Here is a 144,179-nt window from a genome sequence, read left to right as displayed (position 1 = left end):
ACATCATGTCATCTTTGCCGTAGAGCGAGAATTAATAGAACAGGCTTGTAAGCTCCAACCCTGGCAATGTGTAATGAATGGAGACGCCCTTTCTATGCATTCTATTTCTACGATTACTACTTCCTCTTTTGATGTGGGGCTTGTTCTTTTGATGACAGACGATATGGAGGATAGTTTCTCTTTCGTAAGGAAATACCTCTGTATTGATGACCTAGCTGTCACTGTCCTCAGGATGTCTGTGGTTCCACTGGTTTATTTAGAATGTCAGTATAACTCAGTCCCCAGAAATACTCACCCTTTAAGAAGTTTAGCTGCTTGACTGTGAAATGTGCGCGTGAACTCCGAAGACGGATAGTGATTATCATGACAGCAATGAATATCAATTCTTTCTGCAAAACCATTTGCTACTACACTATTACAAATCATGTCATTTACTATGCATAGCTTAAAATGGACACCGTTTATTTGCTGGCTTTCCATGTAATGTTTTCACCATCCTACTAACTAACGCCGGCTTTTTGCTTTCTTTCATTTTGTAATACGCTTCTTAAGTTCATGTTTCTTTGTTTTTCTTTGGTTTCTCCGTCCGTCCCTTCATCAGTTACTAAGAGACGCAAGGCTCATCTGAAGAGACTGGACCGCAGATGGACCTTGGGGGGCATAGTGAACCGCCAGCAGAGTCGAGGTGAACACACAGTCAACACACAGTCAACACACACACGCACGCACGCACGCACACACACACACACACAAACAAACAAATAAACAGGTACTCTCAAGTGGCCTCTCTCAGAACCACACACACACACACTCCTTCCTTCATCGTAAGAAAACTCATTTACATCCATGACAGTCAGCCAAAAACAACTCCAGCTTAACGCCAACATCACAAACAGCACATTGGGTGGTCGTGTAGATTTCAGCTCCCCGAGTTACATTTACCACACTTTTCTCTACTTTTAGAAAGATCATTATTTCTTCATTATGCTCTGCGTAACAGAATAATATACTAACATTAAACAGATTAGATAATGAGGGGTATTTAATTCAGACAGCACAACAGTAACAACCTTGTTGGCTAATAACTGCTCGCAACATTACTGTGTGCAGTGCTACTTCATGTACTTATACAACTCCCTCCAGGTTCAGAACCATTCGATTTTAATGACTGAGCATTTATTGGTAAAGATATGTTCTCACACTCTTGAATGTATCACGTTGCCAAGCTCCCCTGGACACTGCAATACTGGAATACGTCTCAATGGAGAGTTGCTGTTGAGTCATAATGAATTCTCTTTGATGGACCCAGACAGACATGAGCCTATGTCTCATATTGTCTAGTATTTCATCAAACTGGTCCAAGGTCAGCTTTGCATTTATCCTCTAATGGTTATGGTTAGAATCCGGCTAAGGTAAGCTGATCCTAGATCTGTGGCTATTAAAAGGCTACTTCTACCCATATTTGATCAAAAAAGTAGTCACTATATTGAAGGATGAAGTTGTTATATACGCTGATTGAAGGTCTGTTAGATGTTCTCTGTCATTGATATAGATAGGATTTGGGGAGGCTGATCCTAGATCTGTGTCTGTGGCCTACTCCTACTCCTAGAGCCAGAGCAATTTCTCATCCCTCTAATAAGACCAGGAGAGATCAGCTATCTGGTTTTAGGATTAGTTTTAACCCACTCACTCCACCCGGCTCTGTCTTTTGTCTGTTTGTTTACTGAAACTGACCTGGGACTCATATAACTTCCCAGGCTACCAATAACATACATGGGGCGTGACTCACCTGGTATAGCTTAACTCTGATCCCAGACCAGTCAAAGAGACAATAAACATAAGTGACTCAGCAGAGCTCATCCAACACAGGGGGAACTTGTGTCAGATGGTATGAGTTAGTGCCTGTGTTGATGAACTTTATACAGGCCTACGATGACCTATATACTTCATGGCCAGGCGTTTTTCCTAACCACATGACCTGACCAGGAAAAACTCCACTTCCTATTTGTAGTCTTACTAATTTATAACTTTGGACATCGTTTTTCCTTTTTAGATCCTCAGGAAAAAACCCAGGTCCTATTCATACTGCACAGGAGAAAAAATACTAGTTCAATACCCAGCCAACGATTTCCATGTGATGACTACATCCAGCTCTTTTGGACACTTTTGGTGAATGTACTAATATGGGATGCCAGAGCCTCGCCATAGTCTCCAGCCAGAGCTGAGCGAAGCATTTACAGTTAGGTAGCTAGCTCTCTCAGAGGAGTAACAGCAGGATGAATGGGCTGGCTGGAATAGGCTGGTGGAAAGTGTGAATGTGGGGCAGTAGCCCGTACTGAAGCCTGGCTTTAATCACAGACACGAGCCTATAACAGTGGATGGAGCCACTTTTGTGTGTGTCAGCCACTGATGTAACTGTTGCCATGAAGGACTCAGGACAATCATTGCGTGAGGCATAATTAGTAGGCATTGTCATGTATTTGTTTGTAGTACTACTGATATTGATTACTGCATTGTCGGAGAAAGAGCAAACAAGAAAGGCATTTCACTGTACCAAAACCTTGATATCAATATTCTATACGAATATCATATCCAACCTCCCAGATGACTTCACTTGAGACTCTGGGTCAACATACTGTACATGCCTGTGTAAGGATGTTGTACTAGAGACATCAACCAGCAAAAACAGATAGTAGTGATATATTGTCCCCTGTTGCGGCTGACACGTTTTAACAGCCAGGGTTTCAGGTCATTTGGCAGTCCAACGTTGCTTTCAGCTGGCACCATCAGACGCACTGCTGCATGCTAACTAATTTATGACTTCTGGATTAGAGGCCTTGTTTCCACCCTACAAAATTATCCCACCATGAAAATACTGCTGACTGTGGTCGGAAACTTGGTTTTTGAATTTGTTCCTTTTTCCACATCTCTAATTCTCTAATTATCTCTCTCTCCCCCCATCTTTGCCTGGCCTTCCTTTTTACTCATTCCTTTTGTCGCTGTTCTGAGGTGGTAATGAGAGTTATGAATGCCAGGCGAGGCATGTTTGTATCAGGCAGTGCCTTGAGGCAGCATGCACAGACCATTTCAAGCAGTGCTGAGGGATTAGTGCTTTTTGGGGTCGATTCGGTTTCGGTTCGAATATAAAAAACAAAAATTATTTTTCGATAATTTCGATAATTAAAAAAAAACATTCAATTCATTGTGAAATAATGGCATTAAAATTATTTTAATGGGAATTCCAAAGCCAAAAATAGTGAACATTCAATTGCCCAAACATTGAAAATATTCCATTGTCTCTGTCAGGTCCACATTGGGTAGACATCAATAGAAAGAGAAAAAAAATCGGCGTGAAATAATATTTCACTTGTGTATATTACTTTGTTTTTATTTGATGACTTTATTATCTTGAATTCCTTAAAGTCATCATCTCATCTCTGCTCAGGCCGTAAAAGCCAAACAACATTATCTCTGTTCTCCCCACGTTGTACTGTCTTTAGTCACCCTATTTAGCTAAGCCAGCTTGCCTTAGTATGCTGCAGAGCTGTCTTCTGACAAAATCATTTTACTAGTCCTTCAAAGTAGATAAGGCACACTTTGACAAACTGTCTCTATCCCTCTCTCTCAACATTGAGTACATTCCTCTCTCATGCAGTCTATGCAGTCTGTGTATAGTAAAAGTCTATCCATCTCTGTCTGCACCAAAAAGAACAGGTGCAATGGATTTTGGTCATTGTAGTTAATTACCTAATTTCTGCACTGAACTAGATTGGATATTTGCCTAATGAAAACTACAACTCCCTTCAGCCAGGTGTCCCACATAGTTCTTGACTTGATTTATTATTATTTGATTTCTCACTGGAGAAATGGAGTGTTGGGCTCACAAAAAAACTAAACTAAATGGAATTCAAAAATTTAACCAACGTCGGATAATCGCTCAGCACTAGTTTCTAGGAAGCTAAAAGTAGAGTTAAGTGTATCAGGGACATGATCATTGACCATAAAGAATACTTAGAATTACTCTGCCCTGAGTGTTTTCTCCATAGACATACATAATGGATAAATACTGTATCTCATGGTTCACTCTTTGAAGATGCACTCTTGTCATTAGACATGGACTCTTTCTTAATTTATCTTTCCACGAGTACATAAATACTCTACCAACCTCCTGCTCAACCTTATTGCAAGAGTTTTGAGAAAGTGGAGAGGATGGGAGGAATTAAGGAAAGATCCATTGAGAAAGAAGCATGCATGAGTTAGAGAGGAAAGTAGGGAGTCTAACCTTACAATATGAATGAATTGTCTTCTTAACAACTTATCCGAAACTACCCCGAAACACTCTTTACTAATGGAATACTTGACCCATTTGCTAAGAAATATAATATTTGTCCCAGTAGTCAAGGTTTTAGTTACCGTGGAAACGAGATAGTAAACATTGTAAGGAGGGAAGATAAGTGCCAGGTGCTAAATCTTATGGATTAACACCACAGAGGAGGAAGCAAAATTGATTACTTTGTTGTTGTTCCTTCCCTACATCAGGTCAATCGGTCTAAAGTTGTTAACTTTATCGCCAAAATACTCCCAAAGAAGACAAAGGAGGAAGCTAAATGGATCGCTTTGTTATTGTTTTATAGTCCACTTACTCTGACCCTACCTCAGGTCAATGGGCCTGCCTTTGGTAACTTTATCGCCAAAAATACTCCCAAGAAAAACAAATGGATCCCTTGTTATTGCAATGTTCGGTCAAACCCACAAATTCTTCTGACCCAATGTTAGGTCAGTACAGTCTGATTGACTGGTCCGATGAAATCCATAGGTGTTGATTGGCTAGTGACAGCAGGATGACCTCACCTCATCGATTACCTCATGTGTTGTTGACAGGGCGAGTCGTTAGGTCAAACACTCTATCCAGTCTCCTCCACCCTGTTCCTCTGTCTGTATGTCTAGAGAACGGGATCAGTTACAGCAGAGTCTAATGTGATTTATGGCAGTGTGCTGATAACCTCCTTCTGAACTCACTGTTTGGGGCTTTGGGCCCAGCTGACTGGTCAAACATTCACTAAGACGGTGTGAGACACATACAGATACACAGATACACATACAGTACATGTCCAGAAAGCATGCTCACACACGTGATACGTATGTTTGAATACACACACACACACACACTCACACCGTATTCCCTCTCCACCTGCAAGTACTCAGACATCCTCAACCACACCCACACACACACACCCACCCTACACACACTCCCTGTGCTACCCAGTCCCAAAGCCCCTAGACATTCCTTACAGCTCTCTATAATTGACCCAAGCCCCTCAGCTCCCTCTGGAATGACAGGCAGCAGTAGAATGTGTTCCCACTAAAAACTCACCTCACCCCACCCATTGTAAACAGACTGACACACACACACATTCACACCTCTGAAATTCCTGTTTCTCCTGTTTCACTTCCCCATCCCACCCAGGGACACATTGGCTGTGTCCCAAATTACACTATAGTCATCCTATAGTGCACTATTTATTGCATAGTGCACTGCTATTGACATAGTCACAAGCCATTCTCACTGGACCAACTCCGATTCTCTCCCTGTCTTTATCCCCATTCCCTCCGATGCCCCTGTATATCCAACCCATTGAAGCAACAGCTGCTTAAAGTGGCCCTATCTATCTACCCCCCACTACTACCCCTCATACTTACACTTGGCTTTTCCCACAGTAGTTGAATCCCCCTACGGATCATCCCACTCTAGAGTGACCGCAGGGATTTCCCTTGTCTCCAAGTGGAGCCAGATAAAGATCTGAGAGCTTCCACAGGTTCCTTCTCTCCAACAGGGAGGCTCTGGCTCCACACTGCAGCTCTGGAGCTCTGCAGCCATTTCAAAGGGATCCAGTCTGCAGTGTTGTTCACTCAACAGTGTTTACAGTGGCTTGTGAAAGTACTCACCCCCCTTGGTATTTTTCCTATTTTTTCGCCTTACAACCTGGAATTAAAATAGATTTTTGGGGGGTTTGTATAATTTGATTTACACAACATGCCTACCACTTTGAGATGCAAAAACAGACAAGAAATAAGAAAAAAAATTAAGAAAACTTGAACGTGCATAACTATTCACCCTCCCAAAGTCAATACTTTCTAGAGCCACCTTTTTCAGCAATTACAGCTGCAAGTCTCCTGGGGTATGTCTCTATAAGCTTGGCACATCTAGCCACTGGGATTTTTGCCCATTCTTCAAGGCAAAACTGCTCCAGCTCCTTCAAGTTAGATGGGTTCCGCTGGTGTTCAGCAATCTTTAAGTCATACCACAGATTCTCAATTGGATTAAGGTCTGGGCTTTGACTAGGCCATTCCAAGACATTTAAATGTTTCCCTTTAAACCACTTGATTGTTGCTTTAGCAGTATGCTTAGGGTCATTGTCCTGCTGGAAGGTGAACCTCCGTCCCAGTCTCAAATCTCTTGAAGACTGAAACAGGTTTCCCTCAAGAATTTCCCTGTATTTAGTGCCATCCATCATTCCTTCAATTCTGACCAGTTTCCCAGTCCCTGCCGATGAAAAACATCCCCACAGCATGATGCTGCCACCACCATGCTTCACTGTGGGGATGGTGTTCTCGGGGTGATGAGAGGTGTTGGTTTTGCGCCAGACATAGCGTTTTCCTTGATGGCCAAAAAGCTACATTTTTGTCTCATCTGACCAGAGGACCTTCTTCTATGTGTTTTGAGAGTCTCCCACATGCCTTTTCGCGAACACCAAATGTTTTTGCTTATTTTTTCTTTAAGCAATGACTTTTTTTCTGGCCACTCTTCCGTAAAGCCCAGCTCTGTGTAGTGTACGGCTTAAAGTGGTCCTATGGACAGATACTCCAATCTCCGCTGTGGAGCTTTGCAGCTCCTTCAGGTTTATCTTTGGTCTCTTTGTTGCCTCTCTGATTAATGCCCTCCTTGCCTGGTCCATGAGTTTTGGTGGGTGGCCCTCTCTTGGCAGGTTTGTTGTGGTGCCATATTCTTTCCATTTTTAAATAATGGATTTAATGGTGCTTCGTGGGATGTTCAAAATTTGGGATATTTTTTTATAACTCAACCCTCGATCTGTACTTCTCCACAACTTTGTCCCTGACCTGTTTGGAGAGCTCCTTGGTCTTCATGGTGCCACTTGCTTGGTGGTGCCCCTTGCTTAGTGGTGTTGCAGAATCTGGCACCTTTCAGAACAGCTGTATATATACTGAGATCATTTGACAGATCATGTGACACTTAGATTGCACGCAGGTGGACTGTATTTAAATAATTATGTGACTTCTGAAGGTAATTGGTTGCACCAGATCCTATTTAGGGGCTTCATAGCATACATATACACGCACCACTTTTCTTTTTTTTAATTTGGACCAATTTGGACTATTTTGTGTATGTCCATTACATGAAATCCAAATAAAATCCATTTAAATTACAGGTTGTAATGCAACAAAATAGGAAAAACGCCAAGGTGGATGAATACTTTTGCAAGGCACTGTATTATGGGTCCACAGTGGGTCCTGGCTCGGTTGCCTCTGTCGCATTCTAGCTGTGATAAGGAAGGGGTTGAGAGTGTTGTGGATGTGATGAGAGGTTCGGCCAGTAGAGGGTGCTGTTTTGTGTTTGTATTGGAGGATACGTTTGGAATGGATACAAATAAAACAGATAAAATGGATAACTGGGTGGTTCCTGATACTTTTACCTCTGTGTTGCTTTCTAAGAGAACATTAATCGATTGAAATACTTTGGTTGTTGCAGTAGATATCTCTTGACTGGGAAATTCAACGGGAGTTCTCCAAGGGGTTCATTACTGGGATTTACTGAACAGAAATGTTGATTCTCTCCATTTTTTCTGTCCTTCCTTCCATCGACCCGTGTAGAAGAGAAGTACATGACGGTGCAGCCGTACGCCAGCCAGGGGAAGGACGAGATCGGCTTTGAGAAAGGGGTCACCGTGGAGGTCATCCAAAAGAACCTGGAGGGCTGGTGGTACATCAGGTGAGCATCACCTCCTCCCCTTTGTCCTTATGGTGGAGGGCTTCCTATGATTGGTCCTCACCATGGAGTGACAGGCACCTTAGCCAAAGGAAAACATTGCTCCGGTGAAGAATTCACACCTATTAGTGATTTTATGTTGGATTGGCCCAGTTCCAATTACAATTAAATCCTACACTCCCTTCAACAAGACCTATAGGCTAGGGAAGTGAGTGAACGATCATATTGGAATCGGACCAAAAGTGAATGTACATTTTCTCACACTCTAATGAAACGAGTCCCCAGAGAGAGCGTTTATATCATTATTTTCGGAGATGTGATCAAGGCAGAGGTACTTGTAAACCATTAACATGTGGCTCGTTGGAGATCCGGTGAATGTGTTGTGTGTGATCTGTTCGGTGGAAGAGCGACAGAGTGTGTTGCATGCTCAGTAAATGTGCATTTCCTGGCCTGTTGTTTGTAGCTTCCTCATGGCCCCGAAGGCCTTGTGAGCTCCACTCTCCACTCCCCAGCGGATGATTACCTCATGCTACTCTGGCCTCTGCTCTGGCTTAAAGAACAGGCCAGAGGCACCTTGATAGGGGAGGACGGGCTCATAGTAATGGCTGGAACGGAATCAATGGAATGGTATCGCACACATCAAACACATGGTTACCTTGTGTTTGATAACATTCCACTTAATATGAGCCCCCCCCCCCCCCCCAGCAGCCTACTGGCTCACACACCCCACAGTGTTCTACTGCTCTGCTCAGAATCAGGCTATGTTCTTCTATGTGTATGAGGACATCTAGTGGTCGTAGACAGTCAGTGGGAGAATAAACAAAAATAAAGACTCCCTTTGACATCGTAAATAATTCTTGCATACTTGTCAACCTTGGCTGATGATGTAGTAAGATGTTTTACTGTTGATGTACCAGTAGTATTACTGACGGACATAACGTGGAAGTAATTACAGTGTATTGCTTGTAATGACTTTGTAGTTAACACAAGATGCACTTTTTGACCGGTAAGGGTTACTGTTTGACCGGTAAGGGTTACTATTTGACCGGTAAGGGTTACTATTTGACCGGTAAGGGTTACTATTTGACCGGTAAGGGTTACTATTTGACCGGTAAGGGTTACTATTTGACCGGTAAGGGTTACTATTTGACCGGTAAGGGTTACTGTTTGACCGGTAAGGGTTACTATTTGACCGGTAAGGGTTACTATTTGACCGGTAAGGGTTACTGTTTGACCGGTAAGGGTTACTATTTGACTGGTAAGGGTTACTATTTGACCGGTAAGGGTTACTATTTGACCGGTAAGGGTTACTATTTGACCGGTAAGGGTTACTATTTGACTGGTAAGGGTTACTATTTGACCGGTAAGGGTTACTATTTGACCGGTAAGGGTTACTATTTGACCGGTAAGGGTTACTATTTGACCGGTAAGGGTTACTGTTTGACCGGTAAGGGTTACTGTTTGACCGGTAAGGGTTACTATTTGACCGGTAAGGGTTACTATTTGACCGGTAAGGGTTACTATTTGACCGGTAAGGGTTACTATTTGGCCGGTAAGGGTTACTATTTGGCCGGTAAGGGTTACTATTTGACCGGTAAGGGTTACTATTTGACCGGTAAGGGTTACTATTTGGCCGGTAAGGGTTACTATTTGACCGGTAAGGGATACTATTTGACTGGTAAGGTTTACTATTTGACCGGTAAGGGTTACTATTTGACCGGTAAGGGTTACTATTTGACCGGTAAGGGTTACTATTTGACCGGTAAGGGTTACTATTTGGCTGGTAAGGGTTACTATTTCACCGGTAAGGGTTACTATTTGACCGGGAAGGGTTACTGTTTGACCGGTAAGTGTTACTATTTGACCGGTAAGGGTTACTATTTGACCGGTGAGTTAACTTCCATTCTGCTGCTAGGTACCTGGGGAAGGAGGGCTGGGCCCCGGCTTCATACCTGAAGAAGATGAAGGAGGACTTCTCATCCCCGGGCAGGAAGAAGACCCTGACAGGCCCTGTGGAGATCATCGGCAACATCATGGAGATCAGCAACCTGCTCCAGAAGAAGTCCAGCAGTGAGAAGGTAAGGTTTTAAGATTTCACTTTTAACTTAAGATTTCATTTGATTGAACTTTTTAGTTTTTAAGCACTTTTTTCTATTTTATTAGCTTTTGTTTGATTTATGTCTTGTATTGTATAGTGTTTATTTTACTATAAAGCGTGTTGCCATTTTAAATGCATTTTAAATAAAGTTTGATTTGATTCAAAGGATGTCCAAACGGATGGAGATTCCACCAGTTCTGAGCGCCACATCTCCAAGAGTGAGATCAGCCTGCCCATGCCCTATGCCCCAGGTTACAACCCCAGCCCCGACCACGGCCCAGGTCCGAGTCCCAGTCCTGGGCTGAGTTCTGGATCTGGGATGGGTACCTCCAGTCCTAGCCTGGGCCCTGGTGCTAGTGGTCCTCTACAGGACAGTAAGGGGAAGACGGAACCTGGGTCCCCTGCTGTAGCACGTGTCGCTCCACACAGAGTGTCGATAGGTGAGTGTCATCGATTATGGAGTTGTATGGTGATTCAAATTAGACGATTTACTCGACTGAAGTAAAATATTGTTTTCTTCTTGCATAGGCTTTGAGGCTATAGGTAAGACATGGAAAGACGAAGGTGTATAGTGTGAATCTAATATTAGACTAATGTTTGGGTGCTAATATATATCTATTAGACTAATATTTGGGTGCTAATATATATCTATTAGACTAATATTTGGGTGCTGGGATATATTTGTGTAACTAATATTTGGGTGCTGGGATATATTTGTGTAACTAATATTTGGGTGTAATAAAATGCAATAAAAACATATATAGTGCTGAGTGATATAACATTTTGATTGGGGTTTTACGGATATACTAAGGTTTGTACTCGTCTGGTATGTGTTTTTGCAGTGTGTACAGTAGACTACTAATTGCACTTCTATCATTTCTACATTTGACAGTAAATGAGGCTAATCTATGATTCCATTCATTAGGCTCTCCCAACCTCCGACAAAAACCCCCTCCTAGAAGAGAAACAAATCTGGTAAGTCACTCTCAAATACAGTATGTATCAGAAAACGTTTTTTTTTTACACATAAACATAGCACATTGAACTCAAGATTGCTTCTTTTTCTATTCCTCTTGTTTGTGCAGGGCTTCCAGTTACCCAAGCCACCAGAGCCCCCTACTGTGGAAGCGGAGTACTACACCATCGCAGAGTTCCAGTCCTGCATCTCTGATGGCATCAGTTTCCGTGGAGGACAAAAAGCTGACGTAAGCACCCAGAATCATAGAGATACAGTATCTATACAGATATTTAGTTTCTGGATAGATGGATAGGCTACTGTCTATATGATCTATCTCTATGCTCAGAACTGCTGTACATATGTCGGTATTGAAATCTGTCTGAGCACATTAAATGTTAATGACACCTGACAGCTCACCAGAGACACAACTGCTGGAGCTTCATAGATATGGCCTTGACGGTCTGTTCATTTTGATGATGCTGGCAACATACTGTATAGAGGCCAACTGGATGTCGGGGTGGACATTTGAACTTAGAAGAAGCGAGCTTGTTTTGATTTCTCTAACCGTCGCACCAAGAATGATACCCAGAATATGTAGGATGTAGGATCTTAATTTGAGCCAGTATGCTACAGCAGGAAAATAATCCTGCAACAACAGTTCATTGGGATTATTATTATTATTATGTGGATTCTAATTATTTTTGAAAGTTTGACATTTCAAAGTGGAAATTTCACTTCAGAAGCCTTTTAAAATCTCAAATACACTACAAGTTTTAAATGTCTTGCGTTGCAGGAAAGTTGTCCTGCAACGGAGTGATCAAATGAAGGTCCTACATCTGTAAATGGGGAGACTGATTTTGTGATAGTGGAGGAGATGTTAGAGGGAGGGAGAGAACAGCAGTAGAACACTATTACTCTGACCCTCTCCCTATGCATTATAGATTCCAAGTTCTCCTGCAGCAGGGTGATCAAATTAAGATCCTACATCTGCATAACCGCATGTATGAGAAACATTGTCTGCTTCCAAAATGGCACCCTATTCCCTTTATAGGACACTACTTTTGACCAGGACCCATTGTTAAAAATACTATTTTCATCAGTGTGAAGTTCAAGTGAGTGTTTATTGTAAAGCGATAGTTCCATCAAGTGTGTATCTGACTGTTGGTTATCTTCCCACCTGTCTTCTCTGTAGGTCATAGAGAAGAACTCCGGGGGCTGGTGGTATGTCCAGATCGGGGAGACGGAGGGTTGGGCCCCCTGCTCCTACATCGACAAACGCAAGAAGCCCAACCTCAGCCGACGAACCAGCACGCTTACCCGCCCCAAAGTCCCGCCCCCAGCTCCACCCGCCAAAAAGCAAGACTCAGAGGAGACGCCCTCACCTTCACCCAGTCACTCCATCTCCTCATCGTCCAAAGCCCCAGAATCCCCTAGTCGGCCCGCAGTATACGAGGAACCAGAATACGACATTCCCGCCGTTGGATGCGAGGGCGAGTCGGACACAGATTCCCTGAAGGGAGAGACAATACATCGCCCCCTGGAGGTGAAAATCAACAGTGTGGTCTGTGAGAAGTACCGTAATTCTCCTCCGGTCTGCAAGACCTCCCCTGTGATTATCAGCTATAGAAGAAGGTCCTTCAGGTCTGTTGAAGAGATGGTCAAGGAGGAATGCATCTATGAGAACGATGGCTTCAGGCGCAGTAGTGGTGATGAAGGGGCTTTGGCCAAAGGCTGCGGCGGTTCCAACTCCCCAAGGATCTACCACTCCTCAACTGTACCCCGCAAACCCTCAGGGTCTTCACCTCTAGCAGGGGGAAAGCCATTGAAGAAGATCGCCTCGGAGCTGAGCCGGAGCCAGTCCCTAGCCAAAGCCGACACCAGCCCCAGGTCGTCCTCAGACGAATCAGGTAGAGGTTCCAGGAGACCTCCAGGCATCAGGACGGTGGAGCAAAGGATAGGCCAGAGCCCCTCCACCAAGCTCAAGCCCTCGGTGAGGCCTAAACCTCTCCTCACCACCAAGTCAGAGCCACAGTGCTCCGAGAGGATGGACATCACTTCCCTGAGACGCCAGTTGAGGCCCACGGGTCAACTCCGGCATACCGTCCATGGGCTCAAAGACTCAGAGATGTCCTCTGTCATCTCGTCGGAGGACTCCCATTCTTCCCGCAACAGCACCTCAGACCTCTCCTCCATCTACTCCAAGGGGAGCCGGGGAGATTCTGATCTGGAGGGGTTCAACTTATACCGGACCACAGACGCCTACGACAAGGTCCAGGAGTCAGAGCTGAGCTTTCCATCTGGGGTGGAGGTGGAGGTCCTGGAGAGGCAGGAGAGCGGCTGGTGGTACATCCGCTGGCGGGACGAGGAAGGCTGGGCGCCCACATTCTATTTGGAGCCCATCCGCCAAGGGAGGAACGGCGGCGGGTCCGAGTCTGACGGGCAGCGCTCTGGGTCGGGCAGCGGCACTGGGAGCAAGTCCAACAGCCTGGAGAAGAATGAGCAGCGCGTGCTGGCGCTCAACGACATCAACCTCCAGGGACTCACCAACCACCACCAGGTACACCACACGCCAGGGGGTCTGAGATCGAGGAACACTCCCCCCATCCCCTCCAAGCCTCCGGGGGGCTTCTCCAAGCCGGCTGTGCTGGTTAACGGAGCCGTGAGAATGAGGAACGGTGGGGTGAGACCGCAGTCCGCCGTCAGACCCCAGTCCGTGTTCGTGTCTGTGCCACAGCCCGCCATGGACAGTCAACACTACATGACGAGTTCCCTAAGGCGGAACGAGTCATTGGCCGCCCACAACCAGTACCGTACGGACCAGTACCGCTCCGGTTCCGCTACCCTCGGCGTGCGCCGTAACTCCTCTTTCAATGCAGTGCGTGCGCAACCTGTCACAGTCGAGACCCGATCGAGACCCTCAGATCGCTCTATCACCACCAGGGGGTCTTCGGCGGAACGATTTGGCGCCGGTGGCGGGACGGACGCCTTGAGCAGGGTTGGGGTTGTTGTGCAGCGTAATGGTATCCCCGTCTCCACAGTCAGGCCCAAGCCTATCGAGAAGAGCCAGCTAATCCATAACAACCTGGGGAGGGAGGTATATGTCTCCATCGCTGACTACCGGGGGGACGACGAGACCATGGGCTTCCCTGAGGGCACCTGCCTGGAGGTTCTAGACAGGAACCCCAACGGGTGGTGGTACTGCCAGGTCCAAGATGCCCTGCACCCCCGCAAGGGCTGGGTCCCCTCCAACTACCTAGAGAGGAAGAAGTAATGGCCTAATAATAATAACAATGTCCCCCTTTGATGATGTCACTAAGAATATTGGTGGTGACATCACTCCATAAGAATGTTACCCCACAAGAGCTACCACAAGCAATATGCTCCAAATATGTAAACAGATGATTGATTCTGAAAGACTTTATGTAAAAAAAAAAAACATGTTTTAACCTTATAATGAGAAAGAGACACTTATTTCTGGTTTACTAAAGTGTACACATGAAAGACTAAAAGTCCAGATTGTTGCCTGCGATATGGGATGTAACGAGAGACTGAAAACGGGGTTGGCCACCCGCCGGGGTTAGAAACCCAAAGATGTTTTTGGAACTTTGGAACGATGCGATTTGACACGACACCTTCTAGAAGGGGTTTACATTAGAAAGAGAAGATAGCTGGGCAATGATGGCAAGCCTTATACCTGCCCTTGTGACTCTAATGCCAAATAGGTGCCTTTCGTAGATGATTAACTGAATGGGGGTTTGAAGAAGTGGACGGAACATATCAGTGATTCAATGTCATTACCAAATGTATTACTGTGCCATAGGCCTATGAGCATGAATACCACCAAAATTATTTTTGTAACGTTCAAGAGAATCACTTGAGTAGAAGTGTTTAGGAGCGTTACCGAGCGAATAGGATCAATCTAGAGTGTTGTAGTATAATGAATCAAATAAGAAAAAAACAAGAGAACGGGAGAGATATCAGTGACTCTCAGTGAGTCACAATTGACTCACTGAAAATGACTAATCCTTTGATTACCTTTTTTAGACATTACTGTATGTTTTGTTCTTTAATGTCTTTGTGTGTCTTTTTGTCTGTCCTTAGAGATGTATTTCTGCTTTCTTGTGTAACACTCCACTGACACCCCAGAATTGGAAAGAGTCAAAGTTTCCTCTCTCGGATATTCGATTCTCTGAAGTTTCACTGACGGAATATCTATGTTGAGGTACACGTAATTAGACGAACTTTGTAGTTTCACCCCATTTTTGGAGTCCCACTTCTTATTCTATATTTTCAACCAAGCCTACAGTATCTTGCACACAAATAAAGCCGAAACCTGTCAAGCTTGAAATCTAATCAAAGTATACTTATTGGGAAATAAATTTCAATTGAAGGTGCTTTTCAGTTAAAAAAAAAATTACCTACCACCAAGATATTACTTTACACAATAAGTTTTAATATCATCTGTCTGTATTAGTCCCAGACAAATATATTTGTATATATGCTTTACTGTATACAGTATAGCAACCGCAATTGCAGTTGCACAGAAAATAAGTACTGGAAATATGGCTTAATAATGATCTTTGAATCCCAGGGATATATTTCCATAGCCTCGAGCCCACAATGTGATCAAACCAAAGAGGAATATCATTTCCTTGGCTATTTTGTAGCTTTACTATTGTAACGAGTGCCCTGGGAGTCGGGAAGCAAGTTCAGGGAGTGTGTTTTAATAAATAAATGTAACATAATACAAAACACGAACATCGCACAGACAAGAAACAGAAACAATGACACCTGGGGAAGGAACCAAAGGGAGTGACATAATATAGGGCAGGTAATCAAGTAGGTGATGGAGTCCAGGTGAGTGTCTTTATGCGCTAATGTGCGTAACGATGGTGACAGGTGTGCGCCTTAACGAGCAGCCTGGTGACCTAGAGGCCGGAGAGGGAGCACACGTGACAACTATTTATTTATGGATACAAATAGCCTAATATTCTAAAAAAAATACCTAAAATGAAGTTTAAAAAGTGAAGAATAAAAAAAATTATGTTTTGATAACATCTGGACTCAGTTAATGTTCTGAACCCAAATAAAAGCATGTTGAAACATGCGGATATTGCTGTGCAGTATTAGTTTATGTGGTATGCAATAAAGTTTATGTTCACTTCCTTGCTTTAAAAGTAGTTTGGTATCTACTGGATTTAGAATAGTACTGCAGGACTATTTTGAGTTTTTACTATTTACTTATACGTTTTCCCCAAACACAATACTGATATTATTTCAAAACGATCCCCAATTGAAAATCCAAATGAAGTACTATTTCAACTGGCTGGTGTTCAAGACTGCTGAAATATTTTTTCTAACTGTGTGACATTTTTCATGACATTTTCTGCTGGACAGTATTATAGTATTAAACAAAGTATTGTACCTGCTAGATCGCAGTTATATCTGTTTTAGCCAACCATAGTTGTTTTTTGTTGTTACAGTGTGATCACACATAGACAATAATGAAGATTGAAGTTCCGTTTTTTGTGAATTAATGCACTTTAACACTTGTTTACGGTGCATTAATGTAAAGATGCAGTTGAAATACTCAGCATATTATTTATTGATTTTTTAAAAATAACTATTTAATAAGAGTATTTTTTTACCTCAAGTTTTTCATCCCCTGTCTTTTCACAGGAGTTGCAAAATATCTCATTCATTGGAGGATGCCAAAGCTCTTCACAATATAATAATTGGATACTGTACATGGTACTCTCTTGTGGGAGACAAATGCTACTGCAACATATTTTTTTCATGTTGCCCAACAAACCGGCAGTTACAATGCAATACCAAATGCACTGCTGGTCAGTGAAAGTACCAACTACAAAATGCCTGTACATAATTGAATGTTTTCAAATATTAATGCAGCTAAGAGTCGTTTTTTTTTGTAGTTTGTAATTTTTTTTGTTCACTTTATTCTATTTGGCTATCTTTTTTTTAACCTTCTAAATGACTTTTTCCCCCCATGCTGTGTGCTGCAACTAGCAAAATCATGGACACTTCCTTTCTCCTTATTGGTCTGTACGTAATGCCTGATTCAAATCGTATTTATTTTGAACTAATGTTTCTACCTCCCATTTGTGGTTTGACAATCAAATATGTATCCACTGCCTCACTAGACTGGTCTGTCAACCTAGTACAAAAGTCAATAATGTGTGATATACTATATCAGTGTTTTGACATTTCTACAGTCTATTTGGTATGAATTTCAAGCCGTTGCATACAGATCTATAGAAGCTGAAGTTAGTTCTGCTTCACAAATGGAGGGTAAAATGCTCTTTATCTCACCCATCATATCCTATCTAAAGCAATGGAAATCAATAATTAGGTCTATGTCAAGTACAACTACAGTTGGTACAGAACCCCTTGAACCCCTAACCCATCTCCCTCCCTCCCCTCGACGAAGGCATTATGTAAACGTGTTGAATCACCCATAACATTTCGCTTCAGCACATATTAATGCATATCGCTATTGTTTAATTGAGCTCAATTTACATGGCTTCTCTGCCTGCGCCTGCAAATTACAAGGGAATTGTAACGTGTCAAACTTGACTTTTTCATATTGTATTTTAAAAATGTTAAAATAATTTGTTCAATGTTTTGGTCAAAATGATCATTTTTGTCTTATTTGTTTTTCGTTTTCACCCCATTGTATTTGAACATCTTTCAGAAATGTAATAATGAGGAATTGTGCAATAGAAATAGGCATCTTTAAAAAGCATAGCTAGAGAAAAACATGATCATCATTACCTCCTCTTTCAACATGTCTAAGGATATATGATACAAAAATATATTGTCTATCCCTTAATCCAGTCAAGCCATCATCGGTCATGTAAACACCTTTAGGTCATGACTCATTTCAGGTCCACTGCTTTTTTCATATTAGCCTTTTTCAAAACAGCAACAGTTGCTAATGGCACTAAACATACTCCAATCCCATTGGAGATGCTTACTTCCAATGAGCTACACAGCACAACATGTTGTGACATGATGGACAGGATTTTTAACCAATGGCCACGTAAGAATCCCTTCTGGTCCTTCCTCCTGGCTAGCGTGCGTGGCTAGTGGACTGTGAATGGCACCGGCAGAACCCAATGACCCGGGTTCCGACCTCGTTAACATCTAGCTGTTCTCTACCACAGATCCACAGCGGTAAGAGTTGTGTCAGCATCGAGGGCCTCTAGGTACTCACCAGACTGCCTTCGAGCTGTCACGTTTGTGCCTGAACAAAATGTTTTTGTCCTTCGAGTATCTCTCTCCTCCACCTACAGTACGCAGATGCCCCCATGCCATTTGAACACAAGCCATGCCGGCCTCTTCAACCCCATTGCCATGGCAAGAGTGACATTTGTAACCATCACAGATGTCAACCGCGTAATGTAAACTGGGAGACTGTTAACCGGTAGTCTTGTAGGGAAGATGTGTACTAGAGGGACATCGTAGTTTAATCCATCCGCTTCCAAACCTATACCTACCACCAAATATAAGAAAACACTTTTTTTTATGTATCTCCATGTCCTCGATTAAGCCCCATGGGAATTCATTTCAGACTTGACCATGTTCAGAATGTTTAGAATCTTCTGAGGAGAAAGAGAGAAAATACTACATGGGTTTGGTTCTTTGTCCACAGATTACAACAGTGATGTTCTTGAGGTCCACTAAAGCTGGTTAGTTTAAAAGTTTCCTCTACAGATGATTTTCTTCACTTATCCCCACATAACAGTTAAGGTGCTTCCCGGCTTTGGAAGGTCTCGGTTCATTTCTTTTCCCCTCCAGTAGGTTTGATAGGGAAGAAACACACACACCCTTGAGTTTTAACTTTGGTGGAGGGTGCCACAGATTTGTGGTAAAGTAGCACCCATGCACGGGCCACACACACACACACACACACACACACACACCGACGAGGGATGCCATTCATGTCAGAGGGAATAGATTAGAGCCTCTACCATATTTGCGAATTCAGCCAAGTGAGACAGTCCCTACTGACGCCACACTGCCTCGACTCTCTGCCCCTGCCTCCTTTCTCTCTTTTTATTTTAACAAATTGGCGGGCCTTCTCGAGCGTGACGTTCCCTTAAGCCTAGTAATCCTAGATAGCACCAGCCGGAATGTCCTTTTTCCTTCCCGGATCTTTTTTTCTACTCTTCCTTTGTTAGTGCCTCCTTGCTCACTCTTTGGCCTTTTCCACCATACATCCGCCATGTTCTTTTTCTTTCTTTCGCCTCAACCAAAGCTAGTAGTTCCCAGTGCCGAAAGCTAGTCACTTGAAGAAAGAAGAGATTGGATATGTTGAGTGTATCTAGTGTATGAGGTTTGGGTCGTAGAAGCATGTGAAGTGAGATATTGTGTGTTGCTGTGTTTGAGAGAGGACGTGTGCACTGTGATGAGATGGATTGCGTGCAGGTGAGGTCAGGAGAAAGATAGGAGGTCAGGGATGAGGTTGGTTGTGTGTGGGGTGCGTCGGGAAACCTGAGATGGATCAGATTGTGGATTGTAGATGACATGGCAAGAACGAGAGAACGAGACAGAGATAGTGAACGAGAGAGAGTGAGAATGAGAGAGAGAGAGAAAGAGAGACAGGAGCTGGATACAGTTGTGGACATTGTGCTCCTCTGTTCATGCTGACTAGACTTCCGTTAAAACCAGCAGCAACAGCTTCCATCAGAGACAATGAATAACACTGCATCATACTTCCTCCTCTTCTCCCATCTCCCACGGCTTGGGCTAATGAACTATCCAATGTACGATGCGTGGCTGTGAAATCTCATTATCAAAACACCATTTTAATTGCGGTAGTTAAAGGTTTGAAGGCCAGTAATTCTCGCGCCGGTGGCGCTCTGATAGCGGGGCAGCACAGCCACGAGGGGCTAATCTAAAACAAATGAGATTGCGGCTGTCGAAGATGGATAGATGCTCTCACTCTTTGTCGCTCTCGTTCTGTCTCTCTACAGCTTTTTAGCGGGTGGCATATTAATCATGTGTCTGATTTATTCAGCTTTATATAATTTGCTGTGGTGAAGCGTCAACTTCTGTCTGATGGCTTATGCTGTCCTGGTGTGAAGGGAGAGGCTGGAGAGCCAGGTTAATGAGAGAAAGGGTAGGTTAGGGGGGTAGGAGATGTGATGTTTTGAGAAAGTTAGTATTAGGTGTTTGTGAAAGGGGTGTGAGGTGTTTAACCTAAGGGTTGTTTTTAGTAGGTATTTTTAACGTAACTTTTTTAGAGTTCATTTTTTATGTTGTTTGCTCATGAAGGAAGTCAACGAATGAAAGAAAAGAAGAAGAAAAGGAGAGGGATGAAAGCTTACTCAGTGCTAGAACTGATGGTAACGCTTCAGACAGGTGGAATGGGACTGCCGACTACGCCACGTGTTACTTAACACAATTACTTAACACAACAGGTGGCGTCGGGGCATTGTTTAGAATGCTAATGTGTCGCATGGCTGAGGAATAGTGCATGCTGGTTCTTTTTTGTGTTTCCTGCTGTGCTGAGACTCTCACTGTTTGACTTCCTGTTCTAATTACTACTTTATACTCTCTTTAATTAACCCTCAGACAGATACATCATGTCACATCGCACTAAGCAATAACTGCTCACAACTGCTTTAAACTACCTTCCTTTTTTTTGTATGGGTACCAACTTGGACCATATTTATTGCCACATCCATATTTTCTGGAGGGAGGATTTGTCAGATATAGATGTGTGTCATTTGAGGGGTCACCGAATACATTTTAGTTGGCGTAGTCAAAAGTCTTGTTATTACCTAAGATCAGGCCTTCATGAGCATTCTCTGATGCCAGTTATAGTCTAATTCCTATTTACAGTAGAAAGTAGTGTGGCAAATCTCCAACACTGTCACAAAAACCTAATTTGTAGACAAGGCCTCAAACCAAAGTTATACTCTCTAAACCTATGCTCTGTAAACCGTCTAGGTCCTTATACCCAAACTTGAAACAATAATGACCCACTACCAGTATGTCAACTCTGTTACATCATACCACCAATGCTTCGAGTTGGACCAAAGGAGTTGCTATAGTATTTGTTTTTCTCTCTTTCTTTATTTGCATTATTCTTATGCAACATTTGTGTTCAACTCTATAGAGACAACTCTGGAGACTAGTCCTGTTTTCAAAAGAAAGGTGTCATGGGAGGATGGAGTTCAAGAGAAACGTGTTTTCTGATTCCTTTTGTAAATGTCACCGACGTGAGTCATTCGGTGTGACAGAATGTAATGTGGTGTGACAAGGCGATAAAGAAGCAGGACATGTCATGATATTACAATTTTGCATCAGTGAGTCAATAAGTGTATGTGAAAGTACAGCAAATGTACAAATACTCAAATCAGTCTACTCTTCAACGGGAAACATAACACTTGGTCTGTGTGCTAGCGGTTCTTTTTGGAAACAAGGCTGTCCCTTTTTACCGTTTTCATTCTGAAAACCTTTTTCCTTGTTGTACCTTGTTCATGTTTACATTGTATCTTGCATTGCCCTGACGAGAAACACTATTAAATGTATTATCTTTGTTTAATTAATGTTGCCTCTCTGTTTTCATTTGTTAGCCTGAACACTCACATGCCATACATTATGAAACAGAATATTTACAGTATTATTAAATGTTTCAGTCGTTTAGCACTTATCCAAGCAACTTACAAGAGTAAATGTTCATACTTTTCCCCTGTACTTTTTCCCTGGTCCCCCATGGGAATAGAACCCACAACCCTATCATTGCAAGCACCATGCTCTACCAGCTGAGCCACACGGGACCAACTGAGCTGATGTGACTCACATTCATATTTAGATTTATTTATAACTTTTACATACAATCGTAGGCGACAGTCATTTTATGGAACGATACATATATCTTCATTTGTTGTATGGTATAAATCAGAATAAGTATATTTAGACTTGGATTGTACAATTGAACAACTCTGTTTTAGATGTATATTGTATGAGTTATGAGAGAACTGTCAAAATTGTAAGGGCAGCAAATGAAGATGAACTAGTATGGTAGAGCCCTCCCTACCGCTAAAGAGAAAGAGGGAGGAGAAAATCTATACACATGTAGAAAGATGTATCACGTACGTCTAAATGAACACGAAAAATGTGCACACCTACCTCCCCTTAGGACAACCACCCAACCCCCATTGAACCCCCACTGGTTACAAAATGCTCGCTTTCAACAGAACATGTGCAAGTTACCCTCAGCATCTAAAGGTCAGAGCATTCATCACATTGATCACGGGTGGTTACGGGATGTGTAAAAAGAATGTAACACTCAGACTGACAGCTGTGAGAGGAGAAAAACATAGAGACATCATGTCCAACATAAAGACTGTATTGGAGTATTTCAGGAAGGTTCTAGAATGACAAGTATCAAATAAAGACGTAACAAACACTTAGGCCGACAGTGTTTCTGCCACCTTTTGGTTGCACATAGACCATTTGGGAATACTTCAGAGAGGTATTGAAGTAAAGGTCTTAGTGTTTCTGTTCAGTCCATGTCACTGTCATCTTCAGGTGTGACGGTGATGGCATATTTAAGTGTGACAGTGTCGACAGCTGAGGAAAGCTCCCATAGGACGACCCATCACTTAAACAGATTCTCATTGGTCAGTGGAACTATTTATATATATCCACTAGATGGCAATCTTGAACTAGTCTGTTCTCCTCAGCCTTGGCCGGAGGAGTCAGAGGGGAGTTTGAGCTCATGGTTTGCGGTTTTTGGCTGTTTGTTTGTAAAGGTCTTACCTCAAGGGTCTTTGTAATGCAGGACTGCATGTATTCAAATTATTATTATTGTTAAACACATGAAGGTTTAATCCATCATCACAGAGTATTGCCTATGGACATTAACTATGACCCATCATGGTATAACAAAGTTATGGGATACTAATACATCTTGTTGACAGATTTGATATATATCGTCTAGATTATTATCAGACTTATACCTGCTCCTAGATATTACCATATTTTACATGCTATTAATCCACTACTGACAGACATATGGGGACATCAGAGGGATATTTGGATGAGGTGGTAGCTGCCTGCAGTGCTTGGAGCCCCTGACCCTAAGCCTAGTGTCCCCTGGAGGACCCCGGTTGAACATAAACCACCTAGGCAGTTGGGGCCGTCCAAAACACATGATGTAACAGGTGTCCCAAATCACATACCACTGAAAGCACCAGGTTCCGTTGGACCACAGAAGGTCAGGGTTGTGTATGTCTTGGTTAGCAACTCTATTTGGATTCCTCTGTGTTTTATGACTATGCTGACACAAACTGTGTACATGATCCATGCAACCAGTGTGGCTGGGGGATGATAGTAATCTTAATCAATGGATTGTATCATTATTTGAAACCCTTGTTAGTGAACAGCTAAAATCGTTTTTATATACTATCTCTATTTTATCAATATACCAAACGGGCTTCAGGAAGAAGCATAGCACAATAACAGCAGCCATGAAGGTTTTAAATGACATCACTAAGGCCTTGGCAAAAAAACAGCACTGTGTCTCACTTTTTATTGATCTTTCTAAGGCTTTTGATACAGTTGATCATTTTATACTAAAGCAGAGATTGTCGCGCGTTAGTCTTTCGGTGCATGCAGTTGCATGATTTGCTAACTACAGTTAACTACAGTTGAAGTCGGCAGTTTACATACACCTTAGCCAAATACATTTAAACTCAGTTTTTCACAATTCCTGACATTTAATCCTAGTAAAAGGTCAGCTAGGATCACCACTTTATTTTAAGAATGTGAAATGTCAGAATAATAGTAGAGAGAATGATTTATTTCAGCTTTTGTTTCTTTCATCACATTCCCAGTGGGTCAGAAGTTTACATACACTCAATTAGTATTTGGTAGCATCGCCTTTAAATTGTTTAACTTGGGTCAAACGTAGCCTTCCACAAGCTTCCCTCAATAAATTGGGTGAATGTTGGGTCATTCCTCCTGACAGAGCTGGTGTAACTGAGTCAGGTTTGTAGGCCTCCTTACTCGCACACGGGTTTTCAGTTCTGCCCACAAATTTTCTATGGGATTGAGGTCAGGGCTTTGTGATGGCCACTCCAATACCTTGACTTTGTTGTCCTTAAGCCATTTTGCTACAACTTTGGAAGTATGCTTGGGGTCAATGTCCACTTGGAAGACTCATTTGCGACGAAGCTTTAACTTCCTGACTGATGTCTTGAGATGTTGCTTCAAGATGTCCACATAATTTTCCTACCTCGAAATGCCATCTATTTTATGAAGTGCACCAGTCCCTCCTGCAGCAAAGCACCTCCACAAGATGATGCTGCCACCCCCGTGCTTCACGGTAGGGATGGTGTTCTTCGGCTTACAAGCGTTCCCCTTTTTCCTCCAAACATAATGATGGTCATTATGGCCAAACAGTTGTATTTTTGTTTCATTAGACCAGAGGACATTTCTCCAAAAAGTACGATCTTTGTCCCCATGTGCAGTTGCAAACCATAGTCTGGCTTTTTTATGGAGGTTTTGGAGCAGTGGCTTCTTCCTTGCTGAGCGGCCTTTCAGGTTATGTCTATATAGGACTCATTTTACTGTGGATATAGATACTTTTGTACCTGTTTCCTCCAGCATCTTCACAAGGTCGTTTTACTGTGCTGTCGTTCTGGGACTGATTTACGCTTTTCGCACCAAAGTACGTTCATCTCTAGGAGACAGAACGCATCTCCTGCCTGAGCGGTATGACGGCTGCGTTGTCCCATGGTGTTTATACTTGCATACTATTGTTTGTACAGATGAACGTGGTACCTTCAGGCATTTGGAGATTTCTCCCAAGGATGAACTAGACTTGTGGAGGTTTACAATTTCTTTCTGAGTTCTTGGCTGATTTCTTTGATTTTCCCGTGAAGTCAAGCAAAGAGGCACTGAGTTTGAAGGTAGGCCTTGAAATACATCCACAGGTACACCTCCAATTGACTCCAATTATGTCAATTAGCCTATCAGAAGCTTCTAAAGCCATGACATAATTCTCTGGAATTTTTCAAGCTGTTTAAAGTCACAGTCAACTTAGTGTATGTAAACGTCTGACCCACTAGAATTGTGATACTGTGAATTATAAGTGAAATAATCTGTCTGTAAAGAATTGTTAGAAAAATGACTTGTGTCATACATAAAGTAAATGTCCTAACCGACTTGCCAAAACTATAGTTTGCTAACAAGAAATTTCTGGAGTGGTTGAAAAACGAGTTTTAATTACTCCAACCTAAGTGTATGTTAACATCCGACTTCAACTGTATCTGTCTGATAGAACTCATTGCACTCAATTTGATGGGCTCATGTCTGTTAAATTGTCTGTCTGTTATGGTGTGCTCCAGGGCTCTGTACTTGGTCCCCTCTTACTCACTATTCATATAATTAATTTAGACAAAAATGTGCAAAATGCGGAACCTCACTTTTATGCTGATGATACTGTTTTTTATTGTTGTGCCTCTTCTCTCATAAAAGCAATCCAGAATTTGAAAACTGCTTTTTATACTGTTCAATATACCTTGTGTCATTTGAAGCTAATCCTCAATACTGACAAAACTAAACCTATGGTGTTTTCTTATTTTCCTCCCCAATTTCGTGATATCCAATTGGTAGTTACAGGTTTGTCTCATCGCTGCAACTCCCGTACGGACTCGGGAGAGGCGAAGGTCGAGAGCCATGCGTCCTTACAGGCTTGTCTCATCGCTGCAACTCCCATACGGACTCGGGAGAGGCGAAGATCGAGAGCCTGGACTCGAACCGAGAATCTCTAGTGGCACAGTTTTCTAAAGCAAGAAATAGACCTCTGAACCTTTCACCTACTACCTGTCAGGGCAATGAGATTGAGACTGTAATCTCATATAAATATCTTGGAATTTTAATTGATGACGGCCTCTCTTTTAAATTGTATATTCAACAATTTACAAAAAAATTGAAACTGAAGTTGGTATTTTATTTTAGGAATAAGGCCTGTTTTTCTTTTGAAGCCAGAAGGAGGCTAGTATCAGCTACATTTATGCCTATACTAGACTATGGGGATATTCTACATATGAATGCTTCTGCTTACCATGGAGCACTGAGATTTATTCTAAACTGCAAAAGCCTTACACACCACTGCACTTTATATTCCAGGGTTGGCTGGCCTTCTCTAGTCAATCGTAGGCTCAGTCACTGGTATACTTTTATTTACAAAGCCATTTTGGGTTTACTACCATTTTATTTGGGCATTTTTATTGTCCAGAAGGCTGATTTGAGGCTGATTCCCTGACCTGTCAATGTTTTTAATTTTATGATTTTATGATTTTGTTATACTCTTGTGAATTCTATGGTTTTTTACTAGATTACCTGTAGTTTGGCCAGGGCGCTCTTGAAAAAGAGACTTCAAATCTCAATGAGCCCTTCCTGGTTAAATAAAGGATAAATAAAAATAAATTAAAAAACATTTACGGGATGAATTAAAATCAAGAGTATGGATATAATAAATATGAATTTGTCATCAAGTGTATGTTATAGTTGGATATGTATGGGAGATAATCCAATCTTATTAAGATGGATATTGGAGATGTGATAGAAAATATCGAATTTGTTTGTAATCAAATGTATGTAATTTATGTTCTATCCAAGTTTTATGAGAAAAGCAGGCACAGACACTTCTTTGAAACACGTCTGGAAAGTTTATTGACACAATCATCTGACTCACATTTAACAGAGCTCACAAACAGATCACTTGGAAACTAGTTTTCAAATAAAGACAGGTTTGCAGAGTATCTTAAACAATGGATGAGTCACAACATAGAACATATATTCTTCTATATCATAGAAAATAGGAGCAATCGTGTTTGACCTAGCCTATGTTACATTTCTATGTGTAGCGTTCTGATTGACCCCTGAACTCTGTCTAAATGATGGCCTAGGAGATTATTATTTAATTTTTAATTTTCAGCTTGTCTTCTATTGGTCCCAAAGTTCACTAACTAGGACGGAGTGAACAAACAACTCAAACAACTAAAAGACAGAAAATAAAGTATATTTCCCAGGTGAAACCTGTCTAGTGATATCTGAAGAAGGGGTTTTCTAAAATGGAGGATAGTAGAAGAAGAAAGCAAACACCCAAATACAGTAGGATCTGAGATCAAAACACTTCAATGGAAGATAGATACAATACAGGGTCGACAAACAATCAGGAGAGATACCAAAAATATTTTGGGGGGTAAATTTGTATCACACCGCAACTGGTTGGTGTTATAGTTAGGGCCCTGAGTTTTCCAGGTCACTAGGTCAGGAACAATTCTGGGCCCTAGTCATAGTATCTGTGTGGAGGGCTGAACTTTAAGCCATGGCATGAGTCAGACCACTTCAATTAATCCTGTATGTAACTCAATAAATACGATAAGCAGCAATGTAGGTGCCTTGTTGATTTTGTATGATATTTAACTTTTACATTATTATAGGTTGTCAATGTACGGTATGCCATTTATGACATGACCGTATGTCCAATGACTATTGTTTACATTAGTGGTTGTAGGTTAAATTCCTTGGTTTAAGGGTCAGTAAAAAAAAAACTGTAAAAAACATGTCTCAAGCAAGGGGAAATTACATGTGTTTAGCACAGACTTTGCAAATTACGAGGTGGATTAACACATACATTTTTTATTGGATTTCGGATTTCGTCGGACACTTAGTATCAGCACAAATTTTACTGCGATAGAATATGCCAGAGATTACCTATAGACTAGACCATTTAAAAAGTACAATCAGGATTCTTGTAAAGTGACATTTAACATTGCCATACAACGATGGCCTTTAAACTATATACTTGGTAAGAGCTATAAAAACAAACCTGGTTTGGACTCGAAAGGAGGCATAAACAACAATGTATAAATTACAAAAAAATTCAGCATCTGAATATTCAGGGTTTGTAAAATTATTAATCTGTGCTTATCTTGTACTCAAAGCAACAAGGTGTTATGATTGTATACTGCAGGGAGTCCCAGGTATTGGTTGAAGGTACAAGATAATATCGTTCCTGGCTCTAGGATACACCGTAGAAGTAGAAATAGCTGATTATTTCATGGTTTCAATCAACCAGAAAACAAACATTACAATCATGACTATCAATCAACAAAAAGAAAGCTGACAAAATATGTTTTTTCTCTCTCGATACTACCAACCACACCAATAAAACTATTTGCCTCATTTTAAAACATAAATTAACATTCAAAATGTGAATTAACACTCAAGCAGTAGCGTATAATGTCATAAAAACACAAAGTTCTGTTTGTGAGTGTAAAGAGGATGTACACGAAACATCTGTCAGTATTTGCCCCAAACACAGAGAGCTGGCAGACACTGTCGCAGCATTACATTCCAGATTCACTTGTCGATTATCTATTCATTACACCAAGATGCAAGATAAACGTGTTAAAAAAACGGCCTTTTCAGCTCTCGGCAGAAAGCTATGGCATATTGCTCCAGGACACACAAGCGTGATGGGAATTTCAATGGGATATATGACACATACTGATCAAAAAGGGGAAAATTCTTACTTTTACAAAATCACATTTTCAGGTATTCTTGCATTGATGTGATAATTCGACTTAAGTGTAAATTAGGATTCTCCCCAAAGTGATAAAAGTCATATGGGGTAAGTGACAATGCGTGTAACCGACTGTATATCTACTTGTAACATTGAGGAACTCCCATCTACCTCTCATAACCCTACATTAATGTGTGTAACTGTGAAGGGTATTTGTTGCTGGTGGAAGCACTATGCAGATGTAAGAATAGTACCGTGATAGGGTTCGGGTTGTGTACATATTACTGACTCTCTGTGATGCAAATGACCTCTGACCAGTAAGTATTTCGAGTTATAAAAATAAGTTGGAGTCAATTCAGTTTTGTTTCATGTGCTTTTTATTCTCTGAGTTGATCCTCTGAAGTCCTGTTTCGGAAGCTTTTCTTCGGACACACAACATCGTATTTGGTATTTAGTAAGGGGTCTTGGTGAAAAATATGGATAGAAACAAGGTATTATTTATCACACCTCCGCATGTAACAAATTAACTGTTCATAAATTAAGGCAGGGGGCTGTGTCGGATCGACGGTGAACGTTATTACCATGGCAACAATCACAGTGCATTGGGCTGGTGTTTGCGTAAAGTGTCACCATTTTGGGGCGTTAACAGCTGGACCTGAGGAACACCCAATAAATGTACTTTCACTTCCTGCTTCCAGTCACATGATGTGGGTACAAATTCTGGGATTGGATTGGGAGCTGAGGCTGCCAGTGACATTGTTTTGATGGTTGTTTAAATTTCTTGTGTAAAATAATCTGTTTCTTCTCCTTTCTTGATGGGGCATTTCCGAGAGCGCAGTACTGGCTCCAGTGCAACATACAACACTGCAGAGCAAGCAGATAGCTAGCTAGCGCAACAGGACAGCTACCACCAATAAATGTGCTATAGAACTACCACACAAATACATTTGGTTGAGAATATATGACTTACTAAATAGGAGCAAGAGGTGATACAGCACTCCTTCACACGTCATATACTTACGTCCCTATACTTCACAACTTTATACATCTGTAGTTATCTTCCTATTGATGAATCCTATGACTACTACAGAAATGCACCCCTTTCCGGTCACGACGCTTGAGCAACAAATAAGTCCTCTCTTTTCCTCTGCAGTTTGCCTAAGTAACACACAGACAGAAGTTGTGCCATACTGAGACGTTATGTTAATAAAGAACTATCTGTAGAAAGGGCAGATATTTTGCCTGTTGTTTTGTTTAACAGACAAAGTTGAGTCAGGTTAAGAAGCAAATGTTGGAACTTAACAGTCCTTCTGCTCTTCAACATAAATAGATCATCTCAAGACCAAAAACGTTCAATTGAAACCACCTCGTTTGCTTCCATGCAAATGAGCAAACTCGCGGCAGTCGTCTGGGAGTGGCTTAAACAACGAAATAAAAACTGGTTTCACGTCTTCTCTTTCCTCAAAGTCTGAAACTTCCTGAATCCTTGGAGAGTAAGAAGAATGAAAACTTCTAGTTGAGAGAGGAAGTTCTCTCCGCGGTTGCAAACCCCCCGCCACTTCAAAAGCCGTCACACACTGCGTCAGAGAGGGAAAGTGGAAATGTAAGAGACCTTTGCAGTGCAGGTCTACTAACTGTACCAGCCAACTAAAAATAGGTTTTTGAAACAAAAACCAAGATTCTTCCTCAATATCCATCACACAAAAGTACCAGAGTGAACTGTCCATTGTCCATTTCCCTGATCTTAAAAGTTTATCAAAGTCTTTCCCCAACGTCTTCCTCCTCTCCACATTAACTTATGCCTGTGGCCCTCAGTTTCGGGGCCCTTAGCTTCAAAGGCCCCCTACGTGCTACGGTAGGTCTTAATGATGTCTTTGATTTGTCTCCTGCAGATGGGGCAGCAGGCGTTGGACATCTTCTTGAGTTTGACGCCGCAGGTGTAGCAGAGACACATGTGACCGCAGGCGTAGATGACCGTGTCCACGTGGTTCTCGTAGCAGATGGAACACTCATCTCCAGTCGGCCACCCGGGCCCTCTCCCGCTGCCTGATGGGAAGGTGGGTGACTTGGGGAGGCTGACGGGCGAGCTGGGGGTCGTTCCTGTTAGGGGGGAGGTAGTGACGGAGGGAGGGAAGGAGGGAGAGGGAGAAAGAGAGAGACATTCTGCATGTACACTACAGGTCAAAAGTTTTAGAACACCTACTCATTCAATGGTCTTTCTTTATTTGTACTATTTTCTACATTGCAGAATAATGAAGACATCAAAACTATGAAATAACACATATGGAATCATGTAGTAACCAAAAAAGTGTTAAACAAATCAAAATATATACGTATTCAAATAGCCACCCTTTGCCTTGATGAGAGCTTTACACACTCTTGGCATTCTCTCAACCAGCTTCACCTGGAATGCTTTTCCAACAGTCTTGAACTGAGTTCAACTGAGCACTTGTTGGCTGCTGAGCACTTGTTAGCTGCTTTTCCTTCACTCTACGGTCCGACTCATCCCAAACCATCTCAATTTGTTTGAGGTCGGGGGATTGTGAAGGCCAGGTAATCTGATGCAGCACTCCATCACTCTCCTTCTTGGTAAAATAGCCCTTACACAGCCTGGAGGTGAGTTGCGTCATTGTCCTGTTGAAAAACTAATTATAGTCCCAATAGGCCCAAACCACATGGGATGGGGTATCGCTGCAGTATTGCTGTGGTAGCCATGCTGGTTGTGTGCCTTGAATTCTAAATAAATCACAGACAGTGTCATCAGCAAAGCACCCCCACAATGTAAGACCTCCTTCTCCATGCTTTACGGTGGGAAATACATGTGGAGATCATCCGTTCACCCACACCGCGTCTCACAAAAACACGGCGGTTGGAACCAAAAATCTTGGTGTAATGTCCATTGCTCGTGTTTCTTGGCCCAAGAAAGTCTCTTGTTCTTATTGGTGTCCTTTAGTAGTGTTTTTTTTGCAGCAATTCGACCATGGAGACCTGATTCACACAGTCTCCTCTGAAGTCCTCTGTTACTTAAAGTCTGCGAAGCATTTATTTGTCTGCAATTTCTGAGGCTGGTAACTCTAATGAACTTATCCTCTGCAGCAAAGGTAACTCTGGGTCTTCCATTCCTGTGGCGGTTCTCATGAGAGCCAGTTTTATCATAGAGCTTGATGGTTTTTGCGACTGCCCTTGAAGAAACTAAGTTCTAAGTTCTTGAAATGTTCCGTATTGACTGTCCTTCATGTCTTAAAGTAATGATGGATCGTTTCTATTTGCTTATTTGAGCTGTTCTTGCCATAATATGGACTTGGTATTTAACCAAATAGGGCTATCTTCTGTATACCACCACTACCTTGTCACAACACCACTGATTGGCTCAAACGTATTAAGAAGGAAAGACATTCCACAAATTCACTTTGAAGAAGGCACACCTGTTAATTGAAATGCATTCCAGGTGACTAACTCATGAAGCTGGTTGAGAGAATGCCAAGAGTGTGCAAAACTGTCACCAAGGCAAAGGGTGGCTATTTGAAGAATCTCAAAAATAAAATATATTTTGATTTGTTTAAAACTTTTTTGGTTACTACATGATTCCATATGTGTTATTTCATAGTTTTGATATCTTCACTATTATTCTACAATGTAGAAAATAGTAAAAATGAGGAAAAATCCTTGAATGAGTAGTTGTTCTAAACCTTTTGACCAGTAGTGTATGTACTGATGTAATGGATCTAATCTACAGTGTTGCTCAATACATTCCTTACAATAAATACAGTACAAACCCATTTTACTACTGTTGTTCTACTATGAAGGCAGCCTCACATTACGTAACTACAACAGTAGACGAGACATTGTGTCCTCTCGCTGCACAGCACGAGAAGCAATGTACCGAGCAGACTCACCACCCAGGACATCTGCTACCTAGTGTCCCCCTCTCCTCTCTTAACCCCCTGCAGTGGGTTTGATAGTTTGATTAATAGAGTGGCTCTGAAAGGTACAGACCTCCCGCAGAGCCACCACAGTAGGCACTGGCGCAGGGGCCTTCCAGGCCTCCGTTAAGGACAGGGTCAGAGCTTCCACTACCCAGGGCCAGGGCTAGGGCGCTGGGGGTATGGGGGGAGGAGGAGGGAGAGCTGGGGTTGGAGGGAGCCCGTGCCGGCTGGTCCTCGAGATGTGTGGAACCTGGAGCCAGAGAACAGACAGAGAGAAAAGAGATGGTTATGAAAGCATAAAGAGTTCAAATATAGCCACCTCAACTATAGCCACCTCAACTATAGCCACCTCAACTATAGCCACCTCAACTATAGCCACCTCAACTATAGCCACCTCAACTATAGCCACCTCAACTATAGGCACCTCAACTATAGGCACCTCAACTATAGCCACCTCAAATATAGCCACCTCAACTATAGGCACCTCAACTATAGGCACCTCAACTATAGCCACCTCAAATATAGGCACCTCAACTATAGCCACCTCAACTATAGCCACCTCAACTATAAGCACCTCAACTATAGGCACCTCAACTATAGGCACCTCAAATATAGCCACCTCAACTATAGGCACCTCAACTATAGCCACCTCAAATATAGGCACCTCAACTATAGGCACCTCAACTATAGCCACAGGCACCTCAACTATAGCCACCTCAAATATAGCCACCTCAACTATAGCCACCTCAACTACTGTATAGGCACCTCAAATATAGTCACCTCAACTATAGCCACCTCAATTATAGGCACCTCAATTATAGGCACCTCAAATATAGACACTTCAACTATTGGCAGCTCAATTATAGGCACCTCAAATATAGTCACCTCAACTACAGCCACCTCAACTATAGCCACCTCAATTATAAGCACCTCAAATATAGGCACCTCTAGTACTGTAAGTGGACTATCCAGTAGGTTCTACATTGAAGAATGATCCTATATCATGAAGAATTGAGAGAAAGAAAGATTATTATTACTATTTTGATGTATTTATTTTATTTATATTAATTTAAAAAGAATCTCTGGTAATATTTATTATATATATATATTCTATATAATCTTTATTTTATATATATATATATATATATTTTCCCCTTTCTCTAATCACCATTACAATACTATTTTTTTTAAACTGTCATTATTGGTGTCATTTTCTCAACGGGTTTTAGCAACAGTGGCCTTGTTCATTCATGCTAATAAAGCTTATTTGCATCTGAAAGAAGAGTTGGTATGTTATGAAGACATAGGCCTACAAAGATCAGAGGGGGTTTTCTCTAAGTGTGCTATACAGTACATTGGTAGACAGATGAATGATCTTATGATCAAGTGAATGGCTTTTCCATAAGCTTTGGGGATTTCTAGCGTGAAGTTCAGGGAGATATGTGGGGGGTTTGTCACGTTCCACTCTTCTGTTTTTTTACATCCCCTGTTTCTGTGGTGAAGGCAGGGAAACATATGGGAATTCCGTGTCCACTTTTAAGAAGCACATATTAGGATGCCAGTGTTGCCTAACGTGAAGGGTCATGTTTCAGAGACCCCAGCCCCAGTGTGATTAACATGACATGTTGGGTTCCAAAGTCACGGACATGGACACATTACGTAAGTCGGAATGCGACCCTGGCTACGTCAGACATACAGTACATGCCTGTACATCGATGAAAGAGGATACGTCAGAACAATGATGTTTGAAGTATCTGAGGACGAAGTGGTTCCTTAACATTGGTTTGACAAATGGTCGCTAGTGATTGAGTAGTAATAATGTATATAGACTGGGCAAGATTGAGTGTCGCTATTGATTTTATAAAGGGGGATCGCCTAATCAAAAGTGATACTACACCAAAAACAAACGTCATTTTTTCCTAGACTGTATTCATAGACATATTGAATGCATCCAGGTATTGTTAGTGCAACGCTGACCCGCGGTAGTTGTAATATGAGACCAATTGTTTTATTTTTGGTTTAAGTAGGCACTAACAGAATGACTATTTAATGTTTCGTAAATTACTATGAAAACTGTCTGTCTTGTTGAGTATACGTGTCATAATTAAAAAAGAAAAATGATTAAAAGCTTTGCTAATTCGCCTAGGAACAACGGAAATGGCTATAGTCACCATTCGGCCCGAAAGCCACACCATCCAAAAACAGGGACATCATCAGCAACAACCGCAACAAACAAGCCACAATGAACTACAATGAACCCTTGAACATTTCAATAACATGTTATTTTAAGACACGAGGGATGAGAGGAGGAATAGTTCATCAAAGCCTATGGGGATTGTGGTAACTGGGAGTGACCTCGATGGTCTTTCTCTTCTTTCTCGGTGCGCTATGTCTGTTTTTCTGGATGGCACGATGGAAGAATGTGAAATATGAGTCGTCTGGTGTGTGGCCCATGGTCCATCATTAAGACTGCCATCAGCTGACAACATGGCGACCGGCCACCGTTTCTGGCATCTCTCTGGGAGCGATTGATCTATGGCCAGATCCAAAATTGCTGCCCAGCTGCAGTCTTTCTATGCTCACGAACACTGGAGAGGCTGTCGACTAGGCCAGTGGTTCCCAAACTTTTTCGCTGACTCTACCACCAACGCAATTTACCCACTCGTGCATTTTATCAGTCGGCCTATGGTCTCATGAGTCTTCTCAAGTACACCGTGTGGATAGGCCAAGTACCCCCAGGGGTCCTAGTACCCCTGGTTGGGAACCACTGGACTAGGTGGCCATTTTGGTTCTGCGATAATGCTAACATAATGCATTAGGACCCATGTTGGCTGTAATACTGATCTCTGTTGCCTGATGACTGACTGACACGGTGCATTACGTCATGTGGTAGGCTGTACTGTACAAGTCTTGTGGAGTCTTGGAGGTTTTCTAAATGGGGCTGTATGTGCTGGTATAGTTGGAGAGGAGGCTTAAGACCAGGGCTGTTTGTTTGTGTAGAGGGTTGCTCTGGTACCCCTAGGCTCTTGGTGCCTCAGTGTATGTGTATGTCTAAGTGTGTGTGGGTGCAATGTGTGTGTGTATGTGTGTGTGTGTGTGTTTGTGCAATGTGTTTTTAGATGGTCATTTGTAGAATGTCTATGTATAACGCACACGCCCATAACTATCCTTAGTTCGTACGTACACACCCTTATCCTCCTTATAAACTACCACTACAACTACTATTCAGAGTCCCCCTACGATCACATTACTACTACGCTGACAGGTCCCCCTATGGACTCTAACCCAGAGGTGTGGTGGTGGTGCCGAGCCTCTCTCTGTCCTCCATCTCTCCCATTTTAATCCCCTATCTGGCTTGTCCTCATCAGCTGACCTAGGATCAGTGGAGCCCAGCCCTGATCCTCCTGTTCACTCCCAGATTAACTTAGAGAGGGACTGTGGACAGCTGTGGCGGCTCACTCCCGCCTCCCAAATGGCACCCTATTCCCTATGTGGTGCACTACTTTTGACTGCACTACTTTTGACCATAGCTCTATGGGCCCTAGCAAAAAGTAGTGCACTACACAGGGAATAGGGTGCAATTTGCGACACAGAGGTTTATTAAGAAGAGTATGTTTGTCCAGATCCTCTAAAGCAGTCTGCTATGGGAGGATTCTGAGGAATGTGGGCTATGTGACACTGAGACTGGGACATACTTTGACTCAACAACACTGGGTCACACACTGTCGCAGCACCTCGATGGGGTTGTGGCTTCAAAATTGCCGCTTGGCCCTACAGTCATGGTTGTGACTGAGGATGTCCTTTGTGGTCATATAGTGAGTGACCTTAGGTCATCATAGTCTCTACATCTTAGAAGAGGAGTGTGGGATTTCCTTCTAGGGACCTGTTTAGTGGTAGACTGATGAATAGGAGGGGAAGATGGGAGGAGGAAAAGAGGGGAGTGGGGTTGTAAAGTGGTTGCTTATCTTTCTACATCCATTGAGCTTTCTGAAACACGATATCCAACGAAACTTTAAGAGCTTTGAAAGGTTTGGCGACTGTATATGGGTGGTCTTTAAGTTTGTTGTCAGCGCCATTTTCTACATTTAGGCTCTCAATTGTAATTTGTCAAATCTATATTTAGGATAGTATATACTGTATATATAGTTAAAGCTGCAATATGTAACTTTTTGGGCGACCTGATCAAATTACAATTAGAAATGCGAGTTATAGATCTGTCATTCTCATTGAAAACAAGCAGTAGATCAGATGTTGTAGACAAGTTCTGCTTTGTTTCGTTTTTTACGTCTATTACTCACACCAGTTTCAATCAGCTGAAAACACTATATTTTTGTTTATGGAAAAGATATTTCACAGCGGTTTAAATGGTACAATGATTCTCTACTCTATACATACTTGCAGGCATGTGGAGCGTGTGTGTGAGAGACAGGATATTATCTGGCCCGACATGAAGTGAGTGATTTTATCAGTGCTCTGGTGCTGGAAAATGTTTTGCAACATCCAGGTATTTATAGCCCTGACATCTTAACATCCAGGTGTTTATAGCCCTTACATCTTAACATCCAGGTATTTATAGCCCTGATATCTTAACATCCAGGTGTTTATAGCCCTGACATCTTAACATCCAGGTGTTTATAGCCCTGACATCTTAACATCCAGGTGTTTATAGCCCTGACATCTTAACATCCAGGTGTTTATAGCCCTTACATCTTAACATCCAGGTGTTTGTAGCTCTGACATCTTAACATCCAGGTGTTTATAGCCCTGACATCTTAACATCCAGGTGTTTATAGCTCTGACATCTTAACATCCAGGTGTTTATAGCCCTTACATCTTAACATCCAGGTGTTTATAGCTCTGACATCTTAACATCCAGGTGTTTATAGCCCTTACATCTTAACATCCAGGTGTTTATAGCCCTTACATCTTAACATCCAGGTGTTTATAGTCCTGACATCTTAACATCCAGGTGTTTATAGCCCTGACATCTTAACATCCAGGTGTTTATAGCTCTGACATCTTAACATCCAGGTGTTTATAGCCCTGACATCTTAACATCCAGGTGTTTATAGTCCTGACATCTTAACATCCAGGTGTTTATAGCCCTGACATCTTAAAATCCAGGTGTTTATAGCTCTGACATCTTAACATCCAGGTGTTTATAGCCCTGCCATCTTAACATCCAGGTGTTTATAGTCCTGACATCTTAACATCCAGGTGTTTATAGTCCTGACATCTTAACATCCAGGTGTTTATAGTCCTGACATCTTAACATCCAGGTGTTTATAGCTCTGACATCTTAACATCCAGGTGTTTATAGCTCTGACATCTTAACATCCAGGTGTTTATAGTCCTGACATCCTAACATCCAGGTGTTTATAGCTCTGACATCTTAACATCCAGGTGTTTATAGTCCTGACATCTTAACATCCAGGTGTTTATAGCTCTGACATCTTAACATCCAAGTGTTTATAGTCCTGACATCTTAACATCCAGGTGTTTATAGGTCTGACATCTTAACATCCAGGTGTTTATAGCTCTGACATCTTAACATCCAGGTGTTTATAGCCCTGCCATCTTAACATCCAGGTGTTTATAGCCCTGCCATCTTAACATCCAGGTGTTTATAGCTCTGACATCTTAACATCCAGGTGTTTATAGCTCTGACATCTTAACATCCAGGTGTTTATAGTCCTGACATCTTAACATCCAGGTGTTTATAGTCCTGACATCTTAACATCCAGGTGTTTATAGCCCTGACATCTTAACTTCCAGGTGTTTATAGCCCTGACATCTTAACATCCAGGTGTTTATAGCCCTGACATCTTAACATCCAGGTGTTTATAGTCCTGACATCTTAACATCCAGGTGTTTATAGTCCTGACATCTTAACATCCAGGTGTTTATAGCTCTGACATCTTAACATCCAGGTGTTTATAGCTCTGACATCTTAACATCCAGGTGTTTATAGCCCTGCCATCTTAACATCCAGGTGTTTATAGCTCTGACATCTTAACATCCAGGTGTTTATAGTCCTGACATCTTAACATCCAGGTGTTTATAGCTCTGACATCTTAACATCCAGGTGTTTATAGCTCTGACATCTTAACATCCAGGTGTTTATAGCTCTGACATCTTAACATCCAGGTGTTTATAGCCCTGCCATCTTAACATCCAGGTGTTTATAGCCCTGCCATCTTAACATCCAGGTGTTTATAGCTCTGACATCTTAACATCCAGGTGTTTATAGCTCTGACATCTTAACATCCAGGTGTTTATAGTCCTGACATCTTAACATCCAGGTGTTTATAGTCCTGACATCTTAACATCCAGGTGTTTATAGCCCTGACATCTTAACTTTCAGGTGTTTATAGCCCTGACATCTTAACATCCAGGTGTTTATAGCCCTGACATCTTAACATCCAGGTGTTTATAGTCCTGACATCTTAACATCCAGGTGTTTATAGTCCTGACATCTTAACATCCAGGTGTTTATAGCCCTGACATCTTAACATCCCTGCTATCAGATGTTAGTATCTGTAGGGCGGTGTGTGTGTACATGTACATTAAGGGCCCTTTCATAATATTGAATTGCACCCCCCCCCCATCTTGCCCTCAGAACAGCCTCAATTCGTCGGGGCATGGACGCAACAAGGTGTCGAAATCGTTCCACAGGGATGCTGCCCCATGTTGACTCCGATGCTTCCCACAGTTGTGTCAAGTTGGCTGGATGTCCTTTGGGTGGTGAACCATTCTTGATACACACGGGAAACTGTTGAGTGTGAAAACCCCAGCAGCGTTGCAGTGCGCCTGGCACACAAACCGATGCGCCTGGCACCTACTACCATACTCCGTTCAAAGGAACTTAAATCTTCTGTCTTGCCCATTCACCCTACATACACAATCACATAAACAATCCATGTCTCAATTGTCTCAAGGCTTGAAAAATATTATTTTACCTGTCTCCTCCCCTTCCTCTACACTGATTGAAGTGGATTTAACAAGTGACATCAATAAGGGATCATAGCTTTCACCTGGATTCACCTGGTCAGTCTATGTCATGGAAAGAGCACGTGTCCTTAATGTTTTGTACACTCTGTGTGTGTGTGTGTGTGTGTGTGTGTGTGTGTGTGTGTGTGTGTGTGTGTGTGTGTGTGTGTGTGTGTGTGTGTGTGTGTGTGTGTGTGTGTGTGTGTGTGTGTGTGTGTGTGTGTGTGTGTGTGTGTGTGTGTGTGTGTGTGTGTGTGTGACTCTGACATCAGAGTCACTAGACAGGGAGAGTGAGAGAAGGTGAGAGAGAGAGGGAGAGAGGGAGAGCGAGGAAGAGAGAGAGAGAGAGCGACATCAGGAAAGGTGAATAAACGGCCAACCATGCCAGACCCAAGGATGTTTCAATGTTTCAGTCTGAAGGAGGGAGAAAGAAAGAAAGAAAGAAAGAAAGAAAGAAAGAAAGAAAGAAAGAAAGAAAGAAAGAAAGAGAGAATTACAGTGGCTGGAGTAGCTTTGGGTGGCGGGCGAGACTGTTCACTTGAGCGTGAACGAGCTGACATTCTAATGGAAACTATAATGCATAGGGAGAGGGTCAGATTAATAGTGTCCTATTTCTCTACTGCTGTTCTCTCCCTCCCTCTAACATCTCCTCCACTATCACACCATCATCCTCCCCATTTACAGATGTAGGACCTTCATTTGATCACTCTGTTGCAGGATAGCTTTGTAGTGTTGATTATAATCAACATTGATTATAATCCACATAATAATTCACATTAATTTGTTCATTTGTTCATTCATTTGTGTACCCATTCATCCATTCATTCATTCATTACACTTAATCATTCATTCATTAACTGTTCAATCATTAACGAATTCATTCATTCATTCATTCTCTCTGAATATCAAATTGTTGCTTCTTAGTGAGCATGCTAGCTAGGAGCCCTAATCTTGACCTTCAGTGTTCACTCACCCTACCAAGGGCACTCCCCCACTAGGGGAGCTCAGGAATTAGTTGACCTCATGTCAGTGCACAACACACACAGCTTAAGCCAGCTTAAAGGAGCACTCCCAAATGTGTACGCAGCCCCACGGGACAAATTCAGGTAAACCTGAGAGCCTATAAAACAAATTCAGACCTGCCATCACATGAACAGATAAGACACTTCCTAACATTGGAGCATTGGAACATAAAGGTAATTTACTATCTATCAGGGTTAGAAGGAATTCCTAGATTTTTCGGATGAATGATTGTAGTGTAGTCTCTAGAACAGTCGTTTCATGTTGCCGTAAACTCCTCGTAAGTTGATCCGTACTAAGAGAAACTCAGCAGTATTCAGGCAGTTCTGTTGTCAACAAGAGAACTTCCTTGAACTCCTTGAAAAAAACTGAAAAAGTAGCCCTAGTGCTCCTGCTAAATGTTAATAAAAGCATGTGTCATGTACTAGTACAACAGACAATCAGAACAAACCACAACACCATAACACCATCTCCCTGTGCAGCTAACGGGTTCCTAGTAAAAAAGCATGGTGAGAAGACCCATAGGGCTGCATTTCCTGTGCAGTTTTCATGTAGGCCCATAGTGTTGTTGTTGACTGTTGGCCTAGTGCCACTGCGGTTTCCCGATCTATCAATACCCCAGAGCCACACTCCAGCCTCAGAAAGTGTGTAGTCCAGCCCTAAATGTAATGTATCGATGTGGCTTTCATTGATCGCGCTGTCAGCCACCTGCCTGTGTGTCTCCAGAGTGCCTAAAGGAGCAGACCAGATCCAAAATGGTGGCTGTGTAATGTAATATAATGAGACCAGTTCTAACATGGTGGCATGAGGGCATGTCGATGCCTTGCTAACTGCTGTGACCTCCATGGCTGCATGGAGAATAAGCGTGTTAGCATGAGGGCAATTTACAGGTGGGCAAACAAGCAGCACTTAATGAAAATACCATGTTAGCATTATATATCAGCACGGTAAGGTGTAGTTTATTTAACTCTCTCGTCTCTCTCTCTCTCTCTCTCTCTCTCTCTCTCTCTCTCTCTCTCTCTCTCTCTCTCTCTCTCTCTCTCTCTCTCTCTCTCTCTCTCTCTCTCTCTCTCTCTCTCTCTCTCTCTCTCTCTCTCTCTCTCTCTCTCTCTCTCTCTCCTTCCTTTACTTCACTGAGAGGAAAGAGGGATATATTTAGCCGGAGTTTGATTCGTCCTAAGAAGCGAAACAATGACGACACGTTGACGAGGTTGGGCCTGATTTGGTTGTGTGGCTTCGTAATTGGACTGTTAAAATAAGACAGGCCATCAACCTTCCCAGTCTTTCTACATGATACATCTAACAAAGATGTGTCATTTTTTAATTTCCGCTTGTCCAATCTCCGAAACACTCTGCCAAATTTTCATTTGCATGTAATTACGCCTCAATAAAAAAAGCCATTATGTCATAGAAGAATATCGGAGTGAACATTCGCTGTTCTTTAGTTTTGAGGTTTGTCTGCCCTTTTCACAGACTATTTAAAGAGGGATCTTGTGCACCAGTTGGCTTGATAGGGGGCCTACAGATGTCGGATCTACATTTGATCACCCTGTTGCAGGAGGTTTGTGTGTTAAAAAGGCTTCTGAAGTTTGTATTTTCCACTTTGAAATTTCACACTAGATTTTCTTAGTATAACCCACATAATAATTCACATTTACTGTTGCTGCAGGTTTATTTTCCTCCGTAGCAAACTGGCTCAAACTAAGATCCTACATCTGTAAGTAAATAAATATAAAGAGTTCAGCAATTCACCTCTCAAACAGTCTAAAAGCACAGTTGTAGCTACTTTAGCCACACCTGCCTGCCACGGCAGAAATACAGTATGTTTGGCATATTGCAAATGAGGCGTACGGCCTCCCGCTCACCCGCACATCTTTCCCACTTCATGTTCATTATCTGTATTTAGAGTGTGTAATCAAGCATGGGGGCTCTCGGCATACTGATGAGAGGTAGTGTGTGTCCCGTAGCGAAGACATGTTTCCCCCGCTGTGGGTAGGTCGCAAGCACATACACACACATGCGAGAACATGCAAACACACACAGATACACATCATACAGACAGGAGAAGACGTGTTGTGGCCGCCAGGTTGCAGGGTCTGGCTCCCACACTCCTCCTTTCACTTGTTCCCTCGCTTCCTGTTATTATCGTGGCAGACCGTGAGACAGCGTCTACTTTGCTCCCCAGTAATACCTTTAGAAGTGCATTTGGATCTGACTTCCTGTGTCAAGGCGCTGTATTGAAGCACATGACATAAGTGTACAGTACATCTCTGAGCTCTGTGATGCGGGTGGGGCCCTAAATCCCTGACTTACGATCGATCATAAATGGATAAATGAAAACCATTACCATGTCAGATTCAACCCTCCTAGGGCCTGTAGTACTGTAGACACTGTAGTATTTAAGGCCAGGACCTGACCATGTGACCTGATCAGGAAAAGTCCCCTAGCCCCTACAGTCCATAGCTAGGGCCTGGAGTTTTCTCTAGTCAGGTAACATACATACACAACTCCTGGCCCCACACAGAGCATTCAAGTAATAGTAGAGAGAAGTACTCTAAGTACACGTAACTGCCAAATTAAAGGAAACACGTGTGGTGGCCCAACGGGCTATTAAGACAAGTTAGGTTAGTGTTTCCTTTATTTTGGCAGTTACCTGTATAACATAACAGTCATTCTGACTTACCCAGTATCCTGAGTTGAGTGACGGCTCCGTGCAGACCGAAGAACATCCACAGGGGCCGGGAGTTGTCCACACACACTTGCATCCCCGCGTTGGTGCCATTGTGGCTCAAGATCACCTCCCCTTCCTGGTTGACCAGGAAGCCCAGTATATCACTGCTCTGGAGCAGCGTGGGCACTCGGCACACGGCCCAGAATTCCTTGCGGTCGACTAACGCCTCCGGGTTGTAGGGCAGGTCGCTAGGGCGCAGCACGGCGGGGTCGCATGATGTCACGCCGTAGGACAGCGATCCCGACCTAGCCGGGCTCGACTTGGTCACCTTGATGAACACGGTCTCGCCGGTACGCAGTGGCCGGTCAGTGAAGACGAGCGTTCGCTCCTCTCTGGCGTGCTCGGATCTCGCCACCGTCTGCTCGTCGAGCGTCTTGATGTGGGCACCGCGGAGGGCGTGGAAATGGAGGTCGCTTTCGAGGGAGTGTGGGAGGACAGAGGACTGCTGGGTGTTGAGGGAGTTCTGGGGGATGGGGCAGGAGGCGGAGGGAGGGGCCAGGTGGAGATGGACGTGGTTATGTGGGTGGGCTGGGCCAGAGCCGTCCGCTTCTTGCAGGTTGAGGTCACAGAGGCTGACAGAGAGGCGGGATTCATCTGCCTCGCGGCGGAGAGAGGAGGAGCGCACGGTGGTGAAGGAGCGGGGACGGAGGAAGTCGGGAGGGACGATCTCACTCTCTGGAAGAAAAGAAGAAGGGAGAGAGAGGGAGAGAGCGAGGGAGAGAGAGAGCGAGAGAGGCAATTTTAGTTTCTATAATCATTGTAAATTGTGTTGAAATATAAAGGGAAAGAGAGACCATTATATCTGAGAAAGAGACGAAGAGAGATAAAATGAGGGATAGTCAACTAATAATAATTCTATAGTGTTGCTGTGTTGTCATTTGTTAGTGTTAGAATTATTTGACAGTTTATATAGCCGTTTCTGTTGCAATGTATTGTTTTGCCAACCTTGGAATATTCCTTGAATTGAAAAGAGAGAGAAACAGAGAGGAACAGAGAGATAATTAATGGAAGAGAGACACAAGCCAAGTACTAAAGAAAAGGCCCGAAATTGGCTGATGTTACAAACTAGTACGAGATGTAGGATATTGCTAATTAGCTGGTACAGCAGAAGAGGAACGTGTCATTTGGCTTGTTTAAAGATGTAGAAATTAAAAAAATTAATTAAAAAAATAGATTTGGTTGAATGCTTTAATATCAATAGGGAGCAGAATCATCTCATTTCACATGAGGAGGACAAAGTGCTTCATTAACCACCCTTGGATGATACCAAGAAAGAAATGAGTGTTTGTAAGACAGTGTGGGTGTATGTGTGTGTCTGTGTGTGTGGAGCTCCCTCCTTCTGCATTCCCAGCAGTCCATAGTACAGTATCATCCTTCTACAGTGAGCCATTTATATCTGCCAACACATGTCCCCCTTCACACAGTAGGGCGGGTAGTAGTGGCGCGCGCACACACACGCACACGCACACGCACACGCACACACACACACACACACACACACACACACACACACACACACACACACACACACACACACAGAGAGAATGCCCTGCTTATAGTCTCCCCCCTCCCCACCCCACCCCTGCTGGGCAGCTGCCTGCCTGAAAATAAGGTCTCTAAATGTGTAACCCCTCCACTCCCCATCAGCCCAGCGTTGGGAGAATTAGCCCTGGGGTGTATTCAATAGGAGCCAAACAGAACCAAAATGGAAGCAAATGGAACGAAAAGGGGAGGCACCTACAGTACCTGAATTTGTCAAATAGAAAATCTAGTTTTCGTTGCGAAACGTTTTCCGTTTGCAACTGTTTGCTACGGTTTCGACTAATGATTACACCCCTGTCGGCGCTGAAGAGACATCCCCATCACTCAGACAGAGAGAGGAGCAGGAGGGAGAGAGGGAGGGGGGAAGGGAGGCACAAAGAAGAGGGACAGTCATTGCTCAGAGGGTGTAAGTGGATAAGGAAAATGAGTGACCAGACTGACCACCTTTGTTGATGGACAGAGAGAGAGAGAGAGAGAGAGAGAGAGAGAGAGATTGGGGAGATGGATAGCAAGGTAAGCGGGGGAGGGAAAGAGAAAGAAAATTACATTGTTGACCACCTCCTCTGCGAGGGCAGGAGATCGAGAGAGAGCCCATCACTCAAAGAGCGACAGAACGAGACAGAGAGAAAGCGGGACCACCAGAAAATGATAGCGAGTGACCACCTCTTTTGAGATAGAAGGAGACCCCATCATTCAGAGTGAGGGAGCGGCAGACTGACAGAAAGAGAGAGAGAGAGAGAGAGAGAGAGAGAGAGAGAGAGAGAGAGAGAGAGAGAGAGAGAGAGAGAGAGAGAGAGAGAGAGAGAGAGAGAGAGAGAGAGAGAGAGAGAGAGAGAGAGAGAGAAAGGATAAAAGCTAGCATCCACCAGTCCTCCCAGGAGAGGTCTAGCCAGACCCATTTCACCCACTGCTCCCTCTGAGGCCTGTCCCAGAAAGCCTTTTAGAGGCCAGGGCCAGCTCTGGACATAGATAAACCTCTTACCCCTTAATTACTACTCTCACGAGGCCTGCCAGACAGCCTGCCTGAGTGTGTGTGTCTGTGTGTGTGTGTCTGCTAATAACAGCAGTGAAACCACAGAGATCTAAAATCTCTCAGCCTGTCCCATCTGAAAGGGCTGAAAGGGACCCTGGCCAGAGTGGGATTATCTTCCACTCGGAAAGCATTCAAATGTATTTTGTCCTCATATGGACACCGTACAAATGTGAATGCCTGGCAAGGCAATGTAGGGTATTTGAATGTGTGCCAGAAAACCAACTGCTGTCCATTTGTGAGCTATTCAGCATTTTGGTGTACAATTCCTTGTCCACTTCAATGTGATGAACGGTATGACATTTAAATGTGTTAACAGCCAGAGAACCTATGCTGTCAAATGCGGTGAGGAGATTCTAATTGAGAACCGGTTGCGACCTGTCAGGCTGACCAAGCTGGCTAGATTAGCAGAGCTTCGTCTTTCTTGTTGTTCACTAAGAAGATTATGTCCAGATTGTACAGGGGAAAAGAGAGGTTTCTGTTTTAGTGCTGGCTGCTATAAATGTTCGAGTCAAACCAGGATCCAGGAACCAGCTCCAACTCTTACACAATACCAGATCATTCAATCAAACCTCACTAAATCACTTCAAAGAGGCACTGTAATGGAATATTTCAGTGGCCTACTGAAAGGCAACAACTGACTTCCTATACTAACTTTACATTTGAGGAATTCAGCAAGAGCTCTTATCCTAATTGACGTACAGTAGTGAGTGCATACGTTTTCACACTTTTCCCCCCGTGGGAATCGAACCGATAACCCTGGCATTGCAAGCGCCACACTCTACCAACTGAGCCACACTTGCTACCTTTACATACTATACTGTGCGTGATTGACGGATGACATAATTAGGGGTTATAGGTGCTCATTTAGTCTATCAAAAGACCAGAGAACAAAGACACCTTACAGTGTGTGATCCTCCGTTTAGTAGTGCTGATTCAATGTAGATCATCCTCCAACTGCCATCCCTTTGATCAGTTCCCGCCTTTAAATCCTTGGTCTCAAAGTCATGTCAAGTGTCAATTAGCATTAGCGGCTAATGCACAGACGGCTCTGGAAACGGACTGTATTAATATTTCACGGGACTAAGGGACTTTAATTGTTCTATTTGATCTTTGTTGGGAGTATAACATGGATGGAACAGTGCCTTGAAAAAGCGTGCATTCGTCTCAGTGGCTGCTAATCGACCGTTAAACTAACAGCCCAAAAAGCACACAGTGCAGTTAGCACTGTTAGCGCCCGAGGCTAGCAGAGAGAGAGAGAGATGACTACCGCTAGCTTTTTATTCAATCTGATGCTTCCCACTTCCTCTATCCTCTCCTACTGTAGTGTCCAATAGGCTCTTAGTGGATGCCGCTAATGTAAATGAAGAAAATGATCAAAATATATTTCTATTTCATAAAACTTTTCATTTCCAAAACAGTCGAATGTAGAGGGGCTACCCTTCAATTAACTATTTCCTAACGAGGCGAGGAGACAAAGCACTTGGCAACATACTTAAGCCAAACGATTGGGGAAGGAACGGGATTCTCCCTTTGCGGTGGGAGTACGTGTGCGTGATCGCATGTGTGTAGCTCAGGCATACTAACTTCTAACATCCCCAATGCCAGCCCTGATTCCAATGCTGGACGAACTCTCACTCTCTAGACCAGGGATGGACAACTGGGGCCCGCGGACCAAAAATAAAGAAATATACAGTACCAGTCAAAGGTTTGGATACACCTACTCATTCAAGGGTTTTTCTTTATTTTTTAAAATATGTTCTACATTGTAGAATAGTGAAGACATCACAACTATGAAATAACACATATGGAATCATGTAGTAACCAAAAATATTATTTTTGAGATTCTTCAAAGTAGCCACCCTTTGATGACAGCTTTGCACACTCTTGGCATTCTCTCAACTAGTTTCATGAGGTAGTCAGCTGGAATGCATTTCAATTAATAGGTGTGCCTTGTTAAAAGCTAATTTGTGGAATTTCTTTCCTTCTTAATGCGTTTGAGCCAATCAGTTGTGTTGTGACAAGGTAGGGTGGGCATACAGAAGATAGACCTATTTGACAAAAAACCAAGTCCATATTATGTCAAGAACAGTTGAAATAAGCAAAGAGAAACGACACTCCTACCTATCTCTCCGATTTGGTCCTGCCGTACATATCTATACGTACGCTACGGTCACAAGACGCAGGCCTCCTTATTGTCCCTAGAATTTCTAAGCAAACAGCTGGATGCAGGGCTTTCTCCTATATATATACATTTTTATGGAATGATCTGCCTATCCATGCGAGAGACGCAGACTCGGACTCGACCTTTAAGTCTTTACTGAAGACTCATCTCTTCAGTAGGTCCTATGATTGAGTGAAGTCTGGCCCAGGGGTGCTAAGGAGAACGGCAAGGCACTGGAGCGACAAACTGCCCTTGCTGTCTCTGCCTGGCCGCCTCCCCTCTCTCCACTGGGATTCTCTGCCTCTGAACCTATTCCATGCCGTCCCTAGGAGGTGCGTCACTTGAGTGGGTTGAGTCACAGACGTGATCTTCCTGTCCGGTTTTGCACCCCCTCTGGCTCGTGCGGTGGAGGAGATCTTCGTGGGTTATACTCAGCCTTGTCTCAGGGTAGTAAGTTGGTGGTCTGTTGATATCCCTCTAGTGGTGTGGGGGCTGTGCTCTGGCAAAGTGGGTGGGGTTATATCGTGCCTGGTTGGCCCTGTCCAGGGGTATCGTCAGACGGGGCCACGTGTCCCCCGACCCACCCCTGTCTCAGTCTCCAGTATCTATGCTGCAATAGTCTATGTGCCGGGGGCTAGGGTCAGTTTGTTATATCTGGTATAATTGTAAGTATGCTCCCTCTAATTCTCTCTCTCCTTCTGTCTCCCCTCCCGGAGGACCTGAGCCCTTGGACCATGCCTCAGGACGACCTGCCCTGATGACTCCTGGCTCTCCCCAGTCCACCTGGTCGTGCTGCTGCTCCAGTTTCAATTGTTCTGCCTGCGGCTAGGGAAACCTGACCTGTTCACCAGACGTGCTACCTTGTCCCGGCCCTGCTGTTTTCGACTCGCTCTCTCTCTCTACCGCACCTGCTGTCTCGACCTCTGAATGCTCGGCTATGTAAAGCCAACTGACATTTACTCCTGAGGTATTGACCTGTTGCACCCTCTACAATCACTGTGATTATTATTTGACCCTGCTGGCCATTTATGAACGTTTGAACAATCTGGCCTTAAATGGCCATGTACTCTTATAATCTCCACCCGGCACAGCCAGAAGAGGACTGGCCAACCCTCAGAGCCTGGTTCCTCTCTAGGTTTGCTTCCCAGGTTCCGGCCTTTCTAGGGAGTTTTTCCTAGCCACCGTGCTTCTACACCTGCATTGCTTGCTGTTTGGGGTTTTAGGCTGGGTTTCTGTACAGCACTTTGTGACATCAGCTAATGTTAAAAGGGCTTTATAAATACATTTGATTGATTGATTGATTCAATTGTTTTTTCCCTTCATCAATCTACACACACTACCCCATAATGACTTAGAATAGTAGAATACACAAGGTGCAATTTAGAAATGTGGTTGTGAATCAGCAGTCACTCAATTAGCCCACGTCGGCAAAACATTTTTTAGATTGATCAATTAACGGTCAGCTATCTAAATTTGTAGTAAGTATGATCGGATTACTGACTGGGGCGGGGCCCAGTCATATTAAAAACTGCAAACATTTGCCTCCACCCTATGACAAAATGTGTAGAATTTCAGGAAATCCTTTATAAAATTGCTAAATCTTCTCCCCTCCCCATGGAAAAAAGTGTAACATTTAAGCAAACTTGCTTTACAACGGCAACAGGGAATGAATGTTAAAACGTAATTTATTTCTCTTTGCTGTCACTAACTTTTTTCTAGCGGGGAGGGGGGGGGGGATGCGGCTGCGGCCCCTCATGATGAGTTCTGTTTTTTTGTGGCCCCACCCCCATCAAAGTTGCCCATCCCTGCTCTAGGCTCACTCAAATCAAATCACCAGGGTCTTTGAGAATGACATCATCAAACGTAGCCGAGAGTGGCGTGTGGCTTTCTTTCATTACTGCAGAGCTCTGTCCTAAATTGGATTAGGGTTGGGGATAGACGTTTGGCACGACGAGGAATAGCTGAGAAACCCAGGGACACGAGGGAGGCACGGAGGAATGGAGTTTGGGAGGAGGGCATGATGATGACATGACTCAGGGGATAACGGGATTGAGGAGAAGAGACGGAGGGATGTGAAAGGAGAGGGTGGGATAGGAGGAGAGGAGTTGTGACAATGTCAGATTAGGAATGCTGAAAGAGGGGAGCAGCCCTCCTATTCACTCTCTCTCTCTCTCTCTCTCTCTCTCTCTCTCTCTCTCTCTCTCTCTCTCTCTCTCTCTCTCGCTTTCTTGCTCTCTCTCTCTCTCTCTCTCTCTCTCTCTCTCTCTCTCTCTCTCTCTCTCTCTCTCTCTCTCTCGCTCTCTCTTTCCACACACTCACTAACACTCAGCAGAATGAAAAAGCATGTACTGTAGCTCCCAGTCAAGTTCAGTGACGGTACATAGTGTGTCTACTGCGTACCATCTCTCCTGATCTGAGTCACTCTATGCAGAATTTGGTGCATGATCTGGTCTTACACTAGCTCTGGTCCAGGGCGTTCGCACCTTCCTCTACTTAGGGTAAAAATGTGTTAGTAGAGGAACGTGCTAGTGCCGTGGACAAGAGCTAGTCTTACAGTATAACAAATACAGCAACCATCATGAAGATGTACCATGAGATTCGACAAGGATAATTTTTTTCTGCCGAGCTGAATGTTGACATTCGTGAACACAGTTTCAAGATGTTAGGCTTTGGCCCAATTCTTCATGAAAGGAGGTCTCTGTAGACAAGGTCTAAATGGCAGTGCATGTTTACCTTGTGCCCCTATTGAGACGGAGAGAGGGAGGAGAATATGAGAGGGAAGATAAAAGAGGACGCTGTGCCTATGCTGAAAAAGTGGAGTGTGTGTTTGTGTATGTTTGTGTGTGTGTGTAAGTATGTGTATGTGTGAGTGTATGCGTGTAACTGCACCAGCTGCTGCCCACTCATCATGGTGCACCTGCTCTTTAAGCTAGAGACAAACTCCTTTGTCCCCATTGGTCCTTTTCAGATAGGCTGCCCACAGATGTGCGTTCTCATTGGCCGATTGGCCGAGGGCACAGATTTGCAATTGCAGCTCTCTGAAAGAAGCTTCAAACAAAGTGGGCACTCTGGCCTCTCACTGACACACGCACACACGCACGCACGCACGCACGCACTCTCTCTCTCTCTCTCGCACGCACGCACGCACGCACGCACGCACGCACGCACGCACGCACGCACGCACGCACGCACGCACGCACACACACACACACACACACACACACACACACACATACACACACACACACACCATCCCAATCTAACCCTGTTAAGGAAACTAACTGTAATGGGGACACAGAGTGAGGCAGCTGTAGTCAATACACTAGGAGAGAGAGAAAAAAACGTATTTAAAATCCAAACACATTCAATTGAGAACCAAATGCAGCACCTGTTGGGCTAAACCAACAAATATACAAAATGGAGGAGGGGAGGGGGGTGTTTGGGCTCTTTCTCTGAGCATTTGATTGGGATTGGCAGTGAAGCTAGCAGGCTACTAATGCTGTGTGTGTGCAGGGAAGAGGAGGGAGGAGAGGGAGAAGAAGGAGAGGGATAGGCTGGCTGGCTTAGAGGCTTTGCTAGCTTTCCACATGAAAAAATACTATAGTATTTACTGTAGTATACAGTAGTATTTACAGTTAACTATAGTATAAATACTGTAGTAAAATAACTGTAGTATATACTATAGTAATTAATGTAGTGTTTTGACGGATTGTAGTATACTGTAGTATTTATTGTAGTTCTTTTGTGGACTGTAGTATACTGTAGTATTTACTGTAGTGTTTTGGGGACATTACTGTAGTTTTTACTATAGTGTTCTTGTTTTATTATCTTTGACATATAAGTGGAGGCTTTCTCCTTGAGGACACCTACTGGAGAAATACTAAAATAAGACATTTTCTATAACCTGTAGGGAACACAATATATGGTCTTTATGTGGCATGTAGGTTTCTTACTTATGGGTGGCATATATTGCGATATGGGGGGGAGGGGGGCAGGGTATATGCACATTAAATACTGTAGTATTTAGTATTGTTTAAAAAGTGTAGTGTTTTTGCAGACTGTTGTGTTTTTGTGGACATTTCTGTAGTATTTAAGACAGTGTTTTTCTTGCAGATAATACTGTTGTATTTACTATAGTATTCTACACTATACTTCAACATTCTATAGTAAGTACACATGATAGAGGGATTCTACAGTGTGTATTATAGTATTCTACCGTTTACTACATAATTCTATAGTAAGTATTATAGTGTTCTATAGTCAACTGTAGTATTTGTTACGTGGGTTTAGCAGAGCGAATGTGCCAGGGTCCGAGAGCCAACGTTGTGGCTCTCCCTGTGAGAGGGGGGATTTGCACAGTTATACATCTGGCTTCTCTCTCTCTCTCTCTCTCTCTCTCTCTCTCTCTCTCTCTCTCTCTCTCTCTCTCTCTCTCTCTCTCTCTCTCGGCTGTATTTACAAACTCTCAGAGATTCATAAGATGTGAGAGACTGATGGGAGTGGAGGATTGGGACGGGACTGAAAGGAGGAGAGGAGAAGTGGAGTAGGGAGGAAGGAGAGCTCACAGCTGTGTTCTTTTAGAAGCAGAGCTGCACAGCTGAGACGGGCGGGGATGGATGGGGAGAGACGCGGAGGGATGGGGAGGAGAATGCTCATGTTTGAGATGGTTCCCAGGAGAGACTAAGTGATGAAGAGATAAAGAGGGATGGAGAGAGGTGGAGAGAGAGAGTTGAAGAAGAGAGAGGTGGGTGAGAGAGGTAAAGAAGGATAGTGTGTGTGAGAGGGATAGAAAGAGAGAGTGATTGAGTGAGAGAGAGAAAGAGAGAGAGAGGGATACAGTGAGTGAGAGGGATAGAAAGAGAGAGAGTGACTGAGTGAGAGAGAGAAAGAGAGAGGAATACAGTGAGTGAGAGGGATAGAAAGAGAGAGAGTGATTGAGTGAGAGAGAGAAAGAGAGAGGGATACAGTGAGTGAGAGGGATAGAAAGAGAGAGAGTGATTGAGTGAGAGAGAGAAAGAGAGAGGGATACAGTGAGTGGATGGAAAGAGAGAAAGAAAAGAGATGAAGTGGAGAGAGAGAGAGAGAGGCAGCGAGGGAGGGTTTGAGGGATGTTTGGGATAGTGCCGTATACCCTGATACTCCCTGGCTTTGGGCCAGTCGCTCCCTCGCCTCGCCGGCAGGTCGATTTCGATCCCCCAGGCTGGAAAGATCAACAGCCTTTTGGGAGGCGACACACGCCACATGGCTCCAAAACAAAAGCCCAGGCACAAACGCTCTCCATAAGTCACAAAAGCCCCAGAAGCCCCGGTCCCTTAGGTCATCGGCAAAATTCAGCATGTGCAGCATCTCTCAACCAATCAGTGGTCAGGGCCTAAGCATTAATACATGAATAACTCCATCATAAGGTTCTTATATTAACTTTTACTGCCTCAGAAACCCGGATCCGGGAGCACCCCCCACCCCCCACACACTGATTAGCATAGATAGCATAGCTTCAGAAGTAGATAGTAGCATCTAAATATCATTAAATCACAAGTCCAAGACACCAGATGAAAGATACAGATCTTGTGAATAAAGCCACCATTTCAGATTTTTAAAATGTTTTACAGGGAAGACAAAATATGTAAATCTATTAGCTAAACACGTTAGCAAAATACACCACTATTCTAACTCCATCAGTTTCTTACTCCTTCAGGTGCTATCACCAATTCGGCTCAACTAAGATATTGATAGCCAATAACCTATAAAAAAAACCATCAGATGACAGTCTGATAACATATTCATGGTATAGGATAGTTTTTGTTAGAAAAAAGTGCATATTTCAGGTAGAAATCACAGTTTACAATTGCACCGACCATCACAAATCCACTAGAATTACTAGATAGAGCAACGTGTATGACCAATTTACTCATCATAAAACATTTCATAAGAATAGACAAAGCATAGCAATGGAAAGACCCAGATCTTGTGATTCCAGACAATATTTCAGATTTTCTAAGCGTTTTACAGCGAAAACACAATAAATCGATAAGTTAGCATACTACATGTGAAAACGTTACCAGAGCATCGATTCCAGCCAAAGAGCGCTATAACGTAATCACCGCCAAAAGATATTAATTTTTTCACTAACCTTCTCAGAATTCTTCCGATGACACTCCTGTAACATCATTTTACAACATACATATACAGTTTGTTCGAAAAGGTGCATATTTAGCCATACAAAACCGTGGTTACACAATGAAAATACTAGGAAATCAAGCCTCAATATGTCTGACGTCATCTATCAGAGTGATCTAGTTTAATTAAAAGCTAATCATATACTTGACTAAAAAATACAGGGTTGACAGGAATCGAAAGACAAATTAGTTCTTAATGCAACCGCTGATTTACATTTTTAAAATTATCCTTACTTTTCAATACAGGGTTGGCCAAGTGAAGCTATACAAAACAAAATGGCGAAAAATGCGTTTAAAATATTTCGACAGAAACACGGTTTATCATATTAAATATTGCTTACTTTGAGCTGATCTTCCATCATATTCTTGGGCAATGTATCCTTTCTATGTTATAAACGTCTTTTGGTCGATAGATGTCCTCTGTCCTTCGAAATGTCCACTAACAACGACCGAGACCGCGAAACGTTCCCAAAGCTAGAAAGTGCACGACAAATAAATTCCTCAGAATCGCACTAAACGGATATAAATTGCTATAAAACGTTTCAAATTAACTACATTATGATGTTTTTAACAACTATAACGACTGAAAACATGACCGGAGAAATATAGCTGGTTAGAAAACGATTTGGAACGAGACAGGTCCGATGGCCTTCACGCTTGAGGCGCACGTTGAGAAAGAGGGGTCTCTGTACATTTTTGTCATTTATAATGGCTGTGAACGTCCCATCGAGTTCATTGAAAACGTGATGACGTACAGACACCCAGAGGAAGACGTAGGTAGTGTCGGTTTCTTCATAGCATTCACTGTGGCCTTATAAACAGACCCCAGATCAGAGGTAAAAATTTCTGAAATCTGAACCCTGTCATGAAAAGTGCTGTAAAAATTGTTCTGTACCACTCAGAGACAAAATTTCAACTCCTATAGAAACTATAGACTGTTTTCTATCCAATAATAACAATAATATGCATATTGTACGATCAAGAATTGAGTACGAGGCAGTTTAATTTGGAAATGTAAAAAAAAAAATAATGCTAACAGCTCCCCCTATTGACAAAAGGTTAAAGCCCCTCTCAGTCGGTTTTCCTCCTGCTCGACTGTTCCAACCCGACCGTGGCAGGTCTGGGTTCAAGTACTATTTACAATTTTTCAAATACTTGTGAGTGTTTGCTCTAACTGGCTGGAGTGCAAGATGGGCAGGGTTTGCAGTATTGAGGCTATTCTGTTGGTTCCATTAAGCCAGTCTAACTCAATTAAGCACAGATAAAGTATTTGAAGTTATTTCGAGTAGTATTTGAACCCAGGTCTGGACTGTGGTGGGGACAGAGCTGTTATTTGGCTAATCATTTATTGCGTCAAAAGGGGGGAATTAATTCCAGCCAATGTAAGGGACTGCCTTTGACTCGGATTGAATGTATTGTCTTGCAATCTTCTATGCATCAGCTATATGTTTAGACAGGGCTATATAAATTGTGTTGTTTCCCACACTTCATAATAGTAGTCCATTGTACGGTGTCCATTTTGGGACGTGAAAGACATGAAGTACAACGTCAGGAAGGACAACATAAATCTTGGCATTACACCTCTGGTGTCTTCCCACTGAGCACAGACGACCAGTTCAACGTCTAGTTTGGATTTACATTTGGTTGAGATGTCAACTAATGTCAATTCAATCCGGAAACAACAAAACATTTCACCATGTTATTGGATTTAGGTTAAAAGTTTGGTGAAAAAAGGACAACATTCCTTGACGTTGACGACTTTTTTTCAAATCCATTCAGTTTTACAAGTTGTATCAACGCCTCCACATTGAATTATTTTGTTGAAATGACGTGGAAACAACATTGATTCAACCAGTTTTTGCCCGGTGGGTTTAATCTACTTCAGAATGTCCTATAAAATAGGAAATTAGTATTAAACTCAGTCAGCATAATCTCAAATTGGTTTCACTGCCAAACCATACAGAATATTTTTTCTCTGTCTATCCAAACCACTGACCAAACAATGACCTTGACTTCTACAGTACATTTGACATTTACGTCCATAAACACAGCCAGACAATTAATTTGTATTTTGAATGCAGAGACCGTTGTGACATTCAAACTGCTCTTTCTACAATACATTTCCAGTTTGAACGCATAAAACCACAAAGTTACAACATCATTTATCCTAAGTGTATTATCCTTGGATCTTCTGATTTGACCAGGGGACTTATAAGTGCACCAACTGTATTAGCTAGGAATTAGACAGTTCGGCCAAGTCAAACCTCAATGCCAGTCAAAACACTAAAATAATCAAATAACCATTTTACCGACAGGAGTGTGTTTTCCCCTCAGTCGACCGTAACCAGTAACCTCCATGGTCTGTGTCTATGGTTTTGGATAACGTTTGGATAACGTCCCTCAATGACTTCTAGTGTTCCAAATGACTTCATATTACCGCAGTCATAAGATTGGACCGAGAACATAGTGGACGATAGGTCCAAAACATGGCAAGGAACCAAGGGTCCAATAAGCTCTACTTCAGTATCCATCTTCTCTGTGCAATATCTTGATAATAACAATAATAGGAGATATTTTCCATCAGTTAAGAGGCTGAGGACATATTGTAGATATTCCTTTGGAAAGGCCTTACTCCAGTGACACGTGTCATCTATTTTTGCGTTTCAAACTTGGCCGACCTCTCCGCAGTTGTAAATCTTTTCTCGTTGCCATTAGAATCGTCATTAGTTTATATACAGATGTAGGATCTTAATTTGATCACCCTGTTGCAGGAGAACCTTCCTGACATGTAAAACCTGTAGTGTATTTGAGGTTTAAAAAGGCTTCTGAAGTTTGTAATTTCCACTTACAAAATTCAGACTTGATTTCCTCTTACGAAAAATGTATCAACCCCTACAAAAATGTCCATTCCATAATCTGCATAATAATTCACATTTCCTGTTACTGCAGGATTATTTTCCTGCTGTAGCAAATTGTCTCAAATTAAGATCCTACATCTCTCGGTAGTTACTCTCTCAGTATCCTTAGGGTGCTTCCAAGATGGCGTAGCAGTCAGACGTCTTTGTCTTTGTCTTGTCTCGTCCAATGTGTATATCTTTTTCTTCGCGTTCTTTTTAATATTTTTCCTAAACCTCAACTTCAAAATACTCTTCTGCAACCCACCTCACCCAATGTGGTGTGGATCTGTTTATTTTTTTTCTAAAGTATTTCTGTTTACCCCCGAACTGGAATACCTCAACTGAAGCTAGCTAGCTAACTAGCTACCAGCTATCAATCCGCTAACCACTGCTAGCGGTCATCAGCTAACCTTTAGCTCGGAAAGCTCTCGCCAGTTCGTACAACGCGCTTCAAACCAGAGCATACCGGACCTATTTTTCTCTCCATATCCCAGAATTCCTACCACAAACTCTGAACCTTTTCATCTGGATCATCACAGCTAGCTAATCGCAACCCGGGTTGACTACTCCTGGCTAACGTTTCTGTCACGGAGCTAGCACCAACTAGCCTGGGGCTAGTCCATGCTAGACCCATCTCCCGGCTCACTCCTGGGCTACAATATCCGGACCCTTTCTACTGCCGATATGGGGCACGGAACCCCACCGATCCTCTACGACTGGAATACCGACATAATCTGCCCGAGGATTCCAACAGGCCCCTCAGGCGCAATGCCGGCTGCTAACCTGCTAGGCCTACTAGCTACCTAGAGCTACTTGGAACCCTACTAACTCCACAACTGGTCTATCGACGTCACCGCACGAAGAGGCAAAAACAGATTTACCCCCATCGTGACGTTCCCCAAAGGCTAACTTGCTAGCCCCGGTCTACTAACTGCTAGCTTGCCTGCCCCGGTCTGCTAACTGCTAGCCCCTGCTAACTTCTTGCTTGCTAACCCGGTCTGCTAACTGCTAGCTTGTTTAGCCCCGGCATACTAACTGTTAGCGTGTTAGCATCGGCCTGTTAACTGTCTGTAAATTACTACAACTACAATACCTCTTTCGCCATCTGGCTTGGATCCTTAGTCGACACGGCACCCCGCCGCACCACCACGACAGGTCTGCCGACGAATACTCCATCCGCTGTGCCTTCAACCGGCCTCCGTCGGACGTCGGAGCAGACGCTTCTACTAGCCCCGGGCTATTAACTTTAAACACCGTGTCGCCCGCGTGCTAGCGTAGTAATGACTACTCCGCGGCTTCCCTGTTCCTTCTATTGCTGCCCCCTGGACCCTATGATCACTTGGCTACATAGCTGATGCCCGCTGGACTGTCCATTAATCACGGTACTCCATTCTGTTTATTTATTTATTTTTTGTTTTGTTTATCTGTCGGCCCCAGCTGCGAACTCAGGCTCTGTGTGTAGTTAACCGACCCTCTCTGCCCATTCATCGCCATTTTACCTGTTGTTGTTTTAGCTGATTAGCTGTTGATGTCTCACCCGATGTTGTCTTCTCCAAATCAACACCTGTCATTACTTTATGCCTCGCTGTATGTCTCTCTCATATGTCAATATGCCTTGTATACTGTTGTTTAGGTTAGTTATCATTGTTTTAGTTTACAATGGAGCCCCTAGTTCCACTCATTATACCTCTGATACCTCCTTTGTCCCACCTCCCACTCATGCGGTGACCTCACCCATTATAACCAGCTTATCCAGAGATACAACCTCTCTTATCATCACTCAGTGCCTGGGCTTACCTCCACTGTACCCGCACCCCACCATACCCCTGTCTGCACATTATGCCATGAATCTATTCTACCACGCCCAGAAATCTGCTCCTTTTATTCTTTGTCCCCAACGCTCTAGGCGACCAGTTTTGATAGCCTTTAGCCGTACCCTCATCCTACTCCTCCTCTGTTCCTCGGGTGATGTGGAGGTAAACCTAGGCCCTGCGTGTCCCCAGGCACCCTCATTTGTTGACTTCTGTGATAGAAAAAACCTTGGTTTCATGCATGTCAACATCAGAAGCCTCCTCCCTAAGTTTGTTTTACTCACTGCTTTAGAAAACTCCACCAACTCTGATGTCCATGGCGTGTCTGAATCCTGGCTTAGGAAGGCCACCAACAATTCTGAGATTTCCATACCCAACTACAACATTTTCCGTCAAGATATAACTGCCAAAGGGGGAGGAGTTGCAATCTACTGCAGAGATAGCCTGCAAAGTTCTATCATACTTTCCAGGTCTATACCCAAACAGTTTGAACTTCTAATTAAAAAAATGTACCTCTCCAAAAATAAGTCTCTCACTGTTGACGCCTGCTATCGACCCCCCTCCACTCCCAGCTGTGCCCTGGACACCATTTGTGAATTGATCTCCCCCCATCTAGCTTCAGAGTTCGTTCTGTTAGGTGACCTAAACTGGGATATGCTTAACACCCCGGCAGTCCTACAATCTAAGCTAGATGCCCTCAATCTCACACAAATCATCAAGGAACCCACAAGGTACAACCCTAAATCCGTAAACATGGGCACCCTCATAGACATTATCCTGACCAACTTGCCCTCCAAATACACCTCAGCTGTTTTCAATCAGGATCTCAGCGATCACTGCCTCATTGCCTGTATCCGCTATGGGTCCGCAGTCAAACGACCACCCCTCGTCACTGTCAAACGCTCCCTAAAACACTTCTGCAAGCAGGCCTTTCTAATCGACCTGGCCCGGGTATCCTGGAAGGATATCGACCTCATCCTGTCAGAAGAGTATGCCTGGTCATTCTTTAAAAGTAATTTCCTCACCATCTTAGATAAGCACGCCCCGTTCAAAAAATGCAGAACTAAGAACAGATATGGTGGTTCATGGTTCACTCCAGACCTGACTGCCCTTGACCAGCACAAAAACATCCTGGCAGTCCTGGCGGACTGCAATAGCATCGAATAGTCCCCACGATATGCAACTATTCAGGGAAGTCAGGAACCAATACACGCAGTCAGTCAGGAAAGCAAAAGCTAGCTTTTTCAAGCAGAAATTCTCGAAAAACTCCAAAACGTTTTGGGACATTATAAAGTCCATGGAGAACAAGAACACCTCCTCCCAGCTGCCCACTGCACTGAGGCTAGGTAACACGGTCACCACTGATAAATCCATGATAATCGAAAATTTCAATAAGCATTTCTCAACGGCTGGCCATGCCTTCCTCCTGGCTACTCCAACCCCAGCCAACAGCTCAGCCTCCCCCGCAGCTACTCGTCCAAGCCTCCCCAGCTTCTCCTTCACCCAAATCCAGACAGCAGATGTTCTGAAAGAGCTGCAAAACCTGGACCCGTACAAATCAGCTGGGCTAGACAATCTGGACCCTCTCTTTCTAAAACTATCCGCCGCCATTGTTGCAACCCCTATTACCAGCCTGTTCAAGCTCTCTTTCGTATCGTCCGAGATACCTAAAGATTGGAAAGCTGCCGCGGTCATCCCCCTCTTCAAAGGGGGTGACACCCTAGACCCAAACTGTTACAGACCTATATTCATCCTGCCCTGCCTATCTAAAGTCTTCGAAAGCCAAGTTAATAAACAGATCACTGACCATTTCGAATCCCAACATACCTTCTCCGCTGTGCAATCCGGCTTCCGAGCCGGTCACGGGTGCACCTCAGCCACGCTCAAGGTACTAAACGATATCATAACCGCCATCGATAAAAGACAGTACTGTGCAGCCGTCTTCATCGACCTGGCCAAGGCTTTCGACTCTGTCAATCACCGTATTCTTATCGGCAGACTCAATAGCCTTGGTTTTTCTAATGACTGCCTCGCCTGGTTCACCAACTACTTTGCAGACAGAGTTCAGTGTGTCAAATCGGAGGGCATGTTGTCCGGACCTCTGGCAGTCTCTATGGGGGTACCACAGGGTTCAATTCTTGGGCCGACTCTTTTCTCTGTGTATATCAATGATGTCGCTCTTGCTGCGGGCGATTCCCTGATCCACCTCTACGCAGACGACACCATTCTGTATACTTCTGGCCCTTCCTTGGACACTGTGCTAACTAACCTCCAAACGAGCTTCAATGCCATACAACACTCCTTCCGTGGCCTCCAACTGCTCTTAAACGCTAGTAAAACCAAATGCATGCTTTTCAACCGTTCGCTGCCCGCACCCGCCCTCCCGACTAGCATCACCACCCTGGACGTTCCGACCTAGAATATGTGGACAACTATAACTACTGAGGTGTCTGGCTAGACTGTAAACTCTCCTTCCAGACTCATATTAAACATCTCCAATCCAAAATCAAATCTAGAATCGGCTTTCTATTTCGCAACAAAGCCTCCTTCACTCACGCCGCCAAACTTACCCTAGTAAAACTGACTATCCTACCGATCCTCGACTTCGGCGATGTCATCTACAAAATAGCTTCCAACACTCTACTCAGCAAACTGGATGCAGTCTATCACAGTGCCATCCATTTTGTTACCAAATCACCTTATACCACCCACCACTGCGACCTGTATGCTCTAGTCGGCTGGCCCTCGCTTCATATTCGTCGCCAGACCCACTGGCTCCAGGTCATCTATAAGTCTATGTTAGGTAAAGCTCCGCCTTATCTCTGTTCACTGGTCACGAAAACAACACCCACCCGTAGCACACGTTCCAGCAGGTATATCTCACTGATCATCCCCAAAGCCAACACCTCATTTGGCTGCCTTTCCTTCCAGTTCTCTGCTGCCAGTGACTGGAACGAATTGCAAAAATCGCTGAAGTTGGAGACTTTTATTTCCCTCACCAACTTTAAACATCAACTATCTGAGCAGCTAACCGATCGCTGCAGCTGTACATAGTCCATCTGTAAATAGCCCACCCAATCTACCTACCTCATCCCCATACTGTTTTTATTTTATTTACTTTTCTGCTCTTTTGCACACCAGTATCTCTACTTGCACATCATCATCTGCTCATTTATCACTCCAGTGTTAATCTGCTAAATTGTAATTATTCGCTCCTATGGCCTATTATTTGCCTACCTCCTCATGCCTTTTGCACACACTGTATATAGACTTTCTTTTTTCTACTGTGTCATTGACTTGTTTATTGTGTTATTTGCTTGTTTATTGTTTATTCCATGTGTAACTCTGTGTTGTTGTCTGTGTCACACTGCTTTGCTTTACCTTGGCCAGGTCGCAGTTGCAAGTGAGAACTTGTTCTCAACTAGCCTACCTGGTTAAATAAAGGTGAAATAAATAACATAAATAAAAAGGGTCAAAGTAAGTGAGAAAACATTGTGAGTTTGCAGTGAGAGTAAAGCAAAATAGTGAATTAGATTGCTTTGATGAATGTTCTTCTATGCTAATGCCTCTTCTCCCACTCATTCATTCTCTCTCTCTCTTCCGCTCCTTCTTTCCTTCTCCCTCTCTCTCACTTTCTCCCTCACTCACACTTTTTCACTCATCCCATCATTCTCTGTCCCTTCCTCTCTCCGTCTTTCTCTCACTCCCTCCCTCCCACCAGCTCTCCTTCTAATCATTAGTTTGTGCCACTACACAGCTGCACCACGACATATCACATATGCATCTTGGTACTAGCCAGCAAAACCCAGCCCAAGCAGACTGGTTCCATCCAGATGTCATATGTCATTAATACTCACGCTAATAGAGTAATTCTCTACAGCTGGTCACAAAGGTTTAAACTGTGTTAACTCCAAACAGGGACACAGTCAACTACACTGCAAGAGCCTCTATGCTTGTCTGTGATGTCTGAGATGATCTGTACTGTATATACAAGTTCTGTCTTATTGGATATATAGATAAGGACGGGTCTACAGTTGAAGTCGGAAGTTTACATACACTTAGGTTGGAGTCATTAAAACTTGTTTTTCAACAGCTCCACACAATTCTTGCTAACAAACTATAGTTTTGGCAAGTCGGTTAGCACATCTACTTTGTGCATGACACAAATAATTTTTCCAACAATTGTATACAGACAGATTTTTTCACTTATAATTCACTGTATCTCAATTCCAGTGGGTCAGAAGTTTACATACACTAAGTTGACTGTGCCTTTAAACAGCTTGGGGAAATTCCATAAAATTATGTCATGGCTTTAGAAGCTTCTGATGGGTTAATTGACATAATTTGAGTCAATTGGAGGTGTACCTGTGGATGTATTTCCTTCAAACTACCTTCAAACTCAGTGCCTCTTTGCTTGACATCATGGGAAAATCAAAAGAAATCAGCCAAGACCTCCACAAGTCTGGTTCATCCTTGGGAGCAATTTCCAAACAGCTGAAGGTACCACGTTCATCTGTACAAACAATAGTACGCAGGTATAAACACCATGGGACCACGCAGCCGCCATACCGCTTAGGAAGGAGATGCGTTCTGTCTCCTAGAGATCAACGTACTTTGGTGCTAAAAGTGCAAATCCATCCCAGAACAACAGCAAAGGACCTTGTGAAAATGCTGGAGGAAACAAGTACAAAAGTATCGATATCCACAGTAAAATGAGTCCTATATCGACATAACCTGAAAGGCCGCCCTGCAAGGAAGAAGCCACTGCTCCAAAACCTCCATAAAAAAGCCAGACTATGGTTTGCAACTGCACATGGGGAGAAATGCCATCTGGTCTGATGAAACAAAAATAGAACTGTTTGGCCATAATAACCATCGTTATGTTTGGAGGAAAAAGGGGGAGGCTTGCAAGCCAAAGAACACCATGAAGCACAGGGGTGGCAGCATCATGTTGTGGGGGTGCTTTGCTGCAGGAGGGACTGGTGCACTTCACAAAATAGATAGCATCATGAGGGAGGAAAATTATGTGGATATATTGAAGCAAAATCTCAAGACATCAGTCAGGAAGTTAAAGCTTGGTCGCAAATGGGTCTTCCAAATGGACAATGACCCCAAGCACACTTCCAAAGTTGTGGCAAAATGGCTTAAGGACAACAAAGTCAAGGTATTGGAGTGGCCATCACAAAGCCCTGACCTCAATCCTATAGAAAATTTGTGGGCAGGACTGAAAAAGCGTGTGCGAGCAAGGAGGCCTACAAACCTGACTCAGTTACACCAGCTCTGTCAGGAGGAATGGGACAAAATTCACCCAACTTATTGTGGGAAGCTTGTGGAAGGCTGTCCGAAACGTTTGACCAAAGTTAAACAATTTAAAGGCAATGCTACCAAATACTAATTGAGTGTATGTAAACTTCTGACCCACTGGGAATGTGATGAAAGAAATAAAAGCTGAAATAAATCATTCTCTCTACTATTATTCTGACATTTCACATTCTTCAAATAAAGTGGTAATCTTAACTGACCTAAGACAGAGAATTTTTACTAAGATTGAACGTCAGGAATTGTGAAAAACTGAATTTAAATGTATTTGGCTAAGGTGTATGTAAACTTCCGACGTCAACTGTATATATCATACATTGTCTGACTTCAGTGCTTTATCTTTTTAATTTCACCTTTATTTAACCAGGTAGGCTAGTTGAGAACAAGATCTCATTTACAACTGCGACCTGGCCAAGATAAAGCATAGCAATTTGACACATACAACAACACAGAGTTACACATGGAATAAACAAAACATACAGTCAATAATACAGTAGAAAAATAAGTCTATATACAATGTGAGCAAATGAGGTGAGATAAGGGAGGTAAAGGCAAAAAAAGGCCATGGTGGTGAGGTAAATACAATATAGCAAGTAAAACACTGGAATGGTAGATTTGCAGTGGAAGAATGTGCGAAGTAGAAATAATGGGGTGCAAAGGAGCTAAATAAATAAATACAGTAGGGGAAGAGGTAGTTGTTTGGGCTAAATTATAGATGGGCTATGTACAGGTGCAGTAATCTGTGAGCTGTTCTGACAGCTGGTTCTTAAAGCTAGTGAGGGAAATAAGTGTTTCCAGCTTCAGAGATTTTTGCAGTTCGTTCCAGTCATTGGCAGAAGAGAACTGGAAGGAAAGACGACCAAAGGAGGAATTGGCTTTGGGGGTGACCAGTGAGATATACCTGCTGGAGCGCATGCTACGAGTGGGTGTATTGAGTGCTAAATTCTACCAGACAAGCCTTGTGTTTTGTTGTGACATCCATAAAAAGTTATCATGGCATGTCACACATATGTGTAAACTGTACTCTATACTATTGTACGGTATCTTAGTCACTTTAATTGTGTGTAAATATTGCATCACCCATCTCATGTGTATATACTGTACTCTGTACTATGCCACTGTATCTTAGTCCAATGTGACATATACAGTGGGGAGAACAAGTATTTGATACACTGCCGATTTTGCAGGTTTTCCTACTTACAAAGCATGTAGAGGTCTGTAATTTTTATCATAGGTACACTTCAACTGTGAGAGACGAAACAGGTGCCATTAATACAGGTAACGAGTGGAGGACAGAGGAGCCTCTTAAAGAAGAAGTTACAGGTCTGTGAGAGCCAGAAATCTTGCTTGTTTGTAGGTGACCAAATACTTATTTTCCACCATAATTTGCAAATAAATTCATAAAAAATCCTACAATGTGATTTTCTGGATTTTTTTTTCTCATTTTGTCTGTCATAGTTGAAGTGTACCTATGATGAAAATTACAGGCCTCTCTCATCTTTTTAAGTGGGAGAACTTGCACAATTGGTGGCTGACTAAATACTTTTTTGCCCCACTGTATATACTCTTAATCCATTCCTTACTTAGATTTACTTGTATTTTGTGTTGTGAAATTGTTAGATTACTTGTTAGATATTCCTGCACTATCAGAACTAGAAGCACAAGTATTTCGCTACACCCGCAATAACATCTGCTAAATATGTGTATGTGACCAATCAAATTTGATTTGATACCTCTGCACAACAAATCATACGTGAAAGGTGCTGTATAAACCATGAAGAGACAGACGTCAGGTTTCTAACCTGCTGCCAACCAGACAACAGAGAAATATGAAAGATTTTAATATGTTCCCGTATCAGACCTGGCATATTTTCATTCTTCACATCTCTCCTAACGCTGACACACACACACACACACACACACACACACACACACACACACACACACACACACACACACACACACACACACACACACACACACACACACACACACACACACACACACACACACACACACACACACACACACACTCTCTACAAGGTTCGGACAACCTTATAGACATTGTGACACCTTGTCAGGGATAAGCGACATTTCTCTGACACATTCGCGAAAGACATAAACAAAAACACCCATTTGTCTCACAACCTCATCCATCAAGCTCTCACAGCTTGTGTTCCCGCGTGTCAAAACATCGGGCTCCTTTTTCACTGTTGCCCCTGCCGAAAATCTATAGAAAAGAGCACATTCCGCAATCACTGGTGTTTTGCCCTACAGTATAAACAATACATTGAGCCAAAATGTGAGAAAGTAAAATCTATTTGTATTGAAAACTTTTTAAACAAGTCAAGGAGCAGAAAAGCTCGGCTTTTGAATGTTATAGAGTATTCTTTGAAAACACACACACACACTTTGAAAATGTTTTCCGGGCCATTTGAAAAGTAACAGAATGTTCCCTTCCTTTTTCTATCAGAGAGAGAGAGACGGAGAAAGAGAGACAGAGAGAGAGAGAGAAAGACAGATACAGAGAGAGAGAGAGTGAGATGGAGAAAGAGAGAGAGAGAGAGAGAGAGAGAGACAAAGAGAGAGAAGGTTAGGCTGACCTGTCAATCGTTGAGATCATTGACAACTGTGTTACTTTGAGATATTCTATAATTCATGTAGTATATTTATGTTGTGTTACTTTGAGATGTTCTATAATCCATACAGTGTGTTTATACTATGTTACATTGAGGAATTCTATAATTCATACAGTGTGTTTATACTATGTTACATTGAGGAATTCTATAATTCATACAGTGTGTTTATACTATGTTACATTGAGGAATTCTATAATTCATACAGTGTGTTTATACTATGTTACATTGAGGAATTCTATAATTCATGCAGTGTGTTTATACTATGTTACATTGAGGAATTGTATAATTCATACAGTGTGTTTATACTATGTTACATTGAGGAATTGTATAATTCATACAGTGTGTTTATACTATGTTACATTGAGGAATTGTATAATTCATGCAGTGTGTTTATACTATGCTACATTGAGGAATTCTATAATTCATACAGTGTGTTTATGTTGACGCATAGTGAAAGACTGTACTTACTGCACTTCAAGTGTACTGGAGTGTATTAACTACATAAATTCCCTAAGACAACAACTGAACAGTCTGTGTGTGTGTGTGCGTAAGTGCGTGCGTGCGTGCGTGCGTGCGTGCGTGCGTGCGTGCGTGCGTGTGTGTGTGTGTGTGTGTGTGTGTGTGTGTGTATGAGACAGAGTCAGTGAACATTGTTACAGTTAGAAGAACCTAAAGGTCTCTAACTGTCACACAGTGTTTTGAAGTCAGTCTCCCTGCTTCATTTTCAGAGGCGTCACTTTGGGGCCCCTCTCTGATTAAGGTTCCACTGTGACCTCCTCATCACAGCACGGCCTGGCCCCCCTGTCTTCAAACTAGCAGCTGGAACTCCTCAACCTCTCTACCTCAGTTCTATGGACCTGTGTGTGTGTGTGTGTGTGTGTGTTCATACTTGTATGCCTCTGTGCCTGTACGTGCCATAACATTGCACACGTGAACGGTATGTGACACAGCCATGAAGCATTTATATTTATGAAACAACCTTTTTACCCTGCTGGATGTAAAGCCTCTGAGGGGCATCAGGCTCATTATTCTGCCCCAACCCAGAAGATATTGCATTTGCCCAGTTAAAGATGCACTACGCAGAAATTGGCATTTCCTGGTTGCTAAAATTAGATTAGTTTGCCTAATTTCAGTTTATGTGACAAAACAAGCAGTCATTGTGCAGAGAATCATTGTACCAACTACACCGCTGTGAAATATATTTTCCATAACTCAAAATATTGTCTATTCGGCTGTTCGAAGCTGGTGTACAAAAAGTACAGTAAAAGACCCAAAAACGAAACATCCGAACGGGAAGCATAGAAATAGCACACATAGAACAGATCTACTTTCTAAAAGTAGAAAGTCTCAATACACCATGATTGTGTAACGAAACCATGAAAAGTAGTGCACCTAAGCTGAGATCTGTTGTTTGGATGGGCTTTGAATATAAACTCAATGTAAGTGTTTTAATACACAGAATGTTCTTTAAAACAGAAATGAAGTTCTCTGAAATACCCAAAGTGGTTCATCACCTGAATATTGGTGTTTTTAAGAGAGTGTGTGAAAACACTTCTTAGGGTTTCAGTGCATGTAAAAGGCAGCATCAAAACACAAATACTTTGTTTCTCATAAAATCAATGGTTTATAAATGCAAGTGGTTTATAGCCTAAATATTGATTGTTGATAAGAGACTATGGAGACTACAAATCTAGAAACACCAACAAAAGTTTATTTTAAATGCTTCTGCTCCTGTTTGTTGGTAAGTCCAGCAGACATGTAAAATACGACCATACAATGCATTATTAAAAAAGGTACTAAAAAGTACAGCAAAAATATGGAAATGTGGAATTCCACCTCTTATGGCTGAGATCGGCTAAGATCCTGTTAACGGGATCGATTTGACAACAGCCAGTGAAAGTGCAGGGCGCCAAATTCAAACAACAGAAATCTCATAATAAAAATTCCTCAAACATACAAGTATTTCACACCATTTTAAAGATAAACTTGTTGTTAATCCCACCACAGTGTCCGATTTCAAAAAGGCTTTACGACGAAAGCACACCATCTGATTATGTTAGGTCAGTACCTAGTCACAGAAAAACACAGCCATTTTTCCAGCCAAACAGAGGAGTCACAAAAAGCAGAAATAGAGATATAATTAATCACTAACCTTTGATGATCTTCATCAGATGACACTCATAGGACTTCATGTTACACAATACATGTATGTTTTGTTCGATAAAGTACACATTTATATCCAAAAATCTCAGTTTACATTGGCGCGTTACGTTCAGTAATGTTTTGCTTCCAAAACATCCGGTGATTTTGCAGAGAGCCACATCAATTTACAGAAAAAGTCATCATAAACTTTAATATAAGATACAAGTGTTATGCACAGAATTAGAGATATACGTCTCCTTAATGCAACCGCTGTGTCAGATTTCAAAAACACTTTACGGAAAAAGCAAACCATGCAATAATCTGAGTACAGCGCTCAGACAACAAAACCATGTTGGAGTCAACAGAAGTCAGAAATAGCGTTATAAATTTTCAATTACCTTTGATGATCTTCATCAGAATGCACTCCTAGGAATCCCAATTCGACAATAAATGTTTGATTTGTTCGATAAAGTACATCATTTATATCCAAATAACACCTTTTTGTTCGCGCGTTTAGCCCTGTAATCCAAATTCATGAGGCCGAGCAGACGAAAAGTCCAAAAGTTCCGTTACAGTCCGTAGAAACATGTCAAACAATGTATAAAATCAATCTTTAGGATGTTTTTATCATAAATCTTCAATAAAGTTTCAACCGGAGAATTCCTTTGTCTTCAGAAATGCAATGGAACGCAAGCTAACTCTCACGTGAACGCACCTGGTCAGCTCATGGCACTCTGCCAGACCTCTGACTCAAAGAGCCCTCATTCCCCCCTCCTTCACAGTAGAAGCATCAAACAAGGTTCTAAAGACTGTTGACATCTAGTCGAAGCCTTAGGAAGTGCAATATGACCAATATCCCACCGTATATTCGATAGGCGATGAGTTGAAAAATGACAAACCTCAGATTTCCAACTTCCTGGTTGGATTTTCTCTCAGATTTTGCCTGCCATATGTTATGTTATACTCACAGACATCATTCAAACAGTTTTAGAAACTTCAGAGTGGTTTCTATCCAAATCTACTAATAATATGCATATCTTAGCTTCTGGGACTGAGTAGCAGGCAGTTTACTCTGGGCACCTTATTCATCCAAGCTACTCAATACTGCCCCCAGCCATAAGAAGTTCATTTCTTCATGAGACAGATTGGGAAAAGGACAGGTACATTTCGTTGGAATGTTACCCACTCAACCACACAGCCACACTGTAAGAAATGATTCTGTAGTGAATTGAAATTGTTTGGCGGTAACGCACCCGGGTTAGTCACCCCTCTCCCCACCAAAGACCAGGGTTAATTTCCCTGCTCCAACCCTTCAATCTGTTTCTCCCACCTATCTCTATCCCCTCTAATCATTTCAGAACTGTCTCAATAAAGTGTCAAAATGTATGCAAGTCGTTTCAATGATTTACTATTTTAATTTTACCAAAATAATGTACAAATACGTCCAACTTAAAATGTTGTTGAAAATGTGTCTTTTATGAGGCTAACCAAAGAAGGCGAACATTGAGTGATTGAACTCATTGGAAGTCTTTGGTTTGAATCCCCTTGCATTTCCTATCTTGCCACTTGACTCTGTTTTAAGAGGATTGTGGGTAATTCAAACAATTTGGACTTTGTGATTTTTTTTCACACAATGTCGTATGCATGTTTGAAGAATGACAACTCTACGTTAAGCTTGTTGTGCCATGAGGTGTAATGGATCATGATGAGCAGTTATCAAAACCGACGTTCAACAAGGACTGCACCCATTCCCACATTCATTACTGTTAATGAAAGAGGCTAAGGCAGAATCCTCAATTCTTGCAGTTCAACCTTCTGTTGGGTCTGGTGGTTTAAACACCGTGTCTGACAATGCCTGACAAAATTGTATAAAAAGGCAAATTCTCCAATACATAAAAAAGTGATCTACTTCTGTACTAGACAGGATTCAAAACATCATAATGGTGTTGAGAAGCTTTAGAGAGAGGAAACTATACCATAAGAGAAGGGATCTAATTCTGCACTCAAAAGAACTTAAAACACCAAAATAGTGTTTTAAATATTTTCCGTGATTGCTCCCAGTCCCTGGCAAAGTATTGCACAACGCTTGATTTAGTGGTGTTACAACACACCATGTAATATTTCAGAACATCTCAGGATGATGTGTTTCAATACTCCAGCAAAGTTAAGGTTTCATCTCCTTCAAGATGGTGGCAAGCTCAGTCTTACAAAGCACTTCATTTTTAACAATGTTGGATCAGTTCCTACCTAGGAGGCTCTAGCAGGAAGTGTCACGCTATCACCTTTCCCAAATACCAGCACCATAAAGATATGGACTTGTTTATGGCTACATATATTGCCGGGGAAGGTGAGCTTAATGGTGCCAAAAAGGAGAAGGCAGTTAAGAGAGATGATAGATTGACAGCAAGGCAGGCAAGCGCAGCTCCATTTCTATGGTCGTCATTGACGGTGTGTGTGTGGTGTGTGCGTGTGTGTCTGTCTAAGACTGTGTGTGTGTGTGATGTGTGTGTCTCTCTCTCTCTCCATCCATGTGTGTGTTTGTGGAATGAAGCTGCCACCCTCAGAGTAGCTAGATTTATCTAGCCCATAATTCTGCCTGTCTGGGTTTCATTAGCTAGAGCTGGGATCTTAAACTATGCTCATCATCCAACTGTAGGGGTGGAAAACACTAAATCACACTACGCCATGTGCAATAATAACCCCAAAGGCTTTAAGACTATTGTTCTGTGCTGACCTCAATACAAAATGTATTTAAAAAAACATGTACATTTGCATCTTTGCTAAAATGCATTTAATGACTCAAAATGCATATACAGTGACTTCAGAAAGTATTCACACCCCGTGATTGTTTTTCACATTTTGTTGTGTTACAAAGTAGGATTAAAATTGATTTAATTGTCTTTTTTTTGTGCTCAGCTCTATTCCGTTTCTTTTTGCAATAAAAAACTCCCTAGTCCTTGCCGATGACAAGCATACCCATAACATGATACAGCCACCACCATGCTTGAAAATATGAAAAGTGATCCTCGGTGATGTGTTGCGTTGGATTTGCCCCAAAAATAACGCTTTGTATTCAGGACATAAAGTTTATTTCTTTGCCAAAATTTTAGCAGTTTTACTTTTGTGTCTTTTTGCAAACAGGATGCACGTTTTGGATTTTTTTTATTCTGTACAGGCTTCCTTCTTTTCACTTTGTCAATTAGGTTACTATTGTGGAGTAACTACAATGTTGTTGATTCATCCTACATTTTCTCCTATCACAGCCATTAAACTCTGTCATTGTTTTAAAGTGGTGAAATCCCTGAGCAGTTTCCTTCCTCTCCAGCAACTGAGTAAGTAAGGGCGCCTGTATCTTTATAGTGACTGGGAGTATTGATACACCATCCAAAGTGTAATCAAAGAGATATTCAATGTCTGCTTTTTATTTATTTTTACCCATCTACCAATAGGTGCCTATTTTTGTGAGGCATCGGAAAACCTCCCTGGTCTTTGTGTTTGAAATTCACTGCTCAACTGAGGAACCTTAAAAATTATGTTATTGCACACAAAGTGAGTGCTTGCCTTCTTATTATGTGACTCGTTATGCAAATTTGTACTCCTGAACTTATTTAGGCTTTCAATAACAAAGGGGTTGAATACTTATTGACTTTTCATTTTTGATGAAATTGTGAATATTTTGAAAAACATAATTCCACTTTGACATGATGTGGTATTGTGTGTAGTCTAGTGACAAAGAAAGGCTGCAACACCTCAAACAAGTGGAACAAGTATAGGGCTTGCTGAAATGCATGTAATGACTGACAATATTCCAGAAATGAATGGCTATGAGATCTAGGCTACAGGGTGGGCAAAGTGTTTAATAATTTGGCTTCCTCGATTACTCTTTACATATTGATCAATGCAGATCATTTGTTTGGCCACCAACCAAAACTTTGGCAGTAGCTAGGTTTCCATCTAATTTTCCCACCAGAGATGTGTTTCCATCAAACTGACATGTTGCGGATAAAAGGCTGTGTGTGATGACGTAGTGCACATAAAAATAACTTTTGCCATTAAATTCCAATGTACCAAATAAAAAATACAAGTTAAATGGGTTTCCATCGACTTTTCAACTCTACAGTACTGATGGTTTTTGTCACAAAAACTGCTGTGTTATATAGCAAACTCTGGTCTTGGCACATGTGCCCCTCTAGCCAACAGCTTGCAGACACAGTACGGGTAGGCTACATGATGAGATCATTATGGATAAAGAGCGATATTATTTATATTTGTCAAAGGGCAGCCAAGCATTGATCATCATGTCACCAGAATAAGACCCTGGATATTTATTGGAAAGGAGCATCAAGCTCATCACCGTGCACTTTCACCCCCCTGTGAAGTTCATCATATCTGTAGACTAATAAACTGCATACTTTCCCGAGTCGTAGTGGGAGGACCACACAACATATCATTGCGTGACTACAAGTTTCCTTCCATATGATGGTTAATATATCAATATTTGCGCATGAAGTCATTTCCACCACTATTTCTGGCATAAATAACTTTACAGACACAAAAGATCCCACCATGTCGAACGAACAAATTGTCTTTCGGCTTTTATAAAATTATACCAGCATTTCATGTTTCCATCAGCCCGGGTTGTGACTTTTTTCATGCATCGGGTAATTCATCCGCATGAATTGCTTGGATGGAAGCGTGGTTAGTGATAGCATTTCAATTGTGATGGTGAGTAAAATTCAATATTGGTGCATCATTTCTACTTAACACATCAAAGGGATGCAAAAGGGACTCATTTAGTGGAACGACCCAGTAACACAACATGTTAGCAGCACAAAACATGGTACAAACATTATTGGGCACAGACAACAGCACAAAGGGCAAGAAGGTAGAGACAACAACACATCACACAAAGCAGCCACAACTGTCAGTAAGAGTTTCCATGATTGAGCCTTTGAATGAAGAGATGGAGATAAAACTGTCCAGTTTGAGTGTTTTTTGCAGCTCGTTCCAGTCGCTAGCTGCAGCGAACTGAAAAGAGGAGCGACCCAGGGATGTGTGTGCTTTGGGGAGATTTAACAGAATGTGACAGGCAGAACGGGTGTTGTATGTTAAGTTCAATGCTCTCGTCAACTTTGCTTGTTTATTTGTCATATGCACATGAAAGACATGGAGTCACTACATGACTGATAATGTATCACGTTTGAAGTCATTTAAATTGTAGTGTTGTTGGTATGTAGTTAAGGCAGTTAAGAAGAGATAGACAGAGAAGATAGTTAAGAAGAGATAGACAGAGAAGATAGTTAAGAAGAGATAGTTAAGAAGAGATAGACAGAGAAGATAGACAAAGAAGATAGGCAGAGAAGATAGACAAAGAAGATAGGCAGAGAAGATAGACAGAGAAGATAGGCAGAGAAGATAGACAGAGAAGATAGTTAAGAAGAGATAGTTAAGAAGAGATTGAGAAGATAGTTAAGAAGAGATAGTTAAAAAGAGATAGACAGGCAGGCAGGGAAGTGCAGTGCATCGCCATTCTCATGGTTGTCGGAGAAGGTGCGTGTCTGTGTGTGTATGAGGAATGAAGCTGCCAACACCAGAGTAGCTAGATTTATTCATCCCATAATTCTGCCTGTCTGGGTTTCATTAGCTAGAGCTTGGATCTTAAACTATGCTCATCACCCAACCGGAGGTGTGGAAAACACTACATCACACTAAGCCATGTGTAATAACCCCCAAAATGTGTCTGGAAGGCATCTCCTGCAGGGGGCCTATCACACAATACCTACAGAGGGACCTATCATGCATCACCCTATCGGAGGCCTCGAAGTTGTTGCCGGGTAAACCGGGGTCATCCTGTCATCCTAACCGTCTGTGCTGACCTCAACACAACCCTTGGGACTTTCACCGGTGTTATCGAAGGACAAAATACACTTTGTTTTTAGAAGTAGGCACGTGTGTTCACTTTGGTGCTAAGATGGTAAATAACGGTTTCTATGTGTTTGTGAGTGTGTGTGTGTATGTGTGTGTGAGACCGTGTGTGAGACCGTGTGTAATTATGGGTTTTGAAATAGCTCATATCTTGCAACAGAGTTTGTTTTTCAGTGATTAAGGATCGTTTACGTTTATTTAATAAATCTTTCGGAGTTGGCATTTGATTAAACAGCACAGATAGTTTGAAACTTATTCTAGGTATGGTTTGTAACAGTAGTCTGTGGGAACACCGGGATGACTAACAGATGCCTCAGGTACTTCTCTATCTGTGCCGTTCCCAATAAGCAGAAACCTGTGATCAGTTAAACATTTCCTTAGCCTCACCGTAACCACTATCAGGTAAAGCTAAATCTGACCTGAGATGATTACCTAGGGGAGATGTTAGACTTTACAGTAGCAGCTAAACAGACGTGTCCTGACGCATGTACAGTGCAATGGAGCCATTAAGTTAAATGAATAGAATATGTAACATAATGCGTGTCGGCAGGCTTGGGGAAAAAGTGATTTGGTCTGACAGATACCACCTCTGATAGGGAATATGAAGTGAAGGGAGCCTGGAGGTTTGTGTGTGGTAGGTGGAAACAAATATAAGCCCCATGTTCATTCTTGTAACGTGAAATTTCACAAAACCATAATAAGGTCGACCATAGAATGTTCCATGTAAATCCTTATAAGCGATTTCTGTGCCTAAATAAGAATGTACAGGCCTACAGTACTGAAGGGGGAAAAAATAACTGGACTGCTGCATGTCTATGTATAGAGAGAGATAAGAGGATGCTGGGTTTATTGTAAACATTATGTATATATTTTGGATGTAGGTGGAAAGGTAAAGCAGGAAAAGAAAATCTTTCCCAAAGTCAAAAAACAACAACATCTAGGGAAGAAAATGTTAGGACTGTTGCAGTTCAGATGTAAGCGACCAGTATGTTGAAGGCAGATGTTAGTCAGAAGGCCCCCTGAGGACCTATAGGAGCTCTGGACCCTAGGCTGCCCTGGCTATAGCCTGACTGTAAAAGGCTGTGTGTTGATTTAACTAGGGCTGAAGAGAGCGATTGTAACAGCGCTCCGAGCAGCATACGGTTTACCAAGACGCCAGGGATCTCCCCAAGTGACTTGTAGAAGAGAGTTCAAACTGTCCAAGCATTGTAGGAAATATACTTTTAGCCAAAGGAACACACATGATTCTTGACATTTGAATCTTTTTTGTTTGTTTTGTTAACTTTTTTCTCTGCCCCCCCCCCCCCCCCCCCCCCCCCCGATGCTATTCTTGCTTTCTGGGTGTCACGGTAATGCGAGACGACAATGTGAACTTTGGGCCAACGAATTGTGGCCCCGTTGTCTGACGTTGCTACTCTCAGGAGTCCATGCTAGTCTGTTCAGGAATACAGCTAGGTTTCTATCGCTACTTGTCATCACTGCCTCCCGTCAAGACTAGGAGTGCGGGGGGACTGGGGGGGGGGGGGATTCAGATAAAACGACTCCCACATCACACGGTGAACACAAAACATCCCACCCCTCTGCTACCCGAGACAGGAGATACCGCTGTACTCCTGTCAATTGGCACGGCTCGCAATTAGGATCAAATGGGCTATCTATGGAACATGTGACCAACCCCCTTGTCTATTTTTAACATAAGCAGGATGACAACATTGACACATTGAATCCCTAGAGAACAGAAACATGCACAGTATGCCATAGTTCCTGGGTACATCAAAGCCTTGGCTAACGCTAGGTTATCGCATGCTATGTCTATCGCTTATGGTATGTATGCTAAGCCTTGGCTAACGCTAGGCTATCGTATGCTATGTCTATCTCTATGGTATGTATCCTAAGCTGCATTGCATGCCTCGATAATGCACAGCAGGGCAGTTATTTTGCAGCCCATGTGCTATAGTGGTGCAGACATACTAGGGCCAAATGTTAGTCATCACCAAATCCCATAATCTCCTAATTCTCTCATTGTCCATCACCTTACCAAAAAGCTAGAAGTGAGGAATGCTATGGAGATGTATGTGTAGGTGTGCATGCATGGCTTCTTAACATACCTAGCAGTTGCACTCCACGGGTCAACCCATAGACATCTATCAGTCCCCACAGCGGTTCTCCTGTTCTCACCCCACTGAAGAACAACATCGGGTTGGACTCATTGATTCTATAGAAGACCCGGCCCTTCTTGTCCACCCAGAAGGCGATGACGTTCCCTTCGTTGGCGAACTCCTCAGGTAAAGCCTTGGCCCAGAAGCCACTCTGGGAGACCAGGTCAGGACAGGCATACTTGGGCAGGCTGTCTGGGTTGATACGGGACGGGTCTTTAGCCGTGAAGCCCAGACGGAGAGCTCCGCTCCAGCAACACTGCTTCTTAGTGATCTGTGGAAGGAGGACAGACTATGATAGGTCGATGGTCTTACAGCAGTCTGTAGTAGCATAAGAGTGTAAGGAATAGGGTTGTACTTTATAAGGAAGTCAAAATGTTGCCTTGAAGTTTGAAGTTTGAAGGTTCCCTTTGTGTATTGTTTGTCAATGAGATACCATTTTGTGACCTAGGCCTAAGTTGCAAAAGAAAGCAAGTAATGGGCCAATTTGGTTTGTTGAGTGACTGGTTTGCTTAGTCTGCCTTGGTTGTATAACTGTACTTGGGTTTCCGTTAGTAAAATATGGTGGCAGACCTTTGACAGGCAGCATTTTCATTTACCGGACATTGCAGCATTTTCATTTACCGGACATTGCAGCATTTTCATTTACCGGACATTTAAGACATTTAACGGACCAATATGCATTGGTCCTGATTAAGGCGTTCACCCACAGTGACAGAAATCCCATTTAGATTATGGTAATCCATCTCAACAGACCATGCAACTCTAGGATGCAATGGCGTGCGTCCTTCTTACAGAATTCCGATGCGCAATTTGAAAATAACTGCCACGTTTACTTTTCCTCAGCTAACAACAGGAGTAACGCTCATGCAACTGATCAGAATATTTAGCTTCAAATATTGATCCATTATTATTTCTTCACATTATCAGCGCAGCAATGCGCACAAGGCAGTAGGAAACGTGCAAATGTTCGTTTCATAATGCAATTAGCAGGAAAACACAGTTGTCAGAAGTGCACTGCACATGCGAGCGGTTTCATGAGACAGAGAAAAAAATATCAATTCGAAATGTTGGAGGGAGATAAAGATGCAACAACTAGCATGGGTTGTTAATATGACTAGGATTGTGCATTTGGCTCCTGGAGAATAAAATAAAGTTGATTTGAAAACCAATACAACATGAGAGGAATAGGCTACTGGTTTCAATGGCATATGGAAGTCTTTATAAAATAATTGCCTGTAAGTTTGGTTGGATTTTGGCTAGGCTACTTCGAAGCCAGGTTAGACATGTCTCATAATATGTGCTGTAGTAAAACGTTCAGGTTTCAAACAGTTAATTATATGTTTTCAAAATTCATACTGCCTTCAGGTCATTGCAAAGTGGTGTGTGACACACTAATGCCTGTCTAGTTGCCTATGCACTTGAATGGCGAATGGGAAGCGCAAATCAATTACCAGTTGAGAAATAAAAATAGTAGCTCTTTTTAATCGTGGCCATCAAAACTGTTTTAACAGGCGATTGCGTTAAGAATTGTTGCACAATGATTGGGCTTATAAAAGCACGTTTCACTCCAGCACCAACGGACCAGCTGTTTGATGAGCTGTAGCAGCAAATCTCACGCTACAGCGATTGGTATTTCAATCAATGAATAGGCTAAAATTCCCCCGGACATTCGGAGCCAAAAATGTTTTAGCAGCGTTTCTTTCTTTTCTTTTTTTTTTACCGGTTAACGGAGACCCTGAACTGTACCTAAATATTACTAATGTAAGACAAAAGCCTAAGTTGTCTTGAGGTTTAAGTGTACTTCAGAGCAGGGGTTCCCAAACTTTTTCACTCAGGCCCCCATTCCAGCATTGGGGAACATCACACGTTCCCCCCGCGAGCGAGCCAAGTCTATTTCTATAGGCACAAGCACTGTTCATGACACAAACTCTTCACACCCCTCTTGTTGGCGGAGAGAAAATATTGCAGGTTTAAAACGTATTTCCTGCAGTTCTACACATTTTGTCATGGGGTGAGGAGAGAATTGATCCATTTTAAAGATCATTTTCTTGAAATTCTATTAAAAAAAACGTTTAGGGACCACTGCTTTAGAGCACTTGGCTGAATGAACTGTTGTGCTTGCTGCTATTCACTCATCACTGTTTTACCAACACCCAGTAAAGCCACATCCGCTTGCCCTGGCGCCATAAGCAGTATTTACCCAGTGCTTTGACTGTGTTGACATGCTGGCTTGTTAGATGGAAACCTGCTAAGCCTATTTGGGGAGACACAGGAACAGAAGAGGGAAGCAGCAGTAGACTGACAGAAGGATTTACCTGGACAAGCTCATAAGCTAGATGTGTGTGTGTGTGTGTGTGTGTGTGTGTGTGTGTGTGTGTGTGTGTGTGTGTGTGTGTGTGTGTGTGTGTGTGTGTGTGTGTGTGTGTGTGTGTGTGTGTGTGTGTGTGTGTGTGTGTGTGTGTGTTCGCATCACCATCCTGACTTGGTGTGTTTACATTATATATACCGTGCATACATCAGATACTGTACACATCAAGGCTAGTCTCACCTATTGTACAGATCCGTGTTAGTATCTCTCTTCGTATCTTGTGTCATCATCTTTTGAGCCTTTGGTGTCAGCATCCCACCATGTACAGAACAACCTACAAAGTTCCCTACAACTGGGTGTTCTGGTGCCTCTCTGGCAGTTCAACATGTTGATTGGGGACCTTGCTGAGCAATGGGCTTTTTTTGTTCTTGAAAATGTTAATAAAATAAACAAATAAAATGAATCTACCGTTGTTAGAATACTTTGAATACTGTAAATAAACCTCCTTGGGTGTGATGATGTGTCAATCTAAATCTCTACATACCTTGATCCGGACCTGCTCGTACAACGCTATGGGTCTGTTGCTGAAGGTGATGGCGTTACAGAAGCTGGCCTGCCTCTTGACGGTCCTCTGGGCCAGGTCCATGGCGATCTGGGAGCCCTTGGTGTTCGGGTGGAAGAGCAAGGGACTTATGGCCAGGCCTCTCCTCTGGCCCCCGCCCACAACGCCACACTGCTGGATGGGCAGGCAGCGCTTGGGCTTGTGGTGGCATCGGTGGGTGGTGGAGGGGAACGGACCGCCCAGAGAGTCTGATGGATAGACAGAGGGGTGCCATCAGAATGATATTCGTACCCTTCTAATCCTTTATACAGTATGTGTTTGTGTTCTATGTTGTTATGAGTCTTGTACTGTATGTACCACTCATCACCACACATGAAGTTCCCTACCAGGAAATATATAGGATTAAATCTAAATAGAGAATTTAGTCCATTAGCGCCTCACTAGGATCATCTACACAGGAAAGCTTCAATATGAGTGTGTGCCTGAGTCCTGAGTACTGCTAATGAACAAGATGCAGAGTGAATGAATGTGTTTACCAATGACTCAGGGAGCAGGTGGAGGTTCTAAAAATCTGTCCCCAGTCACCTACTACACTACAGCAGCCAGACATGCTCTCAAAGACACACATCTCGTTTCAATGTCATGCCTCCTTCAACTGTTCCGGCCATAATGTGAGACCTTTATCATGTCATGTGAATGGGACATTTGCCTGTTTTCCCCCATGAAGTTCCCTCCCAGAAAAGACAAGTTATTTGAATGTAATTTAATATTAATACAATCATTCGAACAGGTGTAGTTCTTGTTCGGCTTTAGCTGAAGTTGGATGATTGTCACATATTAGAATGTGTAAATTGCCCCACGATGCTGATCTAAGCAAAACGTCATGTTTCCCCACGTTTATGGCAAAGGTTATGATTTAGGGAGGCTATAGCTGATCCCAGATCTGTGCCTATGGGGACCGTCTATGGATTTCTAGGCCTCTTCCTACTAGTTTACCTCTTACTACAATCGGACTTGTTTGATTCACATAAACAGCAGTTGCTCAGTAATCATGTTGGTCCTCCAGCCAAAACCAATTGTCCATGCTGTTGTTTGACGTTTTACCATGTTTGAGTAGGAAATGACATTTTCCTCCCTGTTCATTGCTTTGTGCCTGACCTTATGACCTTAGCACTGGCAAATAAAGTTAGTGGTTGATGTGTACCATCTCTGACCCAACATTATCATCCTGTTGTGAGTATTGATGCCACGGCTGAGTCAGTGACTACGTGGCATTTTCAGTTAGGATTAAGCATCATTACTGTACAATGTAGAATATAATACAATACTGTTATAGTATCCATGTTTATAGTATAAACCACATGTAAATGTACTTTGAGTTTAATTGAATAGTATTTATTGATATAAGGAGAGCGTGTCCAATAACCTCATATTGTCTCGGAAAATGCATACAGTTCATCATATGACTCATATAAACAAGTACAGGGAAGTACAAACGGACAGGAAACGACAAACTACATGATTTAATCTAGTAATGGAATCCAAATAGATATTCTAGCGCATCATTAGGAAGTGCAATACTAGGAAAGCTCCAGTATGGTACAATATATCATATGACTCGTATAAACCAACTCAGGGACGCACAAACTACATGATTTGATTACTATCTAGAAATATAATGTAGATAGAGAACCTAGTGCATCAGGAACAAACCATAGGATTTCAATTCTATCTAGTACAGCTACATCTGTTATAACACATCAGCAGGATCTGCAATGGAAAGCTTCAGGATTATCATGACTATTAGGAATAAATCTAGATAGGTAATTTAGTCCATTAGCGCCTCACTAGGACCATCTACACAGGAACGCATCCATATGAGTGTGTGCCTGAGTCCTGAGTACTGCTAATGAACAAGATGCAGAGTGAATGAATGTGTTTACCAATGACTCAGGGAGCAGGTGGAGGTTCTACAAATCTGTCCCCAGTCACCTACTACACTGCAGCAGCCAGACATGCTCTCAAAGACACACATCTCGTTTCAAGTGCATGCCTCCTTCAACTGTTCTGGCTATAATGTGAGGCCTACACTGAGTGTACAAAAATGTAGGAACACCTTCCTACTATTGAGTTGCACCCCCTTTTGCCCCCAGAACAGCCTCAATTCGTCAGGGCATGGACTCTATAAGGTGTCAAAAGCGTTCCACAGGGATGCTGGCCCATGTTGACTCCGATGCTTCCCAAAGTTGTGTCAAATTGGCTGGATGTCCATTGACCATTTTTGATACACACGGAATAACTGTTGAGTGTGAAAAACCCAGCAGCGTTGCAGTTCTTGACACATTCAAACCGGTGCGCCTGGCACCTACTACCACACCCCGTTCAAAGGCACTTAAATATTTTGTCTTGCCCATTCACCCTCTGAATGGCACACATACACAATTCATGTCTCAATTGTCTCAAGACATAAAAATCCTTCGCCCAGTACATCACTGGGGCCAAGCTTCCTGTCATCCAGAACCTCTATACCAGGTGGTGTCAGAGGAAGGCCCTAAAAATTGTCAAAGACTCCAGCCACCCTAGTCATAGACTGTTCTCTCTGCTACCGCACATCAAGCGGTACTGGAGCACCAAGTCTAGAAGCTTTTAAGCAGCTTCTACCCCCAAGACATAAGACTCCTGAACATCTAGTCAAATGGCTAACCAGACTATTTGCAGTGCCCCCCCTCACCCCCTCTTTACACCACTGCTACTCTCAGTTGTCATCTATACATAGTCACTTTAATAACTCTGCCTACATGTACATTGACTCTGTATCGGTACCCCCCATATATAGTCTCGCTATTGTTATTTTACTGCTGCTCTTTAATTACTTGTTACTTTTATCTCTTATTCTTATACGTATTTTTGGCAAACTGCATTGTTGGTTAGGGGCTCGTAAGTAAGCATTTCACTGTACGGTCTACACCTGTTGTATTCGGCGCATGTCACTAATAAAATTGTATTTGATTTAATAAGTGAGATCAATAAGGGATCATAGCATTCAAATGGATTCACCAGGTTAGTTTATGTCATGGAAAGAGCAGGTGTTCCTAATGTTTTGTAGACGCAGTGTAGACGCAGTGTATATACTGTCATGTGACTGGGATATTAGCCTGTTGTGCCATTTCAATTAGCTAACTGTGTTTTGGTTCTATTCTATATTCAAATCAGGGCCTCTTGGTTGTCCTCACCAAATTGTACAAATCACAATAACCCAGCTCTTCTACTTTTTACCATTGATAACCTCAACAAAGACTGCAAAAGCAACTGAGGGTCTGGGAATCACTGATAAGGCCTGTATACAGCATTCTATATAACAGCTAGCATGTGTCCCAAATGGCACCCTATTCCCTACACAGTGCATTACTTTCAACCAGAGCCCTATAGTGTACGACCAAAATGAGTGCACTAAAAAGGAAATAGGGTGCCATTTGGGAGGAAGACACTACTTTATCAATAGATACCCACTCCCAGTGTTTAGCCTATACAATCACTTACTCACTCAGGCCCCATAATCAAGCATCATGTCCTTTGTCTTGGCATTGGGGCAAAGGGAGAGCATTCATTGAATGGGGCGAACATGGTCGCAGCAGATTGGACAGTGTGTGTGTGTGTACAGTGTGTGTGTGTGTGTCAGGCCAGATTGAACTGAATGCATTAGCGACAACTAGCGAAAGGAGAGGCGCAGCTGTTGGTTGAGGGAAACAGGAGTTAAGTGTGAATTCACGTTCCTTAGCAACCCTCAATCCCTGCGTGAAAGGCTAGATTTGCGGGAACGGCTCAGGCATGATACGGACAGATGCTATTTGTTTGCTAGCAGAGAACACATGAATGATATTTGCATTTTAGTGCTATGGTTAATCAGGACAGCATTGTCGGCTACAGTAGGATCACTAATATTTCCAAACTCATCTCGGCCTATCTGACTGAAAGTCGTTTTTCCATGAAGGATTGCTCTGTTTTATACTTATTGAAAGGCTGTCTGTAAATGCTTTGGAGCTATACCTACAGATATAGGATATTCATTTGACCAGTTTCTAATGCAGGTTGACGTTTCTTGTCATGAGTCTTGTCCTGGAGGCAGAACTGAGCGATTTCCCTTTAAATAGCCCAGCGGTTAGATTTTTGGTCTTATTTTAAGGTGGCACTCCAGTCTCATTTTCACCTCATTCAACACCTGATTTACTTAACAAAAGGCACATCTCAATAGGTGGTCCAGGTAGATCATGATAGAGCACAAGTGGGGGGTGGTCCTTTCCTACTTTGTTCTCTATTGCTCCTCTATTGTTCCTCAAGCAAGGGGGAGGCCGATGACATCACAGATTCCCATCAGACCAACTCCTAGAATGCCCTACTCCTTGAATTTTTTCAGTTGTGTCAACAACAAAAAAACACTCTTTTGCTCAGAAATATATATATTTTTACCCTTTACTGTCTGTACTTTACTGTATTCATACTTGGGATATTGCTTTTCAACAGTAAAAGTTCAAACCATTGCTGAAGGACATTTTTAAGGTTAGGGTTAGGCATTAGGGGCAGTTTGAATGATGAGCGATGTTTGAACTTTTACTGTTGAAAAGCAATATCCCAAGTAGAAATACAGGAGCAGTGTGGTTTTATGACTTTATAGCTGTGCCAGCTAGTGACCACTCCGCAGAGCTGCCTCCAGAAGAATATTCATGATGAAAAATGCCAACCTGCGTTTCGCACCGCAGAAAATAGTCCTGCAGCAACAGGAAATGTTCATTATTATGTGGATTATAATGAATGGATATTTTCTTTATAGGGGTTGATGCATTTTACATTACGGCAAATCAAGATAGAAATGTAAAAGTGGAAATTACAAACTTTAGAAGCCTTTTTAAACTTGAATACACTGAAAGCTTCCATTTCCTGCTGTACAGGAAAATTATCATTAACAAAAGAGTGATCAAATTAAGATCCTACGTCTGTACCATCGGAGGGATGTTATTCAGAATGACCAACCTTCCCAGAGAATTCCACTTCTAATTCTCCATAGGTGGGCTCCCGAGTGGAGCAGCGGTCTAAGGCACTGCATCTCAGTGCTAGAGACGTCACTACAGACCCCGTTTTGATCCCGGGCTGTATCACAACCGGCCGTGATAAGGAGTTCCATCTTAACTGGCTTGCCTAGTTAAATAAATAAAAAATTCCCAATGCCTACAATTTGACCTCAAGTAACATCTGTGGAAGGATGTAAGCATATTGGGTGACGAAGCCGATGATTACGAAGCTCCAAGTCCGGTCATGTGTAACAGGACCTTCCACCTCATACATACATACTGTTGATAGGATTTTACATGCCTAATTTGTGCTCTCGCTGCCCTTGGTTACACTCTTAGAAAAAAAAGGTGCTATCTAGAACCTAAAAGGGTTCTTTGGCTATCCCCATATGAGAACCCTTTGAAGAACACTTTTGGTTCCAGGTAGAACCTTATTGGGTTCAATGTAGAACCCTTTCCCTAGAGGGAAAAATTCCCTGGAACGAAAAAGGGTTCTCCCATGGGGACAGCCAAAGAACCCTTTTTTCTGAGAGTGTAGATTTAGAGTTGAGGGTACAATTCCAACAGTATAATAGTGAGATGAAAAAGCCCAATTATGGTAATTGTTTCGGTGATGTTCTGTGTGTGCACATAGTTCACACATGGAGCCACTCTCTTATTCAAGCTCTGCATTGAAACATTGTTTATAATGATGAATACCTCATTTTGATTCCATTAGCCAAAGATGATTAATTGGCTGTTAGCGAGCTATTTTCGAAGGCGAAAAGCGAGCTAGGAGCCTAAGTTAAGTGTCCAATTTGATTGATTTCTTTCTGTACACAAAAGAGGTAACTCTATGAATCAGGTAGAGAGGAATGCGAGACACAAGGGGTATTTACATTTTTCTTTAAGTTATTTGTCACATGCTTCGTAAACTAACAGTGAAATGCTTACTTACGGGCCCTTCCCAACAATGCAGAGAAAGAAAATAGAGAAATAATAGAAAGTAATAACACGTAATAACAAATACACAGTGAGTAACGGTAACTTGGCAATATATATACGGGGTACCAGTACTGAGTCAATGTGCAGGGATACGAGGTAATTGAGGAAGATACTGTGTGTACATATACAGTGCATTTGGAAAGTATCCAGACCCCTTGACTTTTCCCACATTTTGTTACGTTACAGCCTTATTCTAAAATGTAGTAAATAATTTCCCCCCCCTCATCAATCTATGACAAAGTAAAAACAGGTTTTAGACATTGTTACAAATGTATTAAAACATTTTTTTTAATTGAAATATTACATTTACACAAGTATTCAGACTCTTTACTCAGTACTTTGTTGAAGCACCTTTGGCAGCGATTACAGTCTTGAGTTTTCTTGGGTATGACGCTACAAGCTTGGCACACCTATATTTGGGGAGTTTCTCCCATTCTTATCTACAGGTCCTCTCAAGCTCTGTCAGGTTGGATGGGGAGCGTCACTGCAGAGCTATTTCTAGGTTTCTCCAGAGATGTTCGATCGGGTTAAAGTCCAGGCTCTGGCTGGGCCACTCAAGGACATTCAGAGACTTGTCCTGAAGCCACTCCTGTGTTGTCTTGGCTGTGTGCTTAGGGTTGTTGTCCTGTTGGAAGGTGACCCTTCGCCCCAGTCTGAGGGTCTGAATGCTCTGGAGCAGGTTCCAATCAAGGATCTCTCTGTACTTGGCTCGGTTCATCTTTCCCTCGATCCTGACTAGTCTCCCAGTCCCTGCCGCTGAAAAACATACCCACAGCATGATGCTGCCACCAGGCTTCACCGTAGGGATGGTGCTAGGTTATCCTCCAGATGTGACGCTTGGCATTCAGGCCACAGAGTTCAATCTTGGTTTCATCAGATCAGAGAATCTTGTTTCTCGTGGTCTGAGAGTCCTTAAGGGGTATTTTGGCAAACTCCAAGCGAGCTGGCGTGCCTTTTACTGAGGAGTGGCTTCAGTCTGGCCACTCTATCATAAAGGCCTGATTGGTGGAGTGCTGCAGAGAGGGTTGTCCTTCTGGAAGGTTCTCCCATCTCCACAGAAGAACTCCGGAGCTCTGTCAGAGTGACCATTGGGTTCTTGGTCACCTCCCTGACCAAGGCCCTTCTCCCCTGATTGCTCAGTTTGGCCTGGCGGCCAGCTCTAGGAAGAGTCTTGCTGGTTCCAAACTTCTTCCATTTAAGAATGATGAAGGCCACTCTGTTCTTGGGGATGTTCAATGCTGCAGAAATATTTTGGTACCCTTCCCCAGATCTGTGCCTTGACACAATCCTGTCATGGAGCTCTACGGACAATTCCTTCGACCTCATGGCTTGGTTTTTGCTTTGACATGCACTGTCAACATTGGGACCTTATATAGACAGGTGTGTGCCTTTCCAAATCATGTCCTATCAATTTAATTTACCACAGGTGGACTCCAATCAAGTTGTACAAACATCTCAAGGATGATCAATGGAAACAGGATGCACCTGAGCTCAATTTCGAGTCTCATAGCAAAGGGTCTGAATAATTATGTAAATAAGGTATTTATGTTTCTTATTTTTAATACATTTGCAAACATTTCTACAAACCAGTTTTCGTTTTGTCATTATGGGGTATTGGGTGTAGATTTAGAAGAAAAAAAATGTATTTAATCCATTTTAGAATAAGGATGTAACTTAAGAAAATTTGGAAAAAGTCAAGGGGTGTGAATACTTTCCAAATGCACTGTAGGTAGGGATAAGGTGCTCCTATCAGATCGTGTAGTTGCTCCAGCAACGTGTCCAAAGTTGGTGTCTGTCACACACACAAACCCACGCATTCACACACGCACACACACACACACACACACACACACACACACACACACACACACACACACACACACACACACACACACACACACACACACACACACACACACACACACACACACACACACACACACACACACACAGACCCAGTGGCCATCATGGCTTTAAAATGGCTCTATTTAACCTACTAGTCCGGAAGCTGCCTCCCATAACACAGCAACATCCTCATTAGTGTACGTGTGTGTGTGCATGTCTGTGTCCATTTAAAATCCTTACATGACTGTTCTCTCCCTCTCTCCCAAAGGTCAAGGATGTCTCTTTATGGATAAACACTGTGCATACTGTGGTTCTCCTTCCGTAGCCTGGAGAAGTGTGTGTGTGTGTGTGTGTGTGTGTGTGTGCACGCACGCGTGTGCGTGAGGACTTATTTCGCTAATGACCTCACAGTAATGACAAGTCTAATCCCTGTCGGAACACACACGGCTTCTGTGTGACTAAGACTTGTCATCCTTCAATGAACATCTTTGTAAAAGTGTAAACTAATCTTCCTGCTTTAGTTGTATAACTAGACTGAGTGGGCTGCGTCTCAATTGACAGCCTATTCCCTATTTAGTGCATGTACTGTATATATCTATGTAGGGAATAGGGTGCCATGACACATCCTTGGAGCAGTGTGAGGGAATGTAATTCTTATCTACATACTGCACGGGTTACTGACATTATAATGGCATATCATGTGAATAGTGTTCCATCAGTTGGGATAAATATTCAAATATTTGTTCAGGAGAACAAACTGATGTTGGAGTAATGACTTCCTGGTTGTATCTTAGCACCGGGCACTTTCAGTTATAACTGTCATTCATATAATAGCACTTGAGTCCTCATCATGGTATTGTCCACATAAAACAGAATTTGTCATCATAATACTATTGTCTTCCTAATACACATGGTACTAGTCATCATAATACTATCGTCTTCTAGGCTTGGGCGGTATACCATACATCGTATACTGGGGTATTTGGAAATAGCCACGGGATAGTTTTTCAATACCGTCAATACCATTGAAACTATTTAGTTTACGTTTTTCATAGTACATGGCCTCACACATGAATCCAAATAAAAATATTTGTAGCTACTTTTTAAGTAAATACCTGCAGTCAACTTGTGCAATACGTTAGAAGATAAAGCAGATCACGTTCTTCGTTTCACCTGTCACATTAGTTTTGTCTGAAAGTCGTTTTCATTGCAAGTACCAGCGTACTGTTCGCTAGCTAGCATATGTTAGCTGGCTGGCTTGCTAGCTAATGCTACGTGCATGAGCTGTTTAGTAATATTATTTGTATCTTTGAAAGCCATATGCATTGCTAGTTATAGCCTAATGTTAGCTAGCTAGCTAACATTGAACCTAGTTGGTTAACTTTAGCTACCTGCAGATTTATGCATGGTGCATGATAGTATGGGTTGGGATTATGGGTCTAAAAAAAAGACTCCACTATGCAAGTAACCAACTCACTGTACCGTTTACACCTTCTGTATCCTCTGTATGTGACAAATACACTTTCATTGTACTTGATATAGTGTGTGTTTACCAGAGACGGTAATGTGAGGAAGAACACCAAAGTCAGATTAGGATATAGACCAAGGATTAGATAAAGTGTATTTTTACTAGTAGTTTTTGCTACTACTTTCACCAGTTTTAGTCTTAATCTTTGGTTGTTTACTACACTAGCTTATACACTATGTTTAGTACATGGCCTCACAAGTGAATCCTTAAAGACATGGGAGGGGCTAAGGCTTAAGAGGGTGTGAACGATGCTAAATTGGTGTAGATAAAGAAAAGCTCTCCAGTAGGTGTACCAACCCATTCAAGGGCCATTTTCTCAAAAGTGGGTTTACAAGTTTATCAACTTTCAAAGAATAATTAATTTCCCATTGTTCCCCAACTGCAGTGTATGATACACAATTGTCTAGCTCTGAGTCTCTACTTTTATCAAGGTAAAAAACACAATTTCAAATTTTGCTACATAGGACCGAATCAAGGTGGTGGGTCACATATGAACATTTACCGCCCAACCCTATTGTCTTCATAAAACACATAGTACTAGTCAACATAATACTATAATATCTTCATAATACACATAGTACTAATCAACATAATACTTTAATGTATTCATAATACACATGGTACTAGTCATCATAATACTATAATGTCTTCATAATACACATAGTACTAGTCAACATAATACTATAATGTCTTCATAATACACATGGTACTAGTTATCATAATACTATAATGTCTTCATAAAACACATGATATTAGTTATCATAATACTATAATGTCTTCATAAAACACATGGTATTAGTTATCATAATACTATAATATCTTCATAAAACACATGGTACTAGTTATCATAATACTATAATGTCTTCATAATACACATGGTACTAGTCAACATAATACTATAATGTCTTCATAATACACATGGCAGTAGTCATCATAATACTATTCTCCTTATAATACACAGTTACGATTCCACAAGAAAACAGGTATTGTGTCATACTATCCTCGTACAATGTGCCAATCAAAGCATAATAAAGCCATGAACAGAATTTCTGTGGCAACATGGGGCAGGCAGGTTTCTAAGACTGCAGGGACAATGGAGCTTTCCAGGGTGTCTATCAGCAACTGAGACCCACAGCAAAGCAACAGAACCTCCCCTCTCTCCTCTTCTTTGAAGTGTGGGCTGGGTGTTAGCCTAGCGGTTAAGAGGTTCGGCAAAGGAACCCGAACAGTTGCTGGTTCGAATCCCCAAGCCGACCTGGTGAAATCTGTCGATGTGCCCTTGAGCAAGGCACTTATCCCTAATTGCTCCTGTAAGTCGCTCTGTATAAGAGTGTCTGCTAAATGACAAAAAAAAAAGAAATAAAATACAAAACTAATTTCCACCTGTGACCCAGGCTTGCTTCTCTACAAAACACAGCTTAATACACACATCCTCCAGAGATCCGGGACCAACACACAGACATGCACGAGCACGCACACACACACTCACTCACTCTCTGGGCAGACTTTTAGCCTTATGGTCGACCCAGCAGTCACTTCTTATTTCACCAGAGTAGCACCAGGAATAGAGGATTTGAATGTCTGCTTACAAATACAGAAAATTGGGGGATTGAATTTTTTTTATATAATAAAGATTACACAAGATAAATACAGGATCTGCGTTTCGTATTCAGTTTCACATTTCTTTCTGTAAGCATCTGTTGGCAATGGTGTTTACACAATAGTGTAAATAAGCCTTAATAAGCATGGTGACAAACAACATATTAACGATGTTTGGATAGATTGTCTGAACAATGTGTATATCATTTCGGTCATCAGCAAATGGCGTTTCGGCTTGATGTACCAACAACTATGAAATTAATCAACGAATCACACTCACATTAATCAAGCTAACAATATACTGTACAGCACTAGCATTGTCTCTTATCGCAGTGCCTCTATGCATCATACATTCGTAATGTTTGTGTTATAGACAAGCAATTTGTGTTACAGACATGCAATTTGTGTTATAGACAAACAACTTGTGTTATAGACAAGCAATTTGTGTTATAGACAAGCAATGTGTGTTATAGACAAGCAATTTGTGTTATAGACAACACATTTGTGTTATAGACAAGCAATTTGTGTTATAGACAAGTAACTTGTGTTATAGACAAGCAATGTGTGTTATAGACAAACAATTTGTGTTACAGACATGCAATTTGTGTTATAGACAAGCAATTTGTGTTATAGACAAGTAACTTGTGTTATAGACAAGCAATTTGTGTTATAGACAGGTCATTTGTGTTATAGACAAGCAATTTGTGTTATAGACAAGCAATGTGTGTTATAGACAGGTACTTTGTGTTATAGACACGCAACTTGTTATAGACAAGCAATTCCATTTTCTGGAGGCTGGAGTTGCTAGTGTTTATGTGTGAATGACATATTGGTAATATATGGTAGACTGAGGTATACGAGGCTGAGGTTACTAAGTGTAAATGTGTAAACAACATATTGGTAATATAAGTTAGACTGAGGTATACGAGGCTGAGGTTACTAAGTGTAAATGTGTAAACAACATATTGGTAATATAAGTTAGACTGAGGTATACGAGGCTGAGGTTACTAAGTGTAAATGTGTAAACAACATATTGGTAATATAAGTTAGACTGAGGTATACGAGGCTGAGGTTACTAAGTGTAAATGTGTAAACAACATATTGGTAATATAAGTTAGACTGAGGTATACGAGGCTGAGGTTACTAAGTGTAAATGTGTAAACAACATATTGGTAATATAATGTAGACTGAGGTATACGAGGCTGAGGTTACTAAGTGTAAATGTGTAAACAACATATTGGTAATATAATGTAGACTGAGGTATACGAGGCTGAGGTTACTAAGTGTAAATGTGTAAACAACATATTGGTAATATAATGTAGACTGAGGTATACGAGGCTGAGGTTACTAAGTGTAAATGTGTAAACAACATATTGGTAATATAATGTAGACTGAGGTATACGAGGCTGAGGTTACTAAGTGTAAATGTGTAAACAACATATTGGTAATATAATGTAGACTGAGGTATACGAGGCTGAGGTTACTAAGTGTAAATGTGTAAACAACATATTGGTAATATAAGGTAGACTGAGGTATACGAGGCTGAGGTTACTAAGTGTAAATGTGTAAACAACATATTGGTAATATAAGTTAGACTGAGGTATACGAGGCTGAGGTTACTAAGTGTAAATGTGTAAACAACATATTGGTAATATAAGTTAGACTGAGGTATACGAGGCTGAGGTTACTAAGTGTAAATGTGTAAACAACATATTGGTAATATAAGTTAGACTGAGGTATACGAGGCTGAGGTTACTAAGTGTAAATGTGTAAACAACATATTGGTAATATAAGTTAGACTGAGGTATACGAGGCTGAGGTTACTAAGTGTAAATGTGTAAACAACATATTGGTAATATAATGTAGACTGAGGTATACGAGGCTGAGGTTACTAAGTGTAAGTGTGTGAATGACAGCTGCTATGACAGAGATACAGATCAAGTGGGTAAAACCCAATACTATCCTCCTGGGTTTACAGGTAGGACGAGATTACTGCCAATGATACCGTAGCTATGGCTGCCTTCTGCTCTACTGCTCTTCTAACTGGGCGCCATGGCAGCACTTATGTTTGTGGTAACCTGGGCTACCCCATCTGCTGCTAGGCAACGACATGACAACACCATTGATTTGCACTTGATAGACGCATGGCTCGAGTCGGGACTGAGCAGATTTTCAAGATTAAAAAAGGAAAACGATTGGAAAGAGGAAAACTATTCCTGTGCGCAATTCCATAGATAACACAAAAAAATATATACAAAATATACTACCAACACAAGCTAAATTTAGCGACATTGCTAGCTCCATTCTCAAATAGCCTTTCCCTCTGCTTCAACCGAGACTGTGTCAGCTGAATAATTTAGACATCCCTGTCATGGCGTCATGACGACCTGAGAGTGCAAGGTGAGCTGTCCAACTTAATAAAGACCTCACTTCATGACTCTCGTCTCGCTAAGTCGTACACCTAAGCTCACCCATGTTACCACATTCCCCCAGAGAACAGTGTTACGCAACTGCAATCAATAAGTAATAACCATTTTAGATTCGATATGGTGTAGTATGACAATATAATGACTCTATGCTCCTCCACAATAGATTTGTAGAATGCTTTGTGGAGGAGCCTGATGAGAGTATATTGATTGCAAGCAGGATGCTATTTTTACTGACGCACATGTAGGCATGCACACACACACACACACACACACACACACACACACACACACACACAAAGTCGTTATGCGCCGCCTCAAAGGTGACCTGTCAAGTCAAGAGGAATATGATGACAACAGGGGTATGTGCATTGTCACAAAGTGTGTGTGTGTGTGTGTGTGTGTGTGTGTGTGTGTGTGTGTGTGTGTGTGTGTGTGTGTGTGTGTGGGCGTGTGTGTATGTGTGTGTGTGTGTGTGTGTGTGTGTGTGTGTGTGTGTGTGTGTGTGTGTGTGTGTGTGTGTGTGTGTGTGTGTGTGTGTGTGTGTAATGTGTGTGTGTGTTGACTCACGTTAACTCAGTCTGAATCCACAGGGAGGGAGACACTGGTGGCACCCACCAATGCCGCTTGACCCCCTAGACATATGTTCCTGTCACACCATGGCAACAGGCCATGACTAAACACACTGGGCACTACTCTGTTAGTAGACCCCGTCTTACCCCGTCTCTCTCTTTTCCTACTCGTTTCATTCATTCATTCTGTCTCTCTTTCTCTCTCCCTACTTCTTTCATGTTCTCCCTCTCTCCCTCTTTGTGTCTCTCTCCATTGACTTGAGACAGATGATATGTGTAATAGCACTTTAGTCTTTAATCATGAACAGCCTCTTGGCCTCTGCATGATGAGTGATCTGTGTGCATTTCTTCTTTCCCATGTCTATATCCAAATGACATTTCATACTCGCAGGACAAGGTGAGATATGGAACATTGATAAGACTTTTACATCAATCAGCAGCTCGTATTTGGAGACTCTCTCTCTCTCTCTCTCTCTGTCTCTCTCTCTCTCTCTCTCTCTCTCTCTCTCTCTCTCTCTCTCTCTCTCTCAAGGGTGAAAGGCTGGCCCACTTTGAGTCGATAAAGAGCCTCAACAAGTGCTCCCAACACATTCAGCAGAGAACTCACTTACGCAATCAAGCCACAACACAACATTGTCCTGATGTGCTACAGAACTGACTTTCCTGCCGCAGAACCGGCTTTTTCACCACTTCACACTAGCCTATACACCGAAACCCACTCACTTAAAATCATACCCAAAAGTTAGATTTCAGCTAACGCCTTTCATATAAAAATAACAAGTGCAGTGTAAAACCAAAAAACTAGGCTAGTAAACATGGAATCCTCTCCCTCTCTCTTTAAGGCCTTTGACCTTGATCCTACAGTGAGAAGCCACGCACACACACACACACACACACACAGTCATTCTGCTGTCCTGTCCTGTTGTCTCAGGCACTACTGTGTCCTTATCTACCTAATTGGATTCATCGATGGGCTTTAATTAGACCTAATGATCAGGTGGTCTGACTCCTGGGAGGCTGTGAGGAACTTGAGGTCAGTATGGTGGAGGTAAGCCACTCCACAGCTACAGGTCCAGACAACTAAGTCAACATGTGTTATCTAGACAAGGCATTTAGTAACCTGATCCAATGCATTGCTGCAGCATTGTGTTTTCATTAACTGTATATTGTATTTATTATATTACTTGGGTGGATGTGATTGTATGTGTTATTAGATGTGTTCTTACCTACATGTGTGATAGCCCATAGACTTGAATAATAGAACATATAGCTTATGCTCACTGATAAATGATTCTGTGTTCTATTCATTTTCGGAATTACAGCCTTGCAGTAATTGACTTGTTTCCCCTGCACTGAAGGGTCCTTTAAAATGTTATTCTTTAGAGACATTTACTGTAATTCTGGGACTTGGCAATAAGGCTATGCATAGGATGAGCTAAGCTGTGATAGCCTACATAAACACAAATTGATTTATTGATTGGTTTGGTTGGTTGGCCCACTAACAGCACAGCTGGATATGACTGACTTCCCCCAGTGCACAGAGTGTGGGAAACCCCCACACCAATGTGAGACAACTGAAAAACACTGAGGGGTTTGGGGGGAAACCCCGCAACTTTCTTAACAAACTGCGTCTACAGTTACTATCATCAACAGAAGGCGGCTGAGGAAGTACGCAAACGATGGTATCGACGTGGAAACGGATAACGGATGATAGACGAATAATGACATCAGCAGGTTTTCCTATGAATTGCTATAAATTATTCAACTGCATTCAATACAAAATGTATCAAATCGACCCAAAGGAAAAGCTTTAATGTTTGTATTTCTATTATAACACTGATCAAAGGGAATAGCCTTCTGTAGCCTAGCCAATGTATGCACATGTCTATAATGAACTGTCTCCAGTGTGACATCTGTGTGACATCAGAATGTGGGTAGCCTACCTGATACACACGCAACGTTGTTTTACGCGACAGGAATTGCACTCTCCAACTATTCTCCATTGCATTGCAAATTGAACGAAACGATAACCTACAGTGTGTACAGTATAAGCAATGGTGACGTGATCTATGTGTATCTAAACATTATTTTTCCTTACCGTACAAGGCATTTCGCGTTATCTGGCCTCCCATGACTACAATTCCAGTCGGCAGCCCTTATATCCCAGCTCTCAATATTCAAACACTTGCGGTATTGATGCACAATCCAACGCCGACAACATGATTGGAGGCTACATCCAGAACGGTCGTTCTTTCTCCCGATTGGAATATAAACACAGTGCACTCCAGCTCCCCTAAGAACCAAGCAGAGCAGTGAAGGCTGCTCCCCCATTCACTGTGCGCTCTCAGCGCCTCGAGCCCCACTCACACACTGACATTTACATAAAAGGTGGAGTCAAGACAAAGTGTTATTAACGCACTCGCTGCCAGTTTCCAACAATCATAAAGGATATGAGTAACATGGACACTTGGACAATTTCAGGGTAGGCTATACAGGGGAATAGAATAGAACATTGCATTTCCTTCCAGAGAGAATGTGTCTTGCAAATCATTTTAAAGCACTGTCAATATAAAATGAAGATGTGCATAGTATACAATGGAGGGTGTGGACATAGGCAGACTATGTGAGAGCTATAGGCTATGCTAGAGCGCTAGTTCTATAGGCTTATCTCTCACAGTGTCCTCCTCTCTCTCTTAGTAACCACACTATGTTTGGGTCCAGAGTAGGGCAGAGGAACCAAGCGGTCACATTCTTTACCCTCAGCACTCTGCCTTTCACCTCAAGTGAGTCCCTTCTGCTTCCTGGTGTGCCTCAGTGCCCCTCTGCCCCTGGCAGACAGCCTGGGTGACCCCTCAAGAGTCACGCCTCTGACTTAAGCTGTCATCACGTATCCACGGTGACATCGGAGCCCCTCCGTCTTGGAGTAGTTTACATTAGCCTCGAGGATGTTCGCCGCTTAGATATCTCTTAAGGGTGATAATGACTTTGTGAATGACTAGGCGTGACAGATGTAAGTGATATTGTCAAAAAGGGTGAATGAAAATGCTTATGGGCTGATTGTTTCTATCGGGGTTAAATTGGGGTGGGTGGTGGGGGATCTTGGGAAGGCAACCAATGTTAAGAATAGTTGAACCGCATATAGGCCTACTATCTTGACCTTCTGCGTTGTACAATGAATGGAAAATTCCCCTCCAATCAATCATTCACAATTCACACGTGCCCCCACTATTATTATTGACTGAAAAAAGAAGCATTAGCGAACGACCCATACAGAGCCTATTAATAAATTACTACTGTATTCTAATTCCTAATTCTATGGAGCCAACACTGTTCAAAATCAGACATTTCAATCTATGCCGGGGAATTCTATTCATTTTACCCAGTGAGACATTGCATTGTTGTGTGAGGGTGTTGTCATAATGGTCCCGTTTGGAGTATTCAGAGGAGAGTGATGAAAATAACTGGTTAGCTAAGCCCTTCTTGTTTGAGTTGAAAACATTACCATTGAATCATGCTGACAATAATATTTACCATTTCCCCCTTTAACGATTACGGCTACGTAACCATAACAAACACTTGAGGCTGGATGGCGACTTCAATCTAAACTAAATCAGGGCCGCAAACCGAAGGTTCGTTTTTGTAGATCAGGCGGCATACTCACACATGGTGTGCACATTTTGAATATAAACATAAATGCATCGAGTCCTGTTCAATGGGTGGAATGAATTGGAGAGGAGTTTTCAATGGCCTAGATGCTCCCACACGACCACTGGGCCTAAATAAGTAAGAATGGGTGTGTGTGAGTGAATGAATGAGGAAAGCTGGTGTTGTCTGACACGGCTCACGTTCAAATGTTTGTCACGTCACCAGTTGACCAAAGCCTACACCAGGTGGTAGTGCTAGTTCCTAGGGTGATCATGCCAAGCTTGACCAAAACCAGGTTCCATGAGCGGACTCGGACGGACTTCCTGCCTGCTTTCCCTGAAGGCCATGTCTTCTTAAAGATAGATGCTAAATGTAGCCTAATTACAGTTCAACACCGGTTCAACACTTCCTTGAATTTCCTGACATTCATGAAGACACGCTCGGCGAAAACACTTCTGTCCCTTGTCTTCCTGTTTTTAAGAACAGGCCTCCTCCATGCGTGCCATCTTAACCTTTTAAGAGATCCTCTTTGACCATGGCCCGCAGTCCTATATCTGTTACATGACTAAGTCTGTAAAGTTGGGTTCTTTGTGAATCCAGGTGTAGATACTGTATCCTTACGTAACTCACTAAAATAAATAAAAGTGGTCTGGTTCTGGGATGTGGACCTACAAGCACTCTCATCTGGCGACTGCATGGACACACACACACACACACACACACACACACACACACACACACACACACACACACACACACACACACACACACACACACACACACACACACACACACACACACACACACACACACACACACACGCACACACACACACACACACTCACTCCAACAGAAACTCACTTTTATTTTAGTGTCTTTGGGAAAGCTTTACGCTCCTTATTGTCTTGACTCAGAGGGAAAGCCCTGACAGCCCTGGCTCGTTCCATTAGTAAGTACACCAGCTGTCCTGGTCCGTCCTACCCCACAATATATTTTTGGGCTACGTCCTGTTTAGCCTCAGCAATGGTTGCCAAACACACGCACGCTCACACGCACAAACGCTCACACACTCACGCACTCACGCACGCACGCACGCACGCACACACGCACGCACGCGCACACGCACACGCACACACACACGCACACACACACACACACACACACACACACACACACACACACACACACACACACACAGCGTTTAAGATTTACGACTACTCCATTGTGCGTTCGTTATCTGTGGTTGCACCAGACTACAGGCGGTGAGAATTGTATGTCCATAATAATGGGAATATGGGTTGGGAATACTGGCTTCAGTACATCTGTCATTCCCAAATAAAACTAAAAGGAAGAAAGAATCATCAATAGGTATTTTTGTTGAGTTTGATTCGTTTCTGTTTGTTATCTAAAAGATATTGAGGTTGTGTCTCAGGTCCATGTGTCTGACTGTGCCTAGTGATTTGTTTAAAATGGATACTTCCTATGGGAAATTAGCCTTAGTGTAGACAAAGGTGCAAGCACACACTCGCGCACGCACATACACACACGCACATACACGCACACACACTACCTAAAGGGGAACATGAACAGTGTTAAGTTACACTGTATGCTAACAGAATGTCAGTTGATCATTAACTGTCTGCTTCCTAGTTATGCTACAAGAACAAACACGTTTGTTGGCTCCTGGCAGTTTGGTTGTTTGAAAATCAAACATCCCATATCTATTACCAGTGAAAAGGTAAAAAAAATAAAGATATGAGGGGGATCTGTGGGAATTGATTGGCAACGTTTGACTGCCGATTTTAATTTCCAATACCAGTATCAGGCCTCATCACTATGTTAAGTATATAGATTTGTAGATTTGACTGTATATAGATTTTTCTATTGTGTTATTGACTGTACGTCTGTTTATCCCATGTGTAACTCTGTGGTGTTGTTTTTGTCGCACTGCTTTGCTTTATCTTGGCCAGATCGCAGTTGTAAATGAGAACCTATTTTCAACTGGCCTACCTGGTTAAATAAAGGTGAAATTATTATTTTTTTAAAAATAAAGTATGTGATTCAGTTGATGACGTTATCTGGCATATTAATGAGGGGACATTAACTTTGTGGGAGGTATCTGTACCAGTCAATCAGTCGATTCTGTTACCAGTCTGTACCAAATCTAGAACAGTTTTATAGATCAAGAACAGATGGCGCTTTATGATATCAAACTATAGCTGAAAAAACCTCAACACATCATTTTAATGGCATCTGGAAACCAGTCGGACATGTTTCCAAGAAAATCGTAGCATTCGGCTGCAGCCTGGGTTATTATATTAGCATGATCCTGCCCTCCACTAACAGACACACATCTTCTCCCACCTCCTGACCTAAAAGTGTAACAAAAATGAAATTGTGTCCGTATATTAACAGCAATCTCACCAAGTCAAATAAGGACACAAAGACTGTCCAATACAATACAACGACAAGGTAAGCTACACACACACACACACACACACACACACACACACACACACACACACACACACACACACACACACACACACACACACACACACACACACACACACACACACACACACACACACACACACAAGAACAGGGTCTGCTACCTATCCCTTAGTGCCTGGTGAAATGGAATACGACAGCAGATGCTTGAGGAGGGACGTTGGACTGGGTCTCCTGCGGACCGTATTGTCTGACTCTGAGAGGGCCGTGTGACGCGTCTGGTGCAAACATTACCCCTTTTCAGAGCCAGCCTCCAGCGTTCGATCACTGGGTCATGTGCAATATATTACTAGGTAACACCACAACATCATATGATGTGAGAAAGAGGGGATGAGAGAAAGAGAGAAGAATGGAATGTGTATCTAATAAACATTATATAGCTATGTCACTATGTACCGAACATTAACAATTATTATATTGTAGCAAAACCATATGGTAATAGGTAATATATTTTACAACATCATATGATCTGAGAGATACAGGTAACTGCCAAAATAAGGGAAACACCAACATAAAGTGTCTTAATAGGGCGTTGGGTCACCACGAGCCGTAACAGCTTCAATGCACCTTGGCATAGATCCTTCAAGTGTCTGGAACTCTATTGGAGGGATGCGACACCATTCTTCCACAATAAATTCCGTCATTTGGTGTTTTGCTGGTGGAAAACACTGTCTCATGCGCAGCTCTAGAATGTCCCATAAGTGTTCAATTGGGTTGAGATCTGGTGACACACACAGACACTAGGAGAAACGCATCCAAGTCGTTCGATTAGTTTGATATTTACGGACACGACCCAATTGTTCGTTCTTCATGTTCCGTTACCATGCTCGGCAGCGATGTTCTTATCCCTTGCTTGGTGCTAGCTAGCCAGCCAACTCGCTACGGCTACACAGGCATGACCTCTGCAGCCAGAATAACAGCAAGGTTTATTCCGTTGCGTTTGTTTAAGCGGTTCATCCCACTTATACCACAGTTGACAAAGAAAACAATACTAGGCACACATTTACAGGTAGAAAAAAAACCATTCATATTTTCATTCATATGAGCAAATTCATTCATTCTCATGTTTTGGTTGCTAGAGATGCGACCCGGTCGTTCGTTCGATTAGTTTGATATTTATGGACGCGACCCGGTCGATCGTTCTTTATGTTCCGTTGCCATGCTCGCTGGTAACGTTCGTATCCCTCGCTTTCTAACTAGCCAAGTAGCTATGGCTAACAGTCGCAATTCATTTTGAAACAACAATGAGCTGATAATGCTACATTTCGCCTGGCATAGCTAGAAAACTTTCCCTTTTTGTCTGGACACTCATCAACACTGACTGTTAAGTACGAGGAGATTGCGTTGCATATCAAACACTAGGCCACAAGCTAGCTAAGTAGTTCAAAAACTTGGAAACCTGCCAATACTGCATGACAACCGAATTCAAAAATATCAGTTGCTTAAAACAGCTGTCAAACTAGAAACATGTGGGAGGATTTGACAGCTTTAGCGGCGGAGGGGACAGGAGAAATTCATGTTCATCACTCACCACTTTAGGTCATCAGATGCTCCCCAAAAAATATGCCTCTGCAAAAACAAATCAATGCTACGTTTTTTACTTGGTGAACCTGCGTTTACAATGTATCTGATTTGAGTTTGTGTAGTTGTTGGTTTAGCTTTCTGTAACTTTGTAGCAAGTGCAGTCTGCATTTGTAGGCGCATATTGTGTAATGATTGCAAGGTGTCCCGATATCTTTTCCAACGGTCCCGTTATCTGGTTTTAATGTCCCTTCTAGAATGCCAATCAGAAACAATTATTCAACAATGCTGTGGTACAAAATGGTAATAACTATGCACATCAGACTGTCTTCAAGGGGAAACCCTACTATCCTTCTTGCATGATTTCTGTCTCGTACAGAAAATCAATGGGGTTCAGAGGTAATAACACAATGTCTTAGGGTTCAATCAGTACAGTATGTGGTATATCGCCACCATAATACAACCAACCCTTAACCTCGTCTTGTCAATGTATATTACACCACTATCCAACATGCCTGAGAGGGCGGACGACTCCATGACATTTACTAGTGAAGGTGAACGTTTGAGCCGATTACGTGTCTTGTGTAACATAGTTGTCATCAGGAGTGAAGGAAGGGAAGTGGAGAGGTGATAATAAGATCTGTCAGTCTTCTTTAATATCTTGCTGAGTCGCCAGGCGGATTACTGTTAAGAAAGAGGCGTATTGTCTCCGGCGATGCAACAGAGAACGTCATTTCCATGTCTATGGGGCTACAGTGAAATGTGTTGGTGTGGAGGGATATCTCAAAATATATTACGGAAACAGTGCGCAGGTTTGAGTGGACGGAAGGACTTTGGGACATCACTTGCTTCTCCGTAATATAGTACAGTACCTATTCTAAGGCCTAAGGTTCAGTCATGTGTGATGGAAAGTTTTCAAACGTATTTAAGTAACTTGTTTAATCGAATCAACTGAATTACTGAAATTATGATTGACACATATTAGTATCAAAACAGGTTAGCTGTTGCAGGAACATAGTTTTGTAGAGACTAAAACCACAAAGGCCGACACCGTCCTCTTTCCTTTCCCGCTAGGCCTACACTAGATGCACGTGGCTGTAATTCCTCACCAAATATACCAAGACAGCTTTAAATTGCAGTTCCGATCATAATAGAGTGGTAATTGTTCGTTACAATAGTGTAATGCAGAACAGCTGTTCCAACCGGGAAGCATATTTTCGTACATTTGCTTGAATGGATTACATTTTCCATTAATCAGTGACCGTGCTGAATTAGCGGTTTTCAAATCCCCCGTTCGTTGAATCAGCGTATCTGTGTGTGTGTGTGTGTGTGTGTGTGTGTGTGTGTGTGTGTGTGTGTGTGTGTGTGTGTGTGTGTGTGTGTGGGGGGGGGGGGGTTGTGAATGTGTGTGTGCTGAATCGGTGGGTATACTTCTTGGCACCCGTAGGCCACATGTTAACTTTGGCTGACGGATGGCGATGTGAGATGCCCCTCTGTGTGATTGTGACTGCACCTCCTCATTTGGCCGCTCCTTCTTCCTCCTCCTCCTCCTCCTCCTCCTCCTCTCTTTTATCACTCTATCTATCTCTGTCACTAATCTTAACCCTGGTTTGATCCCCTCTTTCATCCATGCTTCGGATCGCCATTGAAACCGATTTGATCCGAGACCAGATCAAAAGAAAGGGAAACGATGTGACTGCCTTGTGAAAGCCAACAGTGGCATTTGTCCCATAGAGAGGATTGCCTTGGATGCAGCAACAGCATCCACTCACTGTTTCTAATACAACAGCTTTTTTAATTAGGCCCTGGAAAGGCCATCAAAAGATTTGTCAGGGGCCCCATCTGGCCCAGGCCCCCAATGGGAAAAAGAAACAGTAGCAAGAGACAGAGACAGAGTGGCAGAGCGGGGCATTTCTTCAGGGCATGGTTCTATTCCCAGTGCACTAATTGGAGGAGCTGATGTGTGTATCAGTTTTTCTCTGCCGGATGAACACATACACACAGGAAGACATCTCATCTCAGCCCTCTCTGTCTTTCTGTCTGTCTGTCTCTCTCTCTGCCTGAGGGAAGGACGTGAGAGAAAGAGAGAAGGAGTCGCCGTAAACGTGTGGAAGCGGCCTCTCACTTAGGGGCAGAGAAGACGGTCTCAAAGTATCATGAGGACTCGGGGGTGATTCAGGGGGGTATTCCCATGTCCCGTCGTCCTGTTTGATCTAAATCAGTCACTTTTTCAAGCACGGAATCAGATTAAATGTGTGTGTGTTGGTGTGTGGCTGAGTGTGTGTGTATGTGTGTGTGCGTGTGGATTCTAAAAGACAACCTGTCTGTACACTCCACAGTTGAGACAGAGTGAGTATCTGGGAACTGTATGGTTCAACTGAACCTGACTGCATTTCTACTTTCCCTAAAATGATCCCTCTCAACAGGACAGGGTTAGAAGGGGGCATGTTCTGTCATAAAAGTGGCGTAATCTAGAAATGCAACCGTCACAGTGTGTGTGTGTCTGTGTGTGTGTGCGTGCGTGTGTCTGTGTGTGTGTGGATTACATCAGAGCTGACTTTAATCGCCCTGGGATAGGGCGATCAGAGGGATAACAGGATCGCAGCAGACCAGTCACTACAGTCAGACACTTCCCACTGTAATAGAGAACCATGGGAAAAGTCCGATATAGGAAGCTAATAAGGAAGAGTGAATGGGCCAGATAGGACCTGTACGACACAGAATGCTATAGCTATTAGGGACCTCAGGTTCAGTCTTCAATGGGAGTAATGGGGGCCTCTTTAGGGGTCGGGATGTGGAGGGGGGGGGGTGATATTGTTCTCTAGGGGTAAAGGACGTTAGGGCTTACTTTCCAATTCTCTCCTTATTTCTCTCTCTCTCTCGCTCTCTTTCTCTTTCGCTCTCTCTCTTACCACTGAGCACCGTGCTGTAGTGTTTCTGATCATCTGCCGTGGCCCATGTGAGCAGTGGATTACATATTTATTCAGGGAGTTTTCATCTCGGCTCTACTGCCATCTGTCACCCATAGCATGGCCATGGGCGAGTTACAGGAGGGTTACAGTAGTGTGTGTGAGAGAGAGAGACAGAGGTATTTAGCATGTCGGCCAGGTTTAAAGAGACTTATGGTGACACTGAGGGGTGTTTCACTCTAGAAAGAAGATCTGGATACATCAGTTGAGTTGGATATTTTACAAATCAATGAATTACATTTATATTCTTTTCACCTTTCAACAAACATTTCTGCTATAGAGACTCAATGCTTACAGCTGACCATGGAGTGACTGTTTGGTACCATTTGACCAGCATCAAGTGATTGGTCAAGTGTTGACATATCCAAAAATCTATGTTGTCTGTTTACATACACGTGTTTATTTCATTTCTATTTTGACCGTGGACTGACTCTATGACTGTGTTTGTGTGTGACAGCTCTCGCTATGGTCCTCCCACGCATTGGCCTACTCTCTCCCCTAAGGCTGGGGATATGTGGAAGTGAAAGAGAGAGGAGATAGACAGAGAGAGAAAGAGAGAGAGAGAGAGAGAGAGAGAGAGAGAGACTGTGCGAGAGAGTCAGAGAGAGAAAGAGAGAGAGAGATTTTAGACTCACTCACACAATGGACTGCATGTTTTTGACCATAACACTGCCATCCACCCCCGAGGCAAGACTGTCTCTCTGGTTGTTGGTAAGCAACTGACAACCTGCAAGTCTTTCTGTTTTTAGCTTTGATGTAGCCTTACAAGAGTTCACACACACATACACACACACACACACACTACCCCCTTGTAAGGTGCATCTGCAGACTGATCAAGCGAACGAATCACACAACAACAAAAAATGCAGCTTATGTCCTACACTGAACCCATCTACCCCATAGTGTTACTGAATAACAAAACACATCATTAAAATCATGCCGTCAATTGTTTCAGTGTTCTTTCCTGTAAGCCAAACAAACTTGTGGTCTGGGTAAAATACATATTATGACTAATATGGCTTCATGCTGTTCTCAGCTGCATGACCTGTTCTGGTTACATTGTGCAGAGCCTGGTCTATGACACACGGCATGTGTTTGATCATTGAGCCATTTATGCAATGCCTGAATACATGTGGATGAATACATGAATAATGCATTCTATTCGTGCAGAGAGAGTGAGTGAGAACGAGAGAGTGCGAGAGAGAGGGGGAGGGAAAGAGAGAGAGAGGAGGGAGAGACAGAGAGACAGACAGACAGAGAGAGGGGGGGGGGGAAAGAGAGCGGGAGTGAGAGACAGAGAGACAGACTGACATACAGAGAGAGAGAGAGAGAGAGAGAGAGAGAGAGAGAGAGAGAGAGAGAGAGAAACACAGAGACAAATCATACACATATTCATATCCATAAGAGAGACAGAAATGATGGTCAAGAGGGAGGTTTGTGGATGATCAGTCAATACCAGGTTAGGTCAAGTCCCAACTCCATCTCTTTGATTTGTTTGACTACACTATGGTCGGTCATTTTGTTAAATATCCTCACGGATCTCATGTCTCTTTGATTTGATCAAACTCCTTAACAAAAATATATATGCAGTTATTTCTATCGAGCTGTTGTCCCTACCTAGCTCCTGCTAAGAATAACCACATTCACTTTCCTATCAAATTCCATGCCAATTTTGCCAGGTGCAAATTCTTTAATCATCAATTTCGGCTCCCGAGTGTTGCAACGGTCTAAGGCACTGCACCTCAGTGCTAGAGGCGTCACTACAGACCCTGGTTCAATTCCAGGCTGTATCACAACCGACCGTGATTGGGAGTCCCATAGGGCGCTGCACAATTGGCCCAGCGTTGTTTGGGTTAGGGCTTGGCTGGGGTAGGCCGCCATTGTAAATAAGAATTTGTTCTTAACTGACTTGCCTAGTTAAATAAAGGTTAAATAAAAATACAAAAAATCTATAGATCTAGTAACAAAGAATCTGTGTCACTAAATCAATGGAGCACAGATCTCTATCAGAATAAACATAGAGAGTTAGAGTAAAATGTAACTGTCACTCAACAATAATGCAAAATACAGATATTGTGGCCCATTCAAATTGAGAGTCAATCTTAGTCAAACATGGTACAGGTGACATCCACAATGCATTACACCATCTATACACATGTACGCATAAACAAAAACAAAACAAAGTACAGTTGATAAAAGGACAACTAGGCACTTCTAAAGAAACGTCTTCGTTGGTGGTTTGGATACACCTAGTCATTCAAGGGTTTTTCTTTATTTTGACTATTTTCTACATTGTAGAATAATAGTGAAGACATCAAAACTATGAAATAACACATATGGAATCATGTAGTAACCAAAAAAGTATTAAACAAATAAAAATATCGTTTTGATTTGAGATTCTTTAAAGTATCTCATATGTTTAAAAAATAAACTGTTTTAGTGTGGGGAAAACAACCAGGTTCTATTTTGTATTTAGGTCAAGTTTGACTACACTTTACCTTGATGTCAGCTTTGCAAAATAGAAAATAGGAAAGATAAAGAAAAACTCTTGAATAAGTTGGTGTGTCCAAATTTGGGACTGGTACTGTACATTATAGATGATAAAATTGCACATCATTTAATATTATTAAGACAGTTAAAATGTCATTTCTGACAACAACAAAAAAATCTATCATTTCGTATAACCCACCGTAAAGCAAGGCATGCACTTCAGTTTCAAAGGAACCATAGGTACAGAAAGTACAAACTGTACACCTTTATCTAGGGGACTGTTTGTGTATCGACCAGTCTCAATAGCGAGAGGGGCCACGACACATCTACATTTTGCAAAACACCTTCCATATTGCTTGGATAAAACAATACGTTCATAGGGTTCTGTCCCAAAAGTGCATTTAAAAAGGCAGTAGGTTTGTTACTTTCAGGCTTGTTCATCAGTTGGTACCACTTTAGTTCATTGCTCTTTAAAAGTGCTGATTCAAAAGCATTACGCTCATTTCTAGAATACACTCTGTCTGTATCAGTGAGTCATATGGATGGAGTTAAAAAAGGCTTTGACATTTGCAGTTGCAACATCACAAGCCCATAAAAATATCCGTTTACATAGACATTAATTTGGCAGGCTGCAAAATCTCAGCCACTTTTTAAAAAGACAGACACTTCGTGATGCAATAGAGTTTTCCAGCCCAAATCGCCTTGAATCGCAGCATTTAGTATTTACCCACAACAAGGTCAAATCTGCACGCATGGTTAAAAACAGCATTAAAACCAGTAGAGTAACATTTCTGTGCCCCCATACTGCTGCATCATAATTCATAAGAGCTAGCACCAAACAGTTTATTGAAACATTTAAAAGGTAGCACACCCATGTATTTACACTTTGCAATAATGTGACCAAGGGCACCATTCACATGGTTAGCTATGTACTTAACAGACACATTGTAATCCACAAATTCATTAATAATCAACCCCAAATACTTGTCTTCACTGACAACATCTCGTATGACAGAGCCATGGGACAAAATAAAAAGTGTACTAGGCCCTGCTGACTAAACACATGCTGTCTCTGTTGCACCTACTGTTGCACTGTGCGGGACTATAGACTGCAGTCTGTTATAATGACCTCTGGTCTGCATAAGGCCCAGAGTTGTTCTTGGTCAGGTCACATGGTCAGGGAAACTCATTGCCTTAGGCATGGGTTATATCCTCACAGGGTTGGAATGTTTTCAGTGAGGCGTGATGTCAAGCGTGTGTAAAACCACATTTCAAACCAATAAGAGACATACAGATGTAAGATCTTGATTTGAGCTAGTTGGCTACAGCAGGAAAATAATCCTCCAGCAACAGGAAATGACAATTATGTGGCTTATAATTAAACTTCTTGCCACTAGGGGGGTGCTATTTTGACATAGCACAAATGTGTATCCAATGTAAACGGTCTCCTACTCAATTCTTGCTCGTACAATATGCATATTATTCTTACTATTGGATAGAAAACACTCTCTAGTTTCTAAAACCGTTGGAATTATGTCTGTAAGTGAAACAGAACTCGACTTAGAGCACTTTTCCTATGTCTGTGTGAGAATGGGAAATTTTATCATCTGCTTTGAGACCTGTCTTTAACTTTGCCTGTCTTCTATTGGTTGAGATGCACTGCATACGCCTTCCCCTGGCTGTTAGCGAATAGGGAGAGTTGAAATGACGTCTCTACGTAGTTCCCAACGTTTTTAAATTGATTGGAACCGAGGTGTCCGACCTTTTGGGACTTCGCGCTGACGCAAAGAGGGTCTTGGCATGTCTTTTTAGAACGTCTGGTTTTAGCTCCTAGAAGTATCCAGCTCTGTTTTTATTCGCTATAGGCTTTAAAGACATCATAATCTTGTTATTTTGAACCGAATTATACCAGTTTAGGTCAGTATATTGCGATTTTCAGGTATTTATTTCCATGGCGCTGTAGAAACGTGGGTGTCTCTCTCTCGAATGCCATTCTGTACTGCTAATTGCAACGTCGAGGGAAACATTCTCCAACCCAGCAACGATTCTTTTGGCCAACGGACACCTTTCACAAGATTCTGATGGGAGTTCAGCTAATAGTAGGTACTATTTATGCTGATAAAACGTTGTTCTGTTGAAAAAGAAAAATGTATTAGACGCCATTATTTTCCATGTAGCGTTGCGCTATCGCACCCTGTATTGTACCCAGTATTGCGCAGTAAGGTTAATTTTAAAAATGTAATTCAGCGATTGCATTAAGAACTAATTTCTCTTTCAATTGCTGTCCAACCTGTATTTTTTTAGTCAAGTTTATGAATAGTTTTCGATAAGATTAGGTGCCTTTCCAAAATGGCGCCGGACAGATTGCTTGATTTTTTGCCCACTAAACACGTTGTGTAACCACGAATTGTGCGGCTAAATATGCACATTTTCGAACAAACTATATGCATTGTGTAATATGATGTTACAGGACTGTCATCTGAAGAATTCTGAGAAGGTTAGTGAAAAAATTAATAGCGTTTGGTGGTTTATAACGTTATTGCTATTTTTGGCTTGAATCAATGCTACTGTGTGACTGACTTGTAGTAAGCTAAGATAACGCTATATTGTGTTTTCGCTGTAAAACACTTAGAAAATCTGACATATTGGCTATATTCACATGATCTGTGTCTTTCATCTGCTGTATGCTGTGTATTTTTAAGAAATGTTTTATGATGAGTAATTAGCTAATACACAATGGTCTCTGTAGTTATTCTAGTCATTTTAGTGATAGTTGTAATGGGGGCTGCAATTGTAAACTATGATTTATACCTGAAATATGCACATTTTTCTAACAAAACCTATGCTATACAATAAATATGTTATCAGACTGTCATCTGATGAGAATTGTTTCTTGGTTAGTGGCTATTTATATCTTTATTTGGTCGAATTTGTGATAGCTACTGATGCAGTAAAAAAAATGGTGGAGTAAAAAAAGTGGTGTCTTTTGCTAACGTGGTTAGCTAATAGATTTACATATTGTGTCTTCCCTGTAAAACGTTTAAAAAATCAGAGATGATGGCTTGAATCACAAGATCTGTATCTTTCATTTGGTGTCTTGGACTTGTGATTTCATGAACATTTTATTTTATGATATCCCTGTAACTTTAGGCTAGGCTATGCTAGTCAGCTTTTGTGATGGGGGGGATCCCGGATCCGGGTTTGTGACTCTATAAAGGTTAATGGACATTTTTTTGTAAGGCTTGATACATTTTGCGTTAGGGCAGATCAAGTCTGTAATTTTGACGTGGAAATTACAAACTTTAGAAACCTTTTAAACCCTTGGATACACTTCAAGTTTGCATTTCCTGCTGTGCAGGAAATTTCGAATCAATAAATGAGTGATCAAATTAAGATCCTACATCTGTATTGCATGTTTAGCTAATGACATCATGTCAGCTTACTTGTCATGTTGTTGCTCCTTTCTCTCTGATTCCATTTATGAATAATAATCCTCCTCAAAGCTATAAGTCATTCCATTTCTAGCATGAGACAAAATTATGACTTGAAATGCTAAACAAAATATTTAATTGGTGTTTTTTTTCCCACTATGAAAATAAATTCCTTTATTTAAATTTTTGAGCATAAACATACATACATGGCTCGTTATCTTGTTAATAATAATGTGGTTTTGGAAATATACATGTTTCGTGAAAAATGTTAGTATCAGGTTACTTTAGGACAAGCAAACAGCTACTCTCAGTCAATAGTTCCTCTTTCCAGAACTATCCACAAAAATGTCACATGTCCAGTTATATTTGATAATTCACAGATAACCAAATTGGAAATTGCACAGATTAAACGCTTAAATTTCACGCACAACACATGCCATTCAGGGGATGACAAAATACCAGGCAAATTCAAATCAAATCAAATCAAGTTTATTTTATATAGCCCTTCGTACATCAGCTAATATCTCGAAGTGCTGTACAGAAACCCAGCCTAAAACCCCAAACAGCAAGCAATGCAGGTGTAGAAGCACGCTGGCTCGGAAAAACTCCCTAGAAAGGCCAAAACCTAGGAAGAAACCTAGAGAGGAACCAGGCTATGAGGGGTGGCCAGTCCTCTTCTGGCTGTGCCGGGTGGAGATTATAACAGACAATGGCCAAGATGTTCAAAATGTTCATAAGTGACAAGCATGGTCAAATAATAATCAGGAATAAATGTCAGTTGGCTTTTCATAGCCGATCATTAAGAGTTGAAAACAGCAGGTCTGGGACAGGTAGGGGTTCCATAACCGCAGGCAGAACAGTTGAAACTGGAATAGCAGCAAGGCCAGGTGGACTGGGGACAGCAAGGAGTCATCATGCCCGGTAGTCCTGACGTATGGTCCTAGGGCTCAGGTCCTCCGAGAGAGAGACAGAAAGAGAGAAGGAGAGAATTAGAGAGAGCCAAGATTTTCAAAATGTTCATAAATGACAAGCATGGTCAAATAATAATCAGGAATAAATGTCAGTTGGCTTTTCATAGCCGATCATTAAGAGTTGAAAGCAGCAGGTCTGGGACAGGTAGGGGTTCCATAACCGCAGGCAGAACAGTTGAAACTGGAACAGCAGCAAGGCCAGGTGGACTGGGGACAGCAAGGAGTCATCATGCCCGGTAGTCCTGACGTATGGTCCTAGGGCTCAGGTTCTCCGAGAGAGAGAAAGAAAGAGAGAAGGAGAGAATTAGAGCGAGCATACTTAAATTCACACAGGACACTGGATAAGACAGGAGAAGTACTCCAGATATAACCAACTGACCCTAGCCCCCCGACACATAAACTACTGCAGCATAAATACTGGAGGCTGAGACAGGAGGGGTCAGGAGACACTGTGGCCAGTGACTCAGCCCCTGTAATAGGGTTAGAGGCAGAGAATCCCAGTGGAGAGAGGGGAACCGGCCAGGCAGAGACAGCAAGGGCGGTTCGTTGCTCCAGAGCCTTTCCGTTCACCTTCACACTCCTGGGCCAGACTACACTCAATCATATGACCTACTGAAGAGATAAGTCTTCAGTAAAGACTTAAAGGTTGAGACCGAGTCTGCGGTCTCAACCTTTCAAAAATGAGTTCTCCCCGAAAACTCACTCAAATCATTTGATGCAACAGCAACGATACTCTTAAATGAAAAGACAGAAAGGGCAGTCACATGGGGAGATGCAGAGAGTGCATTGGCAAGGAGTTAGTCTAGTCTAGTGATTGCGTGTTGTCATGCATGTAAACGTCCCTTTTTCAGGACCCTGTCTTTCAAAGATAATTCTCCAAAAAATCCAAATAACTTCACAGATCTTCATTGTAAAAGGTTTAAACACTGTTTCCCATGCTTGTTCAATGAACCATAAAAAAATCTATGAACATGCACCTGTGGAACGGTCGCTAAGACACTAACAGCTTACAGACGGTAGCCAATTAAGATCACAGTTATAAAAACGTTGGACACTAAAGAGGCCTTTCTACTGAGTCTGAAAAACACAAAAAGAAAGATGCCCAGAGTCCCTGCTCATCCGCATGAATGTACCTTAGGCATGCTGCAAGGAGGTATGAGGACTGCAGATGTGGCCAAGGAAATAAATTGCAATGTTCGTACTGTGAGACGCCTAAGACAGTGATACAGGGAGACAGACGTGTAACAATGCCTGCACAGGATCGGTACATCCGAACATCACACCTGCGGGACAGGTACAGGATGGCAACAACAACTGCCCGAGTTACACCAGGAACACACAATCCCTCCATCAGTGCTCAGACTGTCCGCAATAGGCTGAGAGAGGCTGGACTGAGGGCTTGTAGGCTGTTGTAAAGGCAGGTCTTCACCAGACATCACCGGCAACAACGTCGGTGGCCAGCGAAGCACCAGTGTTCTGCCATGGCCAGCGAAGAGCTCGGATCTCAATCCCATTGAGCACGTCTGGGACCTGTTGGATCAGAGGGTGACGGCTAGGGCCATTCCCCCCAAAAATGTCTGGGAACTTGCAGGTGCCTTGGTGGAAGAGTGGGGTAACATCTCCCAGCAAGAACTGGCAAATCTGGTGCAGTCCATGAGGAGGAGATGCACTGCAGTACTGAATGCAGCTGATGGCTACACCAGATACTGACTGTTCCTTTTGATTTTGACCCCCACTTTGGTCAGGGACACGTTATTCCATTTCTGTTAGTCACATGTCTGTGGAACTTGTTCCGTTTGTCTCAGTTGTTGAATCTTGTTATGTTCATACAAATATTTACACATGTTAAGTTTGCTGAAAAGAAACGCAGTTGACAGTGAGAGGACGTTTTCTTTTTTTGCTGAGTTTATGTCATGCTAATAATCAAAGAGTTTGCTGCTGGACAGTAAGGAAACTGGCTATAGTAGTATAGTACTGTTGAAATGTTGAAAGAATATCTGAAAGATTTGTAAAATGTCAACTTTGTATCCAGAATAAAAGAATGTCCAAGGAAGTACAGTATTCATATTTGATCAAGAGGGAATTCCCTAACTGTCAGCCAGAGCTTTGTGGCAGCAGTCCCACAAAATATCACCACCGCACCTGACTATGAGAAACCCACACAGGAATCCATTTGTTACTCAGCACTCCATACAGATTCAATTCTGACTTTGCAACTTGCCCTTTCAGATAGTGGATTGTTACTGTACACTGTATGCCCTTGTTCTTGCAATTCAGTCAGGCACTTTCTCTAATACTACGTAATATCTTCATAATACTTTCTGGATTTTTCCCATCACGCAATTCAAAATACACTACATGACCAAAAGTATGTGGGCACCTGCTTGTCGAAAATCTAATTCCAAAATCATGGGCATTAATATGGAGTTGCTGCTATAACAGCCTCTACTCTTCTGGGAAGGCTTTCCACTAGACGTTGGAACATTGTTACGGGGACTTGCTTCCATTCAGCCGCAAGAGCAATGCTGAGGTCGTGCACAGATGTTGTGCTATCAGCACTGCCTCAAAGTCGACGTTCCAGTTCATCCCAAAGGTGTTCGAGGGGGTTGAGGTCAGGGCTCTGTGCAGGCCAGTCAAGTTCTAGGCCAGTCAAGTTCTTCCACACCGATCTTGACAAACCATTTCTGTATAGACCTCGCTTTGTGCACAGGGGCATTGTTATGCTGAAACAGGAAAGGGCCTTCCTCAAACGGTTTCCTCAAAGTTGGAAGCACAGATTAGTCTAGAATGCCATTGTATGCTGTAGCGTTAAGATTTCCCTTCACTGGAACTAAGAGGCCTAGCCCAAACCTTGAAAAACAGCCCCGACCATTATTCCTCCTCCACCAAACTTTACAGTTGGCACTATGCATTCGGGCAAGTAACGTTCTCCTGACATCCGCCAAACTCAGATTTGTCTGTCGGATTGCCAGATGGTGATGCGTGAATCATCACTCCAGATAAAGCGTTTCCACTGCTCCAGAGTCCAATGGCAGCGATCTTTACACCACTCCAGCTGACTCCAGCCGACAAGCCTAAGCTGCACTTAGACTTGTGTGTGGCTTCTCAGCCAAGGAAACCCATTTCATGAAGCTCCAGACGAACAGTTGACGTTGCTTCCAGAGGCAGTTTGGAACTCGGTACTGAGAGTTGCAACCGAGGACAGGCAATTTTTACGTGCTACGCGCTTCAGCGTCTTGTTCTGTGAGCTTGTGTGGCCTACCACTTTGCGGCTGAGCCGTTGTTACTCCTACACGTTTCCACTTCACAATAACAGCACTTACAGTTGACTGGGGCAGCTCTAGCAGGGCAGACATTTTATGAACTGACTTGTTTGAAAGGTGGCATCCAATGACGGTGCCACATTGAAAGTCACTGAGCTCTTCAGTAAGGCCATTCTATTGTCAATGCTTCTAAAGTTTGTAATTTCCACTTTAAAATGTCAGACTTGATTTGCCCTAAAATAAAATGTAGCAATCCCTACAAATGTTTTTCCATTAATTATAATCCATACAATAATTATCATTTCCTATTGCTGCAGGATTATTTTCCTGCTGTAACAAACTGGCTCCAATTAAGATCCTATATCTGTACATGGACCTGAAGCTGTTCGTCTCATATTACTGTACCATCTGCTTCTGTCAGTTTAAACAGTTTAACAGCCAAAGTTCCAACTTTTACAACCCATTGTAAATACACCTGTGTACTCAGATAACAGTCACAAGGCTGCCAATTGCTGTAGCACTATCTAGCACTATCCCTCAGCTAGAGTCATACAAGCGAGGGGAGGAAGAGAGGACGGTAGTGTCCATAGTGCCACCAAGAGGAACTGAAGTCATTATAAACAACCTGACTTCAACAGTCCCTATTACCTTTAACTATATGAAGCCATATGTCAGTGTACTGGTGACCGATAACTAATACATCAACATAGGTTATAACTATAATGGTTAAACGTCACTATTTTTGGACATATTCTAATGAGACGGTGTTGAAGCAGAAATAATAAATGATTTTCGGGTTAAACCATAGTGCAGCTAGAAGGGGTATAGAGCGCTGCTGTGTAATCAAGGCCTGACTTTGACATCAAAGATTTGAATGGAAAGTTACTGGCTATGGTCAGATGTCTTGGTAGGTCCCTCGGCGTAATTGATCGCATATCTTTGTAGCAACATCATTGTTAGGCTAAACATGTCCTCTTGCTTAAAGCCGACGTAAATGCTATTTACAGGTCGCTGGTTGTGTGTAGGTCATTGTGGTCGTGGTCATTTTGTGGTTTTGGGGTTAAGTCAATAACATAGCTCTCCACTTGACCTTACAGTTTATTACAGTCACTTTGGTACAATTTCCACACGTATGTGGTAGCTAAGTCTTAGTATGAATGCACAATACAACGTTTTGAATATGAGACTTTCTGTGTTACACGTGTTACCAGTGTGGAGTTTTGGAAATTCACCACATACTTCTGAAAATAGCACCAAAGCGATTGAAGAAAACTGTAATGCCCAGTGAACTGTTTGAAATGAAGAACAATCACAATAAGTCCATTTAGACATTGACATGTAATGGTTAATAATTGAAATGTAATGGTTAATAATTGAAATGTAACGGTTAATAATTCATCAAATGTATTTATAAAGCCCTTCTTACATCAGCTGATATCTCAAAGTGCTGTACAGAAACCCAGCCTGAAACCCTAAACAGCAAGCAATGCAGGTGTAGAAGCACGGTGGCTAGGACAAACTCCCTAGAAAGGCCGGAACATAGGAAGAAACCTAGAGAGGAACCAGGCTATGAGGGGTGGCCAGTCCTCTTCTGGCTGTGCCGGGTGGAGATTATAACAGAACATGGCCAAGATGTTCAAATGTTCATAGATGACCAGCAGGGTCAAATAATAATAATCACAGTGGTTGTCGAGGGTGCAACAGGTCAGCACCTCAGCGGTAAATGTCAGTTGGTTAACAATAACTGAAATGCAATGGTTAAAATATAGTTGTAATGTGGTTTACATAATGGTCTTGGATGAGATATGAATATAAATATGCCACGTTTAATTAGTGGTTTGTTTGTCTGTAGCATTTCCATGCTCTTTTAACCCCACTTAGCTGTTAATAGGTCTGTGTCTCACCGATTGCTCAAGGCACAGTAATCATACACAACAGAGTTCTATTAAATGAGCACTCTCCAAAGACTACAAAGGTTATGTTTTGATTAATTCATGAATAAAATGGAACTTGACCAAGTATGCCCTGAGTCTACAGACATTACAATGAACAGTTGAATAGAACAGCATGCACTGTGTGTGTGTGTGTGTGTGTGTGTGTGTGTGTGTGTGTGTGTGTGTGTGTGTGTGTGTGTGTGTGTGTGTGTGTGTGTGTGTGTGTGTGTGTGTGTGTGTGTGTGTGTGTGTGTGTGTGTGTGTGTGTGTGTGTGTGTGTGTGTGTGTCGGTAAAGTAACAGCCATGCCCCTCCAGTAACCCCAGCAGCAGTAATAACATCTGGGATAAAGGGCCGAGCCCCTGTTAATTAGCTGTAATGGAAGGGTGATGGTATACACTCGTTCAGACAGGAGCTGCCTACCCACCTTTCATTCTCTCTGGTGGTATCACTAAACAGCCTTGGATACAACTCAATGGAAAGCACTATAACAGAAGAGTACAGCAGCAATTTAAAGGTCAACAAAAACCTAATTGACCCTATAGTGTATATATATATGAGTGTAAAATAGCATATGGACTATACGCATATGGAGGGGTTTGAAGTATCGGCTTTGCTAGTGGTGTTGACTGCTGCTGTCCTACGAGTGTCACCTGTTTATCCTACTGAACAACAGGTCCTCACCGAACACCTGCTCAGCTTAATGAAGTAGAAAGGTCTTTCAGCAACCTGCCTTCAGCTATTAAGTGAAATGAATATGGCTACATATTTTACTCATCCTGACTGGCACTACTCTCTAATGCTTTCCCAATCCACCTAAATGTGTCTAATGCATGTCTCCTAGCTGAGATATTATTACTTATTAGGACATGAATCATTCTATCCAGAACAGACATGACTTTTCCCCCAGATAAAAACATTATTCTCCTTCCAAATGGCACCCTATTCCCTATTCCCTGGGCTCTGTTGAAAAGTAATACAGCATAAAGGGAATAGGCTACCATTTGGAATGCAGACGGGGAGAAGTGGACTGGAAGTAAAGTGTTGTTTCCCCAGAGGGATCAGTCTACAACTTGTTCTATGGTCCAGAATACATTTGCATGTTATTTTTCAGCCTCTGTGTGTGTGTGTGTGTGTGTGTGTGTGTGTGTGTGTGTGTGTGTGTGTGTGTGTGTGTGTGTGTGTGTGTGTGTGTGTGTGTGTGTGTGTGTGTGTGTGTGTGTGTGTGTGTGTGTGTGTGTGTGTGTGTGTGTGTGTGTGTGTGTGTGTGTGCGTGCGTGCGTGCGTGCGTCCTAATACCTGACCTGTCCAAGCTGCTGTGTGTGTGTGTTTAAACAAAGACAGATAGTCTCCCCGAGGAAGTCTCTCCTCTACTCCCTGTCACAGTTCCTTTCTGCCACACTTTCACACATTCCTAGAGTGTTCTCTGCTATTTCCAGAGGCTCTGAGACTGAGGTGAAGAGAGCATGGTCAACCTCGGGGGTCTGTTAGCTTAGGGACATCTGTCTGGGTACATCTACCAACCCAGGGTCGTCGAAAGAAGGAATCAGTTGGACGGGCATTTGTTTTCCATAGGGGGGATATTTTTCACGGGACCTCATAGGTGTGCATGTGCTTGTGCGTGAACACATTTTTTTATGGGTGTCATTAAGACTGTAGGCGGCGCGTGAGTTTCACGTTTTGGGTAGCTTACAATGTATCCTACCAATGGTGTAACGCTCGTCGTATGAAGTAGAAGGAGACCAAGGTGCAGCGTGGTAAGCGTTTAAGATTTTTAATCAAACTGAACACTGAAACAAAATAACAAAGTAGAACAAAACGAAACAGTTCTGTCAGGTGCAGACACAAAACAGAAAACAACTACCCACAAAACACAGGTGGGAAAAAGGCTGCCTAAGTATGATTCCCAATCAGAGACAACGATAGACAGCTGCCTCTGATTGGGAACCACACTCGGCCAAAAACAAAGAAATAGAAACATAGAATTCCCACCCTAATCACACCCTGGCCTAACCAAAATAGAGAATAAAAACCTCTCTATGGCCAGGGCGTGACAAATGGCTATTGGTTGAGACGCAGGGCCCGTTCTAGTTTTGTACGTCAGGGTGGGAAATTAGAAATGTGAATTGGGCCAAGTTGGAGGTAATAATGCATTTAAGTTATAGTTTATTGAGATGCATGAATACACCACACCACATTTTACCAATGTTCTGAATTGATACAGTAGTTCACCTCTCTGTTTTCTTTTATTCTGCAATAGAGTATATTGTAACCATGTGTTCAAGCTAATCAACATTTATTTATGATACAGCGTAGTGTACGCTCAAAATACAATGAAAGTCCCACTCGCAACTAAAGCTCTCCTCTGCAAATTGTGCAATGATATTAAGTCCAAATGTATTTACATTAGGCTATAGACTAGACATAGCTATACCATGAAGTCATAGGCCTATACTGCAAATTAGAGTTTTTTCCTGAACTTGTATTTATTTAACCAGGCAAGTCAGTAAATGTATTTAACCAGGCAAGCCTACCCCGGTCAAACTCAGATGACACTGGGCCAATTATGCAACGTCTTATGGGACTCACAATCCCAGCTGGTTGTGATACAGTCTGGAATCGAACCAGGGTCTGTAGTGACACCTCGAGCACTGAGATGCTGTGCCTTAGACCGCTGCGCCACTCGAGAGTCCAACAGGGCAAATGGCAGTTGGTTCAACTTCTTTAACATCATTGTGCACTCCTGGCGCTGTCCTTTTAGAGCCACGAAGGGGCGCTCCAATCGTTTAAAATAACAATCAGCAAAATCTGTTGCCTATGACTAATAGACCTATTCATCACTTATTATTATTATTATTACAAATAGAAGATTCTCACTTCTCACAATCAGGCTCGTTTAGTAAAATTAGATCAAAGCTGAATCAATGTCTCTCAAGATCACATAAAGATTCATCTTGGTGACCTAGAAGGAAAACGATTTTGTCATTTCCTGTTTTACTTCTGGGAGAATGCCATTAACAATTGTGATTATCTTTGTGCAAAGGAAGGAAGCGAAGTTTCCTCCCTTGCAAACGGAAACTCCCTTCCGCTAATTTCACCCGTGTTTATCATGGCCAAATAGCTATACATTTTTACGATATAGGCAATTTTGACTTTGTGGCTGTGGAATCTAGTGGAAAAACGTTATCATCCGCACACGGGCTTCAAAATAATCACGCCAGTTAAAGCCCTGCCTTTGCCCAATCCTGATTTATCCAAATAATCAATGACGAAAACCTCAAACCAGGAACGACTGCTGCTGGTAATCTACTTGAGCCTTGACAGATTCTTGCCGTTTCATGTTCTCGAGAATCTGTCCATGAGAGATTACATAACGAGTCATTAGTATTTTACGTAACAGAACAGAATATAATAGCATAGCATGGTAGGCCTATAACGTTACTGTTACAACAAAAACGCCTCCTAATGAGAAAGAGATTTTAGGATGGTTATCTGAAGATGAACTCTACAGAGTGCACCACTACAGAGAATGTAGGCCTATGCGTTGAAATAAAATAAACCAAATGATTGGCGTGCATAGGCTACTCCCATGAAACTGATTGAAATCAACCAAATGATTGGTATGCATAGGCTACTCCCATGAAACTGATTGAAATCAACCAACTGATTGGTGTACATAGGCTACTCCCATGAAACTGATTGAAATCAACCAAATGATTGGCGTACATAGGCTACTCCCATGAAACTGATTGAAATCAACCAACTGATTGGCGGGCTACTCCCATGAAACTGATTGAAACGAACCAAATGATTGGTGTGCTTAGGCTACTCCCATGAAACTGATTGAAATCAACCAAATTATTGGCATGTAGATGCAGTTTCATCGATAAAACATGAAGAAGTATCATTCACGATTGACAGTAATGATGGCCTATTTTGAACTGAAGTATGCCTAACTTTGTGTTTGGGTATTACAAATGTTACATTTTCTTGAGACAATATGTGTGGGCATAGGCAGGCGTTGTAATTGGATGAGGAATTTCATGTATATTCCATAACAGGGCTCTCCAACCATCTTCCTAGAGAGCTACCATCCTGTAGGTTTTCGTTCCAACCTTAATCTAGTGCAACTGGTTCTAATAATTAGCTGGTTTACAAGATGAATCATGTTAGTTACAACTGGGGTTGGAGCGAATACCTACAGGAGGGTGGTTTTCCAGGAACAGGGTTGGAGAGCCTTGTTCTATAATGATTGGCTATTCAATAGCCTACAATTTAAATTGTTCTCCCTTACCTTAGAAAATAGCACGACATCACTGCCTATGGTTCAGTAGCCTAGGCCTATAACTTCCATCGTCAACTAAGTAAAATACAGAGGCCTAAAGCCGACAGATAGAAAACAGTTGAAATATCCTGATGAAAATGCAGGTTATTTCAATGGCATTCACCTCTCTGCTCGGCCTGTCCACCTCCCTTTCCATCTTTCTTGATTTGAGCTATCTGCTAGTGAAGTGCAACATTGTGTGAAATAAATCGACTGGGTCCACCCTGAAGCTGTTGCTAGCGGACTTGCAACATTGTATCAACTAGCCTATTCTGGGCCCCTCAGAGATTCCTGCACCAGTGAGCTTGGGACAGACAGCTGTTTTTGCGGATTCAAATCAGACATCCCCAAATGCGCATTTTCCTACATTTGCGAGCAGCAGGCCAGGTACTTCTAATCGTGCTCAGGTGCGCATGCTCTCTCAACATTACCAGGACAGAGAAACCAGACACATGCCCTCTCAACATTACCAGGACAGAGAAACCAGACACGTGCTCCCTCAACATTACTAGGATAGAGAAACCAGACACGTGCTCCCTCAACATTACCAGGATAGAGAAACCAGACACGTGCTCCCTCAACATTACCAGGATAGAGAAACCAGACACATGCTCTCTCAACATTACCGGGTTAGAGAAACCAGACACTTGCTACCTCAACATTACCAGGACAGAGAAACCAGACACATGCTCTCTCAACATTACCAGGACAGAGAAACCAGACATGTGCTCCCTTAACATTACCAGGATAGAGAAACCAGACACATGCTCTCTCAACATTACCAGGACAGAGAAACCAGACACTTGCTACCTCAACATTACCAGGACAGAGAAACCAGACACATGCTCATTGCTCATACATTTAAAAAAAAAGTTTTGTCAATATTGTCATATTACCTGTAAATGATGCTTATGAAATAAAATAAAACTTGTTCCTCACAAGTGTAGCAAGTTGTGAACTCCGCAAACAATGCTTCCACCAAGAATGAGAACGTAAATGACTTTAATTAATGCATGCATTTACTGAAGTTATTGTAACCAAATTAAGGGAATTAACAGTACATTTACTAGGACTACTGGTGAAATATGTAATGGGGAATAAATTATCAAAATGTCAATATTTTATTTGGACGGGCAAGGAGGTACGGTAGGGTGTGCCAGGTCGCCTAAGGCCCACCCATAACGCTGGCCCTGCACCCACCAACAGATCTCAGATCTCTTTGAGTCAGCATAGACTAAACTAGACTTGAGCATCTAGCAGGGGTCGGAAGCAGGCAGCGATGTGTTTTGCTCCTTTCACAATTATTATAATATATATATATATATATATTTTTTTTTTAAACAATTGTGAAATCACTGCGAATTCAACAAAAAATGTGATTAATTTAGGAATTCTGTTCCCAAATATTTCCCCCTCCCCAAAAAAGTGTGTCTCAATGTATTCAAGATATTAAATTATTATAATTTTCAAATACAAATTATTTTTGGGCTTAGTTGTGGTCAATTTGCATTGTACAAATTATTGTTGTTTTGGCCCCCCCACCATCGTGTCCGACAAATACGGCCCACGGCTGAATGTACAGTAGTTGCCTACCCCTGTTATACATCATAGGCCATACATTAGACCATACTGCTATTCCATACACCCCCACCAACCCATTTCCCCTAGTGAAATTACATAAATCAAGTGGTTGAATCGAGTTGTTAGTGTGTTTGTATGTGTGTGTGTGTGCGGGCGTGTGTGTCTGTGTGTCATCATTTACTGCCCAATCAGCATTTACCAGCATGGGCCTATATGCAAATCACAGGTGATTCAGAAGATAATGATAGTAAATGCGTTCTGACACAAAGCCATATTGGAAACGTACATCTGTGTTGCATTTCCAATATGGCTGGTCTGACTAACACAGATCTCTCTATCCACCTCCAGATCTATTATAACCTCCCGCTGATCACACTTAGCAACCATCGCCATGGGAACCGTTTTCATGTTAGGCATAGTCGTCAAGGAGACGTGGCTGAAAGCATAACGGGACCCTCTCTCGTGCTCCTCCTGCCTTCTGTTCTGTGTCCAGTACAAACATAGCCTGGTCCCAGATCTGTTTGTGCTGTTTGTGCTCAATGACCATAATATATCTGTATACAGAACAAACAGATCTGGGACCAGGCTAATACAAATACTGGTTGCTCAGATTTAAAAAAAATAGTTTCTCCTTCGGATGTACAAAAGGCAATCACTGTATGTTTCTGGTGATTAGACACACACGCACATACATACGAATGCACACACACACACACACACACACACACACACACACACACACACACACACACACACACACACACACACACACACACACACACACACACACACACACACACACACACACACACACACACACAATTATCAATTTGGTTGCAGTCCCATTTTGAATTGTTCACTCTCTCAGCTAAGCTGCCTGCCTAATCCAAATGTAGTATAGTAGTGGGTTAAAGAGGGGCCTGTGGAAACAGACTGGCTTTCATCACATTACAGTATCACAGACTGAATGAACAGTTTAAAGGGCACCAGAAAGGGCTGCTTGTGTGGATTGGAGTGTGTGTGTGTGATATATATTTTTATATATCACACACACACACTAAAAAAATATATATTTTTAAATACAACTGGCACTCACACACACAATAGACCCCTACAAATTGTGTATTCTCCATTAGTGTAATATTTCTCTGTCCTTTTATCCAGTGGTGGAAAAAGTACCCAATTCTAATACTTGAGTAAAAGTAAAGAGACCTTAATAGAAAATGACTCAAGTAAAAGTGAAAATAAAAGTCTAAAAGCATTTGGTTTCAAATATACTTATGTATCAAAAGTAAATGTAATTGCTACAATATATTAAAGTGTCAAAAGTAAAAGTATAAATCATTTCAAATTCCTTATATTAAGCAGACCAGACCCTTCGATTTTCTTGTTTTTTATTTACGGAAAGCCAGGGGCACACTCCAACACTCAGACATAGTACTTTAAGGTATTTTTACTTAAGTACTTTACACCACTGCTTTTATCTATGGGATAATTGTATTGGAAATGCATCTTCAAGTATGCACTTGATGGAATAAAATGTTTTGCATGTCAGCAATCAAGTGTTCAAGATATAGGACTTACAAAAAGCTAATTGTAACAGGCTACATTATAATTTTGCATCATCATGATGATGTGACAAGTTACAATTTTTTAAGTCTTATATCTTGAAAACTTGATTGCTGACATGCAAAACAATTTGCATTGTCACCACATAAACAATACAAACGCACGCATTACTAACGAAAACGACAAAAAAAAAAAAAAAAAAATCTCTCTATGAAAAATTCCAACAAAGAGTTGTAAGAAAAACAGCATCAACTCTCAACGGCAGACAACTGCGCCTCGATGTCCACTCTGCAGTGGACAAATACAAAAAAAATGAATAAAATTGTTTTTGTGTGGATTATTCCGTTAAGTAATTGTAATCCCCACATTGTGTTTTTTTTGTCACCCATTCATTTCAATATAATTACTATAATCTAAAGACCAGTTGCAATTATTAAAAACGCTGCTGTTGGCACAATAAGTATTATTAACCACGCTGGAACACAGAATACATGAAGCATGACGCACCAAGGGGGGAAAGCCCATCCTGACAACAATTGCTATTGTCTCCCATGGGCTACAGCAACAGAAACCAGTATAATAGAATCCTCATTATAATAATGCATTTCATAAACCTACATTATGCAGAGATAAAGTAAAAGTATCCCGATTTGTATATAATGAATATAGTGAATTGTGGAGTCTATTGTGATTATAGTCTAATGTATTGCTAAAAACCTCAGACCATGCGAGTTTAATGTTTAATACAACCATTGAGTGTTGAGTTTGACAGATAGCCTGTAGCGGTCTGCTACAGGCGCTGTTCTTCAGCACCACACCACTATTCACACTGGACTGGAATGGCATGCAGGGATAATCTACGGGAATATGGATTCAAATAAATCCATCCATTCAGAATAATCCCTGCCCATTCCTGATTTCCAAATGCATTTAGTCCATTTTTGTGTTCGCCTTGCCTAGACTACAGGCCTACTTTTCCATTGATAATGGAGGATGCTCACGTTAGAACCACTTGTATGTGTGTTCACAGTGAAAAAAATATGTTAGATCTAATTTGTTTGCTATAAAGTGGTAAATCAAAAAATATTAAACTGAATATAACATTTCTCAATAGTTACTGACCTTCCTGAGAGCTCGGAAGTCTTTGAAATCTTTTCTGATGCAACGTTGAAATGCCCGAGACGTTATTACCCATGTCGGATTTATGTTCACTGTCCTGATGTGCGCTCGAGCTCCAGTGGTTTTAGGGAAATTGTCCACTTTAGTTGAATTTCTAAAGAAGCTGCCATGCTGTGTTGAAGGGGGTACGTGCTGCAAGTTTGCCTTTGACAAAAGAGCAGAGCTTCTTTTGTTGCGGACACGTCATCCAAATACCAAATACACCGTTTTAAAAGTGGGACAAGCGACGGCGCAGGTGTGCTGCGCGTGCTTAGAACACTGGAGAGAGCAGTTGTAAATTAAGCACCTATTTCCTAGATTTGGACAGTATTTTCTCTGTAGGCCTACAACCGTCACCTAAAGTTATGAGGTCTACAAAAGTAAATGATTTATGAAAAATAGAAATACAAACATGCAACAGCAAAAACATCTCTCTTCGTTAACATATGGGAATAAGAACACTCACCATGTCCCCACTGAATGGAATTTGAGTAAAGTAAATGATTTATGAAAAATGGCAACATACAAACAAATATCGCTGGAATTAATCATTCAGATGAGAAACCATGGAGATGGAGATGCTATATCTAACACCAAGCCATTAATTGTGTAAAACTGCCATCTAGTGTAAAAACAAATTCAACTAAATAAAGACATCACAGAGCAAGCGGACCATCACAATTAGTAAAAGTTAAGACATTGACATTTAGATCGTGTAGCCTATTGATTCATTCTTTTATTGGGGCCCATGGAAAATATTTCCTCGGTTTGTGCGTAAAGGCTGTTCTTCCAATAATTAATGAACACACCGCCATGCCCCCCGGGAAAGAGCACCAACTCTGCCAAAGTCACTACCGAGCGAATGTTGTCCCAGGAGGACAATCATACGAACAACTTTTCACTTTTAACCAAAGTCTACATTGCGAAAAAAGTAGCTGCAGTCGCTGATGTGTAGTACAGCTTAATTGTCATGGTTATGGTGCAGGATGTCATTAGTGTTGAGCTATGAGAGCACCAACTTGCATTATTCAGTAGGCTAATTTTGAGCAGAGAAGAGAAGATTGCCATTATTTCTATGGCCATCACCAGCAAGCTTGGGAACATTTTTCTTGAATTCCTTCTAGGAAATGAAAAAGACTACATGGAAAATGGTTAAAGCTTCACTTGAAAGATGGTTGATGCATCACAATAGATATCTGGCGTATTACGTCTGTTTAGGGCATGACACATTAGGAAAAGAAAGGTATATTGAATGATAAGGTAGTACAAAATGAAGGTTAAAAACATTTGAATATATGTATTTTATGTTAAGGGAGAAACAAAAAACATATCTGGGCCTCCGGAGTCTAACGCACTGCATCGCAGTGCTTGAGACCCAGGTTCGATCCCAGGCTGTCACAACCGGCTGTGACCGGGGGTCCCATAGGGTGGTGCACAATTGGCCCAGTGTTGTCTGGGTTAGGGGAGGGTTTGGCCGGGGGGGGGGCTTTACATGTCTCATCACGCTCTATCGACTCCTTGTGACGGGCAGGCACGCTGCAGGCTTGACCCTGGTCGTCAGTTGAACAGTGTTTCCTCCGACACAGTGGTGCAGCTGGTTTGCGGGTTAAACGGGCGGGTGTTAAGGAGCGCGGTTTGGCGATTATAATTTGATAACAGTTATTTCAAACACTATGAGATTCGCGGTGATGTGAGGAGCAAGAAAATAATGCACCCCCTTGGGCTAGAAACTTGATGCACGTTTTGAAAATCACTGTTTTTAAAAAAACTTTTAATCTGACCTTGTGATGTCACAGAGAAGCATTTTTTGGGGGGACCTTTCTTCTTATCTATTTAATCAAAGATTATAGAAACGTGGTGTTTTCCAATATGTAGACACCACTGGTGGAAAACGTACTCAGTTGTCGTACTTGAGTAAAAGTAAAATGACTCAAGTAAAAGTGAAAGTCACCCTGTAAATTACGAACTTGAGTAAAAGTCTGAAGGTATCTGGTTTTAAATGTACTTCAGTACAGTGGTGGAAAAAGTCCTCAATTGTCATACTTGAGTAAAAGCATGAAGTAAAAGTAGTCGACACTATTATTATTATTTACAAAAAATGACGGTCAGTCGGGCACACTCCAACACTCAGACATAATTTACAAACGCAGTATTTGTGTTTAGAGATTCCACCAGATCAGAGGCAGTAGGGATGACAAAGCATTATATTGATAGGTGCGTGAATTGTACCATATTGCTGTCCTGCCTGAGCATTCAAAATGTAACAAGTACTTTTTGGTGTCAGGGAAAATGTATACAGTAAAAAGTAAAAATATTTTCTTTGGAAATGTAGTGAAGTAAAAGTAAAAGTTGTCAAAAATATAAGTAGTAAAGAAAGTACACATACCCCCAAAAACTACTTAAGTAGTACTTTAAGGTAGTTTTACATCGTTGCTATACACCACTGGTAGACACTGGTTTGGTGCTGGAGATGATGAATATGAGGTTGGAAAGTGGCAGAATTGCCCTTTAAGTTGGCAACTTAACAAGCTTAGACAAACAATAGCACCTTATTTTGATGCACTGGTTTATGCAGATTTTCTTAGGCCTAGGTATGCCAGGCACATAATAGTGCATGATTTTCTTACCAAGGATAATGAGATAAGGCTAAAGCATAGGGCTGTTTCTTCTCAGCTGAACCAACTGAGGTCAGCAAATCAAATATATAATACAATTACATCTTGAACAGTGCATTTTCTCTTCACGGACGTTACTATGACTAGAAACAGAAACCCGGACAGTTTTCTGGATCCTGGCCCTGCAATGGTTGATAAATGAAGGACTCATGCCTCTTCTGTTGCAACTTCAAACCTGTAATGCTTTGTTTGTGGTACAGTAGACAGACCTCTTCACATCTCTAAATAGAACAGGGCCTTAGCATACAGTGCACTTCAGTGTCTGCCTGCCATAAATACTTGCTAGGCTACATTATCTACTTTAAAAAAAAATCCTGTTTACATCTTGTGTCCATCCACACACAGCTCCAGCAGAACACCTAGGTCTGTCTAAGACGCAGCGGAAGGAGACAGAGGAGAAGGAGGTGAAGCAGCCGGTTGCACATGGACCTACCTGGGCACCAAGCAGTCATCCGTAGGCTACAGAGCCAAACCTGCAAAGCCAACTATTGCAGAAGAGAGGAAGCAGTTGAGGCTGTGGCAGCAGGCAGCAGAGAGGAATCAGCAGAGGCTGGAGCAGCAGGCAGCAGAGAGGAGGCAGCAGCAGAGGCTGGAGCAGCAGGCAGCAGAGAGGAGGCAGCAGCAGAGGCTGGAGCAGTAGCAGCAGAGAGGAGGCAGCAGCAGAGGCTGGAGCAGCAGGTGAGGCCACCATGACCAGGGCGCTCTCTCTCTCTCTCTCTCTCTCTCTCTCTCTCTCAAATTCAAATTCAAATTCAAATTCAAGCTGCTTTATTGGCATGAAAAACATTGTGTCAATATTGCCAAAGCAACAATGTATACAATATACATTGTAATACAATTAAAACAATGACAAATAATAAAATAGAATGGCAGTAAATAATAATACAAAATTAAATATAAAAATAGTAACAATAAAATGGTAACAGTCAATAGTCGAATGTTATGTATGGTGTAATGCACCACTACCACCACCACCATCATTAAACTGCTATCATTACCATTACCACCCATACCATTACTATTTGGAATGATAAACAACAATAATAATACTAATAACAATAACAGTAAAAACAATAACAGTCATAATAAGTAAGTTACTGCTTACTCTGCAGATGTTATTATTCAGTGTCCCTCAGGCTATGGCAGGCAAATACATATTTGGCTGCAAGAGGAGCCATTGCTCCTTCGCCCATGAGTATTTTTAGTTTTTCCTCTGGGTTTAATAAGTTAAAATTTGGAATAAATGTAGTCATTTCTGTGAATAATGAATCTCTTGGTGAGGAATATTTATCACAGTAAAGGAGAAAGTGCATCTCTGTTTCTACCTCCCCTGTCGTGCAGTGACCACATACACGCTCCTCTTTGGGTAGCCATGTCTTTTTATGTCTGCCGGTTTCTATTGCCAATCGGTGGTCACTCAGCCTGTACTTGGTAAGGATCTGTCTCTGCTTCGAATCTCTGACAGAGTAGAGATATTCAGCCAATTCATATTCTCTGTTTAGGGTCAGATAGCAATTTAGTCGGCTTTGGGATTTTGTTTCGTTTTTCCAATGTTGTAAATATGAGTCCTTTGATTGGTTCATGATTTTGTTTATTGGAATTCTTTGTTTTGAAGCAGTGCTGGTGTCAGCTTGGTTGGTTAGGTCCAACACCAGCTGACTGAGAGGGCTCGTTTCTGGGCTCAGCTCTTGGGTTTGAAGTGCTTTAAATTGCAGACTCGAATTTGGACTTGAATTTAGATGTAGCCAAAATTTTAATGATCTTTTCTGTATTTTCATTATTACTGGAACATTACATTATCTCTCTCTCTCTCTCTCTCTCTCTCTCTCTCTCTCTCTCTCTCTCTCTCTCTCTCTCTCTCTCTCTCTCTCTCTCTCTCTCTCCACGTCCTTTCCCTTCCTCTCCTATCCTCCCATTTCACATTCTCTCTCACCCCCTCTCCCCTTCCTCTCCCATCCCTCCATTCTACAGTCTGTTCACATGGGCACAGACTGGCCAGGGAGTGCCAACTTGGCCTTTGGTGCCCGTTGGTTGTGCCTGGTTCCCACTGCCAAGTTGGATGTTGATAAATGCTCAAGCCTTTGCCATGGTTTGGCTTGTATCAGTGTGAATACAGCACATCTTTTTTTTTTAACATTTCCCTTTTTTGGCATTAGTTATTGGTGTTTAGTGCCATTTGCAAGTTGCTTTCAATTGCTGTTTGTCCTTTGTGACTAATATTTTGACACATTTGCATTGCTGCTTATCAAACACATTTTAAACACACAGGCACTTTGTTTCTCTGCCTTTCTCCCATCTACCTACACTCAATGGAATAAAACTGTACATCTACGCTGTTGGGAGTTTGGATTTAATTTGTGCCACCTTTACCCCCTTGCAGATCCTCGATGAGCGATCCACAAAGGACATAGAGCAGCTGCAAGAGAGAAACACCAAATTACAACACACACACACACAGAACAGAACGCCCTGAGTATGGAGCTGCTCAGCTGTCCCTCGGCAATCAGCATAAAGGGCATCCAACCTGAAGGTAAGGCGGCCTACTCACTGAAAACACACCCAGGAGAGTGTGTGTGTGTGTGTGTGTGTGTGTGGTGTGTACGTGAGTATGTGGATCTTTGCTCCTGTGTGTGAGTATGTGCCCCTGTGTGTGTGTGTGTGTGTGTGTGTGTGTGTGTGTGTGTGTGTGTGTGTGTGTGTGTGTGTGTGTGTGTGTGTGTGTGTGTGTGTGTGTGTGTGTTTCTCATCTGTGTGTGTGTGTGTCTGGAGAAGACTTCACAGATGAAAGCCCCATCCACAGAGAGATGTCTCTCAAAGTGTTGCCTACTGCGGATCAAAACAACATGGCAGCAGGACCTTACATAATAAGAGTTCTGGGAACCCACGGTTGTTCTTTAGGTTGCTTTCCACACACCCTATATTTGCTCCAAATGGTACCCTATTCCCTTTCTAGTGTGCTACTTTTAACCAGGGCCCATAGCGGTCCCCATAGGGCTCTGGCCAAAAGTAGTGTACTTTATAGGGATTAAAGTTGCCATGCAGTTCAAAAACACTTTTTTATTTTGGGAAAGTGGGAATTGAAAGATATTTGACTTATTCTGAAGGCTTCAAGAACTTCTAATGCAATTCACTTCCTTGTGCACTTGTGCATAACCTAGCCTCCTCTCGCCTTAGGCAACTCTGTTTGTGGAGATGTGTGATGGAATTACGGTTTGATTACAATTTTTTTCCCAATCATTTTGGCACCTTTTTCAGATATAAGTGTTATATTTTCAAATCTTTAAGTACAAAACTCTAAGCTGATAACACTTGTAATACCCCATATGTTATTTTCAGGACATTTGATTGTGCATTCATTGGGGTTTCACACATCTTTCACCCCTGAGTCATTCATGCAAAATATAAGTTCTGTGAAATACCATGAGAACATTTTGTTTAGTCACCAATACATCAGATAATGATATGCTCACCATATTGTCCTTTTAACTACCATTACATCCAATAGCAAAAATGAAGCGCTGAATAGAAACAATAGTAGATGGTAAATATCCTTTTACGTACAGTATTTGACTATAACTTGACATGCACCATTTAAAAAATTCTAATTTGAATCGAATGGCAGGTTGAGAAAAATGTGTCTTACTGTTTCATTATCCTTATACAGTACATACGTAGGATACATCCTCAGAAACAGGGGTATTGTCAAGCAGTTGGCTACAGTAAAAACATAGCATGGTGTTGGATGCCGTATCTGCCCCACCTTTTCTACCTGACTTGTCAACTGATACAGTATTCCCTATCTCTGCTTGAAATTCTTCAGCTTACAGTGTATCAATGAAATTCAGATAATGAAGTGGAATATATTGTTTTATAAACTGGGTGGTTTGAGCCCTGAATGCTGATTGGCTGACAGCCGTGGTATATCAGACTGAGTATGACAAAACATGTATTTTTACTGCTCTAATTACGTTGATAACCAGATTATAATAGCAATAAGGCACCTTGGGTTTTTGTGGTATATGGCCAATGTACCACGGCTAAGGGATGTGTGTAGGCACTCTGCATTGTGTCTTGCTTAAGAACAGCCCTTAGCCGTGGTACAATGGCTGTACACCACACCTCCCCGGGCCTTATTGCTTAAATATACAACCCAGTTATTTCAGCAGTGCATTATACATTACACTATAATCCCAAAATCCCACTTTGTCCTATTGAAGCACACTGGCTGATGGAGAATGATGATGTAGTATTTACAGACACATACATATATATATGATTTGGTTTCACCTCCCAACATCAATTATGAAATTGATACATTTATGAGGTCAAAATATAGAAATGTTATCTTCAGCAGTTATCAAACAATATGTTACCGTAACTAAGCAGACACTACATCATTGTGGTTCAGCAGTTATCAAACAATATGTTACAGTAACTAAGCAGACACTACATCATTGTGGTTCAGTAGTTATCAAACAATATGTTACCGTAACTAAGCAGACACTACATCATTGTGGTTCAGTAGTTATCAAACAATATGTTACCGTAACTAAGCAGACACTACATCATTGTGGTTCAGTAGTTATCAAACAATATGTTACCGTAACTAAGCAGACACTACATCATTGTGGTTCAGTAGTTATCAAACAATATGTTACCGTAACTAAGCAGACACTACATCATTGTGGTTCAGTAGTTATCAAACAATATGTTACCGTAACTAAGCAGACACTACATCATTGTGGTTCAGTAGTTATCCGTTTTGAGCAGTTTGATTAAGTGATAGTTAATTGTATTGTTAACAAATGACAAGAAAATAATATAAAAAGTAAAGTGAATATTGCATTTTGAAAAAGCAGATACTGTCACGTTCCTGACCTTATTTTCCCTTATTTTGTATGTATTTAGTATGGTCAGGGCGTGAGTTGGGGTGTGTTTTGGGGTGTGTCTATGTGTGTTTTCTATGTTGGGATTTTGGGTTCGGCCTGGTATGATTCTCAATCAGAGGCAGCTGTCAATCGTTGTCCCTGATTGAGAATCATATTTAGGCAGCTGGGGTTTCACGTTTGGTTTGTGGGTGTTTTGTCTACCGTGTTAGTGTTTTCACCACACGGTACTGTTTCGGTTTTCTGCACTTCGTTTATTGTTTTGTATTTCAGTTTTGCTTTTAATAAATCATCATGAGCACGAACCACTCTGCATATTGGTCCGTCCTTCTCACCTCTCCTCGTCCGATCAGGAGGACGAAATAGACAATCGTTACAGATGCTTAGATTGAGTATTGTATGTATCCAAATTCAAAGAGTGATTTGGTGCATTGAAAAGTGACTTTGTGAATTTGTTTGTCGTACTCACTCAATTGAAAACGTGCTTGGAAAATTACACCAAAGTGATAAAAAAAAAATGTAGTTGGCTTCATGTGTCTTCACAGCTTTTCGTTTGTATCAAATGCTTGATATGGGGCCTACAGGTAGAATGAATACTACATATCCTATCCATTGCAATTCTCTGTACTTCACTCTCCACACTCAATGGAAAGCCACACTCAAAGTCCTTCCACAGCTCTGACTTTGATATCCAGTGCAATACATAGAGACAGGTTACTTTGCTACTGAACTAGACATGTCTATGTGTCTAGCATACTGAACTAGACATGTCTATCTGTCTAGCATACTGAACTAGACATGTCTATCTGTCTATCATACTGAACTAGACATGTCTATCATACTGAACTAGACATGTCTGTCTGTCTATCATACTGAACTAGACATGTCTATCTGTCTATCATACTGAACTACACATGTCTATCTGTCTATCATACTGAACTACACATGTCTGTCTGTCTATCATACTGAACTAGACATGTCTGTCTGTCTATCATACTGAACTAGACATGTCTGTCTGTCTATCATACTGAACTAGACATGTCTGTCTGTCTATCATACTGAACTAGACATGTCTGTCTGTCTATCATACTGAACTAGACATGTCTATCTGTCTATCATACTGAACTAGACATGTCTATCTGTCTATCATACTGAACTAGACATGTCTATCTGTCTATCATACTGAACTAGACATGTCTGTCTGTCTATCATACTGAACTAGACATGTCTGTCTGTCTATCATACTGAACTAGACATGTCTATCTGTCTATCATACTGAACTAGACATGTCTATCTGTCTATCATACTGAACTAGACATGTCTATCTGTCTATCATACTGAACTAGACATGTCTATCTGTCTATCATACTGAACTAGACATGTCTTTCTGTCTATCATACTGAACTAGACATGTCTGTCTGTCTATCATACTGAACTAGACATGTCTGTCTGTCTATCATACTGAACTAGACATGTCTGTCTGTCTATCATACTGAACTAGACATGTCTATCTGTCTATCATACTGAACTAGACATGTCTATCATACTGAACTAGACATGTCTATCTGTCTATCATACTGAACTAGACATGTCTGTCTGTCTGTCTATCATACTGAACTAGACATGTCTATCTGTCTAGCATACTGAACTAGACATGTCTGTCTGTCTGTCTATCATACTGAACTAGACATGTCTATCTGTCTATCATACTGAACTAGACATGTCTGTCTGTCTATCATACTGAACTAGACATGTCTATCTGTCTATCATACTGAACTAGACATGTCTATCTGTCTATCATACTGAACTAGACATGTCTATCTGTCTATCATACTGAACTAGACATGTCTATCTGTCTACCATACTGAACTAGACATGTCTATCTGTCTATCATACTGAACTAGACATGTCTATCATACTGAACTAGACATGTCTGTCTGTCTATCATACTGAACTAGACATGTCTGTCTGTCTATCATACTGAACTAGACATGTCTATCTGTCTATCATACTGAACTAGACATGTCTATCATACTGAACTAGACATGTCTGTCTGTCTATCATACTGAACTAGACATGTCTGTCTGTCTATCATACTGAACTAGACATGTCTATCATACTGAACTAGACATGTCTATCTGTCTATCATACTGAACTAGACATGTCTCTCTGTCTATCATACTGAACTAGACATGTCTATCTGTCTATCATACTGAACTAGACATGCCTGTCTGTCTATCATACTGAACTAGACATGTCTATCTGTCTATCATACTGAACTAGACATGTCTATCATACTGAACTAGACATGTCTGTCTGTCTAGCATACTGAACTAGACATGTCTGTCTGTCTATCATACTGAACTAGACATGTCTGTCTGTCTATCATACTGAACTAGACATGTCTGTCTGTCTAGCATACTGAAATAGACATGTCTGTCTGTCTATCATACTGAACTAGACATGTCTGTCTGTCTATCATACTGAACTAGACATGTCTGTCTGTCTATCATACTGAACTAGACATGTCTATCTGTCTATCATACTGAACTAGACATGTCTATCTGTCTATCATACTGAACTAGACATGTCTGTCTGTCTATCATACTGAACTAGACATGTCTATCTGTCTATCATACTGAACTAGACATGTCTATCTGTCTATCATACTGAACTAGACATGTCTGTCTGTCTATCATACTGAACTAGACATGTCTATCATACTGAACTAGACATGTCTGTCTGTCTATCATACTGAACTAGACATGTCTATCTGTCTATCATACTGAACTAGACATGTCTATCATACTGAACTAGACATGTCTATCTGTTTATCATACTGAACTAGACATGTCTGTCTGTCTATCATACTGAACTAGACATGTCTGTCTGTCTATCATACTGAACTAGACATGTCTATCTGTCTATCATACTGAACTAGACATGTCTATCTGTCTATCATACTGAACTAGACATGTCTATCTGTCTATCATACTGAACTAGACATGTCTGTCTGTCTATCATACTGAACTAGACATGTCTGTCTGTCTATCATACTGAACTAGACATGTCTGTCTGTCTATCATACTGAACTAGACATGTCTGTCTGTCTATCATACTGAACTAGACATGTCTATCATACTGAACTAGACATGTCTATCTGTCTATCATACTGAACTAGACATGTCTATCTGTCTAGCATACTGAACTAGACATGTCTGTCTGTCTGTCTATCATACTGAACTAGACATGTCTATCTGTCTATCATACTGAACTAGACATGTCTATCTGTCTATCATACTGAACTAGACATGTCTATCTGTCTATCATACTGAACTAGACATGTCTATCTGTCTACCATACTGAACTAGACATGTCTATATGTCTATCATACTGAACTAGACATGTCTATCATACTGAACTAGACATGTCTGTCTGTCTATCATACTGAACTAGACATGTCTGTCTGTCTATCATACTGAACTAGACATGTCTGTCTGTCTATCATACTGAACTATACATGTCTATCATACTGAACTAGACATGTCTATCTGTCTATCATACTGAACTAGACATGTCTGTCTGTCTATCATACTGAACTAGACATGTCTATCTGTCTATCATACTGAACTAGACATGCCTGTCTGTCTATCATACTGAACTAGACATGTCTATCTGTCTATCATACTGAACTAGACATGTCTATCATACTGAACTAGACATGTCTGTCTGTCTAGCATACTGAACTAGACATGTCTGTCTGTCTATCATACTGAACTAGACATGTCTGTCTGTCTATCATACTGAACTAGACATGTCTGTCTGTCTATCATACTGAACTAGACATGTCTGTCTGTCTAGCATACTGAACTAGACATGTCTGTCTGTCTATCATACTGAACTAGACATGTCTGTCTGTCTATCATACTGAACTAGACATGTCTATCTGTCTATCATACTGAACTAGACATGTCTATCTGTCTATCATACTGAACTAGACATGTCTATCTGTCTATCATACTGAACTAGACATGTCTATCATACTGAACTAGACATGTCTGTCTGTCTATCATACTGAACTAGACATGTCTATCTGTCTGTCATACTGAACTAGACATGTCTATCATACTGAACTAGACATGTCTATCTGTCTATCATACTGAACTAGACATGTCTGTCTGTCTATCATACTGAACTAGACATGTCTGTCTGTCTATCATACTGAACTAGACATGTCTATCTGTCTATCATACTGAACTAGACATGTCTGTCTGTCTATCATACTGAACTAGACATGTCTGTCTGTCTATCATACTGAACTAAACATGTCTATCTGTCTATCATACTGAACTAGACATGTCTATCTGTCTATCATACTGAACTAGACATGTCTATCTGTCTATCATACTGAACTAGACATGTCTATCATACTGAACTAGACATGTCTGTCTGTCTATCATACTGAACTAGACATGTCTATCTGTCTGTCATACTGAACTAGACATGTCTATCATACTGAACTAGACATGTCTATCTGTCTATCATACTGAACTAGACATGTCTGTCTGTCTATCATACTGAACTAGACATGTCTGTCTGTCTATCATACTGAACTAGACATGTCTATCTGTCTATCATACTGAACTATACATGTCTGTCTGTCTATCATACTGACCTAGACATGTCTGTCTGTCTATCATACTGAACTAGACATGTCTGTCTGTCTATCATACTGAACTAGACATGTCTGTCTGTCTATCATACTGAACTAGACATGTCTATCATACTGAACTAGACATGTCTATCATACTGAACTAGACATGTCTATCTGTCTATTCTTTGACATGTCCATAAAGATATAACCTACAGTTGGACGTCAGTCTAGAGACTGTGATTCTGATCCTAAATGTACAGTATCTTTCTTGATATGATATTGAATTAACGTGTGATTTATCATAGGAATGGGATGCACATATTAGGACAAGCACAAGGGGGCACTGGCGAGACACAATTCATCACGTCAAGCCCATACGCACTGAAACGCTTTTACTCTCCATCCGTCAGGCTTAGGGTTGCAAAGTTACCAGTAGTTTATCAAACTTACCGGTAACTTGGTAATAACTTTAAAAAAATGTATTCATGTATGGTATTCATTTTTTATATCTGATATTATCCATGAGTTTCTAATGGATAGAACATTTGGTTCAAGAGAAAATAGCCTAATTAATGAAATAAGCACCTAATCAACAATGTCATTATTTTCAATTAACTCTGCAAAACTCTTCCAATTTTTCCATAGATTTCTTTATTAGAAAATAATTGTATTTAATTATTTCATATTTTTGACACGTGATTAGGTCACACAGAGGGCCAGCGATAATTACAGACACCTGTAAAAATCAGAAGTACCCAAAAGGGCCTCTAGATGTCTTGTGATAGATTACATTAAATACTAAAAAGATACCAAAAATCTGGTAGTTTACTTGTAAACTTCGGAAGTTTCCAGTAATATACCCTCCCTTTACTAGCATTATCAGGCTGCAGAGATGCAGCCATTTGAAATGAAACATACATGATCTTGAAGCATAACATTATCCATGCCATGAACATTCTGACCCTTCTTGTGTTTAAAATGAGACATATGTAACCAAGTGAAAACTATAGCAGCAGGACAGCAGCGTAGCATTCTCACACGGCACGCCTTTGTCTGGTTGACACCGCGAGATGCATCCTGATTTCAGATAAAAAAAGTTTTCCTCATGCTTGAAGGATCATTGTCATTTTCGCTGAAGTGGATATGTGATTTCCCAGGCAGAGAGAGAGAGGGAGAGAAAGACAAGGGAGAGGAGGGACAGGGGGACAGAGAGGGAGAGAGATAGAACGAGGGATAGGGAGAAAGAGCAAGAGACAAACAAACAAAGTGAGAGGTATTGGGAAGCAAGAGGAGGGAGAGAAAGAGGAGAGAGCGAGAGAGATAAGAGAGGGATGTAAAAAGAAGGGACGGAATAGTTTGCCCAAACCATTGTAAAACACTCGTTTTCCTCTAGCAAATCCTCTTGAGAATGGAAAGGTCTCTCCTTGAGTTGAGACAAAGAAAACTGAACAGGAGCCCAGCAACACAATAAATAGCTCTTATTCACTCTCACTTTTTCTTTCTCACTCTGACTCTCTTTCCCTCAAATGATTTCTCCCTCGCTCTCTCTTTCTCTCCTTTCTCTTCCTCTCTCCTTCCCTCCCCTCCTCTCTCCCTCATCTTCACCCTCTTCCCCAGTCTCCCTCCCTCTCCCTCCGTGTCTCTCTCTCCTTCCCTCCCCTCCTCTCTCCCTCTTCTTCACCCTCTTCCCCAGTCTCCCTCCCTCTCCCTTCGTGTCTCTCTCTCCTTCCCTCCCCTCCTCTCTCCCTCTTCTTCACCCTCTTCCCCGGTCTCCCTCCCTCTCCCTCCGTCTCTCTCTCCCCCCCTCCCTCCCGCTCCCCGTCCCTAGATGAAAGAGAAAGAGGTGAATCGGATGTGTCAGGAGATTGCCTAGCCAAGGAAGATGAGAGAGGCCACCCAGATGTAGTTAGACAGACAGACAGACAGACAGAAGGGGATTCGGAGCTGGAAGAGGAGCCGAGCTGCAAAGGGACATTAAAAAAACAGGTATCTGGCCTGGAGAGGCAAGGACACACACACACACACACACACACACACACACACACACACACACACACACACACACACACACACACACACACACACACACACACACACACACACACACACACACACACACACACACACACACACACACACACACACACACACACACACACACACACACACACACACACACACACACACGGCTGGTTGGGTTGACAGTTAAACGTCTCCTCTGTGTCTGTTTCACTGTCCTGTCAGAAGCACTCCGTTTGACAGTGAGACTCCATTCTGACATCTTCTTTCAGCGACACTGAAAATATTTGTTAATGATTTCGTTTGAGGGCCCTTCTAAGAACAAAGTACCAGAATTGATCTTTGACTCACATGGAAAAGAAAAACAGAAACATAATTCAGTCAATAGCATTTACTTATAAAGCCCTTTCTACAGCAGCAGTTGTCACAAAGTACTTTCACAGTCACCCAAAACATGGCATCTGACATGAGACTAACCACAATAATTCTGTGATGATGACTCATTACTGACATGATGATAGCTAGCGATTATGATTTAAGGAAGAGATGACTATGTGATTAATCAGGTTGGACCGTTGGGGTCTCCACACTAAGTCGTGTGTGGTGGCTGGCTTGTTTGACATGTGATGGATAGTGTTTTAAAAAGCTGGTGTAACATGAATCATTTACCTTCGGAGTGATGGATTGAAAAGGAACCGACAGAGGGATGGGAGATCTCAGTCACCACACAGGGACCACAGGATGTGCATCTGCTATGACAACACCAGAGGAGGCTGGTGGGAGGAGCTATAGCAGGACGGGCTCATTGTAATGGCTGGAATGGAATAAATGGAACGGTATCAAACACATCAAACATATGGAAACCACATGTTCGACTCAGTTCCATTTATTCCACTCCAGTCATTACAATGAGCCCGTCCTCCTATAACTCCTCCCACCAGCCTCCTCTGGACAAAACTGATGCTGACGCTTTCTGACACTGTATGCACTTAGCAGTGCTCAGTACCTTCCCTTTTTCTCTCTATCCTACTTTTCTATTTCTCTCTATGTGTCTGTATGCCTCTCTCTTCCTGTATCTATTTATTTCTGTCTCTCTCTCTTTCTGTCTCTTTCTATCTCTCTCGGTCTCCCCTTTTCTCTCCTCTCTCTTCATATGCCTTTTTCTTCTTCCCTTTCTCTCTCTCTCTCCTCTGTTTGGACTCTCACCTCAAGACAAAAAATGACAGTCTTCTCACTTGTGTAATTATTTCGTATGGGTTTGCTGCGCCTCCACAAAGTGGTTACCATCTGCATATTACACCTCCCATTTCAAACAGATTGAAAAGTAGCAATTATCAAAATATCCCTACTGGCTTTGAATATGAACATGAAATATGTGTTTTCACCATAAATGCAGTTATCCAAAAGGTAGACAGAGATTGACACAAAAGCCATTGACAAACTGCTGCGGGAAATCAGCGGAAAGAGACAAAATGGGTCATGCTCATTGGGGCACAACGTAACAAAATGTTTTGCAACGGATAAAGAAACTGAGCATTTCTTATCGCAGTGATTCCCAACCTTTTTCGCTTACTCTACCACCTACTGAATGTAGCTCTGCCCGGAGTACCCCTAAAGTACCCCCTCATGTGCATTTTACCAGTAGGCCTATGGTCTCATGGGTCTTCTCAAGTACCCCCTGTGGATAGGCCAAGTACCCCCAGGAATCACAATCTTATTGGACAAGTTCACATAGTACCCCCTCTGTTTTGGACCCCATTTCCACCATTTCGTGCATACCGAACACAACCCTGAACAATGCATGAACTGTAGAGAACTGGTGGAGGAGTGTGCGAACAATGTCACACCTTTTTCGCCTGTTCCTGTCAGATCTGAGATGAAGTGCTCTCGTATCAAAAAGGTCGGCGGCTTCCCGCACCGCTCCATGACACATCTATTACATACTAACGAGACGTTCCTGGCGTGTTATAACACATCTGCCGTGTCTCGTGTCAGATCGGATATGGTATCGCACACACACAGTCTCATAAATGTTAATATGCGCCTCCGACAATACTTCCGAAGCCTCATACGTGAACATGTACCATGGCTTTCACTTAGTAAGGCTATATGACCTATTATGGGTTGTTAAAAAATGTAATTCACAAACCTGTACTTTGATTTTGAATATAACGCTAGCGTACTTGTGGATGCCTATTCAAGCCTTCTCCCCTCTATAATTATAGTAATATTAACTCTAATTGCCTTTTCATTGGTTAATATGAGGAGAGGACAGGAGAGTGTTCAGACTGATGAGGATCTCCTGAATATTGCATTGTTGTTGTTCATGAGGAAATTAGGAGAGTATTCATTTTTAATATGTTGAGGATACGCTGCACTACACACTCTCATGCTAAGAGCGAGACAGAGGCCCCTTCTGAACAGATTTGTCATTGAAAGAGAGGGAGATATTTCAGAAAGGGAAAAAGTTAAGGATTTGAGGGGAAAGAATGACATAATTGGGAAAATGTATTTCATTACATCATTGTAGTTTAAAGTAGGATACATATCAAATCAAATCAAATCACATTTTATTGGTCGCATACACATATTTAGCAGATGTTATTGCTGCTGTAGCGAAATGCTTGTTTTCCTAGCTCCAACAGTGCAGTAGTATCCAACAATTCACAACAATACACACACATCTAAAAGTAAGAGAATGGAATTAAGAAATATATAAATATTCGGATAAGAAATATACATATGAAATGAGTAAAACAGTATGTAAACATTATTAAAGTGACTAGTGTTCCATTTAAAGTGACCGGTGATTTCCTCGTGACTTGTTTTTCCTTTTCTTAGCCTACTGCTCCATGGCATCATCTATTGACTATGCTTTCCTGTTTTGTTGTTTGCAGGTCTTGCTTGATTACTTTAATTAGACTTTCTCATCGGGAACAATGTACACAACACCAAACCCTCACATCCGCTCATAATCCATTATGCAAACATCTGTATTTAGGTACAGCTGTTTGCGGTGATGCTCCACAAGCTTCTCCAAGAAGAACCAGGACTAGAAGATCATGACCTACTGTGAGACGACCTAGAAGCAGCACCCAGATCATACCAGCTGGAGAAGGAGTGTGGCCACAACAAGGCCAGTCACCTTACGTTCCCGGCGGGTCAGGGTGGGCAAAAAAACACTAGGGTGGGAGGAGGAAATAGGGATTTAGCCTCAGCTACATAATTGTGCCATTTACATACCATTACATGCAGGAATGTACAGTACAGTATCTCGACACATGAACGCTGTTGACATTGTACTGTGTAACTCTGTGTTGTTGTTTTGTGTCGCACTGCTTTGCTTTATCTTGGCCAGGTCGCAGTTGTAAATGAGAACTTGTTCTCAACTGGCCTACCTAGTTAAATAAAGGTGAATATTTTTTTTATTTTTTTTAATCATTTATGACTACAACACAGGGAGGAGAAACCAGGGGTGTGATGTAGCCACAGTATTAACATACCATGATACATGTTGCAACATGTAGTACATAACATGCAACAGACAGTTCTATATGTAACTTCCTTACATTGGTTGATGAGGCGGAAAGAATGTGAGGGAGCTCAATTTAATCATGTATCATTTACAGTGGTGTAAAGTACTTAAGTAAAACTACTTGAAAGTACTACTTTTACCCCTTCTTTGTGATATCCAAATGGTAGTTACAGTCTTGTCCCGTCGCTGCAACTCCACTATAGACTCGGGAAAGGCGAAGGTCGAGAGCCATGCGTCCTCCGAAACACGACGCTGCTAAGCTGCACTGTTTCTTGCTCATCTAACCCGGAAGCCAGCCTCACCACTGTGTCAGAGGAAACACAGTCCAGCTGGCGATAGAAAGTCAGCTTGCAGGCACCCGGCTGTCACAAGGAGTCGTGGGATCGAACCCGGGGCTGTAGTGACGCCTTAGACCGCTGCGCCACTTGGGAGGCCCTTCATTTTTGGGGTTATCTATACTTTCTTTACTATATCTATACTTTCTTTACTATTTATATTTTTGACAACTTTGACTTTTACTACACTACATTCCTGAAGAAAATAATGTACTTTTTACTGCATACATTTTCCCTGACGCCCAAAAGTACATGTTACATTTCGAATGCTTAGCAGGACAGGAAAATTGTCAAGTTCACACACTTATCAAGAGAACATCAATGGTCAACCCTACGGCCTCTGATCTGGCGGAGTCACTAAAAACAAATGCTTCATTTGTAAATGATGTCTGAGTGTTGGAGTGTGCCCCTGGCTTTCCGTAAATAAAAAAAAATAAGAAAATCATGCCGTCTGGTTTGCTTAATATAAGGAATGTGAAATTATTTATACTTTTACTTTTGACACTTGAGAATATTTTAGTAATTACATTTACTTTTGATACTTCAGTATATTTAAAACAAATTACTGTTAGACTTTTACTTTCTCTTTTACTTGAGTCCTGTTCTATTAAGGTATCTTAGGAACTTTTTCCACCAGTGATACTTTGTGACTACAAAACGTCAGTATTGTGTCTAGGTTTTGGTTTAACATAGACTGTTATTCTGTCTAGTAATA

The 144,179-nt window shown here is 42.0% G+C and overlaps 2 protein-coding genes across 6 annotated transcripts in view; one reads left to right on the top strand and one right to left on the bottom strand.

The window, feature by feature from the left end:
- LOC139568651 (SH3 and PX domain-containing protein 2A-like) overlaps positions 1–21,638 on the top strand; it is a 131,986-nt gene extending 110,348 nt beyond the window's left edge. For 2 of the 5 annotated variants that reach the window (XM_071390623.1, XM_071390621.1), the window contains 8 exons: positions 602–685; positions 7,891–8,008; positions 9,921–10,083; positions 10,270–10,543; positions 10,632–10,646; positions 11,029–11,078; positions 11,189–11,308; positions 12,254–21,638. In XM_071390623.1, coding sequence (XP_071246724.1) covers positions 602–685; positions 7,891–8,008; positions 9,921–10,083; positions 10,270–10,543; positions 10,632–10,646; positions 11,029–11,078; positions 11,189–11,308; positions 12,254–14,332 — 2,903 coding nt within the window. In that variant the 3' untranslated portion in view covers positions 14,333–21,638. The remainder of the gene's footprint in view (positions 1–601; positions 686–7,890; positions 8,009–9,920; positions 10,084–10,269; positions 10,544–10,631; positions 10,647–11,028; positions 11,079–11,188; positions 11,309–12,253) is intronic. The other 3 variants (XM_071390625.1, XM_071390622.1, XM_071390624.1) reach the window with 2 other exon arrangements.
- Positions 21,639–27,514: 5,876 nt separating this feature from the next.
- On the bottom strand, positions 27,515–96,345 carry LOC139568540 (E3 ubiquitin-protein ligase NEURL1-like). The gene is made up of 6 exons (XM_071390441.1): positions 96,093–96,345; positions 79,957–80,222; positions 77,054–77,375; positions 43,253–43,975; positions 32,630–32,809; positions 27,515–30,733 (listed from the first exon to the last, which is right to left on the bottom strand). The coding sequence occupies exons 1-6, from the start codon at positions 96,124–96,126 to the stop codon at positions 30,477–30,479; spliced, it is 1,782 nt and encodes a 593-aa protein (XP_071246542.1). The 5' UTR covers positions 96,127–96,345; the 3' UTR covers positions 27,515–30,476.
- Between the last annotated feature and the right edge of the window lie 47,834 nt (positions 96,346–144,179).

This window comes from Salvelinus alpinus, chromosome 2 (assembly GCF_045679555.1).
Source record: "Salvelinus alpinus chromosome 2, SLU_Salpinus.1, whole genome shotgun sequence".
Lineage (NCBI taxonomy): Eukaryota > Metazoa > Chordata > Actinopteri > Salmoniformes > Salmonidae > Salvelinus > Salvelinus alpinus.
This window is presented reverse-complemented; position numbering and strand designations above follow the sequence as displayed.

What these genes read in the sequence shown, in the direction of transcription:
- LOC139568540 (XM_071390441.1), bottom strand. Translation starts at nt 96,126, where the DNA reads ATGGGAGGCCAGATAACGCGAAATGCCTTGTACG. An exon ending in AACGCGAAATGCCTTGTACG is followed by an intron (nt 80,223 to 96,092) that starts GTAAGGAAAAAT and finishes TCTATCCATCAG; the next exon opens with ACTCTCTGGGCGGTCCGTTC. An exon ending in CTGTGGTGGCTCTGCGGGAG is followed by an intron (nt 30,734 to 32,629) that starts GTCTGTACCTTT and finishes CCCCCCTAACAG; the next exon opens with GAACGACCCCCAGCTCGCCC.